This window comes from Hippopotamus amphibius, chromosome 9 (assembly GCF_030028045.1).
Source record: "Hippopotamus amphibius kiboko isolate mHipAmp2 chromosome 9, mHipAmp2.hap2, whole genome shotgun sequence".
Taxonomy (NCBI): domain Eukaryota; kingdom Metazoa; phylum Chordata; class Mammalia; order Artiodactyla; family Hippopotamidae; genus Hippopotamus; species Hippopotamus amphibius.
The window spans coordinates 75,287,729-75,431,907 of NC_080194.1; the positions used below are offsets into that span (position 1 = coordinate 75,287,729).

A 144,179-nucleotide genomic window follows, 5' to 3' on the forward strand; every position below is an offset into this window, starting at 1 on the left:
CACACCTCGGGCCTTCGTCCCTGGGGTGCGGGCTCCTGGATACCTGGCTGTATGCCCAACGCTCCTGCTGCCTCTGCTCTGAGGGGTCTCTCTGGGGTTTGAATCAGCCTTGTGTCTACAAGAGCCAGGACTAGTCTTCAAAGAGGAAGAGGTGAGATCACAGACAGGATGGAAAAGTCTTGGGAACAATTGGGGAAACAAGATGCCTCTTAAGTTCTCTGAGCCCCAGAAGGAGAAGAGCACCATTTCCTTCTCCCAACAACGCTGTAACACCCTCGCCATCTCCGAAACAAAGATGACGCCTAAGTCTTGGAAAGGTGTAAATGGAAAGAGTTCTCTCCCTTCCAAACGTCCCTGTCTCCCAGAGGAAGTCCAGAGAAGCAACGATGGGGGCAGAAAGCAGCGGAAGATAAAGCTGAGGGTGGCAGGCCTGCGGCAGGTCCACTGGCTCAGCCTTCAGCTTCCACACTAACTTCCCTGCCAAAGCCCTTGACACTGCTGGCCTGCTTTCCCAGCAACACTGGAGGTTTTGAATATGGAAAGCGCCAGGCATCGACCTCAAAGATAGGGTCACGGCTGTAGCATCCTATAAACAGACACAGTTTAGGAAAATTCTAGACTCTGGCACCTAAACAGGCGGTGGGTAAATCATTCTATCACTAAACGCACCCCCAGGTCACAGTTTGTAAGGGACGGGGGTAGTGGGAAGGGGTTAGCTGATGACTGGAGGGAGAGCGGAGAGAGGAGACATCAATCCGAGAACAGGGCAACTACACCCTGAGCGAAGAGCCTGGAGGGCCCATGGAACAGCGACCTCGTGACCGCGCTGGGCCGGCCAAATGGACTGTAGCTGGGAGCCCTGGAGCTCTGGCCTCTGCCGAACGGAGAAGCCTCGCAGCAGGCTTGGCAGGAAATGTGGGGACTTGGGAGAAGAGCAGGGGCCCTGGGGCTCAGCAGGAGGACTAGGGGCGCGCAGAGAGGGGTCTGCAGGCCAGTTCTGCGGACCTCCCGCGGAGGAGGATGGGGAGCCCTGGGCACAGACGCCCGGGGACCGGGAGCGCAGCGCCTGGAGTCACCCAGGGCGCCGGGGGCGCAGAGGGACCGGGCGCGGGCGCTCCAGATCAGACGAGGGCCGTCCCTGTGGGGACTCGGGCTCCGCGGGAGCCGGTGCGCGCGCTCCCGGGCCGGCTCCCCCGGCGCGAGGGGAGGCGAGAACGCAAGTGTGAAGGACGAGGCGCCTGCTCACCTGCGAAGCACCAGGAAGCTCAGGATCACCAGCAGCAGCAGCAGCCCGAGCATGCGGCAGGGCCTCCGCCGAACGTTCCGCTTCGACATCTCGCGTCTACAGCGACGAGACCCGCAAGCTCTTCAGCCCGAACTCTGCGCTGAGGAGCCGCGCGGGGGCAGGGCCGCGCGCTGGTCGCCAGGGCAACTGGCCGCCGCTCGCCCGGCCCGCCGGCAGTCATTGGCTGCAGTTCGAGGCCCCGCCCCCGCACCGCGAGGCGAGGCGGGGCCTAGCGCGGCAGGTGGGGGCCTCGCCTCAGAGTGGCCGACGGCGGCCCCTGCGGTTTCCAACCTTCAAGTCTCCAGCAGGACGATTAAAATTCTTATTCTGGCACAGAATTATGTCACAAAGGAGGTTGTGTAATTTGGGGGCAAAAGTTATGCTTTCTAGCAATCACAAACCCAACTCATCCCAAGAACAAAATTCAGATTTTACTAAAAGAAAATCTGAAACATTTTCTAGGGAGGCTGTTTTTTCACAGCATCAGAGTTTCAGGAAAACACACACACACACACACACACACACACACACACACACACACACACACACACACACACACACACACACACACACACACACACACACACACACACACACACACACACACACACACCCCGTTGCATGTGTTAAAACCATATCCTGCTCTTGTACATAGCTTTAGAGTTGTAAATCTGCTAGGAACACAATGAGATTTTACTTCTGGAACAAAGGTAAGCAGAGTTCAGTGTGAAGGGTTCTTTTTCTAGCATTAAGCAAACATTTGGTCAGGTAGCGAAAGTTAAACCCAGAAGAAACAGAAACAAACAAACAAGAGGAGAAAGACCTGGCACAGTGGGAGAGGCTGGCTTGGGGCTGACAGCAGGGCCAGGACTGCCCCCCAGGGATCCAGAGAGCCGTCTCTTCCCCTTATCCCATGCATCAAAGTCAGTACCTCCTATCCACTTTTTAAGACATAAAATTGCCTGATAGTTTTTAAGAGCATGATGAAGGTATTTTGGTATAATTGGGATAAAAGGTGGCCCATGAGACATACAGGGAAGGTGTCAAAAGTTAGTCCCCTTTTCACCTGCAGAGGCGCATCCCAGACACACCCTCCCCCCCAGTCGCCCCGGTGTGGGAAGACATTCGGGAACCTTTCTGAAACCTTGAAAATGTTAAAGTATGTGGGCCGAGCAATGGGATTCAGAATGTCCTGCTTGAGCAGTGGAGGAGCTGAGGGTGCGGGGCGTGGAGACTAATATCACCCTGTTTGGCCCTGAAGGACGGCTGGTTAGCCAAAGACGGGTAAGATTCCTCAGAGGAGGAACAACCTAAGACAGGCACAGCCATAGAGGGGCCAACAGGGGTGGTGCATAGAGCCTTCCTTATATCACCCTGTTTGGCCCTGGAGGATGACTGGTTAGCCAGAGACGGGTAAGATTCCTCAAGGGAGGAACAACCTAAGACAGGCACAGTCGCAGAGGGGCCAACACGGGTGGGGCACAGACCCCTAATATCTGAGAGAGGTCTCCTGCCCCCAGGGCTGTTTTGCTCTCCACCCCCAGCTCAAATCCACACCTGCTCAACTCGGACCCAGGAAGTAAACAAAGATAATTGCCTCAGTCATGTGAGGCCTTTGATTGTTTATGAGTGTAACCTGAGAATGTTAGCCTACGAACTCAATAAAAGCAACCTGGGATGAGTCAGCAGGGCTCTTGATCTGAGAGGTCTTGAGCCCCTGTCCCACTTTTCTCTTCAGTCTGTGTCTGTGTCTTCTTCAAGCTTGCGGCACCCGTCACTCACCTCGAGTCACCGAGCTGGTCTCGGCACCCTGGTTCCTGGAGATATTGCTGAGCGGTGAATAGCACAATCCGTTGAACACCAGGGCATCCTTATGTTATTTAAACAGTACCAGCATCTCCTTTTTCTTTTTCAGATATTAGTTTAAACTTGTTAACAGGGGTTATAAAAACCCTGAAATCCTTAGACCAGCCATGTGTCCTTTGTTTTTATTTATGGCAGAAAAATGTAAAACTCAGTGCTAAAGAAAAAGTCGTTACCCCTTAACCTGCTGAGAAGTGCAGACCTGCTTAAACTACTCGCGGTTTAAGAACAGTTTTACTTCATCTGGACTTAGTGATACCAGGACAGTGCTGCAGAGGTAGCACCAATCCCCTCCAGCTCCTTTACTCAGAGTCACGAGAGAAGTCCGGTTGAGATGTCAAGTTGCCAAAGAGTCTTGAGCCAAGAAACTAAGAACGGGGTGAATTCCTGGGACTAAATGAGTGCAGTTTCAACCCTGAATGAAAAGAAAGTAGAAAATCCTTGTTCTTGGAAAAAGAAAAAGGAAAACAGATCCAGGTTCACATGTGTAGTCAAGGCCTCTCCCCAAAGGCGTGTGGCTAGGGCTGGAAGGGGCCTATGTGTTTGTGAGGGATGCACCACCTTCACTGCTGGCCTTGGAGGCCCCAAAATGCCACTTTTCAGCTCAGCCTTTGGAAAGCTGAAAAGCCAAGATCTGATTCAACAGCATTTTATTCGTTAAGAAGAAATTGACAACGTTTAATGTCCACTGTGTGCTGAACACTGTTTTAGGTGCTTGGAAGACATCAGTGGACAAAACAGACAAAGATCTCCTCCCTCCGAAATTTCTGTTTCTGCTGAGGAAGAAGAATAACAAAAATTAACAAATGAGTTAGAAAATTATAAAGTGTGTTCAAAGGTGATACCGATCCCAGACTCTTTAATCAATAGTAGTTGATCAAAGGCCAGAAGAGGAACCCAGGGAAGGCTATATTGGGACTCCTGCTGCAGCACTGGGAGTGGAAACAACTAACAGGTGCCCTTGCTGTTCCCGGAGGAGGGGCAGGCTACTCCCTTAAATGGGGTGGGGGTGGGGGTGGGCCTGGTCAGGTGCTCTGGCTTAGGTGGTCTGCCTGCCCCCTTGGTGCTGTGTGCAGGGATCATGCACAGGACCCTGCTTTTGCTCCCCACACCTCAGAAGTGGCAGTTGGTTTGTGACCTTTTGGTGTCCTGTTGTTGATAATCTGCCCCCTGCAGGCTTGCAGTTATTTTTAGTCTCTTATAGTTTCTCTGTATCTGTTGCTCAAGGAGCTGTTTGTCCAGGTGCAAGCGCTGCAGCAAAGGCCCCAGGTCCCAGCCTGTCTCAAAGGTAGTAAATCCCCGTAGCATAAAGGAAGTGGACAAAGGAAGGATGACCCGGGGGCAGGGGTGCACAGAGGAGGGCTCACTGGGAAGGCATAGCTTCTGAACATGGAGCATTACCTGCGTGCAGGAGCCAAGAAAGGGCCAGCCAAGCAGAGAGGATCTCTAGTGTGAAGGCCTCAGGTAGGGGCGATGCCCGGAAGTCCTCCAGAATTGCAGGGAGGTCGGAGTGGGAGGGGAGGGGGGACCAGGCCTGCAGAGGGGAGGCCATAGGAGCCAGGGCAAGGTCAGGCAGGCCTTTCAGGGCAGAGCTTTGACTCAGTGGGATGGGGATGGGGGCAGGCTCTGGGCGTGGCGACCGTTATGCTTTAAAAGGTCACTCTGGCTGCCAGGAGTGGGCAGCAGTAGAAGAAAGGAGACCAGTCTGGAGGCTACTGCAGAGGTCCGTGTGCCAGCTGCTGCTACTCGGACAAGTGGCAGCTGGCGTGGAGAGGAGTCTTGGATTCCTGGATGGTTTGTGGGGTGAGAGAAATAAAGAGGGTTTGAGAATGACTCCATCACGTTGGACCTGAGACACGGGAGGAACAAAGGTTGCCGTCCCCTGAGACGGAGGAGGCCAGGAGGGTCGGCCTGTCAGGGAGTCCCAGAAGCCCAGCTCTGGCTGAGGGGGTTCGGACCATCAAGGAGACGTGCAGGTGGAAACACCACGTAAGCTGCAGGACCTACAGTCTGCCGTTCAGGGGAGATGCAAGTCTGGGACGGAAATGTGGATTTAGGAGTTGACCGAGCTGGTATTTAAAGACATGAGCCTAGATGAGATCCCCCAGAAAGTAAGGGTGGACGAGAGAAAGGGGACCACGGATGAGCTCCAGAACACCTGACACAGAGAAAGAGAAGCCAGAGAAGGTGGCCCAGAGGGAGCAGCCTGCAGGCAAGAAGAACGCTCAGAAAGGCCAGGTCCTGGATACCCAGGGAGAAGGGTTCCCAGGATGGGGGTGTGGTGAGCTGTGCACCTGCCCTGATGGGTCACGGGAAGGAGCAACCGAGGGCCGGCCAGCAGGTTTGGTCCCCAGAGGACTTTGACGACTGTGATGCAGGGAGGTGGCGGGGGTTTGGGGTGACTAGAATGGGTTAGAGGAGACAAAGGAATCTCAGCATGAATACAAATAAGACTCATTCAAGGTTGTTTGCTGGAAAGAGGAATAAATAAATAAATGGGAATGTAGCTGGTGGCTCGTGACCCTGAGTTGAGGGCACTGCCCTGTTTTCATTTCCATTTTAGGTGGGAGAAACCACAGCGTTGTACACTGATGCAATTGTGATCAAAGAGAGTGAAAATCACTGAAGCAAGAGAGACCATGGGGAATTTCTGGAGCCACATCCTGAGTAGGTGCCGTAGACCAGCTGGTGGCCTGTGAAGGGCAGGCTCTGGGGTGAGCAGACAGGGTCACTCAAGGCATCATGCTTCCTCAGTGACAGACGGATTTCAAATACAAACAGTGTGACACTATCAGAAATGAGAACTAGCCTTGTCTTTGGAATTTGTTGTTAATATCTGAATATTCACTTTCAAATGTAGGTATGCGTTTAAGATGTGATGTAAAGTGAAACTAAAATTGTATTAACTTGAAGTAAAATAAAGCAATGATTAACAATTATTATGAAAATCATCAATATAATCTACAAAAACAATTATTAAGAACTTTTAAATACTTAAGCACATCGGGAAATACATTGACAGCTAATAAGAATATTAAGAGAGTACATTAGCTTTACAAGTGTAGGAAGACTATGATATTCTCTTTGAAGCAAGAATAGATATATGAAATAGATATATCTAAATATATACAAAATAGATAATTTTAAAATATAAAATACATAGACATTATATATTTATATAATATATAAATTTTAAGATATTGATAATAAAGATTATTTTAAAAGATTGTTTTATCACAGATTTTATCATTGTTGAATTGTTTGATTATACTGTTCCTAACATTAAACAACTTGCTTTTTATAAACTGGATTTAATTACTTAATTTCATTCTAGCCACGACTCTTGGGAGATAAGATCTTCTTTGGGAATTCTTGCCACCTTGAAATTCAATAAAAAGAAGAGCTCCAAGGTGACATGCAGCTACATCCGTGAGGAATTGTGTTCAATCCAGACAGAATAAACATATGAAGAAAATATGCAGTGTTAAACAAAAAGCAGGCACATTTTCTTCTCGCTGAACAAACTCCAAAAGGATGGCTTCTCATGGTCCTTTAAGACAATTTCTTATAGCTTTGAGTTTGTGGGAGCTAAATTAGAAGTTTCTCAAAACAACTCTTATCTTGCTATTCTCAATCGTTTTTCAGTTGCTGAAGGATTCTTAAAATCTGCCCACATTATGACTCTCAGATGCTAAGTTCCTTCTACAAAATGCTACTGAAAACCTTTTTTCCTGAGTTCATATTTTGGTACACACCAGTTAGTGACATTATGAAATACCTGTATTTTATATCTCAGATACCTGTACACACAGAAACAGTTTTCTCAAAGTTCAGTCAACAGTGTGATAGATGAATGATGAACTTAACTACACTTCTGCTTTATTTTGGTGCCATTAAAGCTTTAACACCACACTTTAGAGATAATAGTAGCAACATAGGAGGATGTACAAACTGTGAATGGTTTAGTTAGTTGCTGGAACCTGCTGAGAAGGAACATGGTGACAGTGACACACCTTGAGGGAAAACATTGTCCTGACATGATGCTTGAAAAGTCTGTTTGTGATTCTTAGAACATACAAGACCTATTGACCCTCACCTGTGTCCCTCCCCTGAAATGCTGTCATGTCCTTCTACGCCTGGCAAACACGTGGTTAAATCGTTCAGAATGCCTTACTGAGCTCATGCACTTACTGTGCTGGGTGCTGGGGACACACTGGTGGACAATGCTTAATTCTGCCTTCATTCAGGCACTGGGGTCTTGGAGGGACACAGGCCCTTGTGCTTTACATCTTTTCTTCCTTCCAGTTTTATTGATATGTAATTGACATCAGCACTGTCTGATATAAGTTTAAGGTGTGCACCATAATGGTTTCACTTACATACATCATGAAATAATGACCACAATGCATTTGGTGAACCTCCATCACCTTGTAGAGATACAAAATTAAAGGAATAGGAAAAAATTGTTTTTCTTTGTGATAAGAACTCGTAGGATTTACTCTCTTAACAGCTTTCATGTATAACACACAGCAATGTTAATTAATCATGTTGTACATTCCATCCCTAGTACTCATTGACCTTGTAACTGGACCTTTGTACATTTTGCCCACCTTCATCCAGTTTCCCCTCCTCTACTCCCAGCCTGTGGTAACCACAAACCTGATCTCTTTTTTCTATGAGTTTGTTTGTTTTTTAAATATATAATTGACCTACAGCAGTATGTGAGTTCCTGTTACACAACATAGCGGTTTGATATTTTCTTTACGTTTGAAAATGATCACCAGGTAAGTCTAGGTACAATCCCTCACCATACAAAGATGTTACCTAGCTATATCCCCCACGTTGTGCAGAGTTATCTATATTGTGTGTGATTATTCTAAGTCGCTGATTTCTTAAGTTCAAATGCATTTTAACAATGCTGCATTTTACCCCCCCCCCCCCCATGTTTACTGCTTTGGGCATCCACATCTTTTTCTTTTGTGTATCCCTTAACTGCTTATTCTGGATATAGTTGATTTTACTGCTTTTTGTCTTTTAGCCTCCCTACTAGCTTTGTATATGATCGATTTACTACCTTTACTGTATATTGCCTTTACCAATGAGCTTTATCCTTTCACAGATTTCATGTTTCTAATTGTGGCCTCTTCTTTTTCACTTAGAGAAGTCCCATTAATATTTCTTGTAAAGCTGTTTTGGTGGTCCTGAACTCTTTTAGCTTTTGCTTGTCTGTAAACTTCTGATCTCTCCGTCAAATCTGATGCAGAGCCTTGCTGGGTAGAGTATTCTTGGTTGTAGTTTTTCCCCTTTCATTGCTTTAAGTTTATCATGCCACCTCCTTCTGGTCTGCAGAGTTTCTGCTAAAAAGTCAGCTGATAGCATTATGGGAGTTCCCTTGTTTGTTATCTATTGCTTTTCCCTTGTTGCTTTTAATGTTCTCTCTTTACCTTTAATTTTTGCCTCTTTAATCACAGTGTATCTTGGTGTGGTTCTCTTTGGGTTAATCCTCAATGGGACTGTCTGTGTTTCCTGGACTTGGGGGACCGTTTCCTTTCCCAGATTGGGGAAGCTTTCAGCTACTACGTCTTCAAGTAAATTTGCTGCCCCTCTTCCTTCTTCTCCTTCTGGGACCCCTATAATGTGAATATTAGTGCACTTGATGTTGTCCCAGAGGGCTCTTAAAATGTCTTCATTTCTTTTTTTTCTTTTTTCTGTTCAGCATCAGTGATTTCTACTACTCTGTGGTCCAGCTCACTGATTTGTTCCTCTGTATCATTTAGTCTACTGTTGACTCCTTCTAGGGTATTTTTCATTTCAGTTATTGCATCCCTCACCTCTGGTTGCCCTTCATATTTTCTAATTCTTTGTTAAAGGTTTCTAACTTCTTGCTCCATTCATCCATTCTCCTCCCGGGGTCTTTGAACACCTTTACAATCATTACTCTGAATCCTTTCTCAGGGAGATTACCTATATCCACGTCACTTATTTCTTCTTCTGAGGTTTTATCTTGTTCCTTCGTTTTGAACTTATTTCTCAGTCACCTCATTTTGCCTAATTTGCTGTTTTTATTTCTATGTATCTGGTTTGGTTATGTTTCCTGACCTCGGAGAAGTGGCTTTTTGCAGGAGACGTCCTTTGAGCCCCAGCAGCGCACTCCCCTCTGGCAACCAGAGCTGTATGCCCAAGGGATGCACCTTTTTTGGGCTGCAGGGTCCTTCTCTTGTGGTGTGCTGAGCTGTGGGTGGTCTGGTAGATGTGGCTGGCCCCTAATCAGCTTGGTTGCCAGGCCGAGCCTTGTGTGAAGGCTGCTGGTCACTGGTAGGCTGGGCCAGATCATGAGGTGACTGGCCCCGGGAGGAGGGGGTCCTAGGGCTGGTGCTGGCCCACTGGTTGGTGGAGCTAGGCTCTGGGGTGGGTGGTTGCGGGGCCAGGGGTCCAGGATCTAGCGCTGGCCTGATGATGGGCCGAGCCAGTTCCTATATGGCTGTGGGGGCCAGGCTGTCCCAAAGCTGGTATTGGCCTGCAGGTGAGTGGATCCAGCTCCACTCACCCAGGGGCCAACACCAACTCTTACCTTTTAATTAGAGGTTTAGTCCATTTACAAAATTCACTGTGGTCACTGATGTACGTATATTTATTTCTACCATCTTAACATGTGCTTGTCTTTGTCTTCTGCTCCCTTGTAACTTTTATTGCTTAGTTCTTCATTGTTGGATTTTTCTCATTCCATTCATCCCTTTTACTTTTTTTTAAGTTCAAGCATTATGTGTGTTCTTTAACAGTTACACTCTTGAAGTTAGTATTTGCACATTACACAAACCTGAGGTCACTGTTTTGCTATCACATTCCTCTCACCTTACGTGACTTTTTCCCCAGTCTTAAAATTTTATACTGATTTTACCCTTAAAATAGACATTAGTATATTTTTACTGAGATAATGCTCATAATTATCAGCATCCTTTCTTTGCCCCACATTCCTTCCTGAATCTCAGACCTTCCCTCTGGGGTCATTTTCTATCCGCTGACAGTATACTCTTCAGGACATCTTTTCTCAACTAGAGTGTCTTAAGAGACTTAAGCTGTAATGCCACAAGGCATCCATGGTCTGTCATGAATTACTTTCTCTGATATGCATCTAGAATGATACAATAAGGAACTAATCACTGAAAACATTTTCTGTAGATTTCATTCTCTTACGGAACTCCATTTGAGAAAGGCTGCTTCAGAAAACCCTTTTCTATTGAGGATCAATTGAGGATAAAAATCTCTTGGCCTTTGTTTGTCTAAAAGGTCTGCATTTTGTTTTCTTTTGTTTTGTTTTTCTTAAAGACAGTTTTGCTGGGTAAAGAATTCCAAGCTGTGGGCGTTTCTCTCTAAGCACCCTGAAAGTATTACATCTTCTGGATTGTGTTGTATTCATACTTGGGAAAGGCTGGCAAAAGAATACTGTGAATCAAAAATATATTCATAAACACACACACAGACACACACACACATATCTCTGAGCCTTGGTTTTTCCATCTACAAAATGGGCATATTTCTTATGTTTAGAAACAATGTATGTATTCATCTGAAATATAATACTTTCTCATGCTCTTCATGAGTCTAATTTCTGGTTTTCTCCCTTAGTCTATAGTTTATCCACAGACTCTATGGGTTTGAGTCTAAAGCCCCAGAGAATATAGTTTTTTGTAGGAGTCATGTGGTTCCTGGTAGAATTCTCCCTCAGCAAGCCAGCCATTTCCAACAGTGGGACAGAAGGTAGTCTGACTTCCTTCTCATGCCAAACAGGAAGATTCCTTCCTCCCTTTGGACATCAGATTATTTGCTAAACTTCTTGAAACCTCTATGCACTATAACAAAGTGATAAGGCTTTGTTTTTGTGCAATGGTTTGAATTTAAGCCAGGTGCTATATTTGGATTATAATACAAGGGGGAGTCAAAAATTATCCACACTCTTGTTATATTAAAGCATCTGTTGGCTGCACTGTCTTATTAGCGCTTTCTGTTCAAGGCTACTGTCTCCCCAGTCACTGCTATGCAGGTGTGAAGGTGTTACATCATTTCATTTGTAACTGCGTCGCGAGCAAAAATGGATGCCCCCTTGTGATTTGCACGAAAGAAGAGCAGTGTGCAGTGATTCGTTTTTTGTGGTCTGAGGATGTACCTGGTGCTGTTATTTATTGAAGACTTTGTGTGCAGTATGGAGAAAGTGCTTTGTCCCAAAGGAGTGTGTATGTATGGACAGAGATGCTTATTGAAGAGCTGAAGCCTTCAAAACTTTGGATTAAACCCAGAGGACTGCTATCCAAGGACATTGTGATCTTGCATGACAATGCACGTCTGCACACTTCTGCTCATACTGTCAACACTGCAAAAACTTTTTGAGATGTTAAAGCATCCTCCCTACAGTCCTGATCTTGCTCCATGGGACTTTCACCTATCTGGCTCCCTGAAAGCAGCCCTACGAGGATGAAGATTCACTTCTGATGAAGAAGTGAAGACTGAAGAGGAAAGTTAGAAACTTACACTCAGCTAAAAATAACTCCATGCTTGTTTTGCTTTTGTGAAATATGCTTGCTGTGCCGAGAAAAACAGAAAAACAGGATGACCTAACAATCCAATGTAATTTTAAGATGTTTTGCTAAAAAATGGAATGTTCCGCACCTGCCCTTGTAAGTTTCTGTTTGGAAACTTCCATGCTCTGTAAGCATGTGCTCTATAAAGGTAAAGCTCACCCTGAGCTCAAGGCGCAGAACTTTGGGGCATTAGCTCGTCTGGGGCCACCGGCGTAATAAATCTGAGTTCTCCAACCCTCTGAGTGTGGTGCTTGGTTTCTCGATGGACCGATCTCTGCAACAAGACAGAGGTACATTCGTGGCTCGCAGCTCAGCCTAAAACAATTTTTAATGATGGAATATGAAAGCTTGTTGATAGATGGACAAAGTGTATTGAAAAGCAAGGAGATTATGTCAAAAAATCATGTATCTGTCTTTTCTAAAAGTTAATTAAAATAAATTCTGCAGCCAGAGTGTGGATAATTTTTGACTCACCATCATATAATCTATATCTATAGATTATATAACTTATAATATAATTTGGTCCTCTACATCCACAGGTGCCACATCCACAATTCAACCAACTAAGGATCAAAAATACTCAAGAAAAAAATTCCAGAAAGTTCCCAAAAGCAAAACTTAAATTTGTCATGGGCCAGCAAACTATTTATATAGCATTTACATTGTATTAGGTATTATAAGTAAGCAGGATATAAACTTCAGTATATGGGAGGATGTGTGTAGGTTATATGTAAATACTATGTTTGCCATTTTATGTAAGGGACTCGAGCATCTGTGGATTTTGGCATCCACAGGTGGTCCTGGAATTAGTCCCCCTTGTACACCGAGGGACTGTATGTGATTGGTTTCCAGTGGTGTCACTTGAGAAGGTCGGCTGTGGTATTTGCGCCCATGTGGCTTCTCTCACTAATGTCTGTCCACTGCCAGTAAGAGCTTTGACTGCACCCAGGAATGATAAGACACAGACTCTCCAGGCCAGACTCTGCTGTCACACACATGCCAGAACCAACAACCAGACTGCTGTTCCTTCTTTGGCTAGATGTGACCCAGGAGGTCACCTCGGAGACACACAGACTGCAGGGAAAAGCTTGAAGACATCCCTCACTGCCCTTGCATCCCCCCGACTACACACACACACACACACACACACACGCACGCACACCAGGAGTCTGCAGATGGTATATACAATACTCTTTCTCCTTACCCTTTCTTCTGCCAAAGACGCTTCCCTTCCTCCCAACTGAGTACAGAGAGGCAGAAATAAAATGCGTTTATTTTATTCATATCTGCCTAAAAGCACATTTGAGCAGAGAATAAAACCTGCTAAAGGTTAAGCATCTAACTGGCAAATCAGTCACTGAAGATTTTGGAGACTTTTTAAAGCCTAAAATCAGCATCATGTGGGTTTACTATAATATACACAACAATTTCCTTGTTGATTTTTTAGGATCTTTTTATATCTTTGCTATTGGAGGCAACACTATGTTTGATGTTCTTGATGTAAATCTTCCTCCTGAAAACCTGCCTGTGGATGAACAATCCAAGAAGGGTGTCAGGACCTAGTGCTACCAGCTGGGGTTGTCTGTGGTGTAGATGTGTGACCCACTCTTCTTCTTCTCAAACAGTATGATCTAGGAAGAACAGACAGGCTGACAGTAAGAAAGGTTGAGCCCAATACACGATGAGAAAGACACTGTGATTCATATTTTGGGGATGAAGGCAGATCTGAGCATTTATGAGCCTTAAAAACGGGGGTGGGGGGCCACCCACCTCATTGTCCTCTGGCTGGAGCCAGGCACCAGGAAGGTAAAGTGTTTTCTGAGGTCCAATAATCCAGTATCGCCCAAGGTTACGTCCATTGACAAACACAAATCCATAATTCCAGTCCTGGAAGGGAAGAAGCCTTGAACAGATTCACTCTGGCAAGGTAAAGCCCAAGGCTTCCAGCAGTGAGGGCACGGCTGAGAGACTCGGTGGCACTGAGCATGGAGGTGACACGTCCTACAAGTCCTACCTGCTACCTGGCCAACGGATGGCAGAGAAGATGCTGAGGCACTGCTACTCCTGACCTGTGACAGATGGTGCTGTCTTTAAAAAAATAAAAAAAAAAAAAGCACGTGTTCTGCTTCCAGAAACAAGTACTAGGTGAGAGAGGTGAACGCTGCTGCTGACAACAACCATAAAAGCAACACAGTTTTTTAAATCTGCTTGTGATCCGGTGAAGAATTACAGGACCAAGACCTGAGAAAAGGCACAGAGGCAGCTGTCCCACTAGAGGCACCTGCTTACCCAGGAAGACGAGGCTGAGGAGCTGAGCAGAACTTTCATAGTCTCACACGTTGAGGTTTTGTTCAGAAAAATTGGGTATCAGGGAATCTCATTAACTAATCTACCCTCTGCCTTGGGACCTGTTAGGGGATGCAGAGATTGGGAGGGGTGCTGACAATATTTCATTTTTTATCTCAACAGTAATTTTATGGTGTTTGCTTTGTGATAATTTAGTGATCTGTACATTCATATTTTGTGTCTTTATGTTACCCATGTGTGTTTACAAATAGAAGACATACTAGGTAAAAAATATCACCTCCTCAACAAAAAGGAAATTGGAGAATAAAATTTATGAACAATCCCATTCGTGTAAAAAGTGATTGTGTAATAGCCAGGACATGGAAGCAACCTAAATGCCCATGAACAGATGAATGGATAAAGAAGATGTGGCACATATATACAAGGGAATATTACTCAGCCATAAAAAGGAATGAAATGGAGCTATATGTAATGAGGTGGATAGACCTAGAGTCTGTCATACAGAGTGAAGTAAGCCAGAAAGAGAAAAACAAATACTGTATGCTAACTCATATATACGGAATCTAAAAAAAAAAAAGGTACTGATGAACCCAGTGACAGGGCAAGAATAAGAATGCAGATGCAGAGAATGGACTGGAGGACACAGGGCTGGGGGGGTGGTGGGCCAAGGGGAAGCTGGGACGAAGTGAGAGAGTAGAATAGACATATATACACTACCAGCTGTAAAGTAGATAGCTAGTGGGAAGCTGCTGTATAACAAAGGGAGATCAACTCGATGATGAGTGATGCCTTAGACGGCCAGGACAGGGAGAGTGGGAGGGAGTCACGGGAGGGAGGGGATATGGGGATATATGTATAAATACAGCTGATTCACTCTGGTGTACCTCAAAAGCTGGTACAAGAGTGTAAAGCAATTATATTCCAATAAAGAGCTTAAAAATAAGGGGGAATTGTGTATTTGTGTATGTGTTTAGGCAAAGTTACACATGAAACCACACAAAATGTTGGCATGCTTAGTTCTGAGAAATAGAGAGGACTAGAGGAGGGGTGGATTGAAAAGAGAATGCCCACCCTTTGCTCCCTACATCTTGTTATTATTTGAATTTTTCCATGTTTTTTAAATGATAAGTTAGGAGGACTGAGAAATGTGGGAGACCTTGGTTAAAAGTAAGGAAGAGAAAGAAAGGCAGAAATGGGACTGCTCCTGCTGGGAACACAATGGCCTTGCTTCCAGACTCCTCCCAAGAGAACAGGTGGTGGGGACCCCAGAGCAAAAGAGGGCACTCACTCACCGGGAGTGTCAGGAAGGTGTCCTGGGGAGAAGAGCCAGCCTTCAAGGTGCCCAGGTAGAAGGCAGGGCCCAAGGAATGACTGGGGACAGGCCTCCAGGAGGCAGAGCGGAGCCTGCAAGAAGGCCACACTTTGAGGGATAGGAAAGCCCTTTCCCAACTGCAGTCCCCAAACTGACCCCAGGTTTCCCACATAGGGACCAGGATTCTGCGTCAGGGGCTGTACTAGGCCAGAAGCACTAGATTGGAATCAGCAGCCTCTATAATCCTGAGTCTATCACTCCAGGTCCCTGAACCTTGGCGCCTCGTCTGAAAAGTGAAGAGTTGGAGACCTCGAGTTCCCTGCTCTCCAAGGCTAGGGTTAAGAGGGTTACGGTTAGGGTTGGGAGGAACATACCTCTCAAAGAAGCTCATTTTCAGTTCCAGAGAATAGATAGTGAAACTCTGCAGGAGAACGTTATTCAGAGTAACAGGTCCGATTAATCCTGCGGGTGGGGGGCGGGGGGGAGGGAGGAGAGAGAAGATGGACAGGACATTCTCCAGGGTCCGGGCCCAGACTCGCAGGCCGGATCCACCTGTGACCAGGGCTGGGCCAGGAGGGCACGGACTGGTCTGACCTGCACGACTGAGGGTCTCCATACCAACAAGAACGCTCTGCACCCAGGATCAGAACTTCCCTTGGAATTTCCAGAAGGGGACTAGGTCCTGCTGCAGACAGCCAAGACCCCACCCCCGGGGAGCGGAAAACGGCAAGACAAGGTAAGGGGCAAATGCATGGTTGGTCCCAGGACCCAGGGGTCCTCCCACTGCCTGGGGGCCCAATCTTTACTCCCAACTCCACCCCCAATCTCTAGGTTCAAGTCACCATGAAGAAAGGTCATGGCCTGTTTCTCAGGCCCAGAGCCCACCTTTCTGCTGATTTTGAATTTTCCATGAAAAATTGACTCGTCCTTGATTCTCTACCAGGATCCTCAAAAGCTGACATTCCTGCTTGGGACAGACCAGGTCATGGGGACCACACGGCCACGTAGGGCTTTCACTCTGGAACCCACTCTTCTTGGAGTCCCAGATGGAAGACCAAAGAATGGGAGAAGAGGAGGCCCCAGAGCCCAGGGTTCCCCGCCTGCCCCAAGGACTCCGTGGATTCCTACTCCTCACTCTGTCCTGCCTGGTCTGCCTTCAGAGTAGCCAAGGGACTAAGCTGTGCCTGTGATCAGAGACCCGGCCAGGGGCTTGGAACAGGCCATGTTTGCACCCGAGTCCAAGATCTAGGGCAATACCTAGATTTCCAAATTACATACCATGATTTTAGGAATGTCTATGTTCTGAAAACCATCAGACAGAATTCCTAAACTTGTCTCATTCAAAAACACCTGCAAAAGAAGAGCCGGCGTCAGATGGATAGGCCCACCTGGAGGAAGGGGACAGGGAGGCCTGGGTTAGGGGTAGTGGCTATGAAGGAAGCCACTAGCCTCAGCGCCCACAGGCGGCCAGAAGCCAGCCCGACTCAGAGGCCCCAACAGACTTAAGTCGTGATAAGTAAAGCAGGTCTCTTTCACCTGACTTTACACCCCAGTCAAGGCTCACACAAAGAAGTGCTTAAAAATGCTATCAGATGTGAACTGGACCGGCAAGGGACCACCCGCCACCACAGCAGAGCTGGGCTGGTTTCCTGCCTGCAGCCAGATGGCCCTATCCCACCTGAGCGACATCCCGCACATTGGCGTGCAGCCGGCCCCCGGAGCAGACGGTCGTCTCATACAGCGCGAGCCCATAGGACTGGCCATTGCCATCGTTGATGGGCAGGTTCTCCATGTTGAGTGGAATGCTAGACCTGACCGGCTGAGAGACGGAGGGGGAGCCGGGGGTGAGAAACAGTGCCTTCTTCCTAAGACCCTGGGCATGTTTTCTTGTACCTGCTAATGGTCCCCGAGAGCCCTTTGGATGAGAAATTGAAACAGATGCTGTGTGATGAAGCCTTGTGCGCTAGTCTCCACTGACCAGGAGACTTGGGATGGGGCGGGGGGAGAAGGCAGGGGGACCACTCCTCTAATCCTGAACCAACAGTGTAAACAGCCGTGTCCTAGCGTGACTGTAGGCAAGCAAAGAGGATGCACTGAGCAAATACTTATTTCATGTCTGCAACGTGCCAGGCACAACTTTTTATCAGAAGGCGGGTCAGTGGAGACAAAACAATGTGAACTCAAGATTGACATCTTCCAATGTTCACCTTTTCTTCTGCAGGGACAGGGAGTCTAGTGTTAAAGGGAGAGCAGGGACCCACAGGGGCTCAGCGATTCGCCTAGTTGATGGTGAAGACGAGGCAAAAACCGAGTTTCATAGTTCCCAGCTCAGCAGCCCCTCCCGTGGGGACAGCGCAGCCCCACTCAGGACAGGGTCATCGGAGCTGGGAGCCAGGAGTCTCTCGGGTCCTGCTTCTCTCCATCCCCTCTTGTTCTTCAAGTTCAAACCCATTCACATTCCACCCAGAAGGGGCTCCTGGCTCTTGCCCCCTAGTTCTAAATATGGACAAAATGCAGAGGATTACATTCACACTTCCCACTAAAAAGCCCTTGAAGGGATCTTTGCTCTGTGGCCTCAGCCAGTTCCCCCCGCCCTGTGTCTCCAATGGCCCCCCCGCTCCCCCAGAGCCCAGGTGGCGCTCACCCTATTCAAGTACTGCAGGGCATCCCACAGTGGCAAGTAAAGGGATGCCTTCACAGAGGGGTACACAGTCTTCGGTGTGGGTTCCGGTAAGAGGGGCAGGGGGGTGGCTGCAGAGAAAACGGGCAAGAAGCGCCTGGAAGCTCCCTTCCTTCTCCAAGCCTCCCTACCCTCTCCGGGAGCTCTCGTGCCCCGGGGCCAACCAGGGAGGTGGGTCCTGGGTCAGCACCTCTCCAACAGCGATGAACGCCTGCGGGACTAAGTTGGAGCCACTTTATGGGCACAGAGAGCTGACGGCTACAGACCCCTCAGGGGTCTCAAGAGCAGGACCTCTGCCTGATGCCCTTTGGCGATGCCGGAGCTGCCAGACTTCCTAGCACATAGTAGGAGGTTCATCAACTTAATTTCAAAAACACAATTCAATAAGGTGACTTTTGCTGTTGTACATGAGGGTATCCTGTCCCACAACATGCTGAGAGTTTTATAAACAGTAACTTCAGCTTCACAATCATTATAGGAGACAAGTACCATTGTTTTCATGTTTAGAGAAGACACTACAGCTTAAAATGACACATCTTTTTAGTGGAAGAGCCAGAATTTGAACCGAAGGTTGCCCCTGCCCTAATAAGCGCCTTTAAGCGTCTGCCCACAGGGAACCCTTCCCTTTTCTCCCCTCCCGCTTCCCGAGGAGGGCCACCCCTCCAATAAAATGGCAGGAGTACCAAGGATGGATTTAAAGAGTTCTCGGAGCTTGAAGTACTTGTCTGTGTAGTCCCCAGCCTCTGTCAGCAGCGCATCGTAGTCTGCAAGACACCAGCCGCCGTTACTGGGCAGGGGACGCCTCCCCCCCACCGCCGCCACCACGAGCTGGACCAGGGCCACTGGACAGGGATGGGACATATCTTCCCACCACTGGACCAGGCTGGGGTGCAGGGGAGTAAGGCCACCCTGGGAGCATTCCCCACAGCACTTCCTGGGGGTCTGAGGCTCATCTGAGGACACTGTCTTCTCCCCTCAACCTGACTGCCCAGCGGGGCCTCCAGTGCCCACACAGCAATCACCACTGGATTCCACGTGGGGAGATCCAGGTCAAGGGCTCCGTGGACAGAGGAGCGCAGCAGAGCTCGAGGTCACAGGCAGCCCCGTCTACGGCAAGGACAGCCTGCTGACGGCATTGTGAGCATATCAGCAGGAAAATAAAGAGATAAGAGAATCCTCAGTGCTCAGCATAGCTTATGGGTCAAAAGCCCCGTGATGCCAGGATATGCTTTCAGGGCCTCCCCAGTAAAGCCCCAGGGCCCCCGTGCTTGGAGGGTACCATCCCAGCGAACACCTGCCATAGCTCGTGACAACACCTCTGTGCCGTTCAAAATCCGTGGCCCCATTCATGAAACCGAAGTTGGTTCCCCCATGGAACATGTACACATTGAAGGAGATGCCCAGTCTGATAAATTCAGACACATTGCTTTTAACCTCTGCAGAGGAGGAAGATGAGAAATAGAGAACGTTAACACTCCAGAGAAGACAGGAGTCTCTGTGAAATCTCCTCTTCAACCCTGCCCCACCATCAACTCAATTGTTTTGTCCTTCAATCTCCACAAAGATTCTAACCAGACAGTGGGTGGAACTGACTAGAACTGCCCTAGGAAACCAAGTCTTATCATTACCAAGAGCCTTTTTAAAAATTATGTCTCCCAGAGTATGGACATGATTTGACTCCAAACGACATCTATTAAACAACCACCTGAGAGCCTCTACGTCACTTAAATAGCTAATGTTCATTAGATTTTTTGAAATTGTAGAAATAATTAGTATACCCTCGTGACTACCTTCTAGGGTAATATCTCTGGGGCCACTTATTTAGAACCACTGCAATAGTCCACAATCACTAGCCACAGAAGTTCGCATTTTTGTTTCAAGTTCATCTTTGCACTGGACACAACAGGGACGGGCTGGTTAAAAGTTAGTTAGGTGTGGGATTCGGGGTTGGCTGTGCGCCTTACTTTCCGTCTGGTCTTGTTCAGCCTGTTTTCTCTCTTAGAGCCTCTGCTCCCTTATCTGTTAAAAATGAAGGTCCTAATCCTACTACATCAAGGATGGATGAGAGATTTATTGATGGGGGCACATATGTAAGAAACATGCACAGTGCCTGATATACATGTGGTCAGAAAACCCTTGTTTACTGGTGGTGGTCAGGAGTTATTTTTGTTTTGTTTTGTTTTCTATTTTCCAGCCCAAAGCAGACTTTTCTCAGTTACCCACTACCTTTCAATGGTTTTCTTTATTTCCGGTACGAGTGAGCTTGTTTTTATAACACCCGTAGCAAAATATCGTTAGTAGAAAAATACTTTTATTAACCACCTCTGCCAAGCACCGCTCTGAGCAGTTTACAGGGGTCACCACACTTAACCCTGACAACGGCCCTATGAGGGAAGATGGGGGGGGGGGCGGGGCACAGAGGCTCAACAAGGAGGTCACCCTGCTGGGGCTGCAATCCCTGTCGCTTTGGCTCCAGAATCTACAATTGCTCTCATCTCCTGATGATTTCTGCCCCTCAGCGGACATCTCCAGAGCAGTGGCCAGTGCATTTTCCAAAGATGATTAGGCCTTTCAGCAAATGCATGCCCTTCTCCAGAGACCCTTTCCCGGGACCCCCACGGCTGGTCTGCCCCTGCCTCTTCTGTCACTGCACCTGTTTGTTTGCTTCAAAGCATCTGTCGGGTGGGGAACTCTACAGTGATTATTTACATAACTACCTGTCCGTCCACTAACTGACAAGCTCCTAGGGCGCGGGAGCGAAGTGACTTGCACCCACCAGTGCACCCTCAGGCCTGGCCATGTCCCTGTCCACAGTGGGTGCAGGTCAGAGACTGATTGATGAACAGAGAAACGTGTGAACGACCCCCGCTCAGGGCCACTCCACTGGGTCAAACCCTGCAGAACACTCACCATCTGCATCTCTCACCATGTGTTTATTTCCCCAGGTGTCAAACCAGCCAACCCAGTATTCCATGATCAGAATGGGCTTATTGCTCTAGGAACAAACCACATCAAATATTAAGTCTGACAAAAGGCAGAAGAAAAATCAGAAAAATTGAATATGACAAATGAGAATTTGAGGAACTCTAGCTTTCCACTTTTCCCAACTCAGCACTCACTCCCTGCGCCCCGTCACCCACTACACCTTTGCCACCATCCACAGCAGTGGCTCCTCCTCTTCCCCTACAGGCTCAAAAGATACATCATATGTACCTTAAAACATAGGAACAAAAAGAAACATAAAGTTTGGGGGGCATTACCCATCTCGAGAAATTAGAAAAAACAGAAAAATAAACCAAAGAGTAAAATAAAGGAAATAATAACCTGATGATTATTGCTGAGGGCATCTTACAATCATGATAAAAACAATGGGGGCCTGTCCTGCTCCTGCATTGTTTATCGAGTGGCTGATAGAGTAAGCAGGCAGATAATTAGTAAGGATAGAGATTACCTGAACAACATCACAAAACAACCTGACCTAATGTTAATATACAAACAAATGCAAAATACATTTTCTTCCAAAATGCAAATGGAACATTTACCAAGAATGACCATATTACAAGCCATAAAACAAACCTTAAAAGATGTACAAGAACAGAGATCACACCAAGTATATTCTTGGATTTTCACAGTATTAAAATAGAAATCAATAACAGAATGATATCTAGAGAATCCCCAAAGACTGAGAAATTAAACAACATGCTTCTAACTGATACATGGAATAAAGAAGATGTCTCAAGGGAAGTTTAATGTTTTGAACATTTTTAAAAACATTATTTGAAAATAAAAATGCAGCATTTCAAAATTGGTGGGATGCAGCAAAACCAGCACATACAGAAAATTCATAGCACTAAGTGTTTATGTTAGAAGAGAAGAAAGTCTCAAATCAGTAACCTAAGCTTCTACCAGAAAAAAAAAAAAATCTAGTAAAAGTAGGGCAAATTCAATCCATTAAGGAAGCAGAAGGTAGAAAATGTTAAAAGATCAGAGCAGAAAATCAATGAAATAGAAAACAGGACAGTGATAGAGAAAAAAAAAGTCAACATCTATTGTTTCTGAAAAGAACAATAAAAGTGATACGCTTCTAGTTATACGGACCAAGATTTTTTAAAAAGTACATGAAGTTGCCAATATCAGGAATGAAAGAAGGGTTGTCATTACTTGCAACAAAAACATTCAAAGGGTATTAATGGATCATTAAAACAACTCTACGGCCATGAATTCAAAACTTAGATGCAAAAGGAGAGACTAAATCCTTGAAAGACACAAACTACCGAAACTCATTTAAGCAGCAATAACCTGAATTGTACTATATCTATTAGAAAAATTAAATTTCTAATCAAAAACCTTCTAAAAAAGAAAACTTCAGGTCCAGATGGTTTCAATGGTGAATTTTACCAAACAGTAAACAAGAAATACTAACAATTCTACACAACCTCTTCCAGAAGATAGAAAAGGAGGGAATTTTTCCAAACTCATTTTATGAGGCCAGCATGACCCTAATTCCAAACTCGAACAAGGCATTTCAAGAGAAGAAAACCAATTTTTCAAGAAAAGAAAACCAATGATCAATATTCCTCATGAACACAGAAGCAAAAGTTCTCAACAAAATATAAACAAATTGAAACCAGCAGTATATATCAACGAAATGAGAATACATCACAACCAAGTGGGATTCACCCCAGGAACGCGAGACCGGGTCAGCATTCAAAATTCACATTCACCGTATTGGCACAAAAGAGGAGGTGGGCCTGGTCTGAGGTCACACGTATGGTGGCAAAGGCACGATCCTCTCTGCTATCAAAAGGGATTAAGCAATGGTTCACGCTACATACAGATGAACCTCAGAGTCATCAGGGAGCATGAAAGACTGGATGTTGTAGCATCCCACGCATATGAAACATCTATAAAGGCACATCTATGGACATGGAAAGCACACGAGCGGCTGCTAGGGCAGGAGGTGGGAGAGGGATTAACTGCATGGGGAAACCGTCTAGATTGTGTTGATGGTTGTAAAACCCTACGGATTGAATAGTACACTTGCAATGGGTGAATTTAATGGTGTATAAATTGTACTTCAATAAAGCTGTTTTTAAAAGGAACAAGAAAAACAAAACAACAATGGAGACACTAAAAACTGGAGACAGCCACGGCGCCGCCCTTGGCAGAGCCCCTTCTTCTCACTAGGCCAGAAACTGCAGAAAACGTTGAGCAAAGGAAATAAGATTCATTTGCTCTTTGATTAAACAATGGAGGAGTGCGGAAGGCTGCGGAGAGGGTGCTGTGGGGGAGAGAAGAGTGATGGGGGGTGGGGTGCTGGGCCTGGAAAGAGGGGCGCCAGGTACAGCAGGCCCTGCAGGTACCAGGGAACCCGGATGCGTGTGAAGCAGAGTCGGTCCAGGGAGCTGGGTCCCCGCTGTGCAGGGAGAGAGGATGCCATCCCGGCAATTGTGTCTGTCCATCTCCATGACTCTCACAGGGTCACCCACTGAGCAGAGCTACTGAACGCATGTTTGGGGAAGACTTCACAGTCAATGGCCCCGAGTCCCCGCAATCTGCAAAACCTGTGAACAGGCTGCCCCAGCGACCCGGCCACCTCCCAGTCCATTCCCCTCCCACCACCTTCCTTGGGGCATCCCTGCGAGGCAGCCCCAGCTCCCTGTTTTGAACACCACTGCCCAGGCCGGGCGGTCTCCTCCTTACCTGCACACTATAAAGATGTTTCAAAGAGTCCTTCTTAAAAGTTTTCATGTTGATGGTGGCCAGCACTGCAGAGAGAAGGGGAGCTGCTGAGGCCCTGTGGTCCCCAACTTGGGGAATGGGCGGCCCAAGGAGGGAAGCGTACCGGGACCCTGCTGCATCCCTCTGTGCAGGGTATGAAGGGCTGCCACACTTGCCCTCACATCACTGGGCACTTCAAGGACAACATGAGAGAAGAAGGGCAATTCAAAGTAGCCATATTTTGGACTTCCCTGGTAGCACAGTGGTTAAGAATCCACCTGCCAATGCAGGGGACATGGGTTCAATCCCTGGCTCAGGAAGATCCCACAGACCGTGGAGCAACTAAGCCAGTGCACCACAACTACTGAGCCTGCACTCTAGATCCAGCGAGCCACAACTCCTGAAGCCTGTGCACCACAACTATCAAAGCCCACACCCCTGGAGACCATGCTCCACAACAAAGAGCAGCCCCCGTTTGTCACAACTAGAGAAACCCCGTGGGCAGCAATGAAGACCCAATGCAGCCAAAAAATTAATAATAACAATAAATAAATAAAATTTAAAAAAATAGCCATGTTTTGTACAGAGAAGTGGAACAGGCCAAGGTCACATGACTTGATTAGAGCTGGGCATTGCACGCAGGTTTCCTGGTCCCAAGGTCAGCGCACTCTCCACCGCACAGCAGTAATGTGGGGACGCACCACCAAGGAGGAGGAGAGGACATGACAAATGTCCCCTGGACTCCTGGGGGTGCTGCTACCTTGGTCACTTCCCTCTCTGTCATGATTTCATGATTCTGTCCTGAATTGTTCGGCTACTTTACCCCCAGGACCCTCGCCGCATCCACAGTAAGCCTTGGGCTGTGGGACGCAGGACTGGGCTCTGCCTGGGCCACCATCCCGACACAGCACCATCTCCTGCTTCTCCTTGAGGCTGGTGGAGAAGACTTGACCCTAAGCCATGCCCAGCACCAGCCCAGACTCTTAGCCACAGAAAAATTGGGGAAGATGGAAAGGTGCCCCGAGGACAGAGGCTCTGTGGGAAGATCTCGGGAGTGAGGACCAGGGATTGAACCAGCCGGATGCCCCTTCCTTTGACCTTGAGTCCTCGCCATTGTGATATCAAGCCTCTGATATCAAGTCCACTCCAATGTACACAGGCAAGAGAGGCATCAGGGATGCACTTGGTCTTTCTGAGGCTCCTTCAAGACCCAAAGGTCTGTCTCAGAGCCTCAGATCTCCCTCAAAATAAGTCTAAGTTCATACCTCCTTTTATGTGGCCTTTCAGCACTTCATCCGTGCTATCTGAGGTCAAGAGCAGCTCCACAATCCCTCTCTTCAGCAGGGCCTGTTGAGAGAACTGGACAAGATGAACCCACCTCCTTGCTCCCCTGGGAAGAAGCAAATATAAGGAAATTAGGAAATATATACACCTGGGCTCAGGCGGGCAGCACGGGAACTAGACAGAAAGGCGCAAATCGAGAGTCTGCCCACGTGCAGCTCAACACATCAGGGGACTGTGGTCTCTGACCAGCCTGGTGTCTTTCCCGGGGGCAACCCCATAGCTGCATATGGGCTCTGACACCCCATGGCCATGAGCTCCAAAGGAAAAGAACAAAGCTGAGTTCACAAGGGAACCCGGGGGAGGGTCTACATGGTGGGCGGGGCGGGGTGGGGGGGGGAGAGATAGACGTGTAGATAAACAGATGATAGGTAGGCAGACATAGATAGTTAACAGGGTGGGGGAGGGGAGGGAGAAAGTGCGAGACCTACAGGTGATAAACGGAGGGACACCGGGGGGGGGGGGGGGGGGGGGGGGGGGGGAGGCCGAGGCTGCGGCCGCTGAGGAAGACCAGAGTCACAAACCCGGTCCTGTCTGGACACGGAAGCCCGCCTGCCCCAGGGAGGTGGGGGAAGCCGGGTCTCATCTGCAAGTCGTGTTTACGGAGGGCACAGGGAGCAGATGACGGCCAGGAGCCGAGGACCCCGTCTGTGTGTCTTATGGGCTCACAGAGCCAGACCTGGGTCTGGAGGGAGTCGAGGGGCACATTTTAAAAATCGAATAATTAAAATAATGCCGAATGAGATCCACTTGAGGGGTCTGAGGTGATGTCCCTGAGCCCAGCCAGGGAGGGAAGCTTCTCACAGACCGCGTGGGCTGCAGAACCACGGCTGCAGGGCGGGAGCCAGTACCGGGAGGAGCCAGCCCTGCCCTTCCCTCTCCCCCCCCCACTGCCGCCACCCAGTGTTCTCTGTGGGCAGAGCACGTGGGACCCCCGCCCCCCACTCAGCAACCTGGGTGGGTCCACTTTAGACCGGGACTCATCCGCTTCCTGAACGTGGGAACCTGGGGGTTGGGAAGGGCCTCATCCCCCAGAAAGGACACCAGGCAGGGTGGCAGGCGTCCCCTGGCCTGAGACATGCCACCCCAACCCCATGGATGATCAAAGGCGACAGAAGAAAGAGTATTCATACCACAGGTCAGAGAAGGCAGCACCGTCATTCGGCCCAGGAAGAGTCATTTATTACTATAGGTGAGGACTCACCACCCCCAGCTTTCATGAGAACCGTGGGTCACAGAGATGGGACAGAAAGGAACAACATTTTAACCTCATGTTTCACCTTATAATAATGTCATCTGAGTCCTTCCTGGTTGCTCTGACCCTGTTTTAGATTCACAGGGACACTGAACTGGATCCCACATGGTCCCATCGCCCACAGCACCCGTCACGGTCACCACGCAGCAGGGACTCACACACAGGCTGTGAGGGAGGTGACCAGGTCTCACCTGGTGAAGGTAGGGCATGTAAGCCTTGTCCTTGTAGAAGGAGCCATACTCGTTCTCCACCTGCACCGCGATGATGGGCCCTCCCTCGTGGTACTGGAGATGGGACAGACGGACAGGCAGGGTGAGCCTTCCAGGGAAGCAGGGGAGGGGCCTGGGCTTTGCTGTGTCTCTCTCCTCCCCATCCTGCAGCCAGCAGCCCGACCGCCCTGGTCTTCGTGGGTCAGCAGCTGCATGGCTTTCCCTCGATTCCTCACACTGAGTTGCTCACTCCAAGATCCCAAACCTGCAAACTCACCTGCTTCCACCTTCCCACCTCCTCACTCCCCGTCTCAGGGGGACGCCACCACCATGCACACAATCCCCTGCCTCCCACCCCCTTCCCGGGGGATGCGGCGCTCCATGCTGGCCCCTCTCCTGCTGTGCTTTCTTCCTTCCCTGCCAGACCCACTGACTCCCATCACTATGGAAACTACCCAGAACCCCCACTCAGAGACAGAGCAGGGAGCGCTGGCTCTGGGCGGCCCCCCTCCACCCGCAGGCCTCCCACTCCCTCCCCTGAGGCCCCACCTCCTGAGCGGCCCTTGCACATTCCCGGCCTCTGCTTCTCATTTGTACCCACTCCTCAAACCACCCCACCTGCCAACAAGCCATTGACGATGCCCTAGACGTGCCAGAGTCACAACATGTCCAACGTTTAACGTAATCTGTGAATGTCCGTCCACTCTGGGTCCAATCTCTGCTCCCTGAAGTCTGTGCACGCACTGCAGGCACAGTGACATCTGCTCCTCCCCACCCCAGCCCCTGCAGAGTGACGGCCGCTCTACAGGGAGGCGCCCCTTCCCTCCCTACGACGGAAGACTGGGTGCTGGCTCCTGAGCTGGAACCAGGAGAGTGAGCATGTCTTCCCTCACAGCCTCTCCTTCAGCCTCTTTCTAGAAGCCCTAGAAAAGGCTGCACTAAGATGAGGGTCTAGAATTCAAACTGCAGGCCCGGCAGCTTCCGTTCTCGTGGAGAATTCTGTGGACAGCAAGCCAGGACAGCTGTTGTCCTAAAGCAAAGGTAGGAAAGCAGGAAACAGTCACCCGTCTTTACCTGCAGCGGAACCACTCTGGCAATCAGGTGATCGAAGTACTTGTTAACAGCCTCCACAAAGCTGTGGTTGGTGGTCCTCAGCTGCAACGTGGGGTCTTGAAGTAACCAGCTAGGGGGAGGGGGTGAGAGGGGGCGAGTCTCCGCGAGTGAGGTGGGAGGGAAGGCGCGAGGAGGGGCGGGATGCGGGGGGCTCCCTTCAGAGGTTTTGCGTCTCCGCCCTCTCGTCCGTGGTCCTGGGCACTCAAGGCCCTGAGAGGATGCCAGATTTCTGGACCAGTCTCCCGGACTTATGAAATGTAGGAAGAGAGATTCCACGTCCATCGCCGGGAGATGCCGTCAGCCCTGTGAGGCTCACTCGCCCATGTCCTAATGAGAGGTGGCTAAGCTTTTGTTGAATGCTCTCCCGCCTTCTTTTTCAGCTCATTAAAAATGTTTTCTTGAGCACAGCATAGGCTTAGGGGCAGAGTTACCTTTCCTCTAAGAACTAGGACTTCAAGTCAGAGAGAAGCTGACAACCAGGAAATGCCCCCGGGTCACCTGTAGGGTGCAGGGCAGGGCCTGCCCTGTAACCTGAGCCTCAACTAGCTGCTTCCCCCAGGTCAGGCGCCTCCTCTCCTGAGCCGGGCTGGAGACAAGCCCATCCTGAAGGAAAGCATAGCTTCCACTGGCCAGGAAGTAGACTGTCCACCTAGGGGCAGAGCGTGGACCAACAGGGAGGCCCGTCAGCTCTAGAGATAACAGAAGAGCATCCTTGGATTCCCCTCCCTGAACCTTGCTTGTCTGACTGAGGGCCAGCATCACAGGTGCAGGACCAGGCAAAGAAAACGGAAGGGGGAGGGAGAGAGCTGAGGGCCTCAGTGCCCTGGAAAACACAGCTCCTGGCAACAAGATACGAGAAAAACCAGAATTGGTCAGGACAAGCACAGAAGTTCGCCCTACCACCATCTAAGCGTCCCTTCCCTTCTTCCCACCACAGGAAAGAGAGGCAGGCAAAGCTCCCTCCTGGAAAGAAAGAAGAGCGGGAGCGGCGGACGCCTCCCCTCCACCGCACACAATTGGCCACATGACCAAGACCTGCACCTCATCTGTGAAACAGGGATTCAGGGATTGGAGCAGCACCGGACCCTCAGCACAGCACGCCAGGGTCACTTGGCACAACGTGTGTGAAGGGAGACACAGAACGGGCGCCGTTCTCATGAGACTGGACTAAAGGGTCAGCAGTGCTTCACTCCGGCCACAGCTGAGGCCCCCGGGCCCGCTCACCTGGGCAGGCCCCCGAGGTCGATCTCACTGCAGATGTAGGGGCCCGGACGCAGGATCACCCACAGCCCAACCTTCGCAGCCAACTGGATGAAGGCCCTAGGGGGTCAGTGTCACCAACTCTCAGGCCTCAGAGCCCAGGGGGAACGGCCCAGCACCGACACAGGGCAGAGCTGCCACCCTCTCCCCCCACCTCGGAGGGTTGGGGGCGCTGAGGGCAGGACGTGGCCCCCCAGCAGAGCAGGGAATGCCCACCCCGGGTCACAGCAGAGGACCCCAGCCTAGGACGTCTGCCCAGCCCCTCTGGGGGCACAAGGAAGAAGGGCCTCACACAGGGCACAGGGGTTCTGACTGGGAGACTGACCCCGACCACCCCCAGCCCCAGCAGTGGCGGGACCACCCTGCAGAGAAGGGCCCACCCAGGGGACAGGGCCCCCCTGCACTGCAGCGAACAGGTCTGGGCTCAGGGGAGGCAGGCCGGGGCTCCCGGGAGTAATGGGATCACAGCTGGAGAATGTGCGGTTCCTGAGAACAGGCTGCAGACCCCAGTCTCCCTCTGTTCACAAAACAGAACCCAGATGCCCCTATGGTTTCCAATCACCCCGAGGACCGCCTCCCCCCCCTCCACCGCCCAGCCCTGGGCCGGGTCGCAGAAGCAGCAGCAGCACCTACTCCAGGTCCAGGTTCCCAGAGAAGTCGAATTTGCCTCTTTCTGGCTCATGGAGGTTCCACGGAACATAGCTGTGGTAGGAAAGAGGAGCCACGATAGCATGTTTTTGTTCTTTGCTCTGAATTGCTAGGTCAGTCCCAAACGCACATAACACGCTGGGAGAGCTCGCTTCTGGAATGAGTTGAAGCTTCCATTGGCACTTAAACCTTGTTACATGAACAGGGGTTAAGTTTAATAGCCCCTCTCTCTGTTACTCGCTTGTACTCGAAGCGGCCAACAATCCTATGATTCTAGATCCCTTGAATGTATGCATAAATTATCCCACTCACCACCCATTCTTTGTAATATCCATTAAAATACAAAGAAAAGGAAAAAACCGCAAATGTCTACATATAGCCAATGAATTACTGCTAAGAATGAATAAAAATAAGAATAGAGGAGGAGTTCCTATGAAGCTAATGGAGATAAAATGAAAGAAGGTACCACTTTTAGACTTTAGCAAGAAGGACCCTGCCAGGACCTCCCGCTGGGGCTGAGTCTGTAGGACCGAAGAAATATGTAAAATTTTTATTTTGTGCTATTTTTATTAGGTGAGTATCTTGTGTGTGTGTCACCAGCAAAGGTTTTGAGTGCTGTGCCCCTAACCTCACATTTCTCATAAGCCCTATGGTTCTTGTTGCACAGTTTTGCGAGTGCAGATTTCCAAGAATGCATACACTGCATTACGGCAGAACTGACTATTTCAAGACCTGTTGTTGTGAGGAGGAACGAAAAGCTGGTTTGCTCAAGACTAAATATGCCTGGAAAAGTTTATAGCTATACCCTGAGAGAATAGAATGAAAATATTTTGCTAAATGATGCTTACAAGTGACTTACTTTAAAGAAAATTGTTGAAAAAAAATTGAAAACAAAAAAGATGGGAAAACATACAGATGAGGAAAAATTATTCTAGCACTCTTAAACAGCAGGCAAAAAAAACTCTCACATGGACTTCCCTGGTGGTGCAGTGGTTGAGAGTCCTCCTGCCAAAGCAGGGGACACGGGTTCGATCCCTGGGCCGGGAAGATACCACATGCCTCAGAGCAACTAGGCCCGTGAGTCACAACTGCTGAGCCTGAGCTCTGGAGCCCGTGAGCCGCAACTGTGGAGCCCATGCGCCACAACTGCTGAGGCACGTGCACCTAGAGCCTGTGCTCGGCAGTAGGACAGGCCACTGCTGTGAGAAGCCCGCGAGCTGCGGCAAAGAGAGGCCCCCACTCACCGCAACGAGAGAAGGCCCACACGCAACAACAAAGACCCAACGCAGCCAAAAATAAAGAATAATAAAAAAATCTTAAAAAAAGGTTTTTAAAATACCCTTACAAATAGATGTTAAGAGAGGCATCAAATAATAATAAAAAGAATGATTCATTGAGAAGATGTGATAATCATGGCCTTCTGTGCTCTTAATACACAGCTTCAAGTAAAGGAGAAGTTTACTGAATGGGAGAGGAAATGGATCCTCCCCCAGTCACAGTGGGAAGAGTTAAAATACTCCTCTAAGAAACAAAAATAACAACAACAACAACAAAAATTGTACGGATATAGACTTGAACAACACAATGGAAAGGATGGATCTAATAAATACACAGAGAAAGCAGTGGCCAACAATGTGGCACACGTACTTCTTAAAAAACACACGGGACAGTTGTTAAGTACAAAGTAAATCTCAACAAACGCCAAAAATCTACATCGCATAGTCCATGATCCCAAGGAAATGCAACTAAGTTAGAACATTTCACTTTAAAAATAGTAAAAGCTAAAAGAAATTAAGCAGAAGGCATATTCCCAAAGAGCTGAAATGTTTGAAACCAAATGACTCTGCTACTATATAGCAAAGTATGTGGCAGATATAACCAAAGCAATTCTTAGAGATGCATTTGTGTCCCTGAATAAATATATTAAAAAATATTAAATCCTGGGAAGAAAATGCACCAAATTTTCAACTCAGGAGACAAGGGGTGTGGGGACGAGACAGCAAAAAATCAAATAAAGTAGAGAGAAGAAAATTATACATAACACAGAAATTATACAATAGAAAACAAAAATATATAGGGAAGACTAAAAAATCTACAAGCTAGTTCTTTGAAAAGACTAAAAGTTTAGAAAAGATTAAGAAAAAAGTCCCAAATACACAATATGATGTATAACTTCTAAGAAAGAAAGATTTTTTTTAAGTCCTAGTCAATCCAAAAGAAGAAAGGAAAGGAAAAAAGAGCTATAGAATAAAAATATGACACATTCTAGAAGAAAAAGAAACATGAGTTAAGCAATAACTATTCAAGAGAGTTACGTTGTCCCCAAAATCTTCACCTCACAATCACAAAAGACAGTAGTCACAGAGTTTTATAAGTGAGTTTTAAGAAACATTCAGGGTAAAGATACTTCTTTTGCCAAATATTTTCAGTAAATAGAAAAAGAACATAAAGTTAGTTAATGGGTTTATTATAAGATTGATTTCAAAACTGGACAAGACAAATAAAATTTTAAGTCAAGTTTAGTTTTCATCATAAATATATAGATCTGAAATGAAACACTAGCAAACCCAGTCCAGCAATCTGCATGTGGGTGCCCACAGGGGCATGTTTCACAACCAAGCAGAATTCATCCCAGAGCAGTGGATGGACTCAGTATCAGAAAAATTTTCAATGTAATTTACTGCTTTAACAGAAGAGTGAAGAAAAACTATATCATCCCTTCAACAGATGCAGAAAGGCCTCAATAAAACTCAACAATTATAAATGATTAAACTATTTGCATATTAGATGAGCCAATCATTGATTTACTGCTTTCAGCCTCCAATCCACTGCTTGGGGTCAGCTCTGCACGAAGGGACCTGCCCTGGAAACATCCTCTCCCCTTCAATGAGTGTGATGCTTAGCTTTGCCACAAGGGGGCGGTGGGGACACTCAGGCACAAAGGGCTTCTGCTCTGGGTTTGCATTTCTCAGGTCCTGACTGTGACAGGTCCTGACTGTGACTGGTCAGTGGTGTGAGCACACCCCATGGTCCCTACTTCTTTCAAAATTCAATGCATACCAAAAGAATAAAATACCTAGGAATAAACCTGCCTAAGGAGGCAAAAGATCTGTATGCAGAAAACTTTAAGACATTGATGAAAGAAATCAAAGATGACATAAACAGATGGAGGGACATACCATGTTCCTGGATTGGAAGAATCAACATCGTGAAAATGACTGTACTACCCAAAGCAATTTACAGATTTAATGCAATCCCGATCAAATTACCAATGGCATTTTTCACAGAACTAGAGCAAGAAATCTTACGATTTGTATGGAAACGCAAAAGACCCCGAATAGCCAAAGCAATCTTGAGAAGGAAAAATGGAGTTGGTGGAATCAGGCTTCCTGACTTCAAACTATACTACAAGGCCATAGTGATCAAGACAGTATGGTACTGGCACAAAAATAGAAAGGAAGATCAATGGAACAGAATAGAGAACTCAGAAGTAAGCCCAAACACATATGGGCACCTTATCTTTGACAAAGGAGGCACGAGTATACAATGGAAAAAAGACAGCCTCTTCAATAAGTGGTGCTGGGAAAATTGGACAGCAACATGTAAAAGAATGAAATTAGAACACTTCCTAACACCATACACAAAAGTAAACTCCAAATGGATTAAAGACCTACATGTAAGGCCAGACACTATCAAACTCCTAGAGGAAAACATAGGCAGAACACTCTTTGACATCCATCAAAGCAACATCCTTTTTGACCCACCTCCTAGAATCATGGAAATAAAATCAAGAATAAACGAATGGGACCTCATGAAACTGAAAAGCTTTTGCACAGCAAAAGAAACCATAAACAAGACTAAAAGGCATCCCTCAGAATGGGAAAAAATAATTGCCTATGAAACAACGGACAAAGGATTAACCTCCAAAATATACAAGCAGCTCATGCAGCTTAATACCAAAAAAGCAAATAACCCAATCCACAAATGGGCAGAAGACCTAAATAGACATTTCTCCAAAGAAGACATACAGATGGCCAACAAACACATGAAAAGATGCTCAACATCACTAATCATCAGAGAAATGCAAGTCAAAGCCACAATGAGGTATCACCTCACACCAATCAGAATGGCCATCATCACAAAGTCTGGAAACAACAAATGTTGGAGAGGGTGTGGAGAAAAGGGAACTCTCCTGCACTGTTGGTGGGACTGTAAGTTGGTACAGCCACTATGGAAAACAATTTGGAGGTTCCTTAAAAAACTACAAATAGAGCTACCATATGATCCAGTAATCCCACTCCTGGGCATATACCCAAAGAAAACCATAATCCCAAAAGAAACTTGTACCATAATGTTTATTGCAGCACTCTTTACAATAGCCAGGACATGGAAGCAACCTAAATGCCCATCAACAAATGAATGGATACAGAAGATGTGGCATATATATACAATGGAATATTACTCAGCTATAAAAAGGGATGAGATGGAGCTATATGTAATGAGGTGGATAGAACTACAATCTGTCATACAGAGTGAAATAAGTCAGAAAGAGAAAGACAAATATTGTATGCTAACTCACATATACGGAATCTAAAAATGGTACTGATGAACTCAGTGACAAGAACAGGGAAGCAGATACAGAGAATGGACTGGAGAACTCGAGGTATGGGAGGGGGCGGGGGGTGAAGGGGAAACTGAGATGAAGCGAGAGAGTAGCACAGACATATATATACTACCAAGTGTAAAATAGTCAGTGGGAAGTTGCTGTATAACAAAGGGAGTCCAACTCGAGGATGGAAGATGCCTTAGAGGACTGGGGCAGGGAGGGTGGGGGGGAATCGAGGGGGGGGGCGTCAAGGAAGGGAGGGAATATGGGGATATGTGTATAAAAACAGTTGATTGAACCTGGTGTACCCCCAAAAAAATAAAATAAAATAATTAAAAAAAAAAAAAAAGAAGTACATACAAAAAAAAAAAAAAAATTCAATGCATTATAAGTATCATCCATAACGACCAATGGTGGGTTAACCAGGAAAGGCAAGGGAATGTAAATCTTTTAGAGTGAACGTAAGGAATACAGTTACAGATGTAAAACATGACATTACTTGCCCCATGGCGTTTGCTAACATGTTTCTGGCCTTTTCCTTTCTATATTGTAAGTTCCAGCTTCTCAGGACTGCCTTTAGTTTTTCCTCACATTAACTAACAAAACCCCACACCTTGACCATAAAAGCAACAGAGCTTTCTAATTGCTGGTGACAAACATCTCATCAAGAAACAGAAAAAGGTTAGTAGGTATTTAGGGACCACTGACCTAAATAACCTATAATAACTCATTCAGTTTCTCCATATCCCAACAATTAGAAGTTTTTAAGTTGAGTGCAATGACATTTAAGAAGACAATATAAGAAATAAATTTATGTTGTTACTTTAAAAAAAAAAAAAATGACGAAAACCAGAAAAATATACTCTGCATCATAAAATGATGAAATACCCTGCAAAGGGCACTTGGACTTGACAATAACACCTTACAGGAAGGGCTGCAAAGTGCTGTGTATGTAACCCGGACGCCCAAGCCAAATCCAGTTGTGAAAGGCAACTGGGCCTGGGGCCTGCCCAACCCTCAGCACAGCTGGGAAAGTGCCTGAGTGTCTTCACCTACCAAAGACAGTGATGCCCTCACCCCATGGGATTGCTGGGGGTGGGGAGGGAGTCCCTCCTTCCCAGAGTTTACAACAGGCCTGGCCGTGTGTAAATACTGCACACGTGTCGTGAGGGAGGAGAACTGGTGGCCCCCCTGTGCAGGGCCTGATACGTTCAAATTCGAGACTCTGGGTCCCAGCAATGTCAGGGTCATTACACGGGGGGCTTCCCTGCTGTCCCCCACCTTCGGGAGCCCTGTTCCCAGAGCTCCCGTACATCCTTTTACCAGCCGCTTCCAGAGTTCCCAGTCTGGGCCCACTATCACCCCACTGTTATGGACGCTCAGTTTTTTTAGTTTCAAGACTTTTCTGGAAATAGGTCCCTTATGAAGGGAACACCACTGTTGCTCATTCAAATATGGCTTTTGCTTGGGGTGTGCTTTTTATTCGACCAGCCCTGTGTGCGCAGGCAGGAGCCTCTGCTCCGTGTGACTTCAGGGCAGCCTCACTCCCATGGCGTGGGCAGGCCTCAAGGTGACGCTGACCCTGGACCAGCTGGCAGAGCCCTCAGGGACCACACCACCCACCTCCAGGACAGTTGTCAGGATCAAGCCATGTTGTGAAAACAGAAAATGCGTAGCCATCAGTACACCCTAAATACACGTCACCTCTTTGTCCCTAGACACATAGTCACATTAAATATCATGTTAAATTCGTATTTAAATTCTTTCAATTGACTAAGCTGACTTGCATTTCTTTTTGTCACCATCACTGAGTTCATACATATGCCAGGCACAGTGACAAGCATCTTTCTCATAAATAAGATCGAGGTTTTCTCTCATCGAATCATCAATACAACCTCATAAGGCAATTGCCATCCCTCTCATTTTCAGAGCCTTGGGAGGTGATGGCTGAGGCAGAGCTGGGTGTGAAGGTCACGTCTGTCTACCTCTAAATCCCCAAGTGCTTGATCACTAAGTTGCAAGTATCCCTTCCCTTTCAACATTACCCCTCACTTTACTGATGCTGGTATTTCCTTACACGTTTCTTTTTTATTCTAGGATTATTCCTCTAAATGCTCATCTTCACAGACGTAAATAAAAATTGTTTTTAAAACACCATGTATTTAACTGGAAGTGTACTTTGAGCATCTGTCGTAAAACTGAGTTCTCCTAAGGGGCCCAGTGACTCTCCCATGGGACAGTTTCCTGAGCAAAGCCCTGGCCCCTTTCCTATTTCTCCCAGGCACCCTATCCGAGGATGGACCACAGCAAACTAAGCATGCACTGGACTCCCCACCCCGAGGCTGCAAGCCCCTGTGGGGCCACGCTCACGTGGTGACGGTGTTGAAGCCACAGGCCCTTAGTTTGAGCAGCCGGTCCCTCCAGTAGTCCCTGGGCACCCGGAAGTAATGGATGGAGCCCCCGAAGATGACAAACTTGTGACCCTCCAGCGTGAAATATGGGTTCCTCCCGGCTCTCTCTTCAGTCTGAAGCCCCATGGAGCGGTTCTTCAGCTCAAGAGGGGTCAGATGCAACCAGTTAAACCTGCTGAGGGGCGAGAGGGAGGGGTGGGGGGAGAGAGAGGAAGGCTGTGGAAGCCCTAGTGAAAAGAGAAGGTGTGTTAATGGCCAAGCGCGCTGATGTTATTTCCTCCCAGAAAGGAGAAGGGGTCACCTCCCTCCTGGCTCAGGCAGACCTGTGCTGGTTTGGGTTCAGCTGGTCATTTTCAAATATAAAGTTATCTCTGTTTTTCACCCGAGGAGCAAAACCTGATGAAACAAAGGGCAGGAAAAAGATGCACAGGACTCTTCTCCAGCAGAGACAGGCGCTGAAAAGAGAAAGAAATAACAGTGACCCATGGAAGGCATGGGGGACGCTGGAGGGACCAGAGGGCAGCTCTGAGGCAAGGGAGAGGCAGGAGCCTGGAGGTGGCTCACGTCTCCGGCAGGTCTCTGTGCTCCACATGGGTCCACCCAGGGCCCTGCACCACCAGGGCTGTCCCACTGCCCACCTCATTCTGGACAGAGAGCTGGGGATGGATTTTCCGTCCTAAAAGCCTACATCCAAGAACAGGGCAGGGCTGAGCACTGGGGAGGGCTACTGGGAAAGGTATGGGAGGGGAACGGGGGCTCAGTGCCAGGCGGGAGCATTACACCCACCAGGTGCGGGAAGGACTTGGTGTCCAGCAGCAGGAGTGCCTTCTCAGCACCCACACCCTGACTTTCTTCCATCAGAGGTGATGGACAGACCCAGGGAGTGGAGGGAGGCAGAAGCAGCACTGGAGGAGAGAAGGCTTGGGGGGTGGGGGGTGATGAAGAGAGTCTTGGGCAGATTTGGGGGCCCAGGAGGGTGTCCCAGTACAAAACGACCCTTGTCCCAGGCAGTGTCCCCAGGGCTCAGCGCAATAAACGCCTGTGGATGACTGGCGGACAGAACACGGAGGGGGTCTAGGAGACTCCCAGGTAAGGGCTCGGGACCTGCGGTAGCCCGCGCCTGGAAGGGCCGATGGACTGGGGGCTGGGGGGACATTCACCTGGAGCGTGGCGGGGAGCCCATCGCCGCAAGGTCAAGGAGCAGACGTCCTGCGCTGCTCCCGCCGCCTCTCCGATGCCCAGACGCCGCGGGGACGCGAGGACACGGGCCGGCTCAGGTGCGCGCCGCTCCAGACCAGGAGGACGGATGCGGAGAGTCGGGCTCTGGGCAGCCGGAAGAGCAGCCCTGCCTCGGACCCAGGGTGTCGAACCGTCTCTGGGCGCAAATGCCTTTCAGCTGGGGAAGGAAGCCCAGAGGGTCTTGGGTTATCGCCCTGACCCTGAATTTCCGAAACTGTGTTTCACCGGCCAATCCGGACAGAAAGGCGAGGAGCAGTAGGAGGACCGAAGGGTGACAGCCTCTGTTTGCAGAAGAGCCGGGAAGCTTTGATTCCGCCAGCTCAGCAACTTTAGTGAGAACCCCTTTGGTTCCAGGCGCACAATGAAATACTTCAATAAGATGGGAAACGCGAAATAAAGGTGCCACGCGCTGCCACGGACGCAAGGGCGAGGGGCGTGGGCTGCGCGGGAGGAGTCGTTTTCCCAAACTGCGTCTGGAAATGAGTGAGAATTACCAGAAGAAAGGAAAGTAGGGATGCTATTCCTATCCGTGGGGAATAGCCTCAAAGTACCTACAGAGTGTATGCGAGATCCACAGTTTGGACTGCTTTAGTTACAAGATGCATGCCGCTGCAGAACGCCAGCTCGGAAGGAGGAAGGTCAGGGAGCCCGTCGGATGCCGTGCTAAGCAATTCAGTCTCTGTCCAGAGCTTTCAGGCAGAGAGCTGTCAGGTATTAGTTTTATGGAGATCACCTGGTACAAGGTGGAGGCCAGGTGAGAAACAAGCAGGTCATCCCAGTGGAGCTGGTGATCCCAGCATGAGGGCCCAGTTGTTCTCAGGGCCAGGAGAGGGAGGGTTTTAAGAAAATTTTGAGGTAAAATTGGTAGCTCTCAGTAATTAATTAGCTGAAGCAGGTGATGCAGAGAGAGAAGGTGGATGGCCACCATGTTTCAGGCTTATGTGAGTTGGGTAGACAGTGGTGACATTTACTGAGATCAGAAACACAATAAGTGCTAGAGGTTTGAATAGGGAAAAGAGTACTATGCCTAGTTTGAAGTCCCTGAGATGACAATCTCTTTTCAGAGATCAGAAAATCCAAAAATCCTATGACCTTTTGTCTTTGAAGCCTTTTCCTCTCCCATTTGAAAGTACAAAGCCTGTGGCAACAGGTCGAAATCAAGACTATAGTTTTCAGAGAACGTTGTGATATTGTTTTGTTTTGCTTTGTTTTGTCTCGCTCATTACAGGTACACTTTCGTCCTTGAGACCTCAGCTCCTTAAGAATTTTGTAGAATATCCATCTTTCTGTTATTCTTAGGTTGGAAGCAACGGACTCCTGCAACTTTCTACTTCTTACACAGAAGTATAATATTTCATTTCTTTGAATATACCTTGTTTTATACATTTGGTTTTACAGCCACAAAACCATATTCTTCTTTATCAAGATTGTTAAAACTGGAACTTCCCTGGTGGTCCAGTGGCTAAGACTCCACACTCCCAATGCAGGGGGCCCAGGTTCATTCCCTGGTCAGGGAACTAGATCCCACATGCCACAACTAAGAGTTAGCATGCCACAACTAAAGATCCCACATGCCACAACTAAGATCCAGCACAGCCAAATAAATAATAAATATTTTTTAAAAAAGATTTTTATAAAGATGAAGAGTGCTAGGCACTCCTCCTTTGCCATGGGGAAAAAAAAAAGATTTTTAAAACTATTCTAGGGTCTGTGCCTTCCATATAAAATTTAGAAAAAGCTTGTCTATTTCTACTAAAAGCCATGCTAAAATTTTGAGAATTGCATTAGACCTATAAGTCCATTGGGAAGATTCAGCATCTTTACTCTGTTGATTCTTTAAATCCATGAACATGCTACGTTTCTCCATTTATTTAGGTCTTCTTTCATTTTTTTTAAGAACTTTTATTGAGATACAGTTAACATACAATAAACTGCATATATTTAAAGTGTACAATTTGATTTTTTTTCTTATTAGTAATGTATATATGGCAATCCCAATCTCCCAATTCATTCCCCCCCAATCCCCCCCACCCTGCTTTCCCCACTTTCTGTCCATATGTCTGTTCTCTACTATTTCTGTCTTGCAAACCAGTTGATTTGTACCATTTTTCTATATTCCACATATGTGTTAATATATGATATTTGTTTTTCTCTTTCTGATTCACTTCACTCTGTATGACAGTCTCTAGGTCCATCGATGCCTCTACAAATGTCCCAATTTTGTTCCTTTTTATGGCTGAGTAATATTCCATTGTATATATGTACCACATCTTCTTTATTCATTCATTTGTTGATGGACATTTTGGTTGCTTCCATGTCCTGGCTATTGTAAATAGTGCTGCAGTGAACATTGGAGTGCATATGTCTTTTTGAATTATGGTTTTTTTGGGTATATGCCCAGTAGTGGGATTGCTGGGTCATATGGTAACTCTATTTTTAGTTTTTCAAGGAAGCTCCATACTGTTCTCCATAGTGGCTGTATCAATTTACATTCCCACCAACAGTGCAAGAGGGTTCCCTTTTTTCCACACCCTCTCCAGCATTTGCTGTTTTCTTTCATTTTTTTTATCAGAATGTTGTGATTTTTTTCAATATACAGCGCCTATGCATATTTTATTAACTTTATACCTCAGTATTTCATTTTCTTTTGAGCTATTTTAAATGGTATAGTATCTTCAAGTTCAGTTTTGGCAAGTTCATTGTTAGCATATAGAAATATGATTGAGTTGCTTGTGTAGATCTTGTATTCTGTGACCTTGGTAAACTCACTTATTAATTCTAAAAGGTTGTTTTGTAAATCCAATTCTGTGGAACTATTTGAAGAAGCAGTCATGTCATCTGCAAATATAGACGGGTTTTTTTTTTTCCAATCTTTCCAATGTCTTTATTTTTCCTGTCTTATTGTGGTAGCTGAAGTTCCTAGTACTGTGTTGAATAAGAGTGGTGAGAACCAACAGCCTTACCTGTTTCCAGTCTTAGGTAGAAAAGTCTTTTACCACTAAGTATAATGTTAGATGTGGGTGGAATTTGTGTATGTTGTTTATCAAGTTGAAGTAGTTCCCTTATATTCCTAACTTGCTGGGGTTTTTGTTTGTTGGTTTGTTTGTTTTGGTTTTCTTTGTTTTATCATGAATGGTGGTGGATTTTGTCAAATGCTTGTGTGGAAACATGTTTTCAACTCCTGTGGGTAAACACCAAGGAGCCTGATTGCTGGATCATATGGTTAGAACGTGTTTAGTTTTGTTACAAACCACCAAATTGTCTTCCAGAGTGGCTGCACCATTCTGCATTCCCACCAGCAATGAATGAGAGTTCCTGCTGCTCCACATCCTCACCAGCGTTTGGTGGTGTCAGTGTTCTAGATTTGGGCCATTCTAATAGGTGTGTAGTGATAACTCATTGTTGTCTTAAATTGCATTCCCCTGATGACATATGATGTGGAGAACTGTTTCATATGCTTATTTGCCATCTGTACATCTTCAGGGAGGTGTCTGTTAAGATCTCTGGCCCATTTTTTAATTGTGTTGTTTTCTTATTTTTGAGTTTAAGAGATCTTTGTATATTCTGGATAAGATTCTTATTATGAGATATGTCTTTTGCAAATACTTTCTCCCAGTCTATGGCTTATTTTCTCATTCTCTTGATATTGTCTTTCACAGAGCAGAAGTTTTTAATTTTAATGAAGTCCAGTGTATAAATTATTTTCTTTCATGGTTCATAACCATTGAGGACTTGGTCTCCTGTCCCTGCCCCACTGAGAATTTGAACTTCCTTTGAGCTGCACCAGATCCAGGGACCCAGCTGGTACAAGACCCAAACTGAACCTGCCACATTCAGAATTGCACCTGCTCACTGCAACCTTATGGTCTCAAGTTCTTTCCCTTGTGACTCTGCAATCATTTCGGACCTCGAACAATCCTTTCTTAACAACCATTCTTACTTCTTGTAGCTCCAATTATCACAATTGGTAAACAACTCATGTAACTAGCTGTAACTTTGCAGTTTCTGCCTCTCTAAGCCTCCCTTCCTATGATGCGATTGCTAGCACTCCTTTGAAGATAGGTTCTTTTCCCAGAGGCCAGAATCGTGCTGATGCTGCGGATGTGCTCATCTCTGTTGAAACCTTGAAAGAACGTACCCCTGACAAGTTTGGTGTGTATTCTTTGCCCTGAAAAGTTTTAAAACTGTGCTGAAAACCATGCTTCTCCAAGCGCTTTCCTCCTGGATGGAGACTTTACTCCTGGGCTGGTCCTCAGCTTGGCTCAAATAAAACTCTCATCCATTCCTTATTATAGATTGCTTATTGATTATTTGCATTGACAACTGTCCCTTACTTGAAATGCCAGGTCCTAAAATTCCAAAATTATGTTCAGCAAAAGATCTGATTTAGAAATCGTTCTGAGATACAGTCTCTGAGTCTAGTGTCACACTGATGCTCTCCCCTCCCCGTCCGGGATGGACAGTCCTTTGAGATGCAACTCATGTCCTGTCACTTTGTTCTTACCCTTCATGTTTTTAGCTATAGCTTTTACTTTACATTTTTCCCAATAATTTCATATTGTTGATTTCCATCAAAATAAAGACTCTTATAAACCCCCTCAGATTTACTAGTCTGATCATTATTTGCTTTGGACATAAATAAAAAGGTGAATTTTTATGAGTGCCACTGAATGCATACTGAACTGAAACTATTTCTTTAGTTTTGATGAAATGTTCTTTTGCCTTTGCAGGCCGAAGTAGCAAGTCTCAAAGCAACTGATTATTTTAATTCAAATTGTTACCAGAAAAATGTGGGTAGGAGAGGCCTATTAAAAAAAAAAGTACAAATAAGTAAACTTTAGTTGCTCCTTTAGAAGAATGTGCAAAAAAGTGTCCCCAAGTGCTCATGGAGGGGAATTCACTGAGGACTGAGTGCTTTATTTCCAGGATGGCCCTTTTCGACACTCCCCACCTGGTGTCTCACTGCCTCAGGGCAGAAGTCAAGCACTGACTGTGAGTTTTATTATCTGCACATTGGAGGACAACCAGCTGAATTCTGCAGCCCCGGAGAGTGTAGACAAAGCCTAGAATGATAAACAACACTCTCTCCCTTCTGCTGAATCTTAAATCCTGTAGAGAATAAATTCTCTGATCTAAATTCTGTGGGTGGAAAATCAGATCTGTTTAAATCATTTACACACTTAAGCAGCAATCTTTAAGGTTTCAAACCTCACCACAGCAGAAGTTGAATTGAAGTTAGAAAGTATCATTTTAGTTGTTACAGAAACCAGCATTTTTTTTGCATCTTAAAAAGGCTTTTGAGAAAGAATGATATCTAACCTGGTAAAGTCAGTTGTGACATAGAGTGACTGTATATTAATCCCAGGACTGTCGCATCCTTGCTGCTCTTCATGGAGACTCCTCACACCAAAAACACTGGTCCTGTTCTAACTCTGATGAATGGGGCTAGACTCGGAGAATGTCTAGCCGTAAAGGGGAGCCAGAGAAACATGGATATACCAAAATTATTCTCGCTCCAACTTAAATGACAGTAGCCCACTAGGACTACCAGATATTCATACCATAACTTTCCTTAGTTGGCTATGATGCCAACTAGATTAGAGAATATACCATTTGCAGTGCTTGCTTTGCTTCAGAATATGGGATCTTAAGATCCTCCAACATTGTTCTAAAACATTTCAGTAAAATTATTGGGAAGGAAGGAATTTGCCTCTGCCCTTCTGGGAGCTTCTGGCGGGTCTAAGAATTAAACAGACAGGAGACAGATGGACAGGAGAAAATCAAACAAAAGTTTAATAACATGTACACATGGGAGAGACCCAGGAAAACAATAGCTCACCAGAATGGCCCAAACCCTCACCCTGAATACCATCCTCAGCTAAAGACAAGGGAGAATGTTGGGGATAGAGGTTTGGGACTTCAGAGAGGAGGAAGGCACTTCACACGGAGCTGGAAGCGCAGAGGTGTGGTAAACAACCAGTGGGAGGGAGTGGATTCTGATCTCCAGGCCCCCTGAGTCTCCCCACCACACCCAGCCCACAGACCCTTTATCCAAATTCTTTAGGCAGCAAAGGGGGAGATAACAAAGAAAGACTTCCTGAGTCTTCCTGTTTCTTAGAAATAATCAGCCTAAATTACTCCTCATGCCGAAGAGACACATTTTGGGGTGGCAAATTTTGCTGCTGATGTTACAAAGCTCCTTAATATACCTGCTACAGAAACAAACTCCACAAGCAGCTCTGAGAGAAGTTGGGCTGATTAAAAAGGGAGAAACAAAGTTCCCTTTAAAAATAGAACACCGCCTAGAATAAGCAGGGAACTGAATGAGCCTGCAGGTCACAGAGGGGAAACATGTCAAAAGGTGAGCAGGGAGCTGGGACCCAAGGAGAGAAGGTTTGCCGAGAAGAAAGGGCCCGTCCCGGGAATCCGGAGACCAGAGTTCTAACCCTGGCTCCTCACTTGGCAAAATGCACGGTTTTAGTGAATTTACTGATATTTAAGTAAATTAAAGATTTAAATTAAGGTTAATTAATATTAAGGTTGAAGTAAATTGTGTCTCCTCGTGGTTACTTTGAATCCCATTGTCGCTTTCTCGCTGTCTATTGTGTGTCAGGTGCTGTACAAGAGGATGTGGAAGTGACACGGAGCAGGACCGAGCAGGACCCCGTGGGGATCTGGGGCACACAAAGCCTTCCTGTGTCCCCTGAGCACAGGAAATAGGCTTCATTCAGCCTCCTTGACCTTCCCTGAGTCCCAATGGGCAGGTTCAAACAGTTGCTAATCAGGGAAGGGAGACAAGGGAGGAGCAGTCAAGAAACAATAGTGCAGGGGATACACAAAACACTTCCGAGCTGTTTTGCAGGTACTGAGACCCCCACCAGGCGGGGGAATTCAACTGTGTGCTGCCCAGAAGCACGGAGACCCCAGACCAGTTAGAACCAGAAGGTTGATGATGCTGACTCCCACTGACCTCACCACCAACCAGTCAGAAGAATGTCCATGAGCGGATCACGCCCTCTTTGAACCATTTCTGTAAAACGTCTCACTACTCCCACGGGTTGGGACACACACTTTTGAGGGTGTTAGCCCACTGTAGCCCCCTTTGCCTGGCAAAGCAATAAAGCTGTTCTTTCCTACTTCACCCAAAACTCTGTCTCTGAGATTTAACTCAGCGTTGGGGCACAGAGGCTGGATTCGGCTTCAGAAGCAGCAACGACTGAGACCTGACACAATACGGCGAGACCACGTGTAACTGGAGGAAAGAGGCTTGTTTAAAAACTATCTTACTTTTCAAATATGGAGCTAGAGAAGTATGTGCAAGGTAATGAAATAGTGTATTTTTTATTTGTTCAAATGTGTGTGTGTGTGTGTGTGTGTCTGGGTGACGCTGTGAGCTGGACTCTGAAGACAAAAGATGATCTGTCTCGCCTCCTGGGCCTCCAGTCTCTGGGGGGTGCTGGCCTGTTGCAGAAAGAACGATGGGTGAGAGCCCTACTCAAGGAAATTTTCCTCCACCTGGACAGGTTCTTAAAGGGGGAGACTTTCTCCAGGTGCATAAACATGGAAGGCCACTTAGGCCATGACAAAAAGTGCAAAAATACAGCACAGAGAAATTACAAGGAATTTTCCAGAAGTAGAGAAATACAGGTCCTCGGGATTCCTAAAGCAGAACATAGAGGGTGACAAGCTTCATAGCTGAGGTCACAGAGGCAGAGCCCTCAGGCTGTGCCGGGATTTAGATTTTACCCTTGAAGGAAAGAGGAGCCAGTGACGGTCTGGAACAGAGACATGTGTTCAGATTCGCATTTCAGGGAGCACTTCTGGGCAGTGGTGCAGGGGATGCATTGCAGGGGTCAAGGAAGATAACACTCTGAAACCACTGAAGCCCGAAGATCAAATTCAAGAAGTGGAAACATGTCTACCACACGGCGTTAATTTAAAGAGCAAGTTACAGGACAGCGTGCCCAGCACAGCCCCACCACGGGTCTCGCTGTTCCCTGAGATGAACAAGAGCATTGATTGTAACAGCTCTGGGCGCCATGCCAGCAGCAGAGGAGACACTGCTGGCATCCCCCTTCTGCCTCCCAGGAACCAACCGATGCAAATGTGACCCCCGCTTTATATCTGCAGGACCAGGCTTTGCCCAAACAACTGTCAGCAAGTAAGTGGGAGAGGCTGCACTTGGTCCACAAAGTGCCAGGGCCACTTGCTCCTCTCTACACCCCCACCCACCCCGAGCTGCCATCATGGAAAAGGCTACTTTAACAGAGCAAATCTGTAACAATTGTGGAAAATACAGTAATGTTTCTGCAGTGAAACATCTGACATTCACATTAAAAGGGTAAATAAAGATGATTAAAAAGTGTCATGTTAATTCCTGAAAGGTTTTGCTTCCAAATTAGCTCACACTGGGTCAAGCTTTCCTACCAAATAGGGATTTTAAAACACACTTAAGGTTTTAGAGTTCTGTGGATATAGAAATTGCGGATACAGGGTTGTAACCTTGTAAATGTTAACACTGTTCTTGGAATGTACACGGAGCTCTAGTTACAAGTGGCTAAATGAACATAACCTGTAACCTTCTTCCCTTGTACCAAACGTGCAAATAATCAAGAGGAGAGATTCCAATAGATAACTAAACTCAAAAGCAAGGAGAAACAATGCCCAGAGGTCCAGAAAACAGGAATTCCAAACAGACAGAAAGCAAATGGATGATATAAGAGGGGAAGGCCACTTAGAATGGCCACGGGGAGGGCCTCTCACCACAAACGAAGGAGAAAGCCACGCAGAAAGAAAGCCCCAGGAGCCCCAGGTGTGGAGGGGTGGAATCCAGGGGCTGCAGGAGGCTGAGGGGGGCTGCAGAGGCCCTAGCTCCACTCCCAGCTGGCCACAGATTTGCAAACCTGGTGACATCCTCAGGCCCAGGGGTGGAGGTGGCCTCCCAGTTTCCTGCTAACCCTCAGGGGATTCCCTCCCCCATTTTCTTTAATTGTAACCCTAACTGTGCGCACCTCAGTCACTTCCAGGTGCCCCCTCTTTCCTGCCGGAAGCCTAACTGGTAGAGTAACTGATGACCCAGTGGCCCCAGAAAAAGACGCTTTAAATGAGATTTTGTGATGAGGTTACAAAGGTGTTTAATGAGCACCTGGATAACCTTCCTGGGGGGGAAATGGGACATCGTTGGTGTCGTATAGGAGGGCGGCACAGTTAGTCCAATTATCACCATCGGAGTACTGGAGAGGAAAGCAGGCACTGAGGGATGTAGGGGCTGGGCACTGGTTTCCATGGCAACGATGGGGCTTAGCAAGCCTGTGAAGTGAAGGGTGTGTATGATCCCAAGGAAAGCCCATACAGTCAAAAGACAGTTTGAAAGTTTTGAACGGCCAACTAAAGGAAAGGGGAGAAGGTCAGAAAGCCCCTGATGGAGGCTGGTGGGGTGAGTGTACAGTCACGGGACCCGAGGACACAGATGGGGCTGAGCACAAGCCCTGCAGCCTCCTTAAGCCCACCACCCCCAGCCCGGGAGGGAGGTACGAGGCGTGGTTCTGGAGAAAAGTCTGTAGATTAGAGAGTGTCAGGATTTTACCAGTTGTATCAGGAGACCCTGGGGGTCATGTATGGGTCCCTAGGGGTCAAGCTAGGCCAAGGCTAGGATTAGATCGGACAGAGTTCACTGATATGATCGCAGAAAATATATAAACACAAAGCAAATGTGAGTCCCCCAAAAGTGGGTGTAGCAATACTTAATAAATGACAAAATATAGTGTAAAGCAAAAAGGATTTAATAGAGGTAAGGAATGGTAGTCCTTAAATGAACAAAGGAAATCTGTGAAGAAAACATACTAATCCTGATACTGTATAAATTTAATAATGTAGTCTCAAGATCTATAAAGTAGAAAGTAACAAATTGAAAATTCAAAATTATATACAGGACTTTAATACATGTTTCTCTGAAAACACTTAGTGTAACCAGACCAAAAATAACAAACTTGAATAATGCGTTTATAAGCTTCAGCCAATAGACATATAGAGGCTCTTAAGGCACAACAAACTCACAAAATTGTTTCAAGTTTGACTGTATGTTAGGTTCCAAACCACTCAGGAAATTTCAAATAATCAACATTTATGAAAAGCATTTTCCATACAGAAAAAAATCAAATGGGAAATCAGCATGAAAAAGATTAAGAAGCCATGCATTTGGAAATAAAGATCACACTTTAAAATAATCAATGGATTAAAAAACAAATCAGAATACGTATTTGTAAATAGAGCTGAGTGGAGTTGGATACACTACACATGAACGTTTCTGCTATGGCTTTGGAGCTAGACTTCATGGGAAGCAAACGTTCCCTGCTTTCTGGATTTGGGGGTAGATGTCCAGCAGTTTTCCATTGCTGCTTCCGAAGCTGAAGCCCAAACACGGTTACAGGAGATTTTCACAAAACAGACCATCCCTATGCCATGCAAGTTGCTCCAGATAATAGAAAAAGGTGGAACTCTACCAAGCTTCTTTTATGAAGTGAACTCACTAAACAGGGGGAATACAGGAAAAGAAAGAAAATTATGGTCAATGTCACTACTAATATAGACAGCAAGATTCTCAGTACATAGAGCAAATCCAAGCCAAACATAAGAATTGAGTAGGGTTTATCTGAGCAAAGCAACGGTTCATTTCCAACATGGGAAAATCTACCTATGTCATGTACCATGTTAGCAAATCAAAAGAAAAATGCCATAGAATCATCTCGATGGATGGGGACAAACATTCAACACACATATGATATTTAAAATCACGTTTTTAGGAAACTAGAAAGTCCTTTACATGATCAAGTACCTCACCAGTATGGAAAGATTTTATTCAACTGCCTTGAACAATAGGATTTTGTTCTCTTTCAAAACCAGAGATCTGGATGAGATTGACTCTAGGAGCAGTGACTTCAGGGGTCCACCCCATCTTCTCTCTGTGCTGCCCTTAGGAGTGGACTTCTCCCCATGCTGTTCCCCTCCCAGCGCTGAGCGGCCACAATGTTTCCAGACTCAGCGACACCAGCACCCACAACTGATCTTGCCCCTCTGTCTACAGTGAGAAAGTTTCTGCGGGGGCGGGGGGGTGCCCTCAGCAGACTTCCCTCACGCCTCCTGGTTCACAGCAGGACCACGACCCACCTCACAACCAGTCACTGACAAACACGAGAGGATCACCATCATTGGCTGAGAGCAGTCAGCATTTTGCTCTGCGTAACTGGTGGGGTTATCCTTTCTAAGGTGTAGAGTCCACGACAAAATTTGTTTCCTACACCGTGGATATTGGGGAGTGTTGTACAAAGGTGTACCCCCCATACACCACCAGAGCCACTCGGTACCGATACATAGCAGGTGTTATTGGGGACAAACTTACAAGCAGTGAAGTAGTAGAATTTACACAATCCCCCCAACCGCTCATCATCCCGGCGCTTCAGCCAAGGGATCAGTGTGCACTGTGGCCCCACCGTACATGCCCCCATATTTACAGGGCAGCAGGGCAGGAAGCAGCTGTGTCTACACAATAACGGAGGGTCCCTGGCTGAAGACTCGACCTCCTTAGAAAGGAAGTCCTCAGCTGATTATCAGCCTTAATGGAACTAATTCAGACCCGCTGAGGCAGTTTCTGCTCAGCTAACCAGATGTGCAGCAGACAGGAACCTCCAGGGCCACCCAGAGCCCTCCCTAGTCAGTCCAACGCCAGGTCCTTGGGGCTCGTTATCTGTGACGACTATCCCCTGATGCACAGAATAGTGACTCCCTAACTCTGAGAGTCAGGCGTCTGGCCTGGGGCAGATGGAAGTGACACATCCCACAGCACGAGGAGTTCTCACGACGGATCACTGCCTGGGACAGCGGTGGGGCTGTTTGGAGCTGCTTGTTCCAGACGGCGTTTCTCACTCCTCCTACCCGCCCACTTCCGAGCTCTTACATTCGAACAACCAACTGAAGCTGATCATCCCCTCTAAGGATAAGCCAGTCTGTCTACCTTTTTCCCCAGAGCAATGAGTTCCACACTTGCTGCACTGTCACTGCAAGGGACCTCCGGGTGCCAGAGGGTGGCCGTGGGACCACCCAAGACAGCCAGCGTGCAAGCTCAAGTCTTCCCAGGTGTCCTGGCTCTGCCAGGGCATCAAATGACGTCAAAGCACACTGTGATCTTTGTTCATCTGTCCCCCGGGGCTGACGAGGCACAAAAGGAAAACAGGAGAGGCGGGTACTGTTCTGTAAAAAAGGGAGAGGAGTGTTCTGTTCTTCTTCAAATTCTTCTAGTTCCCATCTCAAGCCAGCCAAGGACAGGCGGGGAGCTGCGTGCACATGCAAGTAACTGAAGCCAGCCAAGCGAGCAGAGCCCGTGGAGGTCGTTGCTGGAGAGGATGGTGGCTCCTGTACGTGTTAGAACATGGACCCGGGATGTTTTGGAAAACCCTGGTCCTCTAGAGAGGTTTCATTCATAGAGATGATGGTTGTACATGTTTGATCAGCTGTGTCAGTCCAGATGCCTTTCTTAGATGGAGTCGCTTCTTGCACACATACTTGCCATGCACACATGTAACAGAGTGAGTCCCTTGTAAGTAGTGTGTGTCTCCATAGTGAGGCTTTTGATGTCTCATATGGGTTACAGTTAAGACACTAGTGTTGGTCCACTGGTCTGCGCTCTGTGGCCAGGAACACCCTGTGAGGTCTAGCCCACTGTGAAAGCAGTCCATGCTGTGAGCTCCTGACCACTCACCACCATGAGGGTAGATGGATGGCCACAATGTTCCAGGGGTACTCCCACCTCAAGCAAGCTATTTCACCTGTGAACCAGGCCGCCTTTTCAGGTGTTAAGTCTCGGAGGCAAGACCCCAACCCAGTAATATATTAGGCAAAGGTATTTTGATGGTGGGGAGAAAGCCCCGTGGGTGTGAAGTGACTCTGGTCTTTGGGGCCCAGGGCAGCTCATAACAGGAGGCATCATTTTCATATCACGATGGAACTTTTTGGAGTTTCTCCCACCATATGGAAATTTAATTACGAGAGGACCTTTTTCAGGATGAGAATGCTGGGTCAGACTTTTCTCTTTGTGAGGCAACCTGGTTCCACAGCTTCTCAGAAAAAGGAAAAGGTCCTCACATCTGAAACCACAGGGACTGGCACCAGAGGAGTCTATGGCCAAAGGTTCCAATGGGCTCTGAGGTGGCCAGAAATATAAGTAATTCCATGGGGTTGGTTTACTTCTTTCTGGACGACTTCCGAGTCTTCTGGCTGTCGGGGTCTCCCTGAAAGCTGGCCATCTGTCTCGAGACTCGGCATAGATGCTTTAGCAAAATTCCCTGCTGTGGGACGCACTGTCTGTATTTTCAAAGAGGCCAATCAAGTACTAGGCCTTTTTCTTTGCAGTTAGTGGCTGACGGGCCAGTGTATTATCTGTAATTGGCTGTAGGGTACCTCTTTGGGCTATGGCCCAGCGATGTCCCAAGATGGTCCCTTGGGAGGTGGGGTTTGGGTTTTTGTCCTCATTCAGTACCTATCATTTCTTTTTTCCTATTGAAATATAGTTGATTTACAATGTTGCATTAGTTTCAGGTGTACAGCAAAGTGGTTCAGTTATATATATATTCTTTTTCAGATTCTTTTCCATTATAGGTTATTACAAGATGTTGAATATAGTTCCCTGTGCTATACAGTAGATCCTTGTTGTTTATCTACTTTATATACAGTAGTATGTATCTGTTAATCCCAAACTCCTAATTTATGCCCCCCCACCCCTTCCCCCTTTGTAACCATAAGTTTGTTTTCTATGTCTGTGAGTCTATTTCTGTTTTGTAAAACTGTTCATTTGTATCAGTTTTGTAGGTTCCACATATAAGCGATATTGTGATATTTTCTTTTTTTGTCTGGTTTACTTCACTTGGTATGATAATCTCTAAGTCCACCCATGTTACTGCAAATGGCATTATTTCATTTTTTTAATGACTGAGTAGTATTCCATTGTGTGTGTGTGTGTGTGTGTGTGTGTACATCTTCTTTATCCATTCATCTGTCTGTTGCAGCAAAAGTAGAAATGAGACTTTTTTCTTTTCTGATAAATGAGGAAAATAAGCAAACAATGAACAATCTGGGGAAACAGCATATACAGGCCTGAAAGAGTTAAGCAATCTTGGTTATTCTTTAGCTGTTACTACTAACAAACTCTTGTGGCTAGACTTGTCCTTCACAAAGCTAAACAAAGCTAATTACTCTCTGATTCCATATGAATTATACTCTGCACGGCACTCTTCCCCCTACACTCTCTTGTAGCATTAAAAGAAGGTCACGGGCCGATAACTTCAGGGACACGAGACCTGGTTGCCTGATGCCAGCTGTGACCATTTTAAAATATTGCAAGAAGAAGAATGCAAGACCTTCACCACTTTGATTCTTATCACTCACCCTGGACTGCGCGTTCCACCTGTAAGACCCTCCGTGATTCCCCAGGGGAGGGGCAGGGGGCACAGTTCTTAAGGCGCTAGCCTACTGTGTTTCCCTCTTGCCTGGCAAAAAGAATAAAGCTGCTCTTTTCTATTCCCTCCAATCTCTGTCTCCATATTTCTGTTTGGCATCAATGGTCAGGGAGCCATGATTTTGGCAACATGTTGACGGACGTTTAGGTTGCTTCCAGGTCAGGGCTATTGTGAATAGTGCTTCTGTAAGTATTGGGGGGTGCAAGTATCTTTTCAAATTAGAGTTTTTGTCCATTCTGGGTATGTGCCCAGGAGTGGGATTGCTGGATTGTGTGGTAGCTTTCTTTTTAGTTTTTTAAAGGAAACTCCGTACTGTTCTCCACAGTGGCTATACCACCAACAGTGCAGGAGGGTTCCCTTCTCTCCACACTCCCCCCAGCATTTGTTATTTATAGACTTTTTGAGGAATGCCCATCATTACTTGATCAGCTGTGCGTGGGTGGCACATAATACAATGCAAGCTGATTTCTCAGCAATAGAACCTCTGAATGTCCACCGACAGTTTTCATTAAGCAGAGATTCTGCAACTCACCAGTGATGTGTTGCTAGGGGGCCACTGCAGATTAAGGCAGGCTGACTCTGACTTCCTCTCTAGCAGAGGTTAGTAGCCGAGTCCAAGGCTGCATACCAAGTACCAACTGCAGTGAAACATTCAGCCGTTGTTCTAATATCAGTGCAATGGGTATAGCCGTGCCCACTTGTCTAAACGTCTACAGTCATCAGGAAAACTCCAAGCAGCAGTGGTTGCCGCTGGCCAGAAAGGGCTGTGGACTTGGAGCCAGTGTCATGTACCATGCCTGCCTGTATTAAATCTTGTCTGGAAATACCAAACATATTTTCTTCTCCTGGTCTGACATGTTTCAATTGTGCAATTGAAATACATTCCTGCCATGTATTTGGCTGACTTTATAGGTGCATAAGTCATGGGTCACAGTGCATGTAACCAATAAGTTCATTCACTCCAGTACCAAGAACAACCATGTCAGTTACACAGGTTGACAAAAGAATAGCAAATACAATCCAGGCACACAAGTGAAGAAGCATCACAATAGAAGGCACATAAGCTCAAGATGTGGAAGGCAGAGGGTACCCACACCTGGTCCTTGTCCTGATCAGCCCAACTGTTGTGCAAAGGGGCCCTGCACGCACACTAGCGTCTATGCTGCAGATAAAAGACAGGGTCTTGGGGAAAACAGCAGGTAGTAAAAGGCACTCATCCTCTCCCCCACTGGTATCCCCTCTCAGCTCAGGCTGGACACAGACAGTCTGGAGGTGCCAGGGCAGTGCTCCCGTAGAGAGGGCCCTCCTCCCATAACATCAACATATTCATAGGTCAGAGAGTCGGAGCGTTTCTGTGTAACTGTCACAGTGGAAGCTCCCTGCTCCAGGAAGTGGCCTCGTCAGGAAGGGGACCTCAGGAGCCCAACAGGCCTTGAACTGTCCTGTTGCGGAGCCACCAGAGTTCTGCCCCGCCAGCCCTGTGCTCAGAACCAGAGGGTGCGAGGGGTCAGATGGGCCCCAAGGCATCAGAGTTATCTCTCGTCAGGTAGACAATCGATATTTACTGCAAATCTTCTACCAAATATCTTCCTTAATGGGGCAAGTCTAGAAATAGTCACCTTAGAATCTGGAGCAACACAAGGGCAGCGCACTGTCACCATTTTTCAACATTATATTGAAGGTCCTAGCCCACAAGGCAACAATAACAAAAACAACCAGCGTTGACATATGCAGTGCAAAACTGCCGCTGTGGACTATATGATAGTCTTCATACAGAGCTCAAACGAGACCACTGACAACCTACAGAAATTAATGTTACCGGACTCAAGGTTGAAATACAAGAACTAATAGATGAAAAGCCCTTAAAAAAAAAAAAGAACTAGTAGATGGTCTACCCACCAGCAAGCACTAATATAACATGTCATAGGGGACTTCCTAGGTGGCGCAGTGGTTAAAAATCTGCCTGCCAATGCAGGGGACATGGGCCTGAGCCCTGCTCTGGGAAGATTCCACATGCCACGGAGCAACTAAGCCCTTGCGCCACAACAGTTGAGCCTGTGCTCTGGAGCCCGTGAGCCACAACTATTGAGCCCATGTGCCACAGCTATGGAAGCCTACGCACCTGGAGCCCGTGCTCTGTAACAAGAGGAGCCACTACAATGAGGAGCCCACGCACAACAGTGAAGAGTAGTCCCCGCTCGCATCAACTAGAGAAAGCCCGTGTGCAGCAACGAAGACCCAATGCAGTCAATAAATTAAATAAATAAATTTATAAAAAACAAAACAAAACAAAACAAAAAACCAAAACATGTCATAGGAAAAAGATACTGGTCACAGCAGTAACAGAAACTATAAACTTTCTGGGAATAAGCCTAATAAAAATGTGCAAAACACCATTACGAAGAAAAATATAAACTTCAAATACATAAAAGAAGACTCTAAGAAATGGCAAGATGGATAGGAAGACTCAACATTATTTTTTTAAGTTTAATACATACTTTAATGTAATTCCAACCCAAATCCTATGAATTCATGGCAAAGTAATTGTAAAATTCATGTGGTCCAACAAGAAAGCAAGACTTGCTGTGGCACTTATGAAAACACTGGCAGGGATGCAAAAGCTTACCCAGCACTTGTCAGGTGCCAGGCACTGTTCTTTACATTTGCTGCGTTCATGAAGTGAACCGCCTGGCACTTACTGGATGGCTACTCTTTTCTCTCCAAGAAAGCATATTAAATATGTACAAGTAAAACTGTTAAATGTAACAACTTTTATTTTGTTAACATGTCATTTGTAGACTTAGATCCTAATTTACCTATTATTTACCTGTAGTTTACTTATAATTTACCTATTCTTATAATGCTACCTATTATTGGTAACAAATTACTTGCCACAGTTAAAATTAACTGCTTCCAGAGTGGGTTACAGAGTATTACCTAACTTAGTTCCAAAAGTTCTATTTCTATCAATTAGGCTGCTTTGGGTTGCAATTAACAGAATACTCAAATAACAACAGTTTACACAGCCCTTACCTCACATAAACAAAAATATGGAGGTCTGCATCTCCAGGTCAGTGATGGCGGGTTTGGTCAGGGGCCCACTGAGGACTCAGGCTCTTTATTTTCCCGCTCAGCCATTCTCCACACATTGAGTCTTACCTGTGGTGTCTCCACCAGGAAGGCAGAGGGCAGGACAGTGAGGAAAATCCTCCCCAGAAACCCCTATTGGTTCTTCCAGAACTGGGTCACATGCCTACCTACCAACCCATAACCCACAAGGGGTTGTGTGATCATCAAATTGATAAAGATGATGATGATGAGAGGTCAGGGAGGGAGAGATATTTCTCTCAAACAATGTGTGGCCCCTAGAAACAGTGATTCTCAAACTTAGCTGCAAAATGGAATCATTTGGGAAACTCTCAAAAATCTCTACATCCAACAGAATAGCCAAAACAAAAAGTAGAACAAAATCAGAGCACTCACATTTCCTGATTTCAAAACTTACACAAAACTACAGTGATCAGGACAATGTAGTACTGGCCTGAGGGTGGACCTAAAAGTCAGTGGAACAGAGCCAGGAGTCCAGAAATAAACTCATACATCTGTGGTCAGTTAATTTTTGACAAGGGCTCGGAGACAATTCAGTGAGGAAAGAATAGTCATTTCAACAAATGATGAGGAGACAAGTGGATACCCACTTGCACAAGGATAAAGTTGGACCCCAAAAATTAACTCAAATGGATCATAGACCTGAAAGGAAGACACAAAGCTCTTAGAAAACACGGAGTAAAATCTTCATGACCTTGAGTTGGGCAGTGGTCTTTCAGATACGACATCAAGCATAAAGAAAGAAAAAATAGATACATGGGGCTTCATCAAAATTAAATGCTGTTTGAATTGATACTCTCAAGGAATGAAAAGAAACTCCACAGAATGGGGGGAAATACTCACCACTCAAGAATCTGACAAAGGACTTGTGTCTAAAATATACAAACAAGTCTTAGAACTCAGCCATAAAAAGACAAATAACCCCAGTTTTTTAAATGGTAAAGGAGATGGCAAAGGGTCTGAATAGACCTTTCTCCAAAGAAGAGAAACAAATGGTCAACATGCCCATAAAAGATGCTCAACATCGGTGTTTGTTAGGAAAACGCAAATCAAACCAATGTGAGGCCTCACCCCACACCCACCAGGAAGACTAAAAGCAAAACGAACAGCCAGGCAGCCCCTTACTGTGTAAAGCAGAGCGACCTTATATGACTAGCAATTCCCCTTGCAGTGTGTACCCAGGAGAAATGAAAACCCTTGTCCACACAAAAACTCGCCCGCAGTGGTCATAGCAGCCTTATTCCCAATAGACGAAAAGTGGAGACAACTCAGCTGCCCATCAATGGACGAAAGGAAGCACAAAATGTGGTCCATCCATATACTGGAATATTATTCAGACAAAAAATGACTGAAATACTGACAACACGGTAGACATGGATGAGCCCCCAAAACACTAAGCTAAGTGAAAGCAGTCAGTCACATAGGACCACGTATTACATGGTTCTGTTCACATGGAAAGTCCAGAATAAGGAGACCCATAGGGATGGAAAGTCCACTGGTAGTTGCCAGGGGCAGGGGATGAAAATGTTCTAAAGTCAGAGAGGGGGGATGGTTCCACAATTTTATGAACACACTAAAAACCACTGAATTTTACACTTAAAAGAGTTAATTTTATGTTATGGGAATTATGCCTCAATAAAAGTCTCATTTAAAAAGAGCAAAAAGAGAGAGAAAAAAAAAAGAATGAAGTGAGCCTGTCTCTTGAAGGATAACAATGGACAGTACTTGTTACTAATGAAAAAAACTGAAGCTTTCAACTAAAAATTAGTATTTTGGAAAACTTGTATCCACCACCAGTAGCTGGAGAGCTTCTCAAATCTTAAAAGACTTTTCTTGGGAGACTGGTGGTGATATCAGTGGCTGTGAATCTTCTCATGTTGGACAATGAAATGCATATTTTGAAGATCTCATTTCAGTGAACCAACGCGTGATGTTACAAGATTGTGCTTGAGTTAAGGATCCGGGCAAAGTTAGACCAACTTTGGTCTAAAATTTAACCAAAGTTAGATTTCAGTGTAACTAAGTTCTGAAAGTTCATTTGTATGAATTTAGATTCCACATTTCAACTAACCTTTAAGAAACTACTTTTTTAAAATGTCAGTGTCCTACCGAAGAACATTGACAATAATTACCTACAAAGGCTGTGAAGACACAGCCACACACCTGTGAGAGGCCGGGTTCTCTTCATACACTTCAATCAAAACAATGTATCTCAGAGGCTGGATGCAGAAGCCCACAGAGGACTCACTGGGATCCATGAAAGTGTGAAGACATTTGCAAAAATGTAAAACAATGACATACTTCCTACTGAGTTTTTTTAAATATATATATATTTTTACTTTTCATGAAACAGATAGTGGGTTTATTTTTTTAACCAAATTTATATAAATGTTAAATGAACTGTACTCCAATAAATTTTTTAATAAAGAAATTATATTAACACTGAAAAATAAATAAGTAAATAAATGTTAAATGAGTTAATAAGTCATAAGCTCTTAGAACAATGCCTGATACACAGTAAGTACAATATAGATATGATGATCTAGCTAGCTAGCTGATAGTGGGTTTATTATTTTTTTTTAAATAAATTAAGAAATAAATATTTAGATTTAAAAAAAAAAAAAACCTTGACATCTACATGATACTCCATGCCTATCGGATCATCCCCAGATGAGTCCAAGGTGTAGCCGAGTTTAGAACCCTAGTGCCTGAGATGATTCTCAAGTTTTGATGCTTGCACCTGGGGTACTTGTTGAATACAGAGGTGCAGCCCCAAGTTACCTCAGGAAAGCTGGACAGCTATGTGTTCTATTAGCTCCCCAGGTGACCTGCACACCTGCAGTGAAGAACCACTGCCTTTCATGGGCAACAGCACCAGACCCCTTTCTTAACTCTGTTCACATACTGGGCCTGTTGTCTGACATCATCTTTTCTTTCCAGAAGACCTGGGTTCCCTTTTCCTTTTCACTGGTTTCAGGAAGCAGAATAACGAGAGGAAGTGCCCTGCTTTAAGCGGAGGGGACTCAGCACAGGTCTGTGATGGAGCCCAGATGTGTCCCCCTCCTGGAGGCCGGGCAGCCTGTCTTGGGTCCCCGAGGAGACTGCCCTCTGGTCTCTGCTGCATGGCACAGAGGTCTGTCTCCACAGCCACTAAAATGGTTTCAGAGGACTGTGCTCTGATGGTTGGGGGACAAATGGACCTACCACCCCCGTCTCCGGAACACCACGTGCTCTTGTTCTGTGTCTCTTTAGAGTTCTGAGGGCTGCCACCTGGGACTTCTGGTCAATCATGAGACACTTGCTCACCTGCTGTCAGTGGGTGCATCAGGGATGGTGGCTCAGCCACAGGCTGGGCTTCAGGAGGAAGGGAGGCCTGGCTGTCACCATCTGCGCCCTCCAAGGGCTGGCACAGGCATGGGAGTGGAGACTCAAGTGTCCCATGAAGGACAGCAAGTCACAGAGGGGTCACGAGCACAGAGACCCTTCAGGCCCCATCCCGAGCTGATGAATTTCTCTCCTTCCACACATTCGTCAAGAATGAGCAGAGGCACACTTTCTGTATACATTTAGATTACTAAATATATATGTGTGTATATATATATATATTTAAATGTGTCTTTATTGGATTATAACTGCTTTACAATGGTGTGTTAGTTTCTGCTGTACAACAAAGTGAATCAGCTATATGTACACTTACATCCCCTCCCTCCTGAGCCTCCCTCCCACCTAAAAATATACTTTAAGAGAAAGGAGCAAGGGAAGGGCTTCTAGAAACCTGCTAAGCTTTTCACAGGTTACAGAATGGTTTCACTCCCCTCCAGGGCAGGTCTGTGCTCCAGTGGTTAGGAGGACAGCAAACTTGCGAACCAATCCTTCCTGCGGAGCAAGGACCCCTTCATGAGCCAGGAGAGAAGCGCAGAGCTCTCTGGCAGCCTCCAGCTTCCTCAACCTGCCCCCGTAAACATGGAGACGAAATCCACTTTTGATACAACAAGCATTTGGTCCCCCTGCTGAGATTTTTGGCAGATTCTAGGTGGAAATGTTCAATGCAACTAAATTCTGCTCACTTCAGTATCTCCTCCATGCCTACCACCATGATGGACCCTAAAGACACAACAGTTAAAGAAGGACAAACACTCACACTCCAGCTCACATGGGCAGAGAAACTGTAGTTCCTGTATTTTGTTTATAATTAACCTGATTTTCCACCTAAGGCACTGCCCTCTGGTTATCAGCAAAAAACAGCATTAAATCACCCCTCAGTCTTCTTCCAGCAGGTAACGTGGATTAGGTGAGAGGACTTGACCGGCCTGAGTGCCTCCATGTCACCTGGCACTCAAAGGGACCATGAAGACTGGAAAGAGAGCCTGACACCAGCAAGGCACTGTACCTTCTACAATCGTAACAGGTGGCGTCACACCACACAGTGCCCTCTGGTTTGTGGTAGAAAGGGAGCAGTATTTGTAAAAGTGTAATGTGAGTTTCTCTTCAGCCTCTCCCATATATCACTTTTACCCCAATTTACCCTAGGAATCCATTTATCTATGGGAATATTAGGATTTGTTTTTAAAGTAGTGCAGAAAGAAAACAGAAGCAATAAGCTGTTTCTGTCATTCAGAACTAGGTTTATGCAGAAGAAAAACTGAATCACAGACTGCTATTTTGAGAGAGAATTCCCCCAATTCTGTCATCTTTGCCTTTTACTTATAAAGGATGCACCCATGAGGCCCTAACTCCTGTGCTTTCCTGAAGGGGAGGGAAAGCATCACTCTGACCAGGAGGACCAGGGATGCTGGTTCTCACCTGGAGGGGTTGTGACCCCCAGAGGACATCTGGCAATGTCTGGGGACATCTCTGGTTGTCACACCTGGGGCGGGGAGGGTTGTGCTACTGGCATCTGGTGAGTAGAGACCAAGAATGCTGCTCAACATCCTACAATGCACAGGATGGCCCCACCACCCGGGATTATCTGGGCCCCGAAGAGAGGTAGGTGCTGAGGCTGAGATCCTACATGGCGACAAAGGTTCTAGAGTGGGGGCCTTAGTCCAGCAATATTGGCATCACTTGGGAACCTGCTAGAAATGCAAGTCCTCAGACCCGACCCCAGACCTACGGCATCATGAATTCTGGAGATGTGGCTCAGCCACTCATGTTTTCCAGGCCCTCCAGACGACTGTGCTGCACACCAGGGTTTAGGCTCCATGGAGGTGAGCAGCTGGCATGTGGGCACACCTGACGCTTCTCAGCTCTGGGGTCTCCTCCCTGCGCTTCACCCAAAAGCATGGCTGTGGGAGGAGCAGTGACAGTAGCTCATGCCCTCCGACCTCCTTGGGCTGCAGAGGCCCTGGTCCACGCGGGGCTGCTGGGCCCTGGCATTTATGGACTTGGGCAGTGTGCACATGATCTTGACTCTCTGGGCTGATCGTAGCCCCCCCGTGCACCTGGCCGGATCCCAGCTCCCACCAGAGCTCTCAGAGCCTCCGAGGTCCAGCGGTGAGTCCTTTGTCCTTGGCTTGGAAGCCTCTCAGATGCCCTCCATATAACGCCAGCTCACCTCCGGGGACCCCCCATTCCAGGCTCCCCAGGGCCTGTCTACACTTTTCAGGAACTGGCAGTGGAGGGAAGATCTTCCCTCTGCCTGCCCGCCGTGCTGGCGGGCTGGTTCACGCCGCGGAGCTGCGGCTCAGAGGGGGTGTGGCCACCCCAGGAGGGCCCGGCGCAAAAGAGGAATCCACAGGAGCTGCGGGTCCGGGGCCAGAGGTGGAGGTGGCAAGAGAATGGGAGGGCGAGGAGAGGCCCCGGAGGGGAATCCAGCCTGCACAAGGCTTGAGTCTCGCAGAAGCAGGGCTTCCATCAGAGTGTGGAAAAGCAACAATGTGGAATGAATGGGAGACTAAAAGGAAAACCCATTTTTTTTTTTTACACTGAAAATACAAAACATATACGAACTGTCTGTCAATTCCTGACTTAACTTGTATATTTGATTTGATTTCTTGGGAAGATGTCTTTGTTTCAGATGTACATGTGTGGGGTCAAGTACTCTGAGCGTTTTCTCATTTTTTCATGGTTTTAGACAGCAGGCACACAGCTTTTATTACAGTAACATGACAAAGGGCAGGCACTGATAGGTTTATTTTGTTGTAAGCATCAGAGACAGGTTAACAAACGTATGCCAAAGGAGGAATGTGCTAGCAGGTTGGGAAATGAAGGGGTGACCCCACGCAGGGCTCAGGGGACAGAGACTCCAGGGTGGTTCCAGCAACCTGGGTGTCCGCACAGTAGGTACTCACTGTCCCACTGTTGAAATGACTCAGCTCAACCACATCCCCGCTTCAAGCTTCAGTATCCTGGAAAGGAAAGGCGGACTGTCTGCGTGCACCCAAGCCCACCCCGGGGGAGAACGGTAGCAGGTGGGGAGGAAGAGCAGCCAGATCATCACGAAGACCTTAAAGAACAGAGTGCAGTGAGTCTCGCAAAGGATGTCTGGATCCTGCTCCCAACAAAAGCCGCAAGGCAGGCTGGGCACAGGGACAGCACAGGCCTCCAGCCAGCAGCACTGTGAGCTGTCGTGGCAGGGCCGTGCGCTCCCTGCCTGTGCCAGCACGAGAAAGAGCAGAAGCGAACGTGACATCTTCAGGAAAGCCAAAAAGTGGAAGATGTTGGGACCACTTTTACAACATGACCAGGGGCCAGAAAGAACAGCCCAGATGTGTGGGGGGAAGGGAGGTCAGGGGGGTCAGTCGGGTTCTGGTGACTAGTGCAGGGGGCTGGGAAGGCTACCCTAACAGGTGAGGCTCAGAGTGGAGCCGTGACAGGTGCAAGAGGAAGTGGGGCTCCCGGGCCAGGGCAGGGAGGAGCAGCCAGGTTCCCGGGAGATGGTGCACATCCCGCCTCCTGTACCCCTGGCTCAACCACAAAGACCCACGAGGACTCTCTGGGATGCGCACGCTACCCTCCAGAACGCCATACCTAGTTGAGAACTGTCTGTGAACTGGATCATTAGGTTAGACTTGAATTCCTCAAAGACAACAATCTGTCAAGAAGAAGGTGGGGTGGCCATGAGACGCGAGCTCGGCCCCGAGGCAAGGGGGGTGTCCCAGTGAGGGGGTCAGGCAGGTGGGAGGTGCAGTCGGGGAGGTCACCTCATTTAATCCAGGCTGAAGCCAGGGTCCTGGAAGGTAAAGGGTTTCCTGGGGACCTATATTCCAATAGCGTCCCAGGTTTTGTCCATTGATGAACACTACTCCTTTCGTCCAGCCCTGAAAAAGATGGAAATGGAGGCTGCAAGCTCCGAGTTCTAGATGTGAAGATGCAAAGGATGAGGAGACACACACACACACACACACACCCCCCAGATCATAGTCACAGACACATTCAGACAGGATGGATCCCCAGCTGTGCCACTTGGTGGGAGGTGACCTGGAGAGTCCTGTGCTACTGCCCCTGGCCTGTGGCTGGCTCATCGCCTCCAGGAGGAGAGCACTGATTTCTAACTCACCCCATGTGTCTGCCCCAAGTCAGGGAAGGGTATTTTCATCTGCCATCAGGCATTTCTCAGAACATGCTGGGCCCAAGACACAATCAAGCTGCAGAACTTCAAATGCAACAGTAAGTGTGTACCAGGATTTCACCTACAGCATCCCTACCACAGGCTGGATGGGAGGCCCTGGAGGGTGTATGGGTCTCAGCATCTGGTCTCATTTGCATCTGGAGGCTAGTGCATCACGCTCACTACCTTCCTCGTGCAGTGGGTCCCACCGATGTCCCCACCAGAACACGTGGCGGGCACTTCAGTCACATTTTGTCTGCCTTCCGTCCCCCACCCCAATCAACACCAGAGAAGGGCCGGCCTCCCAGATGGCTGGGGAGCAGCTTGGATGCCCTCGCACAGGGCAGGGCCCATGCACGCCGGAAGCTTGGGTAGGGGGGGACACAGGCTGGAGAGAAATATCACTGACCTTCATGTTTATGAAGGTGTCTTCGGGGTGACTGCCGAGTCTTAGGAGAGCGAGGAAGAAGGCAGGGCCGTGAGGCTGGAATAAGGTCTGTCTCCAGATGTTGGGAAGGCCCCTAAGGGAGGGAGAGTCAATCCAATGGACAGGTCACGCCCTTCTCGACAACGAGTCAGTTGTGACCTCTGCGGGTCGTCTCCTCCCTGCTGAGCCCAACGACCCCACAATGCAGTACTGAAACAGCAGACCAGGGATGGGTAGGGGCACAGTGACCGCTCTGCCCCGACAACTAGTAACTTGGGGTCCCTTCCTTCAATGTTCGGGGTCCCTGTCTCTTGTGTGAAAACAAAAGGGGTCAGTCTGGAGGGGCTCTGCTGCTCCCCATCTCTGATCAGACACCTTGAATCAATGGTCTGGCACCCACCTTTGTACAAATTTACCCTGCATCTCCAGGCTGTAGATCTTAAATTTTCTCAGTGGAGAACTGCCCAGATAGACGTCCCCGATCAAACCTGCAGAAGAGGGAAGAAAGTGAGCATGAGGTGGGGAGGATGCAGGTATGTGCTTGGGCTGTAGCCAGGGCACCCCTGAAGGAGGCGGGAAGTTTCTGCACAACCCTACATAGACTCTTCCTTCTCCTCCTCCTCCTCCTCCTCCAGTGCCCGCATGCACCTCTCAGAGTAGGTCTCCCACACTGACTGTACCTCCTACAGGTCTGGCCAGCGCAGTGGTTCAGCTAACTTGAACTCTGAGGCAGGTCAAAGCACGTTGAGAAAGAGAAAGAAGGTGCATGTGAGCCAGGACAGCCCAGGGGAGGCCACGGAAGGCTGGGGGAGGTCAGGGGAGGCCAAGGGTAGAATAAGGCAGGCTGGGGGAGTACAGGGGAGGATGGGGGAGGCCAGGGGAGGATGGGCAAACCAAGGGAGGTCAAGGGAGGCCAGGACACAGGCATGGGCTCCAGGGGAGGAACATCAAAGCTCCCAGGGAGGCACTCCGACCACCTTATTCTCCAAGGGCATTTCTACAGCCTCCTTCAAAACCCTCCTGGAAGAGGCAGGGCTGTGCACTGGCTTGGTACTTAGAGAACACCCTCGGGGGAGGCCTGAGAAAGGACATCATCATCCTTTCCCCTCTGTCAAAGCTTCTAGGCACGGGCATCTCATTGGCCGAGAGATTCCGTTCTCTTCCAAACCGTGAACCTGGCCACAGCTGCCCTTGGCCGGGGTAAGAGCAACAAGAATCTCGGCGCCGGGCCCACCTTTTCTCTCCTGATTGATGTCGGGCCCATAGGCACGTCGGCCTTGGTTCTCCACCAGGATCCTCAGCGTCAGGTAGTCCTTGTAGCCCTGCCCAAGACACACCAGCCAGAGGGGGGCCACTTAGGCCCTCTTCTGGAGACTGCTGAGATCTCCCCAAGACTATGATGAGCTCGTAAACAGGGTGACTGACAGAAAGCGGGCCTCAGAACCCCCCAGACCTCTAGCTCTGGGTCAGGCAAACCCTTCAGCTCCTCCTCCTCCTACCCACCACCCCCTCCTATGCGGGGCCTTTTGAGAAATAAAGAGTCACTTGAACATTTCACCAGAGACTCTTTGAGGCGGGTGACCAATCCAGAGTTTTTTGAGCAGCAAATATCCAACATGGAAAAGTTCTGCTCACCCAGAGCACGGACACCTGCTCACCCTCAGAGGGACACACAGCTCACCCCTGCTGGGCCCCTATGCAAGGAGCAATGCGAAGGTCAGTGGGGGAGGAAAGAGGCCAGCAGAGGGCCAGGCCACGCCTAACAACCGAGCCCAGGGCCTAGGCAGGGGCTAGAACTCTCAGTCCACTGACAACGGGTATGTACATTATCCCCGGGAACGGTCAGCTGTTGATGGGCGTGATCCAGGACTCCTATATACTTGTCATCCAAAAACACCTGCCAAAGAAGGAGGGAAAGCACTGTTAGGTCCTGATGAGGAAGGAGGGGAAGAGAAGCCTTGGAAAAGCAAAGAAAAGGGCAAGTTCTAAGAGAAGGACGACCTCCGCCTCCCAGAAGCTTACAAGCTGACCACAAGTTCACAAACAGAGCATACTGAAAACGGCTCTGCCCTGAGATGTGTGAGAAGAGTCCTGACACTAGATCTGGGCCTCGGGCCACTGCAATGGGCGGCGGGAAGGAAAGAGAGCGGAAAGGCCTGCAGCGAATGGGGGGGTGGGATGTGGGGGTGGCAAGGAAGGTAGAGAACGGTGGACACTGTGAAGACATGATGACCACAGGGAGGCGAGGCTCCAGGGGCAGCTGGCATCTGCCCATTCTAGGGATGACCTGAACGTATACCCATGTCTCTGCTGCTACCTGCTATACTGCTTCCACCCCCTTCCGCCCCGAGAAGACTGCTCCAGCCATGCACGACCAGAGAAGGATACACCGTTTGTCCCTTAGATTATCTAAGTTAGATTACAATTTTTCAAAAGAAATTTGATCAAGAGACTATAAAAATTAAAATCCACAAGTATTAAAAACATTAATATTACACAGAACACAGAATTCACATTGTAAGCTTATTAGAGTCTAACAACAAGGTCTACATGCTTAATCGTTTATTGAGCACCTACTGAATGACAATACTTCCCTGGAGAAGAGGTCACCATGGTTAAAACACAAGCCCAGCCCCTGAGAGTTACACAGAGGGGTGACAAGAACACAGACCACCCTGGGCGCTCGCAGGAGAGAGGAGCTGTTTCTCAGATCCAACGACAGCCAAGGGAAAGCGACGGTGGTCTGTAAATGGCAGACAGCCAGGATGCGATTCTCCCTCAGGAAGGAAACTCTGGCTGCCCTACGCAGGAGGGATCAGCAAAGGAGAAACAGGTGAGCTCTCTGAAACAGGAAGGTCAGATACGAGGGTCTGATAGCAGTGCAGCAAGACGCAAAGATGGACTGTAAGACCGTGACAGTGTGGATTTTATTTAATTAATTAATTTGTTTTTTAAAGATTACCCCATGCTTTAACTGAATAAGGGGCCTGACTTTTTAAAAAAATATTTATTTATTTATTTGGCTGCACCAGGTCTTAGTTGCGGCATGAGGGATCTTTAGTTGTAGCATGCAGGCTCTTTTACTTGTGGCATGTGGGATCTAGTTCCCCAACCAGGGATCAAACCCAGGCCTCCTGCATTGGGAGTTCGGAGTCTTAACCACTGGGACCACCACGGAAGTCCCGACAGTATGGATTTTAAAAGAAGAGCAGCTGAGCAACGCGGCACCATCAGGGACCCGGCAAAAGGGTGAGAATGGAGGCAACAGCTTCAGGCTGGGAGGCTGGGGGTCTGCAAACTGATGTGCAGAATTCAGGATGCGGTTTACTCTGGGAGCTAATGACTGGTTTTGGACATGAGTCTGAGAAGCCAAAGAAACGTACATCTAAGTGAAAACACATGTTCGGCAACAAGCAGGAAATAATGGTGTGCAGCTCAGAAGTAATGAGCACAGGGGAGCGCGAAGCCTTGGAAGATGACGCACGCAGGAAGCATAAAAGCCTGCAGAAGACAGCTCTGCGCTGGAGGGAGGGGAGGCGCCTTTGCCCTCAGCAATCCTGCTTTCTGGTCAAAGGCATTTAACTTTGAAAGTCATTCAGCTCCTCTGAGGTCTCCTCATTGGTAACACATATCTTAGATGGGTGTTTTGAGAATGAAGTGAGCAGAGCCGACTGCGAGGTGTCATGGAGGTGTCCGGGGTCGCTGCCCAGTGCACGCGGGGGCTTCTGCAGCTCTTCCCAAGTCTCCACAAAGAAGGCATCAACCCCATTGAGGCTTTAGTGGGGACCTTCCCCAGGAACACCCACATAGCTTAGACCTATGAGAGCACTGGCTTATACACAAAGCATGTCACTGAAGGGACAGAAGTTAAGAAACAGGGCTGATTTTCTGAAGGCTGAAAAGAGATCTGACTGCTCTTCAGACGATCAGCAGCACCATTGGGTTTCACCAGCAGAGAAGGGCAGCTGGGACTCATCCACTGTCCCCTACCTGACCCCGATCTTTAACGTGACCATCTGAGGTGAGGAGGCCTCCACTGGTGATGACAGTCTCATAAAGGATGTACCCGAAAGACTGACCACTCCCTTCGTTCACAGACAGCTGCTCCATGGAGATCGGTCTGGTAGACCTGATGGGCTGCGGCAGAAACGAGAGAAAATGCCAGGCTAAAGGTTCAGGCTGGATAGAAACATTTTAGAAACACCCCACCCCACCCCACCCCCCCACACACAAAACCCACCTCTCCAAAGGAATGGCCCCCCAAGAGTCTTGGGGACAGGAATAAGAAAAGGAATATGTGATGATAACCATGCTTAAGTATCACATGTAAATTGCCCTTTTTGCTTTCCAAACCAACCTCATATTTCCCTACATGTGCTAGCCAGGGAGGTATTCTCTCTCTCTCTCTCTTTTTTTGTTTTGTTTTGTTTTGTTTTTGATGGAAAAGCTGGAGTCAAGAAAAGAGAATGATTTGTCGAACTTGCTCACCAATTCATGATGGGTTGCAGGAATCTCAACTCAGGGAGACCAGATTCTGCCTGTTCTCAGCCTTCTCTCCTATCCAGCCTTTCTCTCTAAGAGAAATCATCCTGTGCATGGTCTGGCAGACCCTGACTATTCATGAATGTGCTCAGCCTGTGCTGACCAGAAGCTCTCCACATCTGGCTCACCCTCACATCCACTGGACTTTTCCAGCTGAGGGTCCATGGATGGACCCAACACTTACCATCCTACTCTTTCTCCTTCTCAAAGAGCAACACCAACATCCAGTTAAAAAGGTGAGAGTCTGGACAACGTCTGCCGTTTCCATCTTCCTCCTCACCCCCCCATCACCCAGCCATCACCTCCTTCAGAGTCTGGCTCTAATCTCTGCTTCTGACCCTTCTTCCCCCTCCCATCATGCAAGCTCAACCTTAGACTGACTTCTACCTGGGCTCAGTGCCTGAGCCTGGCCTCACTATAATCTGTCTCCACACAGCTACCAAAGTAATCCTTCTGAAATGCAGAGCTGGTCAGCTGATCCCCAGCCCTGCTTTAAAATAGCTTCCCATAACATGCAGGGAAATGTTCAAATCTCTCAGCATAAAAACATGGTCCTTCAGAACTTCTTGGAGAAATAGATGATTCCAAGTCAGGGGAGCCACACGACCTGAAACATCCTGGGGGACCAAAGAGCAAAGATGTCAAAAGCTACTGGTGTCATGTCAAGAGGACACAGGAGCCAATGTAACAGAACGCCCCCTGGTCTAAAACGAGACAATCTGAGCATAAAAAAGAATGCCTGCCTTGGGGTAGAAATGTGTCAAATGTGTTAAAATGTGAGAGTTTATCATCAAACAAAGAGCAATAGCAGCAAAACAACTCACTGGCCACCTTTAGAGACTATCCAGGAATAAAGTCATTTTTATCCTGCTAAAAGAAAATACTTGAACTTTTGTCCTGACTTTTCTGTACAAACTGTACGTTCAGGTACCAGGACAACTGGTGAAGGAAATGTCAAATCTCTGTAGAATTCAGGTGAATAAATGCAGAGGGAATAATAGAATTAGATTAATACCACTTTGAAAGCCTTAATGAAATACTGGATATAGGCAATCATTATTAATGGCTGCTGAAATCATTAGGTAAAAGGCTGATGGGAAATCATTAATGAATTGATTGGTCTAACACCACCTGAATCCACTGAGCCATTATGAAAACAGAAACAACCAGTCATTATGTGCCCGGGATATGATACATGAAAAGTACAACAGCACCACCTATGAAGCAAACAATCTGAAAAACAAAAAACAAAAAAACAAACAAAAGAAACACCTACTTAAATCTCATCAAACATCTAGATCTCTCAGTTTTCAGAAAATGCATGAAGTATGAAGACACATTTCCACACACATGGGGATCTAATAGCAGAACCCAGAATGTAGGGAATTTGATAGTACAAATAGCTTCTTTCACAAATGAATAAAAAGGGACAAATCTTTAGATTAAAAAAGACTTCAGAGACATATCAACTAAGGCAATGTGTGACTGACCCAAACTGGATCCTGAGATTAAATCAATGCTAAAAAATTACCAGACAGTTGAGAACATTTGAACACTGGATGTATTGTGACTTTAAGCAGTTCTGTGCTAACGCTAGTTTGTACCAGCTCATGGGAGCCAACCGTACACTTGTCTTCCTGACTGTGTTTCATGCCATCATGTCAGCAGCTTAAATCAGCCACAGTGGGAGTATCTACACCACAGGAACTGACAAACACTGCTAATTAGAGTTTTTTCTTCTGGAGAGTCAGTTGTGAAACATCTCCCTGGGGATCACTGACTCTAAGGGATTATTATTATCATCACCACCACCACCACCACCTCCATCATCACCACCATCACCATCATCATCACCATCATCATCACCATCATCACCACCATCACCATCATCATCATCACCATCACCACCATCACCATCATCATCACCATCATCACCATCACCACCTCCATCATCACCACCATCACCAACATCACCATCACCATCACCACCATCACCATCATCATCATCACCACCATCACCACCATCATCAAGGTGATAATGATCTTGTTGTTGTATTTCTAAAAAAGAGTCCTTATCAGAGAAAAAGATGGCGGTGAAGTAGAGGGACGTGGAATGCATCCCTCTCCACAGATGCATTGGGAATGCACCAAAAGATGCAATAATTCCCACAGAGAACCAGCTGAACACCAGCAGACGGCCTCGGACACCAGAAAGGACTGCAAGGAGCCCGACATAACTGGTAGGGAGGCATCTACGATGGCTCAAAGAGGGTGAAGCAGCGGAGCTGCGGCAGACGGGAGGGAGTGAGAAACACACGGAGGGTCTGCACCGCAGCTCAGTGTTCCCGGACCAAGACGTTGATCCACAGCTGAACAGAGGGAGCGGGAGCGTGGGGACCGGAGGGCTGGTTCAGGGTGAGAAACGTTGTTGCCAGTAAGGTGACGGACAGAGAGGACAGGAGGGAAGAGGTCCGCGGCGAGGAGTGCCCGCCCCTGAGAGCTGCCCGGCCATGATGGCGGCTGGAGGCTGCGGGCTCACGGGTTGGGGGGAGGAGCCGCGGCCATAGCCTCTCTCTCTCTCTTTTGGTGCCTCTGCAACAGGCAGTGGAGAGACGCCCTGTGGGCCACCTATGGCGCTCAGGGATAACAAGTACCCTCAGGCACTCAGGCGGGGCTGGATTAAAACCCCCTGGAACACCAGCAGCAGGGAGGCTGCAGAGAGAAAAAAAAAAAAACCCGAGAGAGGCCCAACTCTGAGACTTTCTGTTTACACCTGAGCCACAGGTGTCCCTCTGCAACAGGCACCTCCAAGCCCGACTGAAACAACAGTAGGCCACTGCTCACTCACTCCCAGGGGAAGGAGCCACTATTGTACCCTCTCCCTCCCCACACACCTACGTTTACAGACAAACAATAAAGGAAGCTCTGCTGGCCACAGAATAATGCAAAAAAACCCAAGGTGAGTAGAAGGACACTTACAGCTGAGACTCTAAGGAAACAGAAATATTAACATTAGTCTGAGGCTTGGACAGTCTTCTATAAACACCTCTATCGCCAGGACAAGCAACCCCAAAAGTCTGGACAACCATGAGGAAACAACGGAACACCATTCAGGCAAAGGAGCAGGAAAAAAACCCACAAGACCAAATAAATGAGGAGGAAATAGGAAAAATGCATGAAAAAGAATTCAGAGTGATGATAGTAAAAATGATACAAAATCTCGATAACAAAATAGAGAAAGTACAAGAAACAGTTCATAAGAACTCAGAAAAACAAACAGCAATAGATAACAAAATAACTGAATTAAAAATACTCTAGATGCTATAACCAGCAGAATGACTGAGGCAGAAGAACAAATAAGTGAGTTGGAAGATAGAATGGGGGAAATAACTGCCACAGAGCAGGAAAAAGAAAAAAGAATAAAAAGATTAGAAGACAGTCTCAGAGACCTCAGTGATAACATTAAGCATACCAACATTCGAATTATAGGCGTCCCAGAAGAAGAAGAAAACAAGAAAGGGTCTGAGAAAATATTTGAAGAGGTTATAGTGGAAAAATTCCCCAACATGGGAAAGGAAATAATTCACCAAGTCCAAGAAGCACAGAGAGTCCCATACAGAAGAAACCCAAGGAGAAATACACCAAGGCACATATTAATCAAACTAACGACAATTAAACACAAAGAAAAAATATTAAAAGCAGCAAGAGAAAAGCAACAAACAACATATAAGGGAAAACCCATAAGGATAACAGCTGACCTTTCTACAGAAACTCTGCAGGCCAGAAGGGAATGGCAGGATATACTGAAAGTCCTGAAAGAGAGAAACCTACAGCCAAGAATACTCTACCCAGCAAGAATCTCATTCAGATTTGAGGGAGAAATCAAAAGCTTTCCAGACAAGCAAAAGTTAAGAGAATTCAGCACCACCAAACCAGCCTTACAACAAGTGCTAAAGGAACTTCTCTAAGTAGGAAACACAAGAAAAGGAAAACACCTACAAATACAAACCCAAAACAATTCAGAAAATGGTAATTGGAACACACATGTCAATAATCACTTTAAATGTAAATGGATTAAATGCTCCAACCAAAAGACACAGACTGGCTGAATGGATACAAAAACAAGACCCTTCTATATGCTGCCTACAAGAAACTCACTTCAGACCAAGGGATACATATAGACTGAAAGTAAAGGGATGGAAAAAGATATTCCATGCACATGGAAATCAAAAGAAAGCTGGAGTAGCAATACTCATATCAGACAAATTAGACTTGAAAGTAAAGACTATTAAAAGAGACAAGGAAGGGCACTACATAATGATCAAGGGATCCATCCAAGAAGAACATATCACAGTGGTAAATATCTATGCCCCCAACATAGGAGCACCTCAATACATAAGGCAAATGCTAACAGCTATAAAAGGGGACATCGACAGTAACACAATTATAGTGGGAGACTTGAACACCCCACTTACATCAATGGACAGATCATCCAAACAGAAAATAAATAAAGACACACAAACTTTAAATGACACATTAGACCATCTCGACTTCATTGATATTTATAGGACATTCCATCCAAAAACGACAGAATACACTTTCTTCTCAAGTGCACACGGAACATTTTCCAGGATAGATCACATCTTGGGTCACAAATCAAACCTCAGCAAATTCAAGAAAATTGAAATCATATCAAGCATCTTCTCAGACCACAACGCCATGAGACTAGATATCAATTACAGGAAAAAAACTGCAAAAAATACAAACACATGGAGGCTAAACAATTCACTATTAAACAACCAGGAAATCACTAAAGAAATCAAAGAGGAAATCAAAAAATATCTAGAAACAAACGACAATGAAAACACAACAACCCAAAATCTATGGGACGCAGCAAAAGCAGTTCTAAGAGGGAAGTTTATAGCAATACAGTCCTACCTTAAGAAACAAGAAAATGATCGAATAAACAACCTAATCTTACACCTAAAACAATTAGAAAAAGAAGAACAAAGAAACCCCAAAGTGAGCAGAAGGAAAGAAATCATAAAGATCAGAGCAGAAATAAATGAAAAAGAAAGGAAGAAAGCAACAGCAAAAATAAATAAAACTAAAAGCTGGTTCTTTGAGAAGATTAACAAAATTGATAAACCATTAGCCAGACTCATCAAGAAAAAAAGGGAGAAGATGCAAATCAACAGAATTAGAAATGAAAAAGGAGAAGTAACAACGGACACTTCAGAAATACAAAAGATCATGAGAGACTACTACAAGCAACTATATGCCAATCAATTGGATAACCTGGAAGAAATGGATACATTCTTAGAAAAATACAATCTTCCAAGACTGAACCAGGAAGAAATAGAAACCATGAACAGACCAATCACAAGTACAGAAATTGAGGCAGTGATTAAAAATCTCCCAACACACAAAAGCCCAGGACCAGACGGATTCACGGGCGAATTCTATCAAACATTTAAAGAAGAGCTAATACCTATCCTTCTCAAACTCTTCCAAAATATTGCAGAAGGCGGAACACTCCCAAACTCATTCTACGAGGCCACCATCACCCTGATACCAAAACCAGGCAAAGGTGTCACAAAAAAAGAAAATTACAGACCAATATCACTGATGAATATAGATGCAAAAATCCTCAACAAAATACTAGCTAACAGAATCCAACAGCACATTAAAAAAAGTCATACACCATGATCAAGTGGGTTTTATCCCTGGGATGCAAGGATTCTTCAATATACGCAAATCAATCAATGTGATACATCATATCAACAAATTGAAGGATAAAAACCATATGATCATCTCAATAGATGCAGAAAAAGCTTTTGACAAAGTTCAACATCCATTTATGATAAAAGCTCTCCAGAAAATGGGCATAGAAGGAAATTACCTCAACATAATAAAAGCCATATATGACAAACCAAAAGCCAACATCGTTCTCAATGGGGAAAAACTGAAAGAATTCCCTCCAAGAACAGGAACAAGGCAAGGGTGTCCACTCTCACCATTATTATTCAACATAGTTTTGGAAGTTTTAGCCACAGCAATCAGAGAAGAAAAAGAAATAAAAGGAATACAAATTGGAAAAGAAGAAGTCAAATTGTCACTCTTTGCAGATGACATGATATTATACATAGAAAACCCTAAAGACTCTACCAGAAAACTGCTAGCACTCATTGATGAGTTTAGTAAAGTAGCAGGATACAAAATTAATGCACAGAAATCTCTTGCATTCCTATACACTAACAACGGAAGAGCAGAAAGAGAAATTAAGGAAACTCTCCCATTCACCATTGCAACCAAAAGAATAAAATACCTAGGAATAAACCTGCCTAAGGAGGCAAAAGATCTGTATGCAGAAAACTTTAAGACACTGATGAAAGAAATCAAAGATGACACAAACAGATGGAGGGACATACCATGTTCCTGGATTGGAAGAATCAACATCGTGAAAATGACTGTACTACCCAAAGCAATTTACAGATTCAATGCAATCCTGATCAAATTACCAATGGCATTTTTCACAGAACTAGAGCAAGAAATCTTACTATTTGTATGGAAACACAAAAGACCCCGAATAGCCAAAGCAATCTTGAGAAGGAAAAATGGAGTTGGTGGAATCAGGCTTCCTGACTTCAAACTATACTACAAGGCCATAGTGATCAAGACAGTATGGTACTGGCACAAAAATAGAAAGGAAGATCAATGGAATAGAATAGAGAACTCAGAAGTAAGCCCAAACACATATGGGCACCTTATCTTTGACAAAGGAGGCACGAATATACAATGGAAAAAAGACAGCCTCTTCAATAAGTGGTGCTGGGAAAATTGGACAGCTACATGTAAAAGAATGAAATTAGAACACTTCCTAACACCATACACAAAAATAAACTCCAAATGGATTAAAGACCTATATGTAAGGCCAGACACTATAAAACTCCTAGAGGAAAACATAGGCAGAACACTCTATGACATACATCAAAGCAACATCCTTTTTGACCCACCTCCTAGAATCAGGGAAATAAAATCAAGAATAAACGAATGGGACCTCATGAAACTTAAAAGCTTTTGCACAGCGAAAGAAACCATAAACAAGACTAGAAGGCAACCCTCAGAATGGGAAAAAATAATTGCCTATGAAACAACGGACAAAGGATTAACCTCCAAAATATACAAGCAGCTCATGCAGCTTCATACCAAAAAAGCAAATAACCCAATCCACAAATGGGCAGAAGACCTAAATAGACATTTCTCCAAAGAAGACATACAGATGGCCAACAAACACATGAAAAGATGCTCAACATCACTCATCATCAGAGAAATGCAAGTCAAAGCCACAATGAGGTATCACCTCACACCGATCAGAATGGCCATCATCACAAAATCTGGAAACCACAAATGTTGGAGAGGGTGTGGAGAAAAGGGAACTCTCCTGCACTGTTGGTGGGACTGTAAGTTGGTACAGCCACTATGGAAAACAATTTGGAGGTTCCTTAAAAAACTACAAATAGAACTACCATATGATCCAGTAATCCCACTCCTGGGCATATACCCAAAGAAAACCATAATCCCAAAAGAAACATGTACCATAATGTTTATTGCAGCACTATTTACAATAGCCAGGACATGGAAGCAACCTAAATGCCCATCAACAAATGAATGGATACAGAAGATGTGGCATATATATACAATGGAATATTACTCAGCTATAAAAAGGGATGAGATGGAGCTATATGTAATGAGGTGGATAGACCTAGAGTCTGTCATACAGAGTGAAGTAAGTCAGAAAGAGAAAGACAAATATTGTATGCTAACTCACATATATGGAATCTAAAAATGGTACTGATGAACTCAGTGACAAGACAAGAACAAGGACGCAGATGCAGAGAATGGACTGGAGAACTCGAGGTTTGGGGGGGGTGGGGGGTGAAGGGGAAGCTGATACGAAGCAAGAGAGTAGCACAGACATATATATCCTACCAGCTGTAAAATAGATAGCCAGCGGGAAGTTGTTGTATAACAAAGGGAGTTCAACTCGAGGATGGAAGATGCCTTAGAGGACTGGGACGGGGAGGGTGGGGGGGACTCGAGGGAGGGTGGGGGGGGAGTCAAAGGAGGGAGGGAATATGGGAATATGAGTATAAAAACAGATGATTGAACTTGGTGTACCCCCCAAAAAAAAATAAATTAAAAAAAAAAAAGAGTCCTTATCTTTTGAGATACACTGAACTATTTACAGTTGAAATTATACGATGTCTGAAATCTGCCTTAAAATAATAAATAATCTTATACAGAGTAGGGAGTAGGGGGGAAAGTTAAGGTATAAATGAAACAAGATTAGCCATATATTGATAAGGTCGAGGCTGAGTGTTGAGCATATAGGGTCCACTACTATTCTCTCTGCTTTTGTTTATGTTTTCAAAATTCCATAAGAAAAAAGTTAAAGGTGAGACCACAAAGGGCTCCCCGATATGTGGTGCCTGGCTCCCTGCCCACCACTCCCCCACGGACTTCCCTCCAGGCCCACCTGCAGTTTCCTCTGTCTTTACAAATGGTACCCCAGTGCCTCCCTTCCCCCTCCCCCTCCAGCCTGCTATCATCCCACTAGTTCCCATTCTCAGTCACCTCAATTTGGACAGAATCTTGGATCCTCTGATTGCCCAGCATTCTGACTGTATCTCTACAATAATAACAGCTCACACACATTTTGCACTTACTTTGTGCCAAATACAGATACTACTGCTTAAATTACACAACGATCCTGTGAGGTAGGTGCAATTACTAGCCTTATTTTACAGGTGAGAAAACTTAGGTAGAATTAGGTTAAGTGACCTCCCTCAGATAAAAATACTGGGGCAGGGACTTCCTAGGTGGTGCAGTGGTAAAGAACCTGCCTGCCAATGCAGGGGACACGGGTTCGAGCCCTGCCCTGGGAAGATTCCACATGCCACAGAGCAACAAGCCCGTGCGCCACAACTATTGAGCCTGTGCTATAGAGCCCGTGAGCCACAACTACTGAGCCCATATGCCACAACTATTGAAGCCCACGTGCCTAGGGCCTGTGCTCCACAACAAGAGAAGCCACTACAACGAGGAGCCTGCGCACCACAATGAAGAGTAGCCTCTGCTCAAAGCAGCTAGAGCAAGCCCGTGCACAGCAACAAAGACCCAACACAGCCAAAAAATAAATTAAATAAATAATAATAATAATAATAATAAAATAAATTAAAAAAATATATACTGGGGCAGGACCAAACCCCATGTGACTCAGAGCTTCCCTTGATGATGCTGAGCTGCCTGCATCCCTCTACCAAGGGAACGAAGACCCTCCAGTCTCTCTCCCGCTTACCTTTCCTACCCCTTAGACCAGAACAACATCTTGATAATGCAGTCCCTCAAACATGAATGTTTAGCAATGGTTGCAGGAATAACTGTGCAGATTTTTCTCAAACTGTGCTCGTCTGAATCCTAGCGGTAAGTCTGAAGTGGCACATGGATCATCCCAGAGAAGGGATGGCCGACCCTTAGGGTGGGTGAAAGTACAGAGCCTCAGAACCGCCCTGACCAAACCAGTGCAGGCCTTATGTGAGTTTGAAGAAAGAGTCTCCACTAAAATAAAATTTAAAAATTATCGCTCTGGATCCAGGCAGCGTGCCTTCATTCTGCCCATCTTCGGAAGGCTGAGAAGGCCATGGAAGGGAGCGTTCTTGGTACCTTGCCATGCTTACGCTCCTCTTCAAATTCTCTTCCTCTGAATTCTCAACCTCGATTTCCTATTCTGAAATGTACAATTAGGAGAAGGGACTAAAACTGCTAAGACTGCTTTCTGTCCCCGGATGATTTACTCCCTCTTCTTGAAGTGAAGCCTCTCCTCTACCCCTTCTGTGTCCCACGCTGTCACCCCCAGGGACTCACCTTGTCCATGTAAGGCAGGATGTCCCACAGGGATATGAAGTAAGTTGCTGCCACTGACTGGTATACAACCTTAGGTCTATTCTCTGGTTTCCAGAAACTGGGAACGTCTGCAATGAAAACCAGGAGGTTGGGCCCTTCCAGAGTCCTTCCCCAAACCTGTTCAAGAGCACAGTACTCTTGGTACTCTGCTGTACCAAGAACGAAGGGCCCGGTCACAGGGCCAGCCTCCCCAATGCCAGGAAGAGTCAGGAGGCGGGCAGTGATTGAGTGGCATCCTCTCACACCCAGAGGCCCTGGGGAGGGCACCCTGCTGCCCCAGAAATCGGAGGCAGCACATCAGCCCCTCCACTGAGCCCGCAGCCTCAACCCCACCTACTCATCATGATCTCCTAAAACCCAGTGGGAAAACACACATGCTCAGATTCTGCCCCTTCCTCCCCATCTCAACCTAGACATGCTTATTTTGCAGCTCTGGGAAGGTCCTGGCCCCTCTGCTTTCCACAGAGGGTCCCGATGCCTGGCTGTGACTGAGCAACATCACCCGGATGCGGAGGGTGGGGGTGGGCCTACATCTCATGTAGATGGAGTTCCCAGCACCTGATGATAAAATACACCGGCGCAAGCTGGGCGTCTCCAGAGAAGAACATCCGTACCCATTCCCTCAACCCCTCTGCACAGCACAGAGACCACTGAAGGGGCTGAGTTACTTCAGACTGAGGGTGTCGCGGGTACCTGTAACAGATTGAAAAAACTCTTGAAATGTAAGATACTCGGGCGTATATGCTCCATCCTCTGTCAGCAGTGCCCCATAGTCTGAAAAATATAAAGAAATCTGTCACTTCCCCTAAGAAAGCCCCAGCTTCAGGGAAGGAAAAGATGACACTTGGTACTGAGTGAAAGGACCTTTCATACAGCAGCTCTGGGAGGAAAATCCTTAGGCACTAGGCAAGAAAATGCCAAAACCCAGCTCATCCAAACCAGGAGCCCTCTGCCAAGCTCTCCCAGGGCTTTAGTTGGAAGCCATGAACACCAGCCTCTGGCAGTAACAAGCCCAGGCTGAGAGCCCAAGGTGCTGGGAGCCCAAGATGCTGGGACCCAGTGGTTTCTTGCTCCTGTTCCATTTCTGACAGAACTCCTTTCTCTCTTTCACCTTCACTTTCCTCTGGTCTCTTAGGAGTGTTGCAGACTAGGGGAGACCTAGTCATCAACACCCAACAACCCAGTATATTGAGATCAAAGGAATGGGTCTTGCAGTGAGCCCCAGAGAACAAAGGTTTGCACAGTGGATAGAAGGGCTTAACTACTGATTTCTCTGCTTGCAAAGCCCCAGACAGCTTAGACTCCAGAAGTGGGTCACTCCCAGAGCTGTTCAGCCCTCCGTCCCCAGCATATATTGAAGATGAAACAAACGAACAGCTCCTAGAGATCATTCTCCAAGGCCCAGCCAGGAAGCTCCAGTCTCACGTGGCCGAGTGGCCAAGGTCAGAGACAGCCGAGGGGACCAGTACTTGCCGTAGCTGGTGACCATAGGGAGGTAGACGTTGGAAGATGCGGATCCACCCATGAAGCCGAAGTTGGTGCCACCATGGAACATGTAGAAGTTGAGGGAAAACCTGAGCTGGAACATTTCCCGCACGTCTTTCATTAACACTGCACGTGGGCGGGAGGAAGGGAAACGCGAGACAGAGACAATGGCCCCTTGTGTGATGTTGAAACTGTACATATTAAACATCTGCTTGGGCATCTTTGTCTTGTATGTCCAGCTCAGTGTTTCTGAAGCACTGAGTAACTTGTCACAGTGACTGGTCTGAAATCATGGCACCGGGAACACTGACCTTCAAACCACTTTCTAATGATCTGCATCAATTCTCCAGGAAGGAGGTGACAGATAGTTTGGAACCAGATAACACCCTGCTTCCCCCCAAAACGCTGTTCTTGAACTGCCTTCTTCCTCAGAATAACTCACTCTCATTACTTTAACAGCTTCGACAAATACAATTATACTGGAAACCTTGTTAAAATCACAGTGACCCCTGGGGTGCCCGTTCTGTGCTGTCATTTTACCTGTGCAGATGTCTGAAGGGTGTCTACTTCATTACACTGACACTTACAAAGCTATAATATCTAGCAGTCTTGCCAACTAAATCTCAAGTACTCTAATCAGCAGGAAAAAAAAAACAGGCCAGTGCTCTCTGTGTCCTGTCTTCCCCCAAGAGAGCAACATAGGTGAACTCACGATGCAAATCCAGGGTGTTGCGGGGACTGCCCCATACATCGAAAGACTTCGCTGTGTACACCGTCATCATGACGGGGCTGGCACCCTGAGAACATCAGAGTGGCAATTCAGTCAAGTCTGGTGCAGTTAAGAGGTCCTGAGTCACCCACAAGGGCATCATGCCAGGTCCAGCTCTCACAGCCGCCTGGACCACTCAGAGTCCCCCTGCCACCTCCCATGCCCACAACACACTCTTGGGCCCATCGCTCCTCTTGTGGTTTCACTGGCTTGGGCTTCGGTAAAATCAACTGCCCATCAAATGAGAATTCCCACACACTTCCTGGCTCCCACTCTTCCCTCTGCCATCCCTGTGCCATCTCTAGGCCCTTCACCTCCCCAAGCCTTTGGGATTTGCAAGCCTCTCTATTCAAGCTCAGACCCCACAGTTAAAGTCAGCCTTTCAACATTGCTCCTCCGAGCTCTGAAAGTTAAAGCAGCCTTGGAATTTCTGCTCTCAACGCTGGGACCCTTGCAACCAGCCCCCTGCAGCACCCATGTTCGTGCCTAAGCTGCTAAATGCTTCAAAGAAAGTAAAACAAACAAAAAACAAGAAAACACTGCAACTTCGTCCACCACAAAATGATGCGATTTGACTGATCTTTGTATACATTTCTGCCTGGCATTCTTTAGTTAAACATTTTAAAAATATTCTGCTGAATTCCAAAAATAAAGTTTTCACTCCTTGAAGGCTAATTAAACTAAAGCTATGTGTTTCAAGCTCCTGCAGCTTCCTCCCTCTAGATCCCACAGAATCCCCATTCATAGCTTCTTCCATTAGAAAGGACTCTTTATCTGAGGTTTGCTGGCCCACCACTTCTCCCCTCAGGGGGGCACTGCCCTCTCTAAATACTACCCCCTGCAGCCACCTTGTACTTTCATGTCATGATGAATTCATCCTCACAAAAGGCAGTACATTCCATTCATGGAGAATTCAGGTTGTTAGAAATTACAACCTATGTAATTGAGCCAATACGTTTTGTTATTCATTTTATCCACTGAAACTAATTCTGGTGTCTAGTACCACAAAGACGTTCCCTTTCCCATGAAAATGCTCCCAAATTTTGAAGATGCCACCAAATGAGTCTTCCTTTAATGTGAGACTCATTCCCAGTTCCTTTACCCCTTTTTTTAAGAACATCTACTTTACAATCTTTCAGCAAATTTCAATTAAACAATTCAGTGCTATCAACCATAGTCATCAGTTATACATTACAGACCTTATTTATCCTATAAGTGAACGTTTGTACCTCTCCCTATTTCCGCTGATGACCTCCAGCCTCTGGCAACCACTTTTCTGCTCTGTTGTATGCGTCTGCTGTTCTGTTTTTAGTTTTTTGGACACCACAGCTAAATGACACCACGTTTGTTGTCTTTCACTGTGTGGCTTATCTCACTTGCATAATGCTCTCCAGGTTCATCTATGTTGTCACAAATGACAGATTTTCTTCTCTTTTAAGGCTGAATGTATTCCATTTTGTACATATATCCCATTTTCTTTACCCGTTCTTCCATTGTTATACACTTGGGTTGTTTCCACACCTTGGCTACTGTGACTAATGCAGCTGTGAATGTGGGAGTACAAGTAGCTCTTCAGGATAATAACTTCGTATACCTAGAAACAGGATTGCTGGATTATATGGTACCTCTATTTTCAATTTCTTGATGAGCCTCCATACTTATTTCCATAGTGGCTGCACCAGTTTACATTCTCATCAACAGTGCACAAGGGTTCCCTTTTCTCCATATCCTCCCCAGCATTCATCACCTCCTGTCTTTTAAATAACAGACATCTGAACAGGTGTGAGGTGATATCTCATTGTGGTTTTGATTCACATTTCCCTGATGATTAGGTGTTGAGCACCTTTTCGTATACCTGTTGTATACACTTGTAGGTCTTCCTTGGAAAAATGTCTATTTAGGTCTTTCACCCATTTTTAAATTAGGTCATTTGGCTGTTTGCTATTAAGTTGTATGAGTTCCTTGTATATTTTGGATATTAACCCCACAGCAGATGTGTGGTTTGCAAATGTTTTCTCCCCATTCCATAGGATGGCTTCCCTTTTGTTGGTGGTTTCCTTCACTTTTTAGTCTGCTATTGTCCCATTTGTTTACTCTTGCTTTTGTTGCCTTTGCTTTGGGTGTCAAATCCAAAAAATTCACCAAGATTGATGTCAAGGAGTTCAGTCTTTTGTTTTCCTCTAGGAGATTTATGGTTTCAAGTCTTACATTCAAGTCTTTAATCCACTTTGAGTTGACTTGTATACTGTGGAAGATAGAGGTCCAGTGTCACCCTTTTGCATGTGGATATCCAGTTTTTCCAACCATTTCTTAGACACTATCCTTTCCCCACTGTATATTCTTGGCATCTTTACTGAAAATTAATTGCCCATAAATGCATGGGTTTCTTTCTGGACTCTCTTCTGTTACATCAATCTGTCTGTTTTTATGCCAATACCATACTGTTTTGATTCTACAGCTTTGTAATAGAGTTTGAAATCAGAAAGCATGATGCCTCTAGCTTTGTCCCTCTGAAGATTGCTTTGGCTATTTGGAGTCTTTTGTGGTTCAATACAAATTTTACAATTGTGTTTTTTCTATTTCTGTGGAAAGCACCATTGGGATTTTTATAGGAACTTCAGTGAATCTCTAAATGGGATTGCTTTCTTAATTTCTCATTCTGATAGTCTGTTTTACTGGCTAGAAATACATGTGATTTTGTATATTGATATTGTATCCTATAACTATACTAAAATCATTTATTAGTTCTAACAGTTTTTTGGGTGGCTTCTTTAGGGTTTTCTATATAGAATATCACACCATCTGCAAATAGAAAGTTTTCTTTCTTTCTTTCCTATTGGAATGTCTTTTATTTCTTTTTCTAGCCTAATTTCTCTAGTTAGGACTTCTAGTACTATGTTGAATAAAAGTGGTAAGAGTAAGCATCCTTGTCCTGTTCCTGATCTTAGAGGAAATCCTTTCAGTTTTTCACCACTGAGTATGATGTTGGCTGTGGGTTTATCATACATGGCCTTCATTGTGTTGAGGTATGTTCCTTCTATACCCAACTTGTTGAGCATTTTTATTGTGAAAGAATGTTGTATTTTGTCAAATGCTTTTTATATATTTATTGGGATCATATAAATTTTATCCTTTGTTAATGTGGCAGATATTTACTTGAATATTTATTTGAATATGTTGAATCAGCTTTGCTGCCCTAGAATAAATCCCACTTGGTCATGGCATATGATTCTTTCAATGTATTGCTAAATCTGGTTTGCTAATATTTTTGTTGAAATTTTTACATCTATATTTATCAGGGATATTAGCCAATAATTTTCTTTTTTTATAGTGTCCTTGTTTGGCTTTGATATCAGGATAATTCTGGCCTCATAAAAATATGTTTGGAAGTGTTCCCTCTGCTTCTATTTTTTGAAAGAGTTGGAGAAGGATTGGCATTAGTTCTTCCTTAAAGAATTCACCAGCAAAGCCATCTGGTCCTAGACTTCCCTTTCTTAGGAAGTTTTTGATTACTGATTCAACCTTTTTACTAGTAATTTGTTCAGATTTTTTATTTCTTCATGATTCAGTATTGGTAGGGTGTATGCTTCTAGGAATTTATCCATTTCTTCTGGGTTATCTAATCTATTGACACATAATTGTTCATAGTTTCTTATGACCTTTGGTATTTCTGTGATATCAGTTGTAATTCTCATCTTTCATTTATAATTTATTGAGTCTTATCTTTTTTTTTTCTTAGTCTAGTTAGAGATTTGTCCATTTTGTTCAGCTTTTTAAAAAACTAATCTTGGTTTCATTGAATCTTTTCTATTGTCTTTATAATCTCTATTTCATTTATTTCTGATTTGATCTTTTTATTTCCTTCCTTCTACTAATTTTGAGTTTAGTTTTTTCTTTTTCTATTTCTTTGAAGTGTAAAGTTAGGTTGTTGATTTGAAAGTTTTTTTTTTAAATAACTTTATTTATTTATTTATTGGCTGCATTGGGTCTTCATTGCTACGGGCAGGTTTTCTCTAGTTGCAGCAAGCAGGGGCTACTCTTCATTGCAGTGTGTGGGCTTCTCTTGTTGTGGAGCACGGGCTCTAGGCACACAGGCTTCAGTAGTTGTGGTATGTAGGCTCAGCAGTTGTGGCACATGGGCTTAGTTGCTCCACAGCATGTGGGATCTTCCCGGACCAGGGATCGAACCTGTGTCCCCTGCATTGGCAGGTGGATTCTTACCACTGTGCCACCAGGGAAGTCCTTTTTTTCTTAATATAAGCTTTTATTTCTATAAACGTCCCTCTTAGAACTGTTTTTGCTGCACTCCATAAGTTTTGATCTGTTATGTTTCCATTTTCCTTTGTGTCCAGATATTTTTCATTTTCCTTTTGACTTCTACTTTGACCCATTAGTTGTTCAGGAACATGTTGCTTAATCTCCACATTTGTGAATTTTCTAGTTTTCTTCTTGTAATTGATTTCTAGTTTCATACCATTGTGGTTGGAACAGATGCTTGAGATAATTTCAATCTTAAATGTATTAAGGCTTGTTTTGTGGCCTAACATATGATCTATTCTGGAGAAAGTTTCACATGGACTTGAGGAGAATGTACATTCTGCAGCTGCTGGTGTGTATTTTTCTATATGTCTTTTAGGTCCATCTGGTCTAATTTAAGTCCAATGTTTCCTTATTTATTCTGGCTGGATGATCTATCCATTGTTGAAACTGGGGTATTGAAGTCCCTACTAGGACTATATTGCTCTCTGTCTCCCTTCAGATCTATTAATATTTGCTTCATATATTTAGGTGCTCCTCATTATAGTCTCTTGAGGAGGTGACCCCTTTATCATTATTCAAAGACCTTCTTTGACTCTTGATACAGATTTTGTCTTAAAGTCTATTTTGTCTCATATTACTACCCCTGCTTCTTTTGGCTTCTATTTGAATCTATCTTTTTCCAACCCTTCAAGTTCAGTCTATATGTGTTCTTAGGGCTCAGATGAGTCTCTTTTAGGCAACATATAGTTGGGTCTTTTTTGTTAAACCATCCAACCACTCTAAATATTTTGCTTGAAGAATTTAATCCATTTACACGTAAAGCAATTATTAACAGATATGAACTTAACATTGCCATTTTGTTAATTATTTTCTAATTATTTTGTAATTTCTTTGTTTCTTTCTGACTCTCACTCTCTTCCTTTGTGATTTGATCATTTTCTGTACCGGTTCATTTTGATTCTTTTCTTTTATCTTCTGTATATCTACAATAGGATTTTGCTTTATGGTTACCATGAGGCTTACATAAAACATTCTATGTTTATAACAGATATTTTACTAATAACAACTTAACATCTAAAGCTCTACATTTTCCTCCCCTCCCATTGTACGTTTTGATGTCACAATTCACATCCTTTTACCTTGTGTATCCATTAACAAATTATTGTACTTACACTTATCATTAATAGTTTTGTCTTTTAACCTTCACACTAGAGTTATAAGTAACTTACCTACCACCATTACAACATTAGAGAATTCTGAACTTAAGTATATATTTACCTTTATCAGTAAGTTTATACCTCTATGTATTTTCCTGTTACTAATTAGCATCCTTTCATTTCAGCTTGAAGAACTCACTTTAATTTTTTTTCTAAGACTGGTCTAGTTGTGCTAAACACTTTCAGCTTTTGCTTGTCTGGAAAACTCTTTACCCTTCCTTCAATTCTGAATGAAAAATTAGCCAAGTATAGTATTCTTTTTTTTAATTCTTTTTTTTTATTCTTTTTTTAAAATTCTTTTTATTTTTCTCTTCTTATTTTTTTCTTTTTTGGGGGGGGCAGTTGTGTTGGGTCTCTGTTGCTATGCACAGGCTTTCTCTAGTTGTGACAAGTGGGGGCTACTCTTTGTTGTGATGCATGGGCCTCTCAGTGCAGTGGCTTCTCTTGTTGCAGAGCGTGGGCTCAGTAGTTGTGGCTCTTGAGCTCTAGAGTGCAAGCTCAGTAGTTGTGGAGCATGGGGTTAATTGCTCCACAGCATATGCGATCTTCCCAGAGCAGGGATCAAACCCGTGTCCCCTGCATTGGCAGGTGGATTCCTTTTTTTTTTTTTTTTTTTAATGTATCTATATTTCTTCATTTTTCTTCATAAAGATGAGTTATTTTCATAACTAAAAAAATGAAGTACTTGGATTATTTCCAAAGACATTTAAATGGTTTAAAGAAACTGTTATTACTTTTTTTTCTTTCTTTTTTAACAGACAATAAATTGCATATATTTAGAGTGTACAATTTGGTGTCCCAATCTCCCAATTCAATCCCCAAACCTCCCTGCTTTCCCCACTTGGTGTCCATATGTTTGTTCTCTATGACAGGTGGATTCTTAACCACTGCGCCACCAGGGAAGTCCAGGTATAGTTTTCTTGATTGGCAGGTTTTTTTTCCCTTTCAGCACTTTGAATATATCATCCCACTGCCTTCTGCTGAAAACCACTCAAGGTGTCTGCTTAACTCTGCTGACAGTCTTTTAGGAGTTCCCTTGTATGTAATAAGTTGTTTTTCTCTTGCTGCTTTTAAGATTAGCTCCTTGTATTTAAATTCTGACACTCTATCATGTGTCTTGGTGTGGGTATCTTTGGGTTCATCCTACCTAGAACTTTCTGAGCTTCCTGGATCTGGATTTCTGTTTCTTTACTCAGGTTAGGAAATTTTCAGCCATTATTTTCTTGAATAAACTTTCTACCCCTTTCTTTCTCTTCTCTGTGACCTCTATAATGCATATATTGATCTGTTTTATGGTGTCTCTCCCTTAAGCTATCTTCATTCTCTTTCATTCTCTCTTTTTTTTTTCTTTTCATATTGGATGAATTCCACTATGCTGTCTTCAAGTTCACTGATCCTTTCTTCCACTTCATCTAGTCTGCTGCTGAACCCCTTTATTGAATTTTTCAGTTTAGTTATTGCATCCTTCAGCTCTGTGATTTCTATTTGGTACATTTTAATATTTTCAGTCTCTTTGTTGAAATTCTCTCCTTGTATATACATTGCTCTACTGACCTCAGTAAGCATCTTTATGACTGTTATTTTGAACTTTTTAGCATAGCTCCATTTTTTAAGCTCTGTTCTGAGTTTTATCTTTGTCTTTTGTTTGGAACATTTTCCTCTGTTTCTTCATGTTTCTTGAGTCTCTGTGTTGGTTTCTCCACATTAGATAAAACAGCCACCTCTTTCAGTCTTGACAGAATGGTCTCATGTAGGATGAACCTTGTTGATCAGCCCAGCCAGAACTCCTGGTTGCACTGTGATTATCGAAGCTGTCTTCTTTGTTTTTCATGGCTCACAGCAGTTGAGGGTGTGCCTGTCAGGGTCTCAAGGGGGAGGATCACAGACAGCATCCAGATGCAAGCTGATTACAAGCTGAACTCTCAGGCACCAGCTGGGAAAGTATGTTCTTTAGCCCCTTCCAGGGAGAAACTGGGAGATTTTCATATCTGTCTGCTTCCCCTGGGCTGGGCCCAGGTGTATGGCAATGATGGGAGGTGGAGGTGCTTCTGCACCTATTGAGAACTGTTTGTTTGCTACAGTCCTGTGGGACTCATGAAGGCAAGCCCATTGGCTATTAGAGCCAGGTGATCCAGGAGCCTGTTCTTTAGGTGGCTGTTGCAAAAGTTGGGCCCAGATGTGTATACAAGTTCCTCCCAGAGAGATGTTGGTGACTTGACTTTATTATTGGAGTGGACTAGAAGGAGAAGGTGTGAGAGGTATCTTCCAGCTTCCCAGGACTTGGGAAGATTGTAGCCATCTCCTAGGTGCCTGCTAAATTAGAACCCTGGCCCCCCTGCAGCTGCTTCTAAAGGATACAGATAAACCTCTTTCAGGGAAAGACTGGGAGATGGGTGACTTTGTGCTGAGCCCTGGGGGATATCCATGTCTAGTGCTCAAGTGTCTATTAAGAATTGCTTCTTTGCCATAGTCCAGTGGGTCTTGTGGGCACAAGCCCTGTTAGGTTTCAGAGCTAGGTGTTTGAGAGCCCATCACTCTGGTAGGAGTCTTAAAAGTTGGGGCACTAGATGTGGGAGAAGCTTGGGGTTGGAGGTTGCCTCTGATTGTATGGCACTGTGTCGGGGTGGGGTTTTAACTATTTTGGTTTATTTTTTCATTCTTCTGACATGTGTAAATTGCTCAGCTAGTCTCTGGATCCATTTCAGAGGGAGCTGATGTGTGTAGCTGTACATTTGGTGCATCTGTGGGAGCAGGGGAACTCAGGAGTCTCCTGTGTTGCCATCTTGGTCAGCTCTGGACTGACCTAAAACTTTCTAAATCTCTTTCACATAAATTGCTATTAAGCTGGATCTCTTCCCTTCTGCATTTTGGCTTCTCAGCTTTGTTGCTGTTGTTTTGTTTTTAATTTTAATGTAGGAACTTTACAACTACTCAATGTTGACTTCAGTCTACTGAGATACAGCAGATCCCATCATCTGGTGGATGAGTACTCCTTTCCAGCACTGTCTCATCTGGACCCTTGATAAGCACAGCTTCTATACCTTCTCTCAGGGGAGGATCAGTCAGAACAAAGCCTGCAGCTGAGCTCCCACATGCAGTGAACAAACCTAGATATAGCCTCTACACAGACAAGGGAAATGTCTGTTTCATCAGCAGTGAACAAACCTATAGCCTCTACACAGGCAAGGGAAATGTCTGTTTCATCACCAGTGTGTACCCAGAGCCTAGCAAAGACCTGGCACAAGTTAAGCACTCAAAATAATGTGCTCATTGTGATCTAAATTTGAAATACCTAACTTTTCATCTAGTTCAAGCTTTAGCTCCCTGTACCCATGTAGGCTCTACTTTGTCCAGTCTGGACAAGATTCTCTTCAATAGAAAATACAAAAACAAACTAGTGGCTCAAAAGCTCTTCTTTCTCCCCATATTCAGTTAATATTACAACATCTCTCCTGAGAATTGTGTTTCTTTCCTGTTCTCTTTCTCACATAAGAAATGCACTGGGGGACTTCCCTGGTTGTGCAGCAGTTAAGAATCCACCTGCCAATGCAGGGGACATAGGTTCAATCTCTGGTCCAGGAAGATTCCATATGCCATGGAGCAACTAAGACCGTAAGCCACAACTACTGAAGCTTGTGCACCTGGAGCCTGCGCTCTACAACAAGAAAAGCCACCACAATGAGAAGCCTGCACACTGCAACAAAGAGTAGCCCCCACTCTCCACTACTAGAGAGAGCCTGTACACAGCAATGAAAACTCAACACAGCCAATAAATAAATAAATAAATAAATTTATATATAAAAAAAGAAATGCACTGGAAACAAATTACAATGGACTTTCTAAAGCTGTGGGTTCTCATTTTCACTATTTGATTCCTGTCATTGCCGCTATATCGTATCAAACCCTTCTTTCAACAGAGAAGGAGTTTAGATGGTGCATGGTACAAAACAGCGAAAAGAGCATGGGATTTGGAGGCAGAAGGACTGAATTTAAGCCTGGGATGTTCTATTACATGATTGTCCACATGTGATGTCAAATCAGTAATTTTACCTTTCTGAATCATGGGTTCCTAATATGCAAAATGAGAATAATATTAATAGTTTCTTACATGGTAATGTAAGAAATAAACATGAAAAATGGGGGGATTAAGTAAACTAAAAGCTGTATATACAAATATTATCATATAATGTTTTCTTAGCTTTTGTTACTATCTCATACTCCATATTTGCCTTTACTTGTCTACCATCTGACTCTTACCACTAAAATATAAGTTCCAAAAGTGGTGATTTTGTAGGGTTCCTTCCCTGCTTTATTCGCAATGCCTTGACAAGTAACTAACTGACACAGAGTAGGTGCTAAAAACATTTACTGACTGATTGAGATAATGAATAAACGACTTCACTTTTAGGACTTTAATTATAGATAGTGTATCATATTTAACTCCTGAAGCCACTAGTTTTATTGCCTCACCATTCTTCCTCCACCATCATCACCATCACCACAGTCACCACCATCAGCATCACCACCATCAGCATCATCATCATCACCAGCACCATCATCACCACCATCATCATCACCATCATCACCACCATCACCATCACCATCACTTTCATCATCACTATCATCACCACCGTGTTCACATCTGTCTGAGTATCTGCTCTGCCCCAGGAGTTATATTTTCTCTCCATATTTTCTTGGGATGTACTGACCCCAATCCCTGCACACTTCTGCACTACCTGCATCATTTCCTGGTGTTGGTCCAGTTGTTAAGTGGCTGGATACTCAGCCCTTTGTACTCTTCTCTGAATCTTAGTTCTGTCTTAGACTACAGGAGGACAGAATCAGTGGTTTAATTCTTTTTTTTTTTTTTTTAAGAATTGCAGGCATTGCCTTATCTTGATGGAAATTAAGAGATTCTTCCTTTCCTCCTAATACCACATAGCTCAGTCCTGTGCAAAATGAAACCTGTAACCACTGATCTCTTCTGGTGGTAGAAATTTATGCTACTCTGACTCCCCATTAATGCTATCATTGCAATTAGCACTTCCTACTTTGTGGTGTTTATTTACATTTCTTTTCTTTCTCATTGGACCACAGGTAAAGGTGAATGAGGCTGTTAGAACAGGAAACCTTTCTCCTTTTGCAAATTGACTTTGGGTCCATTTAGGTTTACAAAACTCAATAAAGGTAGAATGTTACCCATGTTGTCAGGCAGATTGCTATGGCAAAAAAAATGACCTCTGGTTAGAAAATTGCAAGTGGAGTAGAGAACGATAATTGATGTGTAAATTTCTAGCAGGTGTCACAGCTTCCTATGTGCAGTGCATTTTGAAACCAAGAGTCCCTTTAGCAGACCCAGAAGCTCAGGCTAAGGAGCTATGACAAGGGACACTGGTGGGTTCCTATCCTGAGCTCGAGGCTCATCTGCCAGGATGGCCCACACTCGTTCCCTGAAACCTGAGCTGTCTCTTGGAGGGGGTGTGGGGGGCACAGCCCCTGGACTGCCGTGAGGACTCCCCCTGATGCCGCTGTGGGTATGCTGTGCCTCCCATCCTGTATCCTTCTGAGGGGTTCTGGGCACTGTGCGCATGTGAATTTGAATTTAATTGTACCTAAAACCACCTATAGCAGGCATTTCAAGGGCATAACAGATCCAAGTTTTAACTGAATGAATCACTGCTGAGAATTTCCGCAACACATGAGCTAAGAAGTCCTAGCAGGAGCAAGAATTAAAACGTCTCCCATCTCTGAAATGTCCTTACCTGAATCGAGTAGAGATTTTCATACGTTGCTTTCTTTATATTCTTCAGGTGGACGGTGGCAAACACTGCGGAGGGAAAGGAGAGGCTCTGCACAGGCAGCCAGCACTGCCAGGCGGGGGAGCTGGGCCCGGCGCCTGCTCAGCGCCCCCCACAGATATTTCACGCTAACACACTACGGCCTACAGTGGGTGAACATGTGACCCATTTGTATCCACATGTGCTCCACACAAAGCCCCTTCAAATACACCCCTCTGCTTAGCATTTACAGTGAGTGACCCAGAGAACAACAGGATGGTGAAAATACACTCCACTGTGCTGATGAATAAACAGAAGGCAAATGAAGAAGCTGAACCCAGCGAGGTGGACAGCCTAAGACCTAGGAATTGACTGTAGGTCTCCTGACTCCTAACTCAGGACACTCTTCTGTCTCTTCCACCACAAGATGAAAGGCCACCAATGAGCCTGGGGAGAGACCAGCAGAGGACAAGATACCAGACAGAACTGGCTGGGCTAAAGAATTCCCAAAGGCGCTGTCCTCTAGCTCCATTACATTACTTTTCCATTTTCCTATGTACCAACCCATATTTCCTCCTATGATTCTATCCCGTGTTCCTTCCACTGCTTTTACTCCCTAGACTATTTGCCCTACCAGCTCCTGGGGCTGATCCAGGGAAAGACTGTTTCTCGGACACTGCATTCACTCCTGGTTGCTCAGGTCTGGCCATTCAGCAACGGCAGAGATGACCTTGACTGCATCCCGGTCAGGCCCCGTTTTGGCCACCGAGGACTGAGGAGGAGGGTGGAGCAAGAGCTCTGAATTGCTGATGCTCTGAGGTAGTGGCTGGTGGGGCAGCAAGGAAGGGACTGGCTCCTTAAGTCAGCTTTACTGGAAGCCCCACCCCTTTCACCTAAACTATGGGGCCCCACACACAGGAAATGGGGAAGACGGGGCATCAGAGGGACTCCTATTCTGCTTCAGACTTAACTAGCAGAGAAAACAGGGCACACCCCAAGTTGTACCATTTTTCACGTATCCTCTCATCAGCTCCCCTCCAGTGTCAGCGGTCATGAGCATCGTCCTGATCCCCCTTGTCACCAGGGCCTGCGGAGACATTTAGAAAGGTAAACGGCCTGTCCACGGTCCTATGGGCTTCATTCTCCCTGGAAAAAGTGATGGCAATAAAAACACCGGAATGAAGGTGAGAGATGAAAAAGAAGGCCTAATTCCCCAGCAATTACGTGTAAGTCAGTTAATTAGAACAAAAACATCAGCCCTGCCTCAGCCACTCTCAGCAAGGCCAAAGTGATCATTATCATGTCAAACCCAAGGGAAGAGGCAGTGGGCTGTTCACATTCACTTAACACAGTGCCTTCCCTGAAGAACCTGATCCTGGATCTTCTCTGGTGTAGCAGGGAGCTTGAGACCAACCTCCCCTTCCACACTTTCACTCAAATTAACCACACCCCATGGGCCCCATTCACAGGCTGGATTGGGGACACACACGCATGACTGCTGGCCTTCCTTTGGTTGATGGCAACCTCGGGTAAGTTTTAGCTTAGTGCGTCCACGGTCATGCAGTTGCTGCCTGAGCCTTTAATGTCCCCAGTTCAACTAGAAAGAACTCTAAGGATATCCTAAATCAGAGACACAGAGAAGAGGCTAAGGGACTCATCCACTTAACGGTGAAACACTGAGGCTATGGCCATGGAGAGCCACTTGTTGGGTGTGAGGGGCAGTTTGCTTCTGCTGCACTCTTTTGAAAAACAGGGAAGGCCGAGAGAGGAAGGGAATGAGTGAGAGGAGCTGACACCTCATGTGTGAACTACAGTCAATCCCCCACCAGTGGTCCTATCAGGATGCAGAGTTCCAAGTCTCCACCCCGGTGAGCAAAACAGCATATTGGTAGGCGACCACAGACAGTACTCCCTGCTTATATGCAGTTTATCTTACCTTGGTTTCAGTTACCAGCAATCAACTGCAGTCCGAAAATATTAAATGCAAAATTCCAGAAACAAACAACTCATCAATTTTCAATTGTGCATGTGCCATCCTGAGCAGCATGATGAGATCCTGCCCCATCCTGTGCCATGCTACCCAAGATCCAAGTGCCAACATTGTCTGTTGATATCAAGCCATCAACACCATGGCAGCTCTATGATGCACGATCGCCTGAAGCAGATGATCCTCCTTCTGATGCATCTCAGAGGGTCAATAGTAGCTAACAGCACGGCACGACACCCACACCGTGCACCTCACTTCTTCTCGTCACATGGGCATTTTAGCATCTTACATCATCACAAGAAGAGTGAGTACCATGCAAAAGATATTTTGAGAGAGACCACATTCACATCACTTATTACAGTATACTCTTATATCTGTTCTATTTTATTACTAGTTGTTGTTCATCTCTTACGGTGCCTAATTTATAAATTAAACTTTACCATAGGTATGACTGTATAGAAAAAAGCATAGGATAGTAGTTTGGTACTATCTGCGGTTTCAGGCATCCCTGGGTGTGGGAAGACATTCGGGAACCTTTCTGAAACCTTGAAAATGTTAAAGTATGTGGGCCGAGCGATGGGATTCAGAATGTCCTGCTTGAGCAGTGGAGGAGCTGAGGGTGCGGGGCGTGGAGATTAATATCACCCTGTTTGGCCCTGAAGGATGGCTGGTTAGCCAAAGACGGGTAAGATTCCTCAAGGGAGGAACAACCTAAGACAGGCACAGCCGCGGAGGGGCCAACAGGGATGGTGCATAGAGCCTTCCTTATATCACCCTGTTTGGCCCTGGAGGATGACTGGTTAGCCAGAGACGGGTAAGATTCCTCAAGGGAGGAACAACCTAAGACAGGCACAGTCGCAGAGGGGCCAACAGGGGTGGGGCACAGAACCCCAATATCTGAGAGAGGTCTCCTGCCCCCAGGGCTGTTTTGCTCTCCAGGCCCAGCTCAAATCCACACCTGCTCAACTCGGACCCAGGAAGTAAACAAAGATAATTGCCTCAGTCATGTGAGGCCTTTGATTGTTTATGGGTGTAACCTGAGAATGTTAGCCAAAGAACTCAATAAAAGCAACCTGGGATGAGTCAGCAGGGCTCTTGATCCAAGAGGTCTTGAGCCCCCCGGTCCCACTTTTCTCTTCAGTCTGTGTCTGTGTCTTCTTCAAGCTTGCGGCACCCGTCACTCGCCTCGAGTCGCCGAGCTGGTCTTGGCAAGTGGCGCCCAACGTGGGGCTCGAAAGGCTTGAGTGACGAAGGTTCACGGAAAGTGAAATTGATAAAAGTAAAGAATTGGGAAGTGCCATGAGGCCCCCAAGAGGAGAGTAAGAGGCCTCTGAGAAAATCCTGCCAGTAAGTAAATCTCTTGGGTAGTTTGTGTTCGGGGTAAAATATGGGAAATAAAGAAAGTTCAGATTAATCGACCAGATGTATGCCTGTTACGGCAGCTCCTAAGGGCAGGTGGAGTAAAAAGCAAGTGAAGGTCTTGTAAAAAGCAAGTGAAGGTCGATTGTTAGAAATTCTGTAAATAATTGAGAGAATATTGTACATAGTTTCCTTCTTTAGGCTAACACTGGGTTTATGTACTTGGGGATAAGGTTGGGAACGAACTTAAAAAACTGCATTCTAAAGGGACTCCCATACCTGTTTCTGTTTGGTCAATGTGGTCTCTGATTAAGTTAGTACTAGAGCCTCTACGGGCTCCTGAAGGCTCAGATGATAGCTTTGATGAAGAAGCCGGTCCATCAGAGGACCGATGGGCATGTGCGGTGCCAGACGAAAATGAAAAACAAAAGGGAATACAAATGGCTGAGGGATTAAGACCCTCGGCTCCCTCACTTGTGGAGGAGGGCAAACTTCCTATACTGCCCCCTCCTCCACCCTCTTTAATGCCGCCTGGGGGGAGCTTATGCCTTTCCTGTGTCTAAAGGACACTCAGTCTTATCACCCTTACAGAAGGGCATTTTGCAGGCTAGACAAGAGGGAGATCTGGAAGCTATGCAAATGGCATTTCCAGTAACTATTCATGAAAGGGTGGCACCTGGAGTGGATCCTAATAATCCCAATGGAATTTATGAGGCAGTACATGAGCCGATACCCTTCAAAATATTGAAAGAATTAAAACAAGCAGTACAAAATTATGGAGTAAATTCTCCATTCACCATAGGTATCATACAGGGAGTAGCCGAAGGCTCTCGTTTGATTCCAGCTGATTGGGCAACGTTGGCTCGTGCAGTACTAGCCCCGGGAGAATTTTTACAATTCAAAACCTGGTGGTATGATCATGCTGAAACTATGGCAAACCAGAATCGAGCAAGGCAGGTTCCTATCTCCTTGGATCAATTGATAGGTAGTGGAAATTGGGGCAGAGTTCAAGATCAGATTCTGATGGAAGATCAGGCCATAGAACAGGTGAAACGTTATTGCTTAAGAGCCTGGGAGAAAATAGAAGCTAAAGGGCAAGCTCCTGTCTCTTTCCAAAAGATCATGCAGGGGGCAAAAGAGCCCTATACTGAATTTATTGCCAGATTACAGGAGGCTATCAAGCAGCAGATCACTAATGCTGAGGCTGCTGATATTATTTTGCAATTATTGGCTTTTGAAAATGCAAATACAGATTGTAAGAAGGCCATTGGACCTATGAAAGGAAAGGGAACATTAAATGATTATATTAGAGTGTGTCAGGGAGTGGGAACTGAGAGCTTTAAAGCAACAGTGATGGCACAAGCTATGGCTGGACTGAAAATAAATAACCAATTTCCAGGGAAGTGCTTTAACTGTGGTAAACAAGGACATACAAAGAAACAATGTAGGAAGAGAGTGGATAGAAGGGCTGTTAATTTTCAAGATAATGTAATCAAAGGGCAAAAACAGCCTGGACTTTGTCCGAGATGTGGAAAAGTATTTCACTGGTCAAGCCAGTGTAAGTCTAACTTCCATAAGGATGGAACCCCCTTGTCGGGAAACTATCAACGGGGCTCGCTCCTAGCCCCGCAACCAAAGGGAGCCTATCAGAAACAGGCAGAAATGGCCCAATACTCCGCAGTGCCATGGAATTATCACCAGCCACAGCAGGCAGCGCAGCCTTAGACCTTCCTTGTGCAGAATCTATTATTATACTGCCTGGAGAAACTCCAACAGTGGTCAGGACAGGAATTACTGGACCTTTGCCAAAAGAAACCGTTGGCTTAATACTAGGAAGGTCTGGTTTAACATCAAAAGGAATTAGAATTCATACTGGAGTGATTGATAATGATTATACAGGAGAAATTAAAGTGATGATATCAACTTCGGTTCCATGGAAAGCCCATCCAGGTGATAGAATAGCACAGTTGCTTATTCTGCCATATTATAAGATTGGCAATAGTACAAAAGTGAGGAGAACGAAAGGCTTTGGAAGCACAGGAGAGGCCGGAGTTTTCCTCTCTGAAAAAATTTTAGAAACACGCCCGACATGCTCAATAACTATAAATGGAAAACCTTTTAGAGGATTAATAGACACAGGTGCTGATGTTTCAATTATAAGCAGTAATCATTGGCCTTCTCGCTGGCCTACTTGTCCCGCAGACATTACAGTGGTAGGTTTAGGTAGAGCTCATGGCTTGCAGCAGAGTGCTAAAATATTGCCTTGTATTGGCCCAGATGGGCAGCCAGCCCACTTACAACCCTATATAGCAGACCTTCCCATTAATTTATGGGGAAGGGATTTATTGCAACAATGGAAGGCTGAAATCCACATCCCAACGATAGATACTTATAGTATGCAAAGTCAAGAAATGCTAGTAAATCAAGGATATCAGCCAGGGTTAGGTTTTGGTAAATATCATCAAGGGAAACTATTTCCTATTCTAGCTGAAGGTAATGCAAATAGAGAAGGTCTTGGATTTCCGTCTTTTCACCAGTGGCCACTGTTCGTAAAAGCTTACTTCTTCCCCCAGCACCAATCCCATTGACCTGGAAAACTGATACACCTGTATGGGTTGAGCAGTGGCCTTTAACCATAGAAAAGTTAGAAGCTCTAACAGAATTAGTGACTGAACAGTTAGAAAAAGGACATATTGAAGAATCTTTTAGCCCATGGAACGCTCCAGTATTTCCAATAAAGAAAAAAACTGGTAAATGGCGTTTATTAACAGATCTCAGGGCAGTCAATGCAGTTATACAACCAATGGGGGCCTTACAACCAGGCCTCCCATCACCTAATATGATCCCTGCTAATTGGCCTTTAATAGTTATTGATCTGAAAGACTGCTTTTTCACCATTCCATTACATCCCAAAGATAAAGAAAAATTTGCTTTTTCTGTGCCTGCACTAAATAATAAAGAACCTCGAAAAAGGTTTCAATGGAAGGTGTTACCTCAAGGCATGTTGAATAGTCCTACTATTTGCCAGAATTTTGTTGCTAAAGCCCTTGAACCAGTACGACTAGAATTTCCTAATTGTTATCTTATCCATTACATGAATGATATCTTGTGTGCTGCTCCTAATCAAGATTTACTTACTTCTGCGTATATTAGCATGCAGCTTTGCCTTGATAAAGCAGGACTTAAAATAGCTCCAGAAAAGGTACAAATGCATAGCCCATATCAATATTTGGGCACAGTAGTTGATAGAACAACTATTAGACCACAAAAGGTGGAACTGAGGACAGATCAAATCCAAACTCTTAATGATTTGCAAAAACTCCTAGGAGATATTAATTGGCTCCGCCCATGCATAGGGATCCCCACCTATGCATTGTCTAACCTATTTGCTTTGTTAAAAGGGGATTCAAAATTAAATAGTCCAAGAACTTTAACATCAGCTGCTTTAGAGGAACTAAAACTTGTAGAAAATAAAATTCATTCTTCTCAATTACAGAGAGTAACTGTTAATCAGCCATTGCAATTAATTATATTACCTTCTCATTCACCTACAGGGATATTAATGCAAAATGAAGGAATTGTGGAATGGTTGTTTTTAGCAAATACTATGGTAAAATCCTTGTCACCTTATTTAGAATTACTAGCTCAGTTGGTTCTGAAGGGAAGAACTCGAAGTAAGCATTTAATTGGAACTGACCCTTCACATATAATTATTAATTTAACTACTAAAGAAATTCAGGCTTGTTTCCAAAATTGTGTAAGTTGGCAAATTGCCTTTGCTGATTATATTGGGAAAATTGATAATCACTAACCGAAAAATCCCATTTTGCAGTTTCTTAAGAGAACTCAATGGATTCCTATACCAGATGCTTCTATAATTTTTACTGATGGCTCTAGTGAGGGCCGAACGGGATATACGGGATTTAAAACACGACAAATCCCTGTCCCTCACTTTTCACTATTAATTTTCTTGAATGTATCTGCACAGGCTACGGATACAGCAGCTAAGAGGCATTTTCGAGCCTCGTCTAGGAATGTGACTCATTTTAATGATGCACAGCCGCTGATATGGTGGCAGGACCCATTGCCTAATATCTGGTCATCAGGAAGGTTAATCACATGGGAAAGAGGGTTTGCTTGTGTGTCACCAGGACAAGGCCTGGAACCTGTGTGGATTCCATATTGGAGAATTAAGCCATATCATGAGCGTTCCAAAGAAACGCCATTTTGAATGGGATGTAGAATCTCCAGAGATAAACTTTGTACATTTGTTTTCAGGTTTGAGCTTTGGAGACTAAGTTTACTAATTATGCCATCCCTGATAGACCTTTGTGTAAAATAAAACAGATATGGGCTGACAGACAAGATCAAATTCTTTGGGATTTTTGCCATGGGACGGAGGGTGTGATACTACTTAATGGTTCCTATGGAACAGTATGAAACTGGTCCCCTAAGGGGTATGCAGTCTCTAATGGTTTACACCAAAAAAACTCCTCCTGCAATCCCTATAAAAGGTGGTGATGGCATATACCAATATTGCCATGCACTCGCCCTATCCCATCTTATGGTTTAGGATTGGATTAGTACCTCCTTGGCCTCAATTAGAGGATGGCAGAGCTCAAACAGAAATATGGAAACTTCCCTAGAGTTTAAGAACATTACAAATCTGGGATGGCCATGATGCCAGTGACACATCTGCTGGGATATGGAGCGGATGGTCTCACACTGGACATACAACAATTACAAACTAAAATAACTGGCATGCAATATGATTTTTGCAGTCTCTACACCAAATTTGCTACTTTACAAAGTATAGCTGATGGATTAAAAGCATTGCATCCATTGGATTGGATAAAAACCATGAGTAGCAGTCTCCTAAGCATTTTGATACTTTTTGTTGCCTTTTAATTATCCTATGTTAAGTTCTCAGGTGCGCAGGAGGAACGCCCCAAGGATTGACGGAAAAAAAAGAAATAACTCGAATAGGCTTATCTTCTCCTACAGGCTTATCTTCTCCTACCAAAACAAAAAGGGGGAGATGTGGGAAGACATTCGGGAACCTTTCTGAAACCTTGAAAATGTTGAAGTATGTGGGCCGAGCGATGGGATTCAGAATGTCCTGCTTGAGCAGTGGAGGAGCTGAGGGTGCGGGGCGTGGAGATTAATATCACCCTGTTTGGCCCTGAAGGATGGCTGGTTAGCCAAAGATGGGTAAGATTCCTCAAGGGAGGAACAACCTAAGACAGGCACAGTCGCAGAGGGGCCAACAGGGGTGGGGCACAGAACCCCAATATCTGAGAGAGGTCTCCTGCCCCCAGGGCTGTTTTGCTCTCCAGGCCCAGCTCAAATCCACACCTGCTCAACTCGGACCCAGGAAGTAAACAAAGATAATTGCCTCAGTCATGTGAGGCCTTTGATTGTTTATGGGTGTAACCTGAGAATGTTAGCCAAAGAACTCAATAAAAGCAACCTGGGATGAGTCAGCAGGGCTCTTGATCCGAGAGGTCTTGAGCCCCCCCGGTCCCACTTTTCTTTTCAGTCTGTGTCTGTGTCTTCTTCAAGCTTGCGGCACCCGTCACTCACCTCGAGTCGCCGAGCTGGTCTCGGCACCTGGGGGTCTGGGACATACCATCCATTGGTTAAGGGAGGGACACTGTAACTTTTCACCCAAACTAGAACACTTGAGAATGAAAGAGATAGAAACCAGGATTCGTGGATCACTTCTCATAGGGACAGCAACAGCTCCATTTCCAGGGATGGTGAACTATTTTGTTCAAACTAACCTTTCTTCTAATACCAGCTAGGCAAGCTGCACAAAAAAAATTTTTTAACTTAGTTGAGAACACTATATATGTTTTTAATATTTATATTTATATATATATTTATATGTACATGTATATATATCAATGCAGGACCTGAGGGGCTAAGTTCCCAGAGAGGCAGGAAGCCTGGGGAGATGAATCTAGCATTTCACACTGCTTTTCCCTTGAGACACTGTTGACTCCTAAAGCATCAGCTGAAAGGCTGAGAAGTTGAGCAGATTTCCCAGAAACTGCATGAGACTTGGGGATAGAAACTGCATTTCCAGGACCACCAAGGTGGAAGGGCCATGACAAACCCCAGGCTTTCAGCTTGGAACCAAAGGGCTTTCCCCTATTGAGTAAGGATGAACAAGAATAAGACTCACTCTCATAAGGATAGAAGCTCACTTCCAAATCATTGCAATTATCTCCTAGAAGCAAAAATAAATCCATCTGAAAGAGTATCAAGAGCTTTAAATGATCTCAATAATGTTTTCATAAATAAATGTCTGACATTGGATTGAAAAATTATTAGGTACACCAGAAGACAAGACTTTAATGAAACCATGGGAAAAAAGACAATAGAAACAGACACATAGAAGATCAGATATTAGGTCTATTAGACCACCGACTTTGAAATAGCTGCAATTAATATGTTGAAAAAATTATAGAAAATGGAAAATTCTGGCAAAAAGATGGAAACTATGGAAAAGAATCAAATGAAAATTCTAGAACTAAAAATTACACTACTATCTGAAGTAAAGAACTTAAGGAAGTGGAACCTGGACAATACTGAGGAGATGAATGAACCAGACACTAGCTTAGAAGAAATGATTTGGAAACCAACATAACATATATATGAAATATCCAGGAAATTTCATCATATGAAATATGATGAAAACATCAAACATTTGTATAATTGAAGCCCAGAAGAGAGGGGAGAGGAAACGGAACAGATAACTGCTGAGAATTTTTCAAAACTGATTAAACACTTCAAGCCACAAATTGAAGAGTGCAAAAAAAATGTAAGCAGCGTAAGTAAAAAGAAAACTACACCTAAGTAAATCCTAGTAAAATTGTTGAAAGTAAAAGAAAAAAATCTTTAAAAAAACCAGGGGTAAAAAGGACACTTTATCTTTAAAGGAACAATGTTATCAACATCTGACTTCTTAACAGAAAAAAATGTATGCTAGAGAATCCTCAAATAGTTGCCAACCTGGAATTCTACATACAGCAAAAATATCCTTCAAAATGATGATGAATTAGACACATTTTCAAGTGAATAAAAGGTGAAAGAATTCGTTAGCAGCATACCTGTGACAAAGGAGATACAAAAAGGTATTCTTCAGGAAGAGGAAAATGATGAGAAATAAAGCTCAGAGATACAGAGAGGGAAAAAAAGCAACAAAAATAAATTATGTGGGTAAATCTAAATGATTGTATAATAATAAAAATAATAATGCCTTGTAGCTCTAAAATAATACAGCATTAAAAGCACATAGCATTAAAATAATATAGCATTAAAAGAAATGACAACAATGGCACCTAAGATGGAAGGAAGGAAAAGATAAACTGTTCTCAGGTGTTTCCTTTGCCTTGGAATTGGCAAACATTAACTTATATTGGAAATTAAAAATTCAAGGATGAATACTGTAGTGTCTATGGCCAATTCTAAAAGAAAAGTGAAAAGTACATAACAAGTTAGTAAAGGAGAAGACAGAATAAAAAAATAAATAATCCAAAAGAACACAAGAAAAAGAGAAAAAGGACCATAGAAGAGGTAAGAGAAATACAAAGGTGAGTCAAATATTAACTACACTCCAGCTGTAGAATTTATTGAAGAGTACAGATAATTTTTGACTCACCCTCGTAGAATGAAAATAACAACACAGTAGATTTAAATGCAACTATCAGTAAATATATTAAACGTAAGCAAACCAAATATCTCACTTAAAAGACATGAATTTTCATCATGGATTAATAAAAACATTTTAATTATATACAAGGTATGTACTTAAATATATGGATACAAGAAAAACTGAAAGTAAAAGGATAGAAAAGCATGTATTATACAAACACCAACCCAAAGAGAGCTGTGATACCCACAGAAGGAAAAAGCATTTTAACATCACTCTTTACCTTACATCAGAGTCATGCAGGTAGCTACCAGATCCTTGTCTAGGGTGTAAATGCACGGAAAAGCCAAACTGGACCTCATTCGTCTTCATATGCCATGGTACCATGCAAGCTATAGCTACTCAGGATGCGTGCCCCACGAACTAACCAAGTGAGAAAATAAGTACATAAATATGGAGGAAAATTAAAGGGCACATACCTTTTTAATATATGGCATGTATCTTTTATCCGTCTTATAGGAACCGTATTCATTCTCCATCTGCACGGCAATAATGGGGCCATCCTCCTGGAACTGAGGGTCAAGGAGACGAGAGTCTGAAGTGAGGTGACTGGTGGGGAAAGGCTGGATTTTCTATTTGTTGCACCACACACATATTTAGAGTGCCATAAAAAAGGACATATTCCTAAACTCAACTCCAAGTACATGACACTTCAAGCAATTTCTCTCACTCTTAAGTCAGCAATCTCCTCTAGGTCAGATGCTCTTAGCATCCTGCCTCTCCCAGTGCTCTGTAGGTAATTAGTGCCCATCACGTCCCCCCTAATTCAATGCATTAAGCAGAGGCTTCAAACCTCCACTGCCATCCTTTCTCGTTTAGCACCAGCTAAACGAGGAAGGTGGCCCACATCCCATCCAGGCGTTGTCTCATCTCGAGTGCTGGTCTCACCTCATTCCCACTTCTCAGGGATGTGGCCCTCTGGGGCGCCCCTCTGTCTTCTGTATCTCCATCTCCTTCTTTACTTAACCCTTCCCATCACCACGTACACTGACTCCAGTCACTGCCCTATCACCCTCTTCACCTTTGAGGACAAACTCCATGAAGCAGCTCTGCACCCCCTTTAGACTTCTTATCCTCTCACTGACTCCTTCTCACTCTGGTCTCACTTCCACTCTTTCCACTCTACTTACATTACTAACATTGACCTTCTCTTTGCTAAATTTAAACAACACATTTTCATCCTAATTTAATTTCTCCCCACCAACAGTCAGCGCTCTTGGTTCCCTCCTCCTCCTTGCAATCCTCTCTTCCGGAACATTCCCTCCTAGTTTCTGGGCTCTCTGGTCACTCTCCCTCAGCCTTCTTTGCAAGCTTCAATGCCCATGTTCCTCACGGTTCTCTATCAGTCCTATCTGTGTGTGGGATCACATCCTTCTGCCCTCTCAGTTATGCCCTCCGGCAAATATCTTCTCACATTCCCTCCCTACCAGTTCCTCTCTGTGATGCTAACATGCTTAGTCACCCCCTATCTTTATAGCTCTGGCCAGCCCGGCTGTCATGTTTTCTCTCCATATCTTGCACCTGACACATCCTAGCCAAGTTTCATTGTACTCATCACTGCACTTCTCAACCTACTCTTGGAGACACATGGGGCGCCATGAGGTAGCCTGCCCGGCAGGCAGAACTAAGAAAAACAGTGTTGACCTCTAAAAATTAAACTCCACGCCAACAATAACAGTAAGAACCTGGGTAACGCCCAGGACTACGTAAAAGTGTGACTAAAGTGTTAGCACATCAAAACCTGTGTTTATCATGACCTGGGAGAATCTGGGAGAAGAGAGCTGAAATGGGAAAAGATTTAGCAAGCAGAACATAAGTGACTGTACTCTACCCTGACAGGGGAGAAAAGAGGTCACAAAGCCTAAAAGAGTGTTCCAAACCTTTAAATCTCATCCCTTGTTGACAAATATTGAAAACCTTTTTCAAAATCTGCTTCTTTCTCCCCCTTTCCCATCCATCCAATGAGGAAACTGGCTGATCAGAGAACAGAAGAGGAAAGAGGAAAAACCCACAAGTTGACAGTACCTGGGATTATCCAAAGCAAGAGCCCCCAAACCTGGTAAATATACCTGAAACTTCTAAAAGAAGGGTGCTCAGGTGCAAGTGCTGATTCCTCAGGCTATACTAAAATGCTTTCAAGAACCCCCAGCTCCCTCAGGCCCTGGTTTTGCACTCCCCAGGCAAGCTTCTGATTACTAATTTAGTTTTGCAGGAGCTCCAGGACTGAGAAGGTCCTGATATGGGGTGGGGTGAGCGCTCTAGTTTCCTCTAGAACTTTCTGCAATGATGAAAATGCTCTGTGTTCTCACTGTCCAATGTGGTAGCAACTGAGCAACTGAAATGTGTCTGGTGTGAATGAGGACCTAAATTTTTTATTTAGTTTCAATTAATTGCAACTTCAATAGCCACAGTGGTCATGGCTACCATGCTGGACAGAGCAGCTCCAATCCTGTAAAGGACTATCTCCACCCCCTACTGTTCCCCAAATGGCACCCTGATCCTGCTCTTTAGCTCCTCAGTAGTTTCAATGGCTTCCCTGAGTCTGGTTAACCCTGGGACACTCACAATGTCAGGACCAGCTCTGCCCTGAGTAGATCCACACTACATGAAGCCTTCCCTGGCCATCTACAGGCCTGTCGTTACCTCCACTCAATCTACAATAACATCCCCTTCCAGTGATAATTGTGAGGATAGAATATGCTTGGTAAACGTTAACTGTCTAACAAATAGCTTGATACCTAATAGAGATTATATATTTGTTCCTTCCCTCTGCTCATTTTGTACCTAATTATACAGTCCTTTATTATACATTTTCCAAATCTCGTAGAAATACAGTGGCACACTATTTCTACTCAAACAATGAATATGAATGACATCATGGTTTTATTGCAGGGGAGAGACATTAAAAAATCAAATAAATTGCAGCTTCTACAAAATCTCTGACTTAAGGTCATCTATATCACCTATTATTTGTGAAAGATTGACAAGTAGCTATCTTTAGCAGCTAAGCTAAGACATTCTGATGGCTATCATTAATTTCCCATTTATGGTGCTGGAGAGCAAAGAAATAATACAGAAGATGACATAAAAATACATGGAGCACAGTTTCCAGCATACTGCCAGGAAAAGGCATCCAGTTAGGCAGTAGATGAGGAAAAGGCATAAAAGCAGGACAAAAAAATCTGGTATTTCTTAAATAAGGAATTGGAGTTAGCTGCTACATATGCTTCCTGCTTATGAGTAATAGAAAGGAAGTTTAGCCCTATCTGGTAAATCAATTCAGGCAATGGCTTCCCTTGGTCAGAGAGATGGGGAATAGGGCTTTACCTGGAATGACAGTATCCTGGGAATCAGATCATCGAAATAGTGATTCACCGCTTTAGTGAAGCCCTTGTAAGTGGTTCTTAGCCTCATTTTAGAATCCTGGAGTAACCAACTAGGATGGAAGAGGCAAGACTCAGACTTGGGGTGGGAGATAGCAAAAAGAAATGTTCAAGCATCTGAGGCTAGAAAACGTGGACAGCCCAAACTTGCACAGCAACACTGGAACAGAACATTGTGAGATTTTTAACCCATCTTTAAGTAGTCTGAGTTCAGTTACAAAGAGCTCAGCACCTTAACCACCATCTCTCTCCTCCAAATACAGTTGACGATTGTAAGATGAGGAAATGATCCAGAGCAGGGTCCTCAAGCTACAGCCCATAGGCCAAGTCAGAGCCACTGTCTGTTTCTGTAAATAAAGTTTTATCAGCGCACAGCCCACCCTTCGTTTACATGCCGTCACAGCTGCGCTCCTGCGGCAGTGGCAGGGTTGAGGAGTTGCAACAGATGCTGTATGTGTCCCTCAAATCCAAAAATATTATCTGGCCTTTTACAAAAAAAAAAGTTTGCCAAACCTTAGTTTGGAGTGAGATTTTTATAAAGCTGTTTCAAAGGGTTTTTTTTTTAATGTTTTTTAATAGAATATTATTTGGCCATTAAAAAAATGAGGAATCGATTCATGCTAAAGCATGAATGAACCTTGAAAACATTATGCCAAGGGAAAGAAGCCAGACACAAAGGTCACATAAGGTATAATTCCATTTACATGAAATATACAGGATAAGCAAATCCAGAGAAACTGAATTAGTGGTTGCTAGGAGCTGGGGGGAAGCAGGAATGGGGGGGCGGAGGGGGGGCCGTGGCTGAGCGGCTTTTTTCTTCAAGTGATGAAAAAGTTCTGGAACAAGATTGTGGTGAAGATTGTTCAACATTTTTAATGTACTCAATTGCCACATAATTGCATACTCTCAAATGGTAAATTTTATATTATGCATATTTTACTACCATTTAAAAAATGAAAGGAAGCAAAAAAGAAAAAACCCTCCTTTAAAAGAGATAACCAACCCAATTTCATGCTATTTGTACTGTCATCACAAAAGCTAGAACTTACAAAGATACTGCTTACATGGTAGCCAATAGTTTTATTTAAAGAGAAAAAAAAAAGGCTTCTACCTCTTTGTACTGCAGAGATGAGATGAAGATTTATAAAAAACAAATATTGTGTTATTCCCAGTATTTTAAAGTTCATTTTCCATGCCATTAAACGGAGGGGAGGGTACAGATTAAAAATGCACATAGAAAACCAAGCAAAACTCTTTGCTCTTACACGTGAATGTGCCTGGGGACCACAGAGTCACAGCCAGGGGTTTCCCAGCACAACCCACCTGGGCAAGCCTCCAAGGTCCAAGTCACTCCCGATGTAGGGGCCTAGACACAGGATGACCCACAGGTCCACCTCTGAAGCCAGGGATATAAAAGCACTGGGAAGTGAAGCAATAAAGATAATTTCACATAGAGAGCTGAGCCTGGAATCACCGCTATGTTTCTCCCTGAGGTCTGTTCTCCTGAGGTCAGAACAGGTGGAACTCACAGCCTGGTCGACAGAAGTCCCTGTGGGAGACAGGACCTGGGGCGGCAGGGAACAATGCATTCCACATAAGAGGGTTCAGTCAAGGCATGAGAGAGCAGGACACTGAGGGAAAGCGCAGGAATCCAGGCCAGACGCCAACCTTCCCTCCTAAACCTGCTCCCCCCACATCTCCTGTCCGCCGCCCCACCCCCACCCAAGAGGCACCACCCAGAGCAGATACTCACGAATCATTCTGGCTCCTCGTTCTTCCTTATCTCCCACTTTCAGTCTATCACCAAATTATGTTTATTCTTCCAACGGAAGATTTCTGAACACAGAATTCTTCCTACTTCCTACTGCTACCACCTCGGTTAGGAAATTCATCATTTCCACCTGAGATATTCCAGTGGTTTCCTCCCTCCTTCCCTCCCTCTTTCCTCTTCCCTCCCTACCTTTTTCTGATGCTTCTCCAATCACTGTCAATAAGAATATCATCATCAACAACAAACACAGGAGCTAATTTTTACCTCATATCAGCATCTGGCACGATAGCTCAATTTTTTAAGTTTATTATTTTCTTTGACAATTCTGTGACATCAGTATCAATATCATCTCCATTTTACACATAAGAAAGTAAACGCTTAAAGAGTCACAGCTTCCTCAAGGTCACATTTTTGGTAAATGGAAGAGTTAAAAGGGCAATCAGGCAGAGGACCTCCAGAAATGTTATTCTGCCTCTTAAAAATACTACCGGCATGCAAATACAAACTTCCCAAATTAAAATTCTTCACTTGACTCCCCAGTGCCTTCAGAAGAGATTCCACATTTTGTAGCATGGCATACAAAACAAACCAAGCTGTGCTTGACTATCTCTCCTGTTTTATTTATGACAGTTCCTCTACTCAAAAGCAGCAGTAGAGACTACCCTGGTGGTGCAGTGGTTAAGAATCCGCCTGCCAGTGCAGGGGACATGGGTTCGATCCCTGATCTGGGAAGATCCCACATGCCACCACAACTACTGAGCCTGTGCTCTAGAGCCTGCAAGCCACAACTACTGAGCCCGTGTGCTGCAACTATTGAAGCCCGAGCGCCTAGAGCCCCTGCTCCACAACAAGCAAAGTCACTGCAATGAGAAGCCTGCGCATGGCAACGAAGAGTAGCCCCTGCTTGCCGCAACTAGAGAAAGCCCACACGCAGCAATGAAGACCCAACACAGCCTAAATAAATAAATAAATAAATAAATAAATAAATAAATAAATAAATAAATAAATAAAACCAGCAGGAGAGTCAGACAGCATTACTTGCAGTTTCCAGCAAATATAAAGTTAGTTATGAAACTCATTCTTTTCCTTCCTAGGCACATAGCTCACCTACACGTCCTGCCTCCATGCATTTAGATGTGGCTGTGACTGATTTCAAGTCATCAGAATGTGTACAGAATCGAGTGTTCCTATTCCCAGAAAAGAGTCTCCACACTCTTTGTTCTACCTGCAGGCTTGATGCTGACGAGCATGGTGGTTTGGAAGCGATATGCTGAAGATGGTGAAGTCACAAGATAGAAAGATCCTGAATCCCTCAGTTATTTCTTGGAAGAGAGATGTGTGCTCACCATGAATATTTATTTTATTGATAAACTTTCCTTAACTGAAAATAAATCTTTATCGATAGAAGATGTTGAGCTCACTTGTTGCAGCAGCTGACATCAGTTTCATGTACGTAAAACGTTCTCTCACATCTCTGACAGTGCCCTTGCTGGACCCTCTGTCTGAAATCACATGAACTCCTGCTCAACATTCTAACCTGCTTTAGCAGTAACTTCACTGTTGTCTGCCCTGGCCTGCTCCCCTAGTTTGGGTTACATGTCCTTAGTGTGCCATTACTTGCCTCTCTATATATACAGAATCCTTATTCAACCGCACATGCTTTATCTGTGCATCTCCAGCACCAAAGACAATTCTGAACTACAGCAGATGGAAAATACATATTTTTGAACAATTACTCTACTGTATCACATCTCAGAAATCCTGTAAACCATAGCTCAGAAACCTCCTCTTGTAAGTGAGACAGCAGGGTCCTCATGACAGATTAAAGCTGCACATACACTCTCTAAGCCACATGTGGGTAAAATGCATCACAGACCCTGAGGTCGGGGCTCCCCTGCCGAAAACAGAATCACTGCTCAAGAGGCTTCAGTCTGGGGGAACAAAATTATCAGAGCTTCCCGGTGGTTCTCAAAGCAGAAAGCAAGGTTCGCCTTGCTTCATGTGACCCCACAGAGTCACGCCCTGTTTCTGAGCCAGAGAAACAGCAACTGAAACATGAAACATACATCAAATCCAGATTTCCAGTATAGCGAAAATGGCCCCTTCTTGGCTCATGAAGGTTCCAAGGAACATGCCTGAAATGGAAAAAAGAGAAATATAAAAACTTTATATTTTACAGTTATAAAATAATAATATTGGATTATACAATATTCTATAACCCAAATGCATAATACAATATTGTACAATACAATATTGTATAATATTGGATTATACAGTATTATCTAAATGAATATATAGAAATATATAAAATATATAATATATTTAAAAGTTTATATTTTACAGTTATAAAATAGTAATATTGGGTTATACAATATTATATAATACAATTATATAATATAATATCATACAATATAACACTGTATAATCCAATTGTATAATATAATATTGTACAATATTATTTAAATGAATACAAAATGAAATCCAGCAATCAACAATATAAGATTCACAACACAAAGTTTACTAGGTAAGCCAAAAAAACAAAAACAAAAACAAAACCAGGAAAATATGATGCATAAACCAGAAAAAAAAAAAATCAAGCAACAGAAATAAACCCAGAAATGACACATAGGTTGAAACTGGCAGAAAAAAGTATTTAAAAGGTATAACAAATATACACCATCTCTTTAATAAGTAAAGGAAAGTGTGACCATAACGAGGAAAATGGAAGATATAAAAAAGATCCAAAAGGAACTTCTAAATTTTAAGAATATAATATCTGAAATCAAAAATACTCTGGATACTATTAGCAGCAGGAAATGAAAAATATACCACTGATACAGCAGAACAGAGACAGTAATAGAAGGCCAGTAAGCTTTAAGACAGAGCAAAGAAACTACCCAAACTAGAAAACAGGAAAAACGTTAAAATGAACAAAGCATTAGTAACATGTGGGATCTTATCAAGTCCAAATCCTGGAAAAATGGGGAGACGAAAATATTAGAAGAACCCACCTCCTAGAGTAATGGAAATAAAAACAAAAATAAATAAGTGGGACTTAATGAAACAAAAGCTTTTGCACAGCAAAGGAAACTATAAATAGGACGAAAAGACAACCCTCAGAATGGGAGAAAATATTTGCAAATGAATCAACAGACAAAGGATTAATCTCCAAAATATATAAACAGTTCATGCAGCTCAATATCAAAAAAACAAACAACCCAGTCAAAAAATGGGCAGAAGACCTAAATAGGCATTTCTCCAAAAATGACATACAGATGGCCAAGAGGCACACGAAAAGCTGCTCAACATCACTAATTATCAGAGGAATGCAAATCAAAATTAGTATCACCTCACACCAGTTAGAATGGGCATCATCAGAAAATCTACAAATAATAAATGCTGGACACGGGATTGGGGGGGCGGGGGGCGAAGGGGAAGCTGGGACGAAGTGAGAGAGTAGTATAGACATATATACACTACCAACTGTAAAATAGATAGCTAGTGGGAAGTTGCTGTATAACAAAGGGAGATCAACTTAATGGTGGGTGATGGCTTAGAGGGCCAGGACAGGGAGGGTGGGTGGGAGGGGATATGGGGATATATGTATAAATACAGCTGATTCACTTTGGTGTACCTCAAAATTTGGTACAAGAGTATAAAGCAATTATATTCCAATAAAGAGCTTAAAAAATATATTTATTGGAAAAAGAAAAAAAAATGCTGGAAAGGGTGTGGAGAAAAGGGAACCCTCTTGTACTGTTGGTAGGAATGTAAATTGATACAGCCACTATGGAGAACAGTATGGAGCTTCCTTGCAAAACTAAAAATAGAACTACCATATGATCCATCAATCCCGCTACTGGGCATATACCCAGAGAACACCATCATTCAAAAAGACACATGCACTCCAATGTTCACTGCAACACTATTTACAACAGCCAGGACATGGAAGCAACCTAAATGTCCATCAACAGATGAATGGATAAAGAAGATGTGGTACATACATACAATGGAATATTACTCAGCCATAAAAAGGAACGAAATTGGGACATGTGCAGAGACATGGATGGACCTAGAGACTGTCATACAGAGTGAAGTAAGTCAGAAAAACAAATAACATATATTGATGCATATATGCGGAATCTAGAAAAAAGGTACAGATCAACCTGTTTGCAAGGCAGGAATTGAGACACAGATGTAGAGAACAAACATACGGACACCAAGAGGGGAAAGCGGGGGGGGGGGGGGGTGTTGGGGGGGAATGAGGTGGGATGAATTGTGAGATTAGGATTGCTGTATATACATTACTAATAAGAAAAAAATATCAAATTGTACACTTTAAATATACACAGTTTATTGTACGTCAATTATATCTCAATAAAAGTTCTTAAAAAATATTAGAAGAAACAGGAAATTTTACTAAATTTTGGTAAACTGATGAAAACTATAAACCTACAGATTCAAGAATCTCAATGAACCAGAAGTAGAAAAAAAAAAAAAAACTACACCATAGCGCCACAGAATCAAATAACTGAAAAGCAACAACAGAGAGAAAATCTAAAAAGTAACCAAAAGGGGAAAAACAACAAATTATAAAAAGAATTTTTTTAAAAAGATAAGGAATACAAGATTTGCCATCAGATAATGTGCAAGTCAGAAGATAATGCAGAGACATTTTTAAGGTACTGAAATTAAAGCCCCAAACAAAAAAACTATCAATCTGAAATTCTATACCCAGTGAGATTATCCCTCAAAATTGAAGATGAAAGAAATATATTTTTCAAAGAAACAAAATCTAAGATAATTCTGGATCAACAGACTTCCATTGTAAGACATGTTAAAGGAAGTTCCTCAGCAGAAGGAAATGACACCAGGTAGAAACTGTAATCTACACAATGGAATGAAGAGCACCCAAAATGGTAAATATGTGGGTAAATAAAAAAGATATTTTTATCACCTTAAATTTCTCTCAAATATAATTAGATGTTCAAACCAGGAAAAAAAATGTATCATGATTTTGTAGCTTATAAAAATAAAACACATGGCACAGCACAGCACAGCACAAAGGAAGGGAAGAGTGAATGGAGGCATACAACTGTAAGATTCTGTAGTACTAGCTTTTTATTTTTCGAAAAGTGAACAAATTAGGAATTTAACAATTTAGATAAAGAACTTTAGATAAGAACTTCGGGAACAAATCCAAGATCCTTAAAAAAATTATTTAATACTCCACTTTCAACAATGGACACATCATCCAGACAGAAAATCAATAAGGAATATTAGACCTGAACTACACATTAGACCAGAAGAACACATTTTGGTGTGATTATCAATGGAATTGCATACAGTCATGAGAATGAACAAGCTAAAATATGGGGCAAACATGGAGAACTCTTACAAACATAATCTTGAGCAAAAGACACCAGACACAAGAGTACATACTATACGATTCCAGGTACATAAAGTTCAAAACAGGCGAAAGTAATGTACATGTTAGAAGAACGAGCTTTGCTTCTCCTCTGCAGCGAGGTCCTAACTGCAAGCGGATGAAAGAGCTTCTGAGATGCAGGCACATCGCAAGGTTACCCGGGTACATTCACATTATTTAAGTTCACTGAGCTCAATGCTTATATATTGTACACATGTTAAACTTCAATATAATATTAATTTAAAAATAAAATAAAATAAAAAAGAATGGTGGGGGGAAGGAATTGAGGACATCTATTACCAGTGAAGGTATACTAGGTAACTTGGATCAAACATTCCATGCCCCCCTCCCCAATACCTGACTGCTGAGCTGGGACTTGGGTCTTGTCCTGCTTCAGACTCAGACTGAAACTTTGGCTCTTGGGTCTCCAGCCTGCCAGCTCTTGGACTGGAATTCACACCATTCTCTCCCCAGGGTCTCCAGCTTGCCAACCGCAAGTCTTGGGACTTCTCTGCCTCCATAACTGCATGAGCCAATTCTCTCTGCCTCTCTCTCTCTCACTGGCATGCTGACACACACACACATACACACTCCTGCTGGCTCTGCCTCTCTGGAGAAGGCTCGCTAACACAGGCATCCACAGTCACCATGAGCAGACAGCCAGGGGCTGAAGCCGGATGCTGGAGCCAGCATTGGTAGCAACACAAACTGTAACTGATAAATTGCTAGAGGCTCAGTACAGATGGGCTTGAGAGTTGAAACTCTGAAGGAGGGGTCAGTCTTGCATTTTACCTCCAGAAGCCCTAAGATTCTCAGTGTGAAGATCTAAGACAAATCCCCTCCTGCTTCCTACTGGGTTACAGAAGAGTAGACATTCCAAAATAAGTCCAGGGCCTTCTGTGCTCCTTAAGAAAAGCCTGCTCTCAATGGAGACTATTTTTTGCCAAAGCCTAAGCAGGCTGAGGAGAGGGAAACACCTCTTTAGATATCCGCTTGGAGAAAGGGAAATATGCAAACCTAGCACACTCCAGCCTTCAGCACACAGGACAGAAATACCCAACTCAGACTCACAGAGACAGAGATCCGCCAGCACACTCACCCTCACCCCACACCTCGCCACCACATCAACAGGCTCCCGTAAAATAAAAGGGGGTTACAGCCAAAGGAACTACAAGACTCAGACCCTACTTAAGGGGGAATCTCGAGGAAAAACCAAAGACAACAGGGGGACAAAAACAAGGATGCCAGAGGAAATTTTTTTTCCTCTCAAACCACAGTTACAGCAAACAGTAAACACAGCACAACTGCAAGCCAGATAAACATAAAACCTCACATTATAGGTCAGTTTTCCTCAATTCCTTTTACCCATGACAGCTTGCCCAGCTTTCAACAAAAAATTGTAAGACATGCAAAAACAAAAACCACCATCTAAAGAGACAAAGCAAATGAGAACCAGACTTCAATAGGGGAAATATTTTGGAATTATTGGACTGGGATTTTAAAACAATTGTGACTCATATGCTAAAGGAGAAAGTGGACAGCTAGCAAGAACAGGTGGGTAATGTGAGCAGAGAGATGGAAAGTCTAAGAAAGTATAAAAAGGAAACACTAGAACTTCCTAGGTGGTGCAGTGGGTAAGAATCCACCTGCCAATGCAGGGGACACAGGTTCGATCCCTGCCCCAGGAAGATACCACATGCTGTGGAGCAACTAAGCCCATGCGCCACAACTATTGAGCCTGCACTCTAGAGCCCATGAGTCACAACTATTGAGCCCATGTGCCGCAACTACTGAAGCCCTACTGAGGCAGGTTAATAACAAAAGCAGGGAAGGAAGAGGCAAACAGAAGAGAATGCAAGCCTCAGGGAATAAATAACTTATGGCCTCTTTTACAAAGATCCTGCCATAAAGAGCCCAGACATCTGAGTCAAGGAGATAAGGGAAAACCTAACTTCTGCACTCTGGCCTCTGTACCTTGCCCCTGCCTAGATAAACATAGCTATAGGCTCCCAAAAAAGCGCGGAAACTGGTTTATAAAAGGGGAAACTTTTCTTTGTTTCGGGGCTCAGTCTTTGGATGTGAGTCCACTGGGCCTGTACCGGTACAATAAACATTGCTTCCTGTATTGCAAGCCTCGGTGTCCTGCCTACCTCTACCGATTCCTTCAACACTGCTACTGAAGCCCAAGCACCTAGAGCCTGTGCTCTGCAACAAGAGAGGCCACCAACAATGAGGAGCCTGTGCACCACAAGGAAGAGTAGCCCCCTCACGACGCAACTAGGGAAAGCCTGTGTACAGCAATGAAGACCCAACACAGCCAAATAAATTAATTAATTAATTTAAAAAAAAAAGGAAACACTAGAGCACAAGATGCTGTGACGGAAAAGAAGAGTGCCCCGGTGGATCCGCAGTAAACAGAGCCATGGGAAGAATGAGTGAGCCTAAAGGTAGGACAGTAAAACTTCCAAAATGGAACTGAAAAGATAAAGAAGCATGGAAAGACAGAGAATAGTATGCAAGCACTTTGGGACAGTTACAAAAGGTGTAACATAGATGCAATGGAAATGCCAGAGGAGATTAAAGCAAGGAAGGAAAGGAGAAGTATTTGAAGAAATAATATCTGAACGATTTCCAAAATGAATGACAGATATCAAACCACAGATCCAGGAAGGTCAGCGAATACAAAGCAGGGTAAATATCAAAAAATCTATATGAAAGGATATCACAAACTAAAAGTGCTGCGATGGTACAGAAGGAACAGGTAACACGATGGAACCGATAATGGCCTGGACACAAAGCCCATCACTATGTCCTCAAACGACTGTCAAGATCTACTGCCCTGAGGTGAAGTTCTTGTGAATCTACAGTGAAAGATCTTCTTGATTGAAGACCTGTTCAAAATGGGAAGAAAGAAAAGTAACTTGAAAAAGAAAGACCAGGGAGACCAGCTCTGATGCTTTCACAGACCTAGCAGTAAACAGAGGTAAAGCCGTGGGAGAAGTTAGGGGGAATTGCTGTTCCCAAGCTGGTTCAGCAGCTGGAAAAAGTCGCCCTTTCGAGTGAATACTGCTTTCTTGTCTGTGACACCCCCGATGCTCTTTGCTACACCCAGCTATGCACCTGCTAAAATGCCCCAACCTCATGCCAGCCCCCACCCGAGTTAACCCGTTTCTATTCCTGCATCAGAAACACCACATTCAGAACGTACGCCTGCTCTTCTGAGACCCCTTCAGGTTCCTTGGGCTGGACCCCAACCTTACAAAAGTCCCCCACGCACACTCCTTGTTGAGACGGGCACTCCACCCTTTCTCCTACACTCAGATCCTCCCGAGTCAGGAAATATGACTGTTAGACTCGAGGTTTCTCCCTGCAAGACTTTGGCAGATGATTGGTTGTTGATAATTAAAAAAAGAAAAAGAGGAGGGGGAGGAAGAGGGATGAACTGGGAATCTAGGGTTACTAGATGCAAACTATTATATTTAGAACAGATAAACAACAAGGTCATACTGTATAGCACAGGGAACTATCTCCAATCTCCTGGTATAAACCATAATGGAAAAGAATATAAAAGAAGAACGTATACATGTGTACAATTGGGTCACTTTGTTATACAGCAGAAATTAGCACAACATTGTAAATCAATGCTATACTTCAATAATCAATGTTATACTTCAATAAAAACATATATATGTAAAAAGAAAAAAAGAGAATGCAGCCTTTGTACAACACTAAATGTATTCACTGTGTGAGGCTGCCTTTATTCTGAGGTAATGCTCTTCTGCTTAAAGTGATTTAGAACATCTTATAGTTTATAAAATAATGATGGTAACTTTTATGTTTCTGAAGAAGGATACTAAAACAGACAAAACTTGGCAGTCTTATTTCAACCACAAATGTTTTAAGATTTTTACTAGTTCATGAAACTTTTTTATGGAAATATAATTGATTTTGATATTACATTAGTTTCAGGTGTACAGCATAGTGATTCCATATTTTCACTGAATGTAACAATTCATGAAATTTCAATGTCTGAATCACTGCTATACAAAAGCAACAAAATAATGAGGAAACAAAGAAGGAAAATGATGTGATGTTTAAAAGGTATTATGACAATTTGGAGGGAAATGTTTTAAAAGATCATCCCCCACCATCTGCCAAATTAAATTCCAGACATTTAAAATATAGGTTTTTCTTCTAAACCTGCATTTAAAAATCAAATCATTGGCACAACACAAAATCAAAGACACAACCAAAACTGACTATCAAAATAGTAATGGATGCGCACTTTCTAAACTTAGAAAGCTAGAAAGAAATCATTTATTTTTGTTCATTTTCAGCTTCTAGAATGAGGAAGATCACAGTATTTGCCAGTCCTGGTTCTCAATGAGACCCATCTTCAAAGACAGGACCTTCCCCGGGAATCATCACTGAAGCTAGACTCTGACGGCAAGGGAGGCTCTCCACGGAGGAGTGGGGCCCACTGCCCCAGACTCCCTCAGAGTGCAGGGACACCTGGGCTGCAGCCACCGAGGACATGAGACTGCTGCACACAGCCCACAGTAAGCCTGTTGAGACAGAGGTCCTTAGAGCCACAGGAGCAGGCTCTAGCCCCAGGAGACTCTGGGGACTCCAATGGGGACTTCGCCATCATCAAAACCGTGAAGAAACTATTAAAAGGGTCACTGCTCAGACTGGACTGACGCAGCCTCCAAGCTGGCCGCACTCACGTGGTGACGGTGTTGAAGCCGCAGGCCTTTAGCTTCAGGAGGCTGTCCCTCCAGTAGTCCCTGGGCACCCGGAAGTAGTGGATGGTACCCGACAGGATGAGGAAAGGAAAGTGCCCAAGCGTGAAGTTTGAGTCCTTCACTTGCAGGCCCACGTGTCGGTCCTTTATCTGTGAGGGCCTGAGGAAAGCCTGGGCCACCCTGCAAGGACAAAGGAGGCATGTGACATCCTACAGAGGTGACCCAGGAGACTCACAGGGTGGGCCAATCAGAAAGGCCTTTCCTCCAGGGCCCTGGGCATACCTCCAGCACAAAGGGAAACTTTCCAGACTTCCCCATCAAACGTACCTTTCCGAAGAGCCTCCTTGGTGCATTACCAGTAACCCTGAAGTGCCCAGGAGGCCCACCAGTCTCACCAGGAAGGCCTGCATGCTAGACAGACAGGACAGAGAGATCAGGCTCCCCTGAGCAGGGAAAGAGGTGGCAGCTGGGAGCGGCCTGGGCCATGGAGGATGCTGGGCAGGCAGGATCCTGCATAGCTGTCCCTGGGCTCCTGTAGCACCTGGACTCCGCACAGACACACGGGAGCCACGTCTGCTGCCTGGAGGAAGGATGGCCAGGTGGACAGACTCCTGCTGAACCATGGGGTTTTCAGACACAGGTTACCTTTCAGAGAAAACCAAGCCTCCCTCAAGGAAGCTGTATAAACAGAATAACCTCTGGGAAATTTGCCAGAGACATTCAGCTGCTGAGGAGCAGACTCTCAGGGTTTGGTCTCCCTGAGAGCACACCAGCTGGACCCTCCTCTAAGGGCCTGTGTCATGTCCAGCCAACCTCCCACTTCTCTACACTGCAGGACCCCCCTTCTCAGTTCTTAGGGTTCATGTGGCCCATGGTTTTCCTTACGCTGCTGAACCGAGGGCGAAGTGGGGCCAACGGAGAACTGAAGGGCCTCTACTGAGACAGGGCGACAGGTGGGCCCAGGCCCAGAGGTCGGTGGGGGGGGCGGGGGGGTCCAGCTCCAAGGGCCCAGCCCCAGACTCAGGGTGCAGAGGACCCCTGCCCCAGACCTGCACCCCCAACACTTGAGCTGGCCGCCCCAACCCCAGCCCTGGGACGGAAAGCGCATAAAGACAGGGCCCCCCGCCCCCCCCCCACCAAGGACCGCCAGGGCCCACGCACGGGTGCCGCCTCCCCAGTTCGCTGTGGACCGAGGGCGACCGCCACAGCTGCTCTAGGGACCCATGTGATCCCCTCCCCCCTTCCTCCCCCTCCCCGCATCCCTCCCCGGCCTGGACACCTCCCCCGCCTGCACCCCTCTCCTTACTGGACCTTCCCCGGCCTGGACCCCTCCCCAGCCTGCACCCTCCTCCCTCCTGGACCCCTCTCCCGCCTGCACCCCTCTCCCTCCTGGACCCTCCCCGGCCTGCACCCCTCCCCAGCCTGCACCCTCCTCCCTCCTGCACCCCTCTCCCGCCTGCACCCCTCTCCCTCCTGGACCCCTGTGGGGTCGAGGACGTTCCTCCACGCGGTCACCAAGTCCCTGCGCGAGGCGCTGAGGCCAGGAAGGTCCTTCCCTGGAGTTGGGATCCAGCAGGAGAGCCTCGCAAGCCCGGCGACATCCCGGGGGCGGGCGGGCTCCTCCCGGACCGACCCTGAAGCTGTTAACTCCCCGGCCTGGAGCCGCGGCTCCTCAGGCGGTTCCGACCCGCGCAGGCGAACCTCGTTTGAGTGCGGATGTTCGTCCCGCTCCAGACCCAGAGGACCTCAAACTCGGGCTCTCCCTGGGCCAGCACTAGCGGCGCAGATTCGGGAACTGAGGGTCCAGCGCGGTCGGGACTGCACCGCCCTCTGTGGGTGGGGGCGGGGCGGGGCCCGCCGCACCTGTGCGGGACCCGCCCCCTCCCCCGGCAGGGACCGCCTCCACTGCTTAAAATCCTCTCTGCTGGGTCTGCGCTGATTCGGATTCAGGGTTCAAGAGCAGCTAAACCGCTCTGTCCCGGGTCGTCTCCCTCCGGAGGCGGCTGGACCGGGCTCCGCGCAGTGTGGACCAGGCTGCGTCTCCCCAGTCTTGTTCTTGTCTGTGTCTTTGTGCAGATCTCACGCCGCGGCTTCTGACGCCGAACAGTTGAAAGTCTGACCGACGTTCAGGACGCCTGCGATGATTCCTTCCCTCTGCTTTTCTGACGCACGATCCCACTTTCTCTCTTCTTTGCTCTGTAAACGCGCTTCTACTCTAGGCGCTACTACTCGACACATCAGAGGAAAAACTCTTTTTCAGATCCACTCCACTCCTGGAGTCTGACCTTTTCTGAAGTTCTCTTCACTTAAAAACAGCCATCACGTTGCTCCAGTCTGCCTCCCAAATTCCCTCCCTACTTGCTATTACCCGCAGTTTGCAGGGGCCATGTTTTCACTTCAGGTGCTGACCCCTCCTTTTTATCTCCTTCACCGAAGTTCGTTGATTTATTCCCAGAAGATTCGGGATCCTCTCTCCGCTCAGAGACGTTATCCTCGGGACACCTACATCTGGGATAACGACCCTTTTTAGTACCTCACTCTGCTCCATCTATAAACTTACGTAACCTCACTTGAACTCAAAAATGCTTTATCTCTGAGATACAAGATTCTAACGGTCTACTTTCTGGCCACAGTCATTTTTTTCACACTTCACCATATTTCCCCAAACCTGCTCTTCCTCCGTTTTTGAATTTCCAATCTTCTGGTCTCTCTCATTTTCTTCAGTTTATCATACTCATTCTGGTTTGTATATCCAAAAATACACCTCCTTCCTTATCAGAAATGGTTCTTTCCTTAACCTCATGCGTTCCTACTTTGCTAAGGTAACAAACCAATCTGCTCTCTCTTTGCTCTGCCCTGAGCTGATGAGTGGAAATGAGTAAGGTCATGAAGCCAAACTTACTTAGACCCAGCAATGGGGGTTCCCTGTCTTGGGCAACGCTTTAAATGTCCCTTTATTATACACACACACATATATGTATATATTTATATAAAATACATATATATATAATGCTCTTCTAGATCCTACATAACATGCTTTAATAAACCCTACATTATTAAGGAGTATATGGTTGCTTTGTCACTCAAGATTCAGTTCTCAGTGCTGGTAAACATAAAGCATAAACTCTAAACCCCCAACACCCACGCTCTCCCCCGCCACTTTCAGCCTCCACAGAAACACTTCTCTGCACCTGTTGCTGTTCATCTTCAAAGCAAAAGATGCCTGTATCTGTGTGTCCTCAGGGCTGCAGGTGGGCTGTTGCCAACCTTGGAGGCAGATACTGCTTCAATGTGCAGAAGTACATGAACGGTGTCGTAACCACGAAAGACGCTCGCCCAGTGGAGTTCTCATTGCCAGGAGTGCTGGGCACCCATCTATTCGCTTCTCTTCAGGTCCACTCAGGGTTCCCTGTGACATTTACAACTGTTGCACATGGCAGCTGAGAAGCATTTGATAATACTACACAGTTTGCATGCATCTTATATTTGTATATTTCTGGATCTAGACATGACGTGTGAAGAGTGATATCAATTACATTCGTGAACAGACATTGAACACTATTAACTACAAATGATATTTTTAAAGTGCTGAAAGTTTAAAAAAACTTAAAAAATAAACCTAAAATATCAGCTGTATTTAAACACTTTTATACTTATTATTTGTAATTTGTGTTTTCCTTTTAATTTTGTTAGATAATTTTCAGCGTCCCTGTTCCCTACTTTAATTTTCCTCTACTCTCCATGGTTAGTCATTCCAGTGTGTTTTTTGCACAACTGGCCCTCTGTATTGTGAGTTCCATGTCCGGGGATGTGGAGGGCTGATGGGACTTGAGCATCTGTGGATTTTGATATCTTAGGAGGTTCTGGAATCAATCCTCCCTGATACTGAAGGATGGCTATACATCCTTTGTTGTATGTGTTCCTGCAAAACATGTATTGCTGCTTGTATGACTATATTGTCATTTGACATTGACCGTAGGTCTTATTACAGTCCTTCATTTATGATCTAAACATCTCATTATGGCAGTAATTCTGTAGATTACTCCACGGTGCCTATGTTTTCTTCTAACATTTCTGCAGTTTGTTTCTCCATTTATTATAAATCTTTGGCTCATCAAAATTATATTTTAATAGGTTTGAAATGTGGATAAATCTTTCATTTTTTTCCAAATGGCTAGCAGATTACCCTCAAATGTAATTCTTTCCTCATTAATTTTCAAAGACCTTTATCATATGCTAAATTATCATATACTTACGTCTGCTTTGAATTCTGTATTTTATTTCATTTATTCCACTGGATCTGTCTGATCAGATCTAATTTGCAAAAAGAACTTACGCTATGCCAGACACAGTTCTAAACTCACTACCTGTGAACTCAAGTTATCATCCTTAAAACCTTATCAGCCAGTGTTCTTTTTATCCCTATTTCACAGATTTAGGAATGAGGCAGGGAATTCCCTGGCAGTCCAGTGGTTAGGAATCTGCTCTTTCACTGCCCAGGGCACTGGTTCAATCCTTGGTTGGAGAACTAAGATCCTACAAGCCCTGCAACGCAGCCAAAAAAGGAACTGAGGCAGAGTGAATTTAGGTAACTTGACCAAGGTGACACAGCAGTTAGTGGCAAATCCAGGATTCAATCCTTAGTGACAGAGTTCCAAAGTCTGTGCTATTAACCTCTGGGTCATGTAGTGTATACTTTAATATTTCAATGCCTTTTGTTTGGGAAATTACTTTGATGCAATGTTGGCCTCTAGGTTCACTACCAGCAAATTATCCCAAAGGTCTAGGAACAGAGAAGCTTACAGACCAATTTAACTCAGATCACGTCGTTTAATAAATACATTTAAAACATAGTGAGAAGCGAAAGAGAGAGAGATGGTGTAGGTTAACACCCTGAGGATAGAGTGCCAGTGGACAGAAGGACACTGCCTGAATCCTGCTAATGGTGTGCTTATGAGGACCCAGGAGGACCCATCAGAAGGAAGGAAACTGGGCCAAGGTCACCCACTTTCCCCACAGGAGAAATGGCCAATAGCTGCTGTTCTGCATTTAGTCTACTCAACAGCCACAGGTTTTATCTGTGTTTCTGCAGTCATAGACCCTGTGGACAGAACAAGTATCTCCGGTGGGCGAGGGAATTAGCCATCATGTGTATTGAGGGCCTCACATGATTCATATACACTTAGTGTATCATGGACAGTCAGGCCTGTGTACAGCGCTGGGACTAGAGTGGGGTGCATAGGGTGTGAAAGTTAAGGAGGCCATCACTCTCAGGGTCATAAATATTTAGTCCATGCTTGGTCCTTCCACCCCTTTCTGTGTTCACATAGATGTGATCTACCTACATCATCTAGTAAGTCCTGCAGGTGACTAATTTATCTATGCTTCTCACATCTTATGAGTTTTATCCTTTCTCTTTGCTTTGATTTCTCTTAGATTTGAATATTCTTACACAACAGAGCACATTACATAGCTCAAGTCCACGACTTTGTTATTCTGTTTAAGGAGGCTTCCTGTTTATTCATTTATTATTCCAGATAAATTTTAGAATCGTTTCATCAAGATCATCAAGTCATATTTAGGTCCTCCTTAAGCACAAAGTATTTCAATATTATTCAATATCTCTCTTCTAGGGCCAGAAAAAATTAGAGAGTTTTCTTTCTGGACAGTACCACGCTTTAACTTTTATTTTTATTTATTCATTAAGTTAAAGAATATTTATTGAGAACCTACTATGCTCCAAGAACTGCTCTGGGTTACATATGTAACTTTGATAAGATAAAAATTATTTTTTTAAAAAGGCAACAAGTTGCCACAGGCAGTTCTCAACTGTGTGGCGTAGTCTTCTGTCCCTGGAACATTGCTGTTAAGAACAGTGGCTACTCGAGCTCTTCTCTCGGGGAAATGGACAGGGACATAAAAGTGGCTACCAGACCGAAGAAGGCTCAGCTCCCACGCCCCAGCGACGGGCATGTGTGCGAGGGGACAGCAGCTCCCTCCTGGCTGATGGTGAGATCTCAGGCCCAGGAGCGTGGCGTCTGATACCTGAACTCTTCACACCAATGGGACTGACGTCAGGCTCAGATGTAGGACCGAGGGGCCACCAAAGAATGGGTGACCCTGGAAAAGACTGGGGTGGATCTGATTTGTCCATAGAGGAGCCACAAAACCTTAAAACAACTTGCATCCATTTTTAGAGGGAACAGACTCAGTGATCTCTGAGGTTGACATGGGTTCTGAGAGCCTGCGGGCCAGGGGCAGGGGTGGGGTGGGGGTGTTGCTCCGGTTGGGATGTCAGCTGCTGTTCAGAAAGGGCTGGAAGCCCGAACAGGTTGGGAGGGCAGGGGAGAGAGGGGAACGCCTCAGCTCCGGGAAGTTTCTCCATGGGAGCCAGTGGTCTCCTACCCTGCCAGGTCCCTGCAGGGCTCTACTACCTACTCAGCTCTGTGGGGACCTGCGCCAGGCGGGCTGCTGGGGCAGCGCATGGCACCCGGCACCCGAGGCTCTGACCTCAGCCCGAGGAGCTAATCCTCAGTAGGGGAAAGTGATTGCTAAGTGCTCTCCTGGCCGGAGCCGTATTTTAAGCAAATCTGTGTCCCTGATCCAGCCTTTCGCCCCACGCCTGACAAGTGCACACAGCACTTCTTCAACAATCAGCAAGTACTAGTTTTAGTTGAAAACTAAAGTGTTAGTCTCTCCAAACATCAGGGTTGTATGTGATGGAAAATATCCTCAATCAACTTCCCCATCCCGGGAAAATAAGTGCTGAGAATGAAGTAATTGTTAGGTCAGGCAGGTTCTATATAAAAATTTGTCTTTTTTTTTTTTCTTACAAAGACACTTTTAAATTTAATTTAATTTAATTTAATTTAATTTAATTTTATGACAGGCTCTCAGTAAGTGTTTGTTGAGTGAATGCATAATTTAGGGACCCACCTGATGAAGGTGAGTCCTCTGGAGTCAAGGGAAATGGCAGCATCAGTGGTGAAGATGAAGAAAATCTGGGGTGTCTAGAATGGGGGTGCAGTTTGGGGACCAGTAAGCAGCCAGGGGCCATCTTTAATGGCTTTAAAAAAGCAGTCATTTAGAAAAATAAATTTTGACCTTTGTAACGTGACTTCCCTTCAGCCAAAGAAGCAGACCTTGTTTAGCAGGATTACTATGGCAATTGCATTCAGCTTTGCTGTGAACTTTTCATACTGATAATTTGCCCTTAAGAATGTTGTGCGGGGACTTCCTAGGTGGCGCAGTGGGTAAGAATCTGCCTGCCAATGCAGGGGACACAGGTTCCATCCCTGCTCCAGGAAGATCCCACATGCCGTGGAGCAACTAAGCCCATGTACCACAACTATTGAGCCTGTGCTCTAGAGCCCATGAGCCATAACTATTGAGCCCATGTGCCACAACTGCTGAAGCCTACACTCCTAGAGCCCATGCTTTGCAACAAGAGAGGCCACCACAATGAGAAGCCTGCGCACCACAATGAAGAGTAGCCCCCACTCGCCGCAACTATAGAAAGCCTGCGTGCAGCAACGAAGACCCAACGCAGCCAATAAATTAATTAATTAATTAATTTAAAAAAAAAAGGAATGTCGTGTGTGTCAATTTCACTCCAGGAAAGCGAGAGTAATAAAAGTAGTTATCAGACCACAAAGCACTGTGGGCTTAGATGCTTCTGAAAACGAGTACATATTCTGTGTACATATTTCTGACCTGTGGGGTGAGTAAGTGAAGGGTCTGGAGACTGAAGTCAACATAGTCAAATCCTCTGTGCATGTACGTCAGGACCATCATAACATCTATAACTCAGATGAGGGTAAGTTTTGGTTTATGAAAATGAGTTTCCAGTGAAACCCATCAAAGTATACAGAGTTAAGAAAAAAAGTGATGGTGAAATAGGTAGGACTACTTTCTTTTTGCCCAGAGATACCTCTTCAATATTACTGTATAAAAAGGGGAACCTGAGGTCCTCATCACAGCACACTGACTCTCTTCAGTTGAGGACGTTTCCTGGTGAAGCTGGGATTGTTCCAGCTCGGGACAGGTGGCTTGAGTTTAGAGAAAGAGCAGAGACCCAGGTCAGGTCGGAAAGAGGAGTGAAAACAATTTTTCAGTTACGAAAGTATGAAATATTTACAAGATCAGCGAGGCACTAACACACCAGCTGTGCCCGAAACCTCCCCTGGTGCTGTGGCCAGGTTCTGACGGAGAAGGTCACAGATCCTCGGACAGCCAACACGAGATGCTCTCTGGCCACCTGTGGGACAAGATGGGTCTTGAATACAGTGAGTCTTCAGCACTTTCCTGGTTGTGAGCTCTTCTCTTAGCATCTTATTAAACACACTGTTCAAAAAGTATCTGAGGGCTTACATACACAGAAAACTTTCATTCACATGTAGACCAGCAAAGCATTGATGAATGGGGGAAAGAGTGGAAAGTCTGTGAAAAGTGCACAGAGAGAACAGATCGTTGGATCCTAGGAGACTGTCAGCACCTTCAGAAGCCGTGAGAGCTGATGGGAAGCTCCAGGGGAGGTGACAGTGGGGAGCCTAGGACTGGACAGACTGACTGCAGGCTGGAGCTGGCCTTTCCCCGAGGGCTGAGTCATGTGTCCACCACCTCTCCAACACAGGGATGTTTCCAGTAGGCACCATCTCAGCACTGAAGATGCATTTGGTACCTCCACCCCCAAGCTGCTCTCCTTCTACTGCTCTCTCATTTCCCATTTCCCCGTTTCCCCAAGCCTGGGAGTCCTCCTCAGCTCCCTCCTCACCGTCAGCCACACCCAGTTTGTGTCTTTCAGGGTCTCTTAGAGTCACTAGCACCTCCCCTACTCCCCAGCAGGCAGGCCCCATGGTCGCCCTTCTGGCTGGAGGCAGCAATTGAACAGGCTGACCAGCTTCACGATGGCCCTGCTCGACTACTAGACATGCTTTCCACAAAGCAAAACTTTCAAGGTCCTCGCTGCTCAAAATCCATCATGCTCTCCATTGTCACAGAATGGAATCCAAGTCTTTGGCCCACGAGACCTGTACAGGTGAGCACTGTTGGGGGGGTGGGGCAGGGAGGGAGGACAGAGATCATTTCGGAGCCTTGGACCCCAAGGGTCTTGCTCTTCACCCCAGGCCCGAAAGCTCTGGAGCTGTGGGGAGTTCCTGAGCCCGCTTGGGCTCCCTCCCCCTCCACTGCCCACCATGCCCTGTTCTCAGGCCTCCTGTGTCCTGCTCACACCTACTCGGCCCAAACCTCGGTTGCCCTGACAGCGGGGACTGGGAAGCTGGGTCTGGGAAGCGTGGTTTCGCCAGCCAGTGGGCTTCGAAATAGTGTTTATTTTGCAGTAAGAACTGCTTCACGGGAAGCTGTAAAGTGGACATTCACAGGGTCCTGCGTACCCTGCACTGGTTCCTCGCATGCCCAGCATCAGCAGTGTGAGATGCTCGGGTGCGACCTGGGCTTATCCAGGTGCCGCCAGTGTGTGTGCACAGTTCCACATGTATGGCCCCTGTGGCTGCCAGCAGGATCCCGGTGCAGAGCTGCTCCCTCCCCACAGCACCCCTGATGGTGGCTCCTCCCCTCCACTGTCTAACCCTGGCTTCCATCTCTGTAGTGGCATCATTTCCAGGATGGTCTATGAAGGCGTTGCACATGCACAGCCCTGCAAGCTTGCCTCTGCACTCACCTCTCTTCCCTGGGTCCACCCGAGATATTAGTGTCCAGCTGATTTTGGATGATGTGTCTTGCCCATTCCTGCATGGGACTGGCCGTCAGCTACTGTTAGTATCACACGGGTGATGATGGCTTTTCGCTGGTGGTTCTCTATTTGTTCAATAAATATCGAGTTCCTGCTCGATGCCAGGAAATCACCAAGGAGAGAGATGAATTAGGTGTGTTTCTGACTCTGGCAGCCTTAAAGCCTATGGAAGAATTTACGGCCCATTAGACTCACAGAATGATTTACAGACAAAATGGAAAACAGTGATACTTCCAGGTTTTCTGTGGAAAGATCAGAATGGTGCGAGAGGCTCAGGGCCTTGATCCGGGTGAGGGGTGAGGAAGGTAACCAGTGGACTGTCCGGGTGTATTGTTTACGTGTGTATTGTGTTTATGGCTCTTTACCAAAACTTGAGAAAACGGTGATGTTGATAATGTGATGATGCTGTAATGCTGTGAAGCTGAGGAGGGAGACCCGCATCTGTGCTGAGCAGAACTGCACTGGAAATGATCTGCAGCCCCACTCAGCCAAGGCCTGGCAGCTGGAAATGCCCACCCTCTGCCAGTCTGAAGAGAATGGGCGGCCCCTCCTCCTGTCCCTGGGCATGAAGATCCCTGTTTGTGGGGACAGGAGGGCATCTCCTAGAAATCCCACCAGACCGAGGGTCCTGGGCTTAGGACCACGGAGCTGGGTGATGAGACAACAGCCAGGAGACAGTGGAAGGACCAGAGCACATGGAGCATCACCTGGCTCACAAATAGCAAGGGCGGACCTACCTGGGACAGGTGGAGATGACCTTGGCTCCAGGTGACCCTGCCCTGGTCCCCTTTCCCCTGCTTACCCACTACTTGCCACAGGTCCCCGAGCATCTGGGATTAGGTCTCCCACTCTATCCTGGCCTCAGCGGCCCCCTTCTCTCTTCCCGGGGGGAGCTACTAGCTGGGGAGTGACGTGGGGACGCACACTTCATCACACCCCTGTGGCAGGTGACCCTGTCCCCGCTGACACAGAGAGCATTCGCTCAGGTGGCGTCTGGCTGGTCATAATTCCCAGGAATGACAGGCCTTTCTAGTGCCCAAGAGAAGAATATATATGGAAATGTTCAGGTAAAACGCAGAAGATAGACCATGGAAATTTACTGTGGTGCTGATGTGAGGCTTCTAAGCCTTTCTAAGATCCTGGGAGAGACCTTAGTGATGTGTTCTTGTGCTTACCTGTTTCTGTAATACTGGCAAAGGGAGCTGCAATCCTGCCGTTTACCTGGAAGAGGCAGACAAGGAACAGCAGGTAATCAGCACTAATTGACTATGACGATGAGTCATGATTTAAATATTTTAAAGGTTGTTGGAAGAGATGTGCCAGCCACCTGTGTAAGTTTGAGCAAGACACTTAACCTCCCTGCAGTTCACTCTGCTCATCTGTGGAATGAGGTTAATAAGACTGCTATCTGAGGGACTTCCCAGGTGGCACAGTGGTTAAGAATCCGCCTGCCAATGCAGTGGACATGGGTTCGATCCCTGCGCCAGGAAGATACCACATGCAGAGCAGCAACTAAGCCTGTGTGCCACAACTATTGAGCCCATGTGCCGCAACTACGGAAGCTCATGCACCTAGAGCCCATGCTCCACAACGAGAAGCTACCACAGTGGGGAGCCTGCACACCACAATGAAGAGTAGCCCCCCACCCCCCCACCCCCACCCCTGGCTTGCCACAACTTAAGAAAGCCCATGTGCAGCAACGAAGACCCAACACAGCCAATAAAATAAATAAAAATAAAGCTAACATTTAAAAAATAGATAAAGCCAATGTTCATTCTTCTTAAAAAAAAAAATACTGCTATCTGAGAGTGCTGATTGTACTCTGTTCCCAGTCCTGTTTTCTTTTCTTTTTTTTTAAAGAACTTTTATTGAGATACAGTTAACAGACAATAAACAGCATATATTTAGAGTGTACAATTTGGTATCCCAATCTCCCAATTCATTCCCCCCCAACCCTCTCCGCTTTCCCCACTTGGTGTCCATATGTTTGTTCTCTACATCTGTGTCTCTATTTCTGCCTTGCATTTCCTCTTTCATAGTTGTTAGCATTTGCCTTATGTACTGAGGTGCTTCTGTACTGGGTGCATATATATTTGTAATTGTTATCTCCTCTTCTTGGATGGATCCCTTGATCTTTATGTAATGTCCTTTCTTGTCTCTTGTAACATTTTTTATTTTAAAGTCTATTTTATCTGATGTGAGTATTGCTACTCCAGCTTTCTTTTGATTTTCATTTGCATGGAATATCTTTTTCCATCCCCTCACTTTCTGTCTGTATGTGTCCCTAGGTCTGAAGTGGGTCTCTTGTAGACAGCATATATATGGGTCTTGTTTTTGGATCCATTCAGCCAGTCTGTGTCTTTTGGTTGCAGCATTTAGTCCATTTACATTCAAGGTAATTATCAATAAGTATGTTCCTATTACCATTTTCTTAATTGTTTTGTTGTTTCTGCAGGTCCTTTTCTTCTCTTATGTTTCCCACTTAGAGAAGTTCCTTTAGCATTTGTTATAGGGCTGGTTTGGTGGTGTTGAATTCTCTTAGCTATTGCTTGTCTGTAAAGCTTTTGATCTCTCCATCGAATCTGAATGAGATCCTGGCTGGGTAGAGTATTCTTGGCTGTAGGTTATTCCCTTTCATCACTTGAAAAATATCATGCCACTCCCTTCTGGCTTGCAGAGTTTCTGCTGAGAAATCAGCTGTTACCCTTATGGGAGTTCCCTTGTATGTTATTTGTCATTTTTCCCTTGTTGCTTTTAATAACTTTTCTCTGTCTTTAATTTTTGTCAGTTTGACTAATATATGTCTTGGCGTATTTCTCCTTGGGTTTATCCTGCCTGGGACTCTCTGTGCTTCCTGGACTTGGGTAGCTATTTCCTTTCCCATGTTAGGGAAGTTTTCAACTAGAATCTCTTCCAATATCTTCTCAGGTCCTTTCTCTCTCTCTTCTCCTTCTGGGACCCCTATAATACGAATATTGGTGTGTTTCACATTGTCCCAGAGGTATCTTAGGCTGTCTTCAGTTCTTTTCATTCTTTTTTCCTTATTCTTTTCCACATCAGTGATTATCACCATTCTGTCTTCCAGGTCACTTATTCACCCTTCTGCCTCAGTTAATCTGCTATTGGTTCCTTCTAGTGTATTTTTCATTTCCGTTATTGTGTTGCATATCTCTGTTTGTTTGCTCTTTAATTCTTCTAGGTCTTTGGTAAACTTTTCCATCTTTGCATCCAGTCTTTTTTCAAAGTCGTGGATCATCTTCACCATCATTATTCTGAATTCTTTTTCTGTCAGGGTGCCTATCTCCTCTTCATTTAGTTGTTTTTCTGGGATTTTATCCTGTCGCTTCATCTGGTACAAAGTCCTCTGCTTTTTCATTTTCTCTATCTTTCTGTGGCTGTGGTTTTCAGTTCCACAAGACAAAATACTGCTGATACTGCTGTCTGCCCTCTTGTGGAGGAAGGTATCTAGGAGGCTGGTGTGTGCTTCCTGATGGGAGGGACTGATGGTGGGTAGGGCTGGGTGGGCAGAGCTCAGTAAGACTTTAATCCAATTTGGTGGGCAGAGCTCAGTAAAACTTTAATCTACTTGTCTGCCAATGGCTGGGGCTGTGTTCCCACCCTGGTGGTCGTTTGGCCTGAGGTGACCCAGCACTGGAGCTTACAGGCTCTTTGGTGGGGCTAATGGTGGACTCTGGGAGGGTTCATGCCAATGAGCACTTCCCAGAACCCCTGCTGCCAGTGCCCCTGTCTCCTTGGTGAGCCACAGCTGCCCCCCACCTCTGCAGGCAACCCTCCAACACCAGCAGGTAGGTCTGGTTCAGTCTCCTATGGGGTCACTGCTCCTTCCCCCTGGGTCCTGGTGAGCACACTTTTTTGTGTGCCCTCCAAGAGTGGAGTCTCTGTTTTCCCCAGTCCTGTGGAGGTCCTGCAATCAAATCCCGCTGGCTTTCAAATTCTGATTCTCTGGGGATTCCTCCTCCTGTTGCTGGACTCCCAGGTTGGGAAGCCTGACATGTGGCTCAGAACCCTCACTTTAGTGGGTGGACTTCTGCAGTATAACTGTTCTCCAGTTTGTGAGACACCCACCCAGCATTTATGGGATTTGATTTTAATGTGATTGCGCCCCTCCTACCATCTCATTGTGGCTTCTCCTTTGTCTCTGGATGTGGGGTGTCTTTTTTGGTGAGTTCCAGTGTCTTTCTGTCGATGATTGTTCAGCAGTTAGTTGTAATTCTGGTGCTCTTGCAAGAGGGAGTGAGTGCAAGTCCTCCTACTCTGCCATCTTAATCCTATCTCCTGTTCCCAGTCCTTTATGTGAATTCTTTCACTTGATTCACCAGCTTTCCTATGAGAGAGGAACTTTTATTCTCTCCAATTTACAGGAGGAAACAAGCAGTTGAAGAGATTTTGCTTTAAGCCACAGTTGGTGGCAAAGCTGGCAATCAAAGGGCAGGGGAGTCTGACCCTAGGGCCCAGGCTCACCCCAACAGCAGCACTGGTTTTCAACAAGGCTGTCCCGCAACTCAATTCCCATAGATTAACACAACAAACATCTCTTGGTGTCATCTCCTGGGTGTCTGTTCGTGTCAAGGACCCACCTGTGAAAACTAGGAGATAGTTTACAGGAAAGTGCTTTGGAGAAGTCCTGTTTTTAAGATAACTGTGAGCAGAGATGGTATTTCTGACTTATCAAGTCTGTAAAGGATAGAGACATTTTTAACAGGGACCAAAACCCTCTTCTGTTTAAACATCCATACAGTGGAGTGGTTAGACTTCCCCTCCCCTGTGACAGAGTCAGAGTGGAAGAGTTGGAGATGCAGCTGTGACTGAGGGCACCGAGTGCCTGGTTCAAGCCCCGACTGGTCCAGTGCTCTGTGCAGGCCTGGTCCTCGATGCCACACCCGGAGCAGCCTTCCAGCCTGTCAGGTCCGGCAGAGTTGGGCTGCACTGGTCATCTGTGTGTGTCCTGCACCCACCAGGCCACCTGACAGTGGATTTCCTCAGGACATGTCTGTTCTGCTTCTGCTGGTTTCATTTATGGACCAGCTGAATAGATGACATAGATGAGCTCCAAGTTCACTGTGTTCTTGTCACAGGGGCCAAATCCAGCTGGGAGGCTGAACTCTGACTAATAAATAACCAAAGGTGAAAGCACGTGTGTGTGTAATCCCAGTGGCTCATCAAGCTCTCAAGGGTACAGACAGTACCGCATCCACAAAACACGCACTCTGGCCTCGGGTCAGAACTGGGGGCTAGAAGCATCCCTAGGACCGGGAGGCCATCCAAGCCCCGTGGCGGCACCACACCCTCTCCTGCTACCTGCCAAGTTCAGGCTCACACAGCCTTGTTTGGATGGCTTCAAGAACCTACTGACTGGCATGACATTCCCCCACATAGGCATCCCAGAATGTTCCTCTCAATGGATTAATCTCATCACACCTTCCTCATTAAAAGCCTTCCACGGCTCTCCACTGCTTGCAAAATAAAATCCACACTTCGGCTTTTGTAATGCTGCACTAGATTCAACTTAACTCTTCCTTTCGTCCTGTGCCAACCCCACTGAAACAAAAGTGTAAACAGCTCCCACTCAAAGCCCGCACTTTTCTTGCTCCTGGTTCTTTCCTATCTGAAGCGAACTTTCTTGGTTATCTTTATTTTTTAAAAAATTTTTTATTTTTGGCTGCACTGGGTCTTCATTGCTGTGCATGGGCTTTCTCTAGTTGTGGCGATTGGGGACGACTCTTCGTTGGAGTGCACGGGCTTCTCATTGCAGTGGCTTCTCTTGTTGCAGAGCACAGGCTCTAGGTTTGTGGGCTTCAGTAGTTGTGGCACGCAGGCTCAGTAGTTGTGGCGCACGGGCTTAGTTGTTCCGAGGCATGTGGGATCTTCCTGGACCAGGGATCGAGCCTGTGTCCCCTGCATTGGCAGGTGGATTCTTAACCACTGCGCCACCAGGGAAGTCCCTCTTGGTTATCTTTAAATACCACACATCGTCACAAAAGCTTAATTTGAATTCCTACTTTCCCCATGAATTCCTTCCTACTTTAACACTTGTGCCAGATCATTCTCTCTTCCACTTCCCTTGCACTACAGCTACGGAGTCAGGCTTCTGAAGGCAGAAACTTATTTTCAGCCACACTGTCCTCCTGTACTACCCAGCAGACTGCCTTAGAGTTCGAGGTCAAAACAGAAAACACTTGCTGTAGCTAAGGGTGTATATATATTGGTCTCTCTAAACACTGCCTTGTAGTTAAAAAAAATACCTTGGGTATTTCTTTTATAGGGATGAAATAATGTAATTATCATTTATAACAGAGTTCTATAAAAAGTCTACATCTTTGGGTATTATTTCAAATCTACTTTCATAAATTATAAACTGTACCTAGTTTACAAAGCTATTAATAATTTAAGGAACTGGACTTCCCTGGTGGCACAGTGATTAAGAATCTGCCTGCCAATGCAGGGGACACAGGTTTGACCCCTGGTCCAGGAAGATCCCACATGCCACAGAGCAACTAAGCCCATGCACCACAACTACTGAGCCCACATGCTGCAACTATTGAAGCATAAGGGCCTAGCCGTGCTCTGCAAGAGAAGCCACCACAATGAAAAGCCCACGCACCACAACAAAGAGCCCCCGCTCACTGCAACTAAAGAAAGCCCGCCCACAGCAATTAGGACCTAATGCAGCTGATAAATAAATAAAATTAAAGGAACCTATTTTTAAAAGCTCAACTTGGTCAAGGAGAGATTTTTGTTTATTATCCCAAAATCTAGTTAAATGTTTAATTAAATATAATAAAATTAAAAACAATAGTTGTGATGGCTTAGTTAGAAAGATAAAATAAAAACCTGTAGACCTGAAAAAGGTACAGAGAGGGGTAAACTTTATTTATCAATGTAGTGATTAAAAACATTTAAAAAGAGAAACAAAAAAGAAAAAACCTCAAAAAAAATTTACTCAAAGCACGTATCAGGAAAGGTTACAGGAACTTTGGATACCATTCCCAGACCACACGCTTACAGAACAAGTATTCACAGTTCCTAATAATCTCAGCCCTCGACATTCAGGTAGCCCAGAAGTGCAGATACACCCTAAATTACAGCTTAGGAGAAGGGTTTCCAAACACTCATTTCATCTTGATTTACATTCAGAGGAGTCGCTACGAAGGAAGAACATCCCACAGAAACCTTCTGCATCTTTAGCTGAGGAACAAAGAACAGAAAAAGATAGGGAGACGCTTTCTCTCCATTTCTCCTTTCCTACACCTTTGCTTTACAGTCAGGAAAAACCCTCCACAGAAGTACCCAGATCCCCAGAGAAGGGATCTGGTGAGCCAGCAAAATGGAGACAAATCAAGACCCTGTGGATTCAGGAAAGGACAGTGGTTTGGTGGTCAGTGTCCACCGGTCACCCTCTGTGTCAGGAAAACAAGGCAGCACGTCCTCTTGCGACGTTCCAGTCAGGGCAGCTCCTGCCGTCCTCCAGCTGATGCTGTGAAGTTGCCCTGGACAAGCTCGGCCCTTCCAGCGTGTCCCAGAATCAGCTGTTAACAGCGCCACCCACATGGAACCACTCGACACTGATCCGCCCATCAGAGCCACGGCCCGGGGCTACCCCTGCAGCAGGCTTCTCGAGATCAGCATCCGCATCACTTCGTTGCTGCCTGCGAGAGGGAGAGGATGGAGGGGCTTAGGAGCAGCCCAGCCTGAGAGTCTGCAAAGCTCTGACCAGGCATGTAAAGTACAACGTTGCTTTTTACCTCAAAAGATATCGCAAAGTGAGGAAAAAAAATCTACTTTTAAAAAAACCTCTCCTGATGGTAAAAATGCTTTTATTAGGTAAAAAAACAAAACAGCAGAACATATAACAGTATATGTAGTATAATTCTATTTTGAAAAAATGTATCTGTAGGGGAGTGGGATGAATTGGGAGATTGGGACTGACATATACACACTACTAAATATAAAATAGACAACTAACGAGAACCTACTGTATAGCACAGGGATCTCTACTCAGTGTTCTGTGGTGACCTAAATGGGAAGGAAATCCAAAAAAGAGGGGACATGTGTATACATATAGCTGATTCACTTTACTGTACAGTGGAAACTAACTCAACATTGTAAAGCAACTATACTCCAATAAAAATTCAATGTATTTATAAAAAGCACAGAAAAAGTCCAAAAGAAGATATTTTTGGCCTTAAATATAAAAGGAGCCCAAAATATTAATTCTGATGTCAAAACATGAATGATCTTTTTTTTGAAGTTTTCCTATATTTTGTAAGTCTTCAACAAGACATATACCAACATCATTGGCAATCAGAAAACTGAATATTAAATGAACAGAAACCTTTTCCCTGAAAGGAGGGGGGGCCAGTTGCTTGCTTCATTTTTACATTCTTCTTAATGCAAAAAGAAATATGAACCACCATGAGGAACAAGTAATCACATACCTCAAGTAAAATCAAATCTGAAATTTCCTATTTATGCAATAACAAAGTCTGGGGTGAAACAAGTAAAAAGACCAGTGCCCACATTTTCCTACAAGTGGATGATTGTGTGGCCTGAAATAAGCATACCTGGCTTTTCTTATTTACTTTCACAGGGTTAAAAGACAGAGTCAGAAGGAAGGGACGTCTCCTGCACCCGCCAAGGCAGGAAAATAGCCGCTATGGCTATAGTCACAGAAGGAATGAGGCCGTGGGGTCTGGCCTGCGCATTAGCAACTGCGCTCGTAAATATGCTTTAGGAACAAGCTTTGCAGCAGAAAGCAGACACTGAAGCCTGTGATTTGGATGTGACACCCCGTGGTGGGTGGTCTCAGAGTGTGGCTCCCAGACAGGTAGCAGCAACCTCAGTGAACACTCGTTAGAGATGCAGATTTCCAGGCCCACCCACGACCCACAGAGTCAGAAGCTCTGTGCTCACAAACTCTCCTGGTGGTCCTGACGCTGGTCAGGTCTGAGAAGGACGCTTTGGAAGCCGCAGGGAGGTGGATGCAGGATGCATGTTCCTTCACTCAGAGTCACTTCGACAAGTCTTTGCCCCATCTGCCTTTGCTACAATGTAACAACCTCAGCTACTTACTAGCTGAACAACAGTCATATAATTTCAAGCCTTCCAAACCTGTGGAGAGCAGTGGAGAAGGCCATGCAGAGCCTGACTCCAGCAGCTTACACATCTCCTGCCCACAAGCCTGTGATCAGCAAGAAGATGCCCGTGTGTGATGATTTATCTACTGAAAACTCCATTAGCAATACCAATGGAGGCATTGTTAGACCATCTGACTGATGATCAGTGTGTAGAGGCTGCTGGTGATCAAACTGGCTCACATCTGCCCTATAGGTTACTGTGGTGAAGTCCTCGGACCCCTGAGGACCACGTATTTTACAACAGTAAAGAACAGCCACCGCTGCAGTTTTCAAAATGCTTTCTCAGATGCTACCTCAGTTTGCGCCGTCTCTAAAACTGACGAAGGAAAAGAGCAGGAGGGGAATGACTTGGTGACTCCTGTGGGGACAGAGCAGGGCTCCTGACCCCCAGGCCAGTGCCCTTTGGGGCACAGCAGGCCTCTCCAGAGGGGGGCAGGAGGAAAGAGGGAGGAGGAAGACAGGCAAAGCCTAGGCAGCACGGGGACAGATGGCTGGGGTGACCACTCCAAAAGCGAGAGAACCTCCTTGGCTACTTTTACCTTCGAGGATCTGATGGACCCTGGAGTCCCGCATGTACTGCTGGACCGCATAGTCCTTCAGGTAGCCGTAGCCCCCATGCATCTGCAGGGCCTGGTTGCAGATCTGCAGGGACACAGGGATTAGATAGCTCGGATTCCAGGAAGGCGCTGGGACAGGGGCTTCTCTCTCTATCCCAGCCCCGAGCCAACGATGCCAGCCAGGCCAGAGGGGCTCCGGTTCTGTGTGCCTGGGGAGAGGGTCAGTCCCCACCCATGAGGAATTCAGAGGCCTCTGCCCTTCCCGCCTGCTGTCTGCAGGGAGAGGCTGCCCCCCCCACCCCCCCCACTGGCTGGGGTTCTGGGAGGCCGCAGATGCAGCCTCACTGTGGAAACGGCTCTGCCCCTGACATTCAAACACAGCACAGAGCTGTGCTACGGACCTCCTTCCAAAGGTAGCTTCTCACCCAGCGCACAAGCAAACAACAGAGATGAAACACCATGTGCAGCAGCATGGAGCAGGTGAACGGCCTCTCCTGATTAACTGATGCCTTAAGCTGTATTCCAGGAGCAGACAGATGGCCCGCCACAACCCAGTCACCCAGGAGAGCCAGAGAGCATCACCACTCACTGCAAAGCATTCATCTGTAGCGAAGAGCTTGGCCATGGAGCACAGGGCCACTGCATCCTCCCGCTCCTCCTGCAGAGCCACAGCTGCACTGCGGATTATCAGCCGTGAGGCTACCAGCCTGACTGCCATGTCCGCCAGTTTGAACTGCAGGTACTGCAGCGAGAGCGGAGAAGGGGGCCAGACACACAGACAGGCTCAGCACCTCACCGGGGCCTGAGGGCCACTCCCAACCACGGGCCTCTTCTAAGGGGCCCTGGCTTCACAGAGAATGTGCCTCTTAAGTTCTGGGTCCACTCCACTCCCGGCACTTCAGTATCTCACCTCCTTAAGGAGATGCTCTCTGTCTCTCCCTTTGACCTACAACCAGCACAACACCCACAGCTCAACAAAGGTGCCTCTGCCCAGCACGCCCTGGCTCCCCACACCTCTGTACACTTCATGGCCGGTGGGCGGGGACCTGGCAGAGGTGGTGCCCAAGACCCCACCCCCAGCCCAGCAGCTGAGCCCACAGCCTCAGAGATCCTGGCAGCAGGGTCAAAGGGGTCAACTGTATGGTAATGGATGGAAATCAGACGATTGGCGGTGAGCTCACTGTAGTGCATACAGAAGTCAAATTATAATGTACACATAAAACTTATATGTTATAAACCAGCGTTACTTAAAAGAAAAAAGAAAAACTGGAACACAAACAAGCAAAAGAAAAAAAAGACAAATCATTCTAATCCCATCCCCCTGAAATACTTTTTGCATTTTCAGACGTATCTCTGAAAATGTTTTATTAATATTTATATTCATGTATTTTACTTTAGAAAAAGGGGGAGGCATACTCTTCTAAAGTGTCTTTTTTTTTTGGCAAGGTAACATATCACAAATCTTTCCATGACTATAAATAAAACCTACTATAAAATCATTGACAGAAATAGAGAACAAGTTCTGGCTGAAATGGGGGCAGAACCCACAAGAGACATCAGGGCCCCACTGTTCTGGAAAATGTCCTAGAGACGACAGCAAATGCAGGGACACTGGGGAAGGTACCTGATTACTGGCCAGGGGCTCTCCGAACTGCTTCCGGACCTTGAGGTGGTCTAGGGTGAGGACGATCGAAGCATGAGCAGCACCCAGAGAGCAGGAAGCTAGGAAGGACGGTACCAGCACATCCAGTGAGCCAGGCGACCGTGCTGCCCACCTGCCTCCGCTCCCGCCCATCCCGGGTCCTCACCAACATTGATCCTCCCTCCGTTCAGTCCTCTCATGGCAATGAGGAAGCCCTGGCCCTCATCCCCGATCCTGTTGGCCACAGGGACAGCACAGTCTTCAAAGATCACTGCGCGGGTCGGCTGTGAGTTCCACCCCACCTGGCAAAAATCAGGGGCTGTGCGGCTGCCCAGCAGTTCACCGCTCAGGGCAGCGTCTTCTGCCCACCAGGGCCTGTGATGCACAGGTTCCACTATCCCTTGAGAACTCAGAGGAAAAACAGAAAGGTCACACAAATATCTGTCAATTGCGACAGATTTTTCTCCTTCAGTCCAACATTTAAAACACATTAAGAACATCTACTTTCGGACGTCCACGCCACCAGACCAACCTGTCCCCAAACGTTTCTCACAGCTTCCTTCAGGACTGGGGCAGAATTCTCCTCCTTTGTGGTGTTTCCATGAGTATGTTATTTATAAAAAAAAAACACTGACAGTATAAAGATTACTCGGAGTATCTGTTCTTTTATAAGGACAGCATAAGGATAATTACGACCAGCAGCCACCCTGGCCTTTGGAGAGCGCAGTGTTCTCGCACCATGTCGCCGGAACGTCCTGCATTGGCCGTCAGCTGCACAGGCCTGGAGAGGCGTGGGCACCAGTGTACGGGAGCCAGTCCCACACACCTTCTCCCAACTTGGCTCACCCCGGTGGCCGGAAATCAGCCACAGTGGGAGTATTTAGACCACAGAAACTGGGAAACATTGTATACGAAGGGTTTCTTGGTTTCTGCTTTCCCCAGGGAGCTGGTTTAGCAGGACATCCCTGCTAGACATCCCTTCAGTCTCAAGCCTAGAGACAATCATTCACATCTACGATGCAGTCCACGTCCCACAGCTAACCAGCTGGTGGGTTACATGACTTCTCTGTGACTGTGGTGTCCCCGTGGAGGCAGCTGCACCAGGAGGCCAGTAGAGTCACTTTTTTCATGTAAAGTCTCATCCAGATGTTCCACAAACAGACTGTGACCCCCTTCACCTCCCCCTCCAGGGGCCCCCAGGCTTCAGACAATGCTGGGGCTTAGTGAGGCAGATCCTGACGAGTGCAAGGCCAGACAAAGCCCTCCCCTCCCCAGGTCCCTAACAGGTGAGAGCCCCATCGCCCCCATTCAGGGCTCCCTGCAGTGGGAAGAGGTGCTTCGTCCACAGTCTTTCATTCAAGGTCTTTCTTCCAACACTCACTCAGTCCTTCTCTTCTGTCCGTCACCCTGTTACTTGGGGTGTAAATACTCCCCCTGGGGCTGGTTTCTGGCTGCTGGGGTGATGTCACCAGTGTCTGTGAACTGGTCTACAAACTGTGTCGCTAGGCTTTTTAAACCATATTTTTGCTTCTTCTGCTTCCTCCCCGGGAACATGCCCCATCCCCAACTTCTATCAAAGTTAAGCTTCAGTCGAACCTCCTGAGGCCCCTCCCAGTCACCTGAGCCAGCACTGACCTCACTGTCTTTCCGGCCCCCAAATCTGAAACCTTCCCACACTGGCCTGTGTGGTGTCCCTGTGAACGTACCTCCCATCCAGAACATACACACCTGGAACAGGGCAGAAGGGCAGACCTTAACATCCAATCGTAAGAGAACCACATACAAACAGCTGCTACCTCCTAGCCCCTTCTTATGAAAACATCTCCCCTCTCCCCAAGGCAGAGAACCCCGCTCCTCACGCCCCCGAGCCCCTGGGAAGCTGCAGCCAGAAAGAACAGAAGACTCCCTGCTCTTCCGGCAGCCCTGCCGGCCCAGAACCAGGGGAGCCCTGTCCCGTCCGTCTGTCTTTCCTTCCAGACTGCCTTCCCGCTGCCTTCCAAGAGTCCTCATCGACACCCCTCCCTCGAAAAAAACACATTCTTCTGTACAAAACCTTTTAACAATTAAACCCAAGATAAAGCAATTCCTCACCACTTTCCCATAAGGCCAACGCAAAACTGGTTGTTTCAAGCTCTTAGCTACAAAATGTGCTTAATACATCAAATCAAAGCACATGCTTGCAGGACGGACGGTCGTGGGGCGGGAGAAAAAGGCCAGCTGCTCAGGCCACCAGAGCAGCCAAATCAACCTTGGGGATCGGTGGGTGACCCCTCACCGGGCCTGGGGCCTGCACGGCCCTGTCTGCCTCTCCGACTTCATCCCACACCGTTCCCTTTGCTTACGATCCTCCTTCTGGCTTCTTCAAACAGGCTCATCCTAGCCCCACCTCAGGCCTTCTGTGCCACTGCCATCTCTGCCCAGAACCCGCCTCACAGCGAGCTCATGGCTGCATCCTCCTGACACTGCAGATCTCATGTCAAATTACAGCTCGCCTTCAGAGCTGTTCTGTCCTACCTTAATAAGCTCTCCTCCGTCCGCGTCACACCCTCCTCCCTTGCACTGATGGAAGGCATCCTGTTTATTCCTGCACCTTCCCTCTGTCCCGCAGCTAACAGGCCCAATTCTACAAGATGAGGCACGTCCGTGTGCTCACTGCTCTGTCCCATTACTTGGCACAGTGGATACCTGCTAGCTGTTCAGTGAATGAGACGTCCTTCCAACTTTCCCATATAAGATTAAGCAAAACTAATAATTAAGAAGAAAGCAAACAAAAAAAAAATAGGGATAAAATATATATGCTTAAAAGTGAGGGGAGACAGAAAGTAAGAAAAAAGAGACACGTTTTGCTTATGGAATTTATTTATAATTTTTCTCCAAGCCCTTGTTTGCTTTGGTATGCTATCAACAGATACCAGAAATACTGATGTGTTGAAACGATCATCACTATGTAAGTACAAACACTGGAATCAGTATAACTTGGTCCTGTAAAATTATGTGTCAGACTCCATGTCAGTCTGCCTTATAACCCCAGACATTCTTAGGAGTAATAAGTCTTATAGCTACCTACCTCATACACCACATGTACGCAGCTTACAAAGCTTATAAAGAAAGGTAAGTTGATGTCTTATAATCCCAGACAAGCTGTGGTGACTCTTGTACCCTAAGAGCGAGTGTAAGGCTTTGCATAGTCAGTGTCTAGCAGGTCCTGCTCTGCTGTACGAGAGAAGAGGCACTGAACTCCTACCAGCTACAAAGGATCAGGCAGGTCATAAGGGATGTACAGGAATGTGGGGAGCCAGAAGAGGAGAAGTAAATTAGGGGCCATCTCATTACTGACTTCTCTCCAAAAGCTCCAACTCTAACAGTACCTGCTGGAAGTGGAGGCCTGTCACCTGGCCTGGCCAACCTGACTGGATCCTACCCTCATCACCAGTTACAGCTACATAACCACAGGTCTACTGTTCATGGCCTGGCTATGGGACTTCTTAATCTTAGAAATGTCTTCTTGAAGCCTATGGAAACATTCTTCCTCTTCCATTACTACAAGACCCACAATCACCTCCAGTGAATTTCATTGTATTTTTATTTAAAGAAAAAAAGTGGCCCACAATCTTTTCATTCCTGAGACCTCTGGTATTCCATAAGCATTTCCTCCTGGGTAACAAGAGGGCACCAGGATAAGAAGGTATATAAGAAGTATAGGCCAAAAGTGGCCGCAGGAGAGATGACGGAGAAATCCCTCCCACTGACGGGAAGTACTGGCAAGCACTGCCACGTCACCAGCAGCCCAGTGCGCTCTGACAACACCATTTCCCTTTATACGCTGCTGTCGAAACCCTCCAAGGCCAGTGAGCCAGTGTGGAACCCGTTTCCCAGAACGGCGCAGAGGCTGGGCTGGCAGAAGCAGGAGGCTCACAAACTGACTCTTGCTGTCCAATTGCACTCACCTTCTTCTCCTTCTTGCCAAAGCTGAGGCCAGGGGTCCCCTTCTCAACAACTATGCACGAGATGCCTCTGGGGCCTGGTCCTCCTGTTCGGCACATGACCACGTAGATGTCTGCTTCACCTCCACCACTGATGAAGGCCTGTGGGGTTGAAGAGGGGAAAACAACTGGGGTGCCCCGACCATGGGATAGTGAGAGGTACAGCGGCACAGAGAAACCAAGGAGGGTGACAAAGAGCCTGCACGAGGGGCTGTAAGAAGGACACAAGTGAATGGAACTAACTGGACTCAGATCAGAAGAGAAACAGTGAGGGTGAACACGGTAAGTCGGTCTGTGGTTCTCTCCCCGCATGTAATGTCCCACCGGGAATGTTCACTCGCCGATGCGGGGTCCAGACCATGGGGACAGGAAGGGAAACAGCCTCCAAGCCGCCCTGGGAGGACTGAAGGAGGGATGCTCGTACCTTGGAGCCATTGAGGACGTAATGATCGCCTTGTTGCTTAGCAGAGGTCAAGAGGGAGGCGGCATCGCTCCCACTCCCTAAGGCGGGAACGGAAGGGAAGCGGGGAGATGGCGGACAGCTGGGGAAGGTGATGGAGCCCCAGCAAGGCTCCACCTCCTAAGAAATCTTCCCTTATAACAAATACCTCAGTTTGATACTTTAAAAATCCGAACAGCTGAGAAGCTTGCTATACTTGTGAAAACTGCATATGGCAATCAGATCATTTTCCATCTCCCATCACGCTAGCATGCAGGGGGCCTCCCACAAGGAGGTTCTGGTCTCCTGCCTGGAAAGACTGTGCCCTAAAGAGCCCTTAGCCTTGTGACATCAGGTCACGGCAATCGGGCACTTGAGATCAAACTTCTTGTTCAACAATGGTTACATGTGCCCACGGGGTGAGAAGACCCACCCTGTGATCTCCCGTGAATCACACCGCTTGCTACACTTAGTGTGCAGCATGGCAAACCCACCTGGTTCAGTGAGGCAGTAGGAAGCAAACTTCTCCATGGTACAGAGTGGTGGGCAAAACCTGTGCCTCTGTTCCTCATTTCCAAAGGTGTCAATCATCCAGGCACACATGCTGACAGGTACACCAAGAAGAGACATCGACAGAGATAAAGACAGAAAAGAAAAGGAAATTTGAGGGGGGAGGGGATGGGGAAAGAGAATAAAGGCAGTAAAGTAGAGTGAAGCAGAAGAGAGTGGGAAGGGGAAAGTCACAATTGAGAAGACTCAACTTTAAAGCAAAAGCCTGGATTAAGGTATTCCCAGAACACATACTACCCAGATGTACCCAGGGCCAAGG

General features: G+C 45.7%; 3 protein-coding genes across 9 annotated transcripts in view; all 3 read right to left on the minus strand.

Annotated features, from left to right (window-relative positions):
• Positions 1-13,289: 13,289 nt before the first annotated feature.
• Positions 13,290-37,445, minus strand: LOC130860911 (beta-galactosidase-1-like protein 3). Its single transcript, XM_057749449.1, has 21 exons — positions 37,374-37,445; positions 37,152-37,231; positions 36,911-37,042; positions 36,547-36,759; positions 29,556-29,624; positions 28,887-28,982; positions 27,624-27,732; positions 26,532-26,624; positions 25,010-25,091; positions 23,727-23,791; positions 20,934-21,018; positions 19,322-19,459; positions 18,707-18,787; positions 17,988-18,094; positions 17,022-17,162; positions 16,622-16,693; positions 16,229-16,307; positions 15,718-15,805; positions 15,324-15,435; positions 13,495-13,611; positions 13,290-13,355 (listed from the first exon to the last, which is right to left on the minus strand). Exons 1-21 carry the CDS (start codon positions 37,443-37,445, stop codon positions 13,290-13,292), a joined length of 2,097 nt encoding a protein of 698 aa, XP_057605432.1.
• Positions 37,446-61,565: 24,120 nt separating this feature from the next.
• LOC130860912 (beta-galactosidase-1-like protein 2) lies at positions 61,566-118,233 on the minus strand. Its single transcript, XM_057749450.1, has 20 exons — positions 118,151-118,233; positions 117,806-118,003; positions 109,717-109,785; positions 107,203-107,298; positions 105,824-105,932; positions 102,916-103,008; positions 92,439-92,520; positions 91,419-91,483; positions 80,123-80,207; positions 79,399-79,536; positions 78,619-78,699; positions 77,887-77,993; positions 67,408-67,554; positions 65,258-65,314; positions 64,652-64,739; positions 63,818-63,905; positions 63,400-63,511; positions 62,584-62,700; positions 62,411-62,474; positions 61,566-61,788 (listed from the first exon to the last, which is right to left on the minus strand). Exons 1-20 carry the CDS (start codon positions 118,231-118,233, stop codon positions 61,781-61,783), a joined length of 1,887 nt encoding a protein of 628 aa, XP_057605433.1. The 3' UTR covers positions 61,566-61,780.
• A 16,211-nt stretch (positions 118,234-134,444) lies between these two features.
• Positions 134,445-144,179, minus strand: part of ACAD8 (acyl-CoA dehydrogenase family member 8) — a 15,005-nt gene continuing 5,270 nt past the window's right edge. For 4 of the 7 annotated variants that reach the window (XM_057749674.1, XM_057749678.1, XM_057749677.1 and 1 more), the window contains 8 exons: positions 143,845-143,954; positions 143,336-143,412; positions 142,876-143,013; positions 139,095-139,338; positions 138,911-139,008; positions 137,876-138,028; positions 137,269-137,371; positions 134,445-135,241 (listed from right to left, as the gene is read on the minus strand). In XM_057749674.1, coding sequence (XP_057605657.1) covers positions 135,189-135,241; positions 137,269-137,371; positions 137,876-138,028; positions 138,911-139,008; positions 139,095-139,338; positions 142,876-143,013; positions 143,336-143,412; positions 143,845-143,954 — 976 coding nt within the window. In that variant the 3' untranslated portion in view covers positions 134,445-135,188. The remainder of the gene's footprint in view (positions 135,242-137,268; positions 137,372-137,875; positions 138,029-138,910; positions 139,009-139,094; positions 139,339-142,875; positions 143,014-143,335; positions 143,413-143,844; positions 143,955-144,179) is intronic. The other 3 variants (XM_057749675.1, XM_057749679.1, XM_057749680.1) reach the window with 3 other exon arrangements.

Bases quoted from the DNA above. Each gene is read 5' to 3' on its own strand.
- LOC130860912 (XM_057749450.1), bottom strand. From the start codon at position 118,233: ATGCAGGCCTTCCTGGTGAGACTGGTGGGCCTCCTGGGCACTTCAGGG. The intron at 67,555-77,886 runs GTGAGTCCCTGG...TTTCTGCCGCAG, and splicing joins TCCTGCCTTACATGGACAAG to CCCATCAGGTCTACCAGACC. The intron at 65,315-67,407 runs GTAGGGGACAGT...CTTCTTTGGCAG, and splicing joins ACGTTAAAGATCGGGGTCAG to GTGTTTTTGGATGACAAGTA.
- LOC130860911 (XM_057749449.1), bottom strand. From the start codon at position 37,445: ATGGAAGAAAGTCAGGGTGTGGGTGCTGAGAAGGCACTCCTGCTGCTG. The intron at 29,625-36,546 runs GTGAGCGTGGCC...TTCCTACCACAG, and splicing joins GGCTTCAACACCGTCACCAC to CTATGTTCCGTGGAACCTCC. The intron at 13,356-13,494 runs GTGGGTGGCCCC...TGTTCTTCCTAG, and splicing joins TCCAGCCAGAGGACAATGAG to ATCATACTGTTTGAGAAGAA.